This window comes from Balaenoptera physalus (genome assembly GCF_965194825.1).
Source record: "Balaenoptera physalus genome assembly, chromosome: 5".
Lineage (NCBI taxonomy): Eukaryota > Metazoa > Chordata > Mammalia > Artiodactyla > Balaenopteridae > Balaenoptera > Balaenoptera physalus.
Genome location: NC_138884.1, coordinates 116,226,579 through 116,366,127, shown reverse-complemented (window position 1 = coordinate 116,366,127; position 139,549 = coordinate 116,226,579). Strand labels below are relative to the sequence as shown.

At 38.6% G+C, this 139,549-nt stretch overlaps 1 long non-coding RNA gene across 2 annotated transcripts; it reads right to left on the bottom strand.

Annotated features, from left to right (window-relative positions):
- Positions 1-38,294: 38,294 nt before the first annotated feature.
- On the bottom strand, positions 38,295-90,811 carry LOC309661378. Of its 2 annotated transcripts, XR_014263998.1 has the most exons (3): positions 90,535-90,811; positions 39,380-39,485; positions 38,295-38,688 (listed from the first exon to the last, which is right to left on the bottom strand). It is a non-coding gene; the product is annotated as an uncharacterized lncRNA (long non-coding RNA). The 2 variants fall into 2 exon arrangements; XR_014263997.1 differs by having other exon boundaries at positions 38,295-39,485.
- Between the last annotated feature and the right edge of the window lie 48,738 nt (positions 90,812-139,549).

Genomic DNA, 139,549 nt, shown 5'->3' with positions numbered 1-139,549 from the left:
AAAATCCATAGGACTATGTACGGAGCTATGGGTAATCAAGTTGGTAGAATCATTAGCCCCCTTAAAATTATTAAAAATACCTCTCCTATCTTTTGTGTGCATTATTTCATCCTTATTTTTCTAACACTATCGTCCTTAGCAATTATTACATGCTACTCAGAAGGTTAAGTGTAAAAATTAAAAGCTATTTCTATGATTAAAAAAAAGAAAGAAAAAAAGAAATTCTCATTTTGCAATCCCTAACGTTACTAAAATACGAAGTGCAGTCTCTTTTTGGAAAAGAGGTCATGCTGTGCAGATCATTTATGGTATATCAGTTGGTTCCCATCTAATGAGTTAGTCAAGATGGAGATGTGTATTTTGTGTCACTAATGCTGTGAGTAACAGTTCCTGATAGTCCATTCCTACATGTATCATTGCCATAAAGGGACTGCTGGATATCAAGTTCACTGGAGAATAAGCCACACCATGCTTTCCCAAATGAGGATGAGATCACTAAGTCTTAGAGAAAGAGGAGAAATACAAATTTCTATCAGTTACTAAATTTGGTCATCTCATAGAGTTATGTACCATTCTCCTATCCCAGCATATATTAACAATACCTGTCCTTAAAGGCTCAGCACAAGTACACTTTTCTCTGTGATGCCTATTTTAATCTCTCTATCCAGGATTCATTATTTCTGTTTTCTAAATTCTCATAGCCCTTTGTGTATACTACTCTTCCCCAAGTATCTCTATTTGTTTTCTAGTTATTTAAGTAGCCATGATTTATTCTGATTAGAATGTAAACTCACTGGGGGAAAGATGTTTGTTTAAATCAACTTGGCATTTCCTCACAGTGCTTATTATGATGACATTACTCATCTGAATGGGTAAAAACGGAATTAAACTAGGTTGGAGAGAAACACAGAAATTCAAAATTAGAAATCAAAAAAATGGGCTTCCCTGGTGGCGCAGTGGTTGAGAGTCTGCCTGCCGATGCAGGGGACACGGGTTCGAGCCCTGGTCTGAGAAGATCCCACATGCCGCGGAGCAACTAGGCCCGTGAGCCACAACTACTGAGCCTGCGCGTCTGGAGCCTGTGCTCCGCAACAAGAGAAGCCGCGATAGTGAGAGGACCGCGCACCGCGATGAAGAGTGGCCCCCGCTTGCCGCAACTAGAGAAAGCCCTCGCACAGAAACGAAGACCCAACACAGCCATAAATAAATAAATAATAATTAAAATTAAAAAAAAAAAAAAGAAATCAAGAAAATAGAAAGTTTTAGAATAAGAAAAGAGAACCAATAAAACTATTGAAAAGCTGATCACTAGCCCAAGTAATTCAGTTGTAATGGCTAGCCAACAAGAAAGAAAAAAAATGCAAATCTTAGGCTTCTTTACTTTTGCTGTGTAACTATTAAAAAAAAAAAAAAATCGTCTCAGATAATTATGACTTATAGTGGCCTGTTCTGCTCTTTGAGGGACTATTCAATAACACCCCCCCACCCCGGTTTGTTTATTTATTTATTCATTTTGGCTGCCGCACGGCACGAGGGATCTTGGTTCCCTGACCAGGAATCAAACTAGTGACCCCTGCAGCGGAAGCATGGAGTCCTAACCACTGGACCGCCAGGGAATTCCCAAAACCCAGTTTGTTTTACACATTAAAAATTTTTTCAAGTTACAACAAATAAGAACACACCAAATAGCTCTAGGAACTAGGAAGAAGAGAAAATTAACATGTCTAACAACTGATTTGTATTTTAAAATTTATGACTATTCTTTCCATCTGGATGATATTTGTCATTCTTCACATTGGTATGATTCAGGCAAGTCTATGCTTCATATAAATACAATTAATTTTTATTGATTTTTTGACAGGAGAGTTCAGTCTAATATAACAATTGTAGAGCCAAAAAAATGTTTTTATTAAAACAGAATTTAATCTTCTCAATAAAGGCTAAAATTATGTTTTATATTGACATTTTATTTGAACCAGAGGGACTGGCTTTGGGATTCTTTGAAATCTACAGACTTGTAGATTTGTAGCCACAGACTTCCTGGATAGCTTGTCTGGGTGTGCTTAAATCAAAGCAATGTGATTTTCTTCAAGGAAAAATAGCTAATTAAGGTGCTATCATTCCTCAGTCATCAACAGAGAATAGCCAATAATTGCCTTGGGAAAGGAGAAAGAACCTTACATAAGCTGGCACTGATTTTTTATTTTTTATTTTATTGAATCTGTCTCCTAATGATTAACACAGAAATTCCTCTAGCAATTATGGACTCTCTTATAAATGACTCTCATAATTTACAGCCTGGCAGGAGCAGCTTCAACTCAAACATGTGTGTAATTCACTCTTCTGGCTCATTTCCATCACATTTCCCCCCAGGCCTGATCCTTTCCCACGTGTGAAATGTTTCACACTGAGATTATATGGTCCCCTTTGCCAGAAAAATTGACCTACCACACAGAGAATACTATAGCTGATTTCCCAGGGTGCATTCCAATGGAAAGTAAGGATATTCTTGATAAAGGAATTCCATAGTCAGTTCTCACGCTTCATTTCTAATCACTGATTTCAGCCTCCTACCCCTTCTGCCAGTTTTTACCTCCCCCCCCTTTTTTTTTTAAACTATCAGATTTATGGGCATATAACCCAGTTAATACATTTTAATTTTAGTTCCTTTTCTATTTATATTTCTTTTCCTCTAGTAGGTATGCTAATGATCTGTGAAATGTCCAAAATGTGGGTATTAACAGATAAAAGAAAAAAATGATTGAGATCATATAAACCCCAAATCCCTCCCTGAACGGAGAAGCATATTAAAATTTCCCAGTCCTGTAAAAGATACGTAACTTGGCTCTAATATAACTCTTATCTTTATTAGTAGTAACATTTACATTATTATTAAATGGCCTTATTTATTTCCTATTGTGTGTGGTAATGGTGGGCTGAGGAAAAGCAGATAACCATGTTAATAGCACTGGCCAGTAAGGTGGTAGGTTACATTCCTGGGAAGAAATCTTTTTGCTACAAATGTATTACATGTCTACAGTTTTAAATGCATCGTACCTTGCCAGGCTTCCCAACATGAATTTGGGAAAAGGATATGGAATGAAGGTGGGGAAAGAGTATAATCAGTAGACAAAGATATTGCAGAAGACATACCACAAGGGGCTAGCCAGAGAGCCATAAAAATGGAGCCAAAGGGACCAATCTGGGACCAATGCTCAGTTGCTATTTATTCAGTTAACATTTGCCAGTCACCTACGATGGGCTAGGCTGTGGAACAAGGTTCTGGGGATAGAGCACTTAACTATTGAGTTGGCTGAAAAGTTCACTTGGGTTTTTCTATAACATCTTATGGAAAAAACCAAACGAACTTTTTGGCCAACCCAATGCAAGGGAATCACTGTATTTCCCACCCAGAGTTTACAGTCTAGCATACAGCTAGAAAGAAGTAGTAGCAGAAGATGAGGCAGTCATAAGGACAGAATGAAGCATGGTAAGAATTGGGAAAATATGCTTCATGTCCAAAGCTGTAAGTGTAAATGTTTCTTTTACGCTGCCCTAATGTGGCTTATCAAGCTGAGGACACAGAGTCAATTGGCTGAAAGATATAGCAATAACTAAGACATAGTCCTTGAATGTAGGCATTTAAATCTAGAGAATGCCACATGTAATGTATTCAAGGATTACTATATTTTAAGGCAGTATGTGATCCATGCCATTAGGGACAAAATGATCAGAAATTGACTGAATACCACTACACTGGCTTCAGCACGCCGTCTTTAATCCTAGTGTTCCTTCTTTGATAAAGGTGCCTCTCCCTCAGCTGTCAACTTAGAGAAGCAATAATTGGCTATTTTACATATATGTGGCCAGGGTATACCTGAACCAAATCATACCGTCAGTTCATAGCCTGGTAGATAATATATGATGAAGCCTGGCCTGAAACTATGAATTGACCAACTGGATTATTTTTCACTGGAATTGAGCTTAAAGCCACTAAGAGAACAAAGCAATCAGCATGGGGAGGTGATTCAGAGAGTTGAGAAGAACTGTGCTGTCCGTGAAATAAACAGGAACAGTGGAATCGGGTTCATGAAGAAGCTTCAGTGCAGTCCTGGAGGTCAGGGAGAGCCCTGAGCTCCCATCCTCCCCTCTGCCTTATGAGAAGATGACTTATCATCACAGAATGGTACATGGATGACAAGAGCAGATTGGGAAGATTAGTGTTGATAGAAACCTGAATTCTTTCCTGAATTGGTTCAGGAAAGAATCGAAGGAGAAAAATTCAAAGCAGCAAATACATACAAGTATTCTGAGGAGTTTTTGGGTGAAGGGGAGGAGAGAAATAGGGCAGGAGGAAAAAGTAGGGTCAGGAGATGAAGTCTTTTAAGATGGGGAAAGTAATAGCATATTTTTCTGTTGGTAGGAAACCTTCAGTAGAGAGGGGAAGAATGATGATACAGGAGGAAAGGGATAGAGTTGCTAGAGTGATGTCCTTGAGCAAGTGAGAGAGGTTGGAACCTGCTGACAAATGGAATTCATCCTTCATAATGGCAAGAAGACAGAGTTCTTGGGGCCAGGTGCCTGTATGTAGGTAGCTGTGGCGGTGAGAGCTTGAGGAAGTTCTGATTGTTTTTATTTTTTAAGTGACATTGGAAACAGCCCAATCAGCTTCCGGGGTAGGAGGTAGAGGAAGTGTGAGGAGAGAGGGCGAGGTATGCAACTGTTGAGTGAGGGAAGGAAGGGATTGCAACTGTGATGGCACCATTCAGGCTCCCTTGATGGTTAGTGATCATGAATTTAAAGTGAAACCATCAAAGCCAGCTGTGTTGTGAGCCTGGAGTAGATGCAGACTTGGATTTAGTAGTGTTGTGACTGGACACGTGAGGCGTGCACAGGGAGATAGATATGGGAGTATGGTGGGTATGAGAGGGAATGATTACAGAAATTGAGGAATCTAACCTCATCAGGGGAAACGTGAGGTTGCGAAGGGGTGAAAGTGAAAAGGTGGTAGGTGGGGACCCTGGCTGTGGGAGTGAATGGCTAAGGTAGGGCAGAGGACAAGATTCCTACCAGAGAGGAAGCCAGCAAACAGCTTTCACATTCTATTAAAATGATCTGTTCACGTGTCTGTTTCTCAGTAGGTCGGGCTTCTCAGCCTTGGCACTACTGACATTTTAGACTGCATAATTCTTTATTGGGATGGGGAGAGCTGTTCCATTTATACTGTAGGATGTTTAGCAACTACACTGGCTTCTACCCAGTAGATGCCAGTAGCACTGTCCCAGTGGCGACAATCAAAAAATGTCTCTGGACTTACCAAATGTCCCCTGTGAGACAAAACCAACCTTGGCTGAGAACCACGACACTGGCCCACAGGCCTCTTAATAGAGGATGCACCTGATTCATTATTACATTCCCAATGTTTTAAAAATACTTGGGTACATAGTGAAAACTCAACGGATGTGTGATAAACTGAAGATTTTTAGTAATAGTGAGTAAGATGCTACGTTAAAGGTCCCCAAGATCACCCCCAGGTTTGGTGATTTGCTAGGAGAACTCACAAGACCCAGTATACAGTCATAGATATGATATATTACAGCAAAAGGCTACAAAGTACAATGAGCAAAGGGAAAAGGCACATGGGATGAAGTCCAGAGAAATTTGGATATAAGGTTTTTTGGGGTTTTTTTAACATCTTTATTGGAGTATAATTGCTTTACAATGGTGTGTTAGTTTCTGCTTTATAACAAAGTGAATCAGTTATACATATACATATGTTCCCATATCTCTTCCCTCTTGCGTCTCCCTCTCTCCCACCCTCCCTATCGGATATAAGTTTTGAAGGGTCCTCTCCCAGTGAAGTAACACAAGATTCACTTAATTCACCCTGGTAATGAGTTGTGATAACTCCTTTCTAGCTGTTGCCAACCAGGGAAGCTTGTTAAAAACTCAGTGCCCAGGGTTCTTATCGGAGGCTGGTCATGTAGGCACCCTCTGACTGACATGCAAATTCCAAAATCCCAGAAGGAAAGCAGGTGTTCAGGAAAAACAACATTGTCTGCACACTTTAGGCACAATGGGTGCCTAAACATCAGTTCTGAGAATGGTTCCCCCTGCTTCCCTGAAATCCAACTTCCCAGATACTAACCAAGGGTCAACCTTGCAAGCAGGACTTTCAGAGCATGGAAATTGGGTCTGCTTTGTTAACTCTTTTCTGCACAGGGGATTTATATTACACATCACATGGAGAAACGATTCAATTTCCACTTAATCCCTGCTTTCAAAATTCTTAATCCCCTGACCAAATGCCTCATTTTCCATGTCTTTTTTTCTATACCAACTAGCAAAAAAGAAATGTCTCTAGTCCAGCATCACACAGCTCTGCATATCCCATTTCTTTAAATGGCAGTTCAGAGACCATTTATTATTAATAAGCCATGTTGCCAGGAGATCTGAAACTTTACCTTTACTCCAACCTGCCAAGAAAACAAAACATTCTCCATGCTAGTTCATATAGGAAACAAAAGAGGGGCTTGTATTTGTATAATATTTAAGAACATTTTGTATATCCTGTCATAGCTGCTTCAACCTTAGAGCAAATATACTTAATAGCATACACTATACATAATATACATATTAGAATGAAATATATATATAATAGATGAAAATAAGGTTTACTGCAGCAAACATATTAACACTAGTTGCTTGAGCTGCCAACCAGATTAAAAGAATTCCCATTATTTAAAACCCTGTCTCAAAAAAAGAAATAATTCATGTAAACTAAAATCCTAACTATGAAGAATTTATCAGTAAATGTTACTCCCTATTGGCCACAGCCAAGAACAGAGAGGCTGCAGGAATGAGAAATGCTGAGTTGCTCTCTGTAATTCCACTCCTTCCTTGATCAGTTAAAATGCCCTAGTAAAGATGCTGTAATAAAATGCAAGTGAGTGACAATGTATAGTTTAGTAAAATGTTGAAATATGCTCAAACTTTTAAAAAGGTAATTCATTTGTTAGCTCCACAGTTATTAAGAGCATGGAATCAGACCATGATTAAGTCCTGAATACTTTACCTAGTAGTCATGACTTCTGGGCAAGTGACAATTTCTCTAAGGTTCAATTCCCTCAATGATAAAATGAACTAGTAACAGTACTGACTTCCTAGGTTTTGAGTAGTGAAAGAGATAATCCATGTAAGCACATAGCCTGTCCTCATAGCACTGTCCCATAGTACATTCTCAATAAATGTCAGCTCTTGTTTTAGTGACACATTATTTGTTATTGCTCTTTGTACATTCATTCAAAACGCTTTTGACACTAGACCTTGCTCTAGGTAGTAAGAGTATATCAGTAAACAAGATAGTCATGGCCTCTATCCTCAGAATGCTAAGACTCTAAAAGGCAATTAAGTATGTATTATAACAAGTGATACTCTGATACGCAAGGGTAACAAAATAATTGAAACATAACCCATAGATTACGGAGATCCATCAGTGTGTTAGACACTGGCTTAAGGAACCTTTAAATTAGCATACAGGGCATATGGATCGATCCCATTTTGTAAAAACAGCAGTAAAAATAATCTTATAAATGACTAATTATGTTCGTTGTTGACCAAGTGAAAGATGAGAAAGATGGGTATCAGTTTATACAGCTGGCATAAGGAAGAGGTGGTATTTCGTACAACTTTCCCTAGATTCACAGATTGGGGTTAACATGTTACTTCTGAGATTTGAGAAAGTTTTAATTAAAACAGTTTTAAATAAAATATTTCTACATAGGGAGATAATTTCGAAGACGACTGCCAAAGTCCGAGGAAGAGGTGATGCGCGTCTGACCGAGGTGTTGGAGGAAGAGAAGAAACAGAAAGACAATTCTAAATTAGCACTGCTGAACCTTGCAACTGGTAAGATGTTGCAAGGAACAACATCAAGGAAGCGAGGAAGAGGAGCAGTCGGGACAACTCTCAGATTTCCAGCCAAGATAAATGGATACAATTAAGCTAACCCGAGAGCGTAAGAGAGGGATGGGGTGCTCAAAACTGAGGGATTAGGGCTTCCCTGGTGGCACAGTGGTTGAGACTCTGCCTGCTAATGCAGGGGACGCGGGTTCGAGCCCTGGTCCAGGAAGATTCCACATGCCGTGGAGCAACTAAGCCCATGCACCACAGCTACTGAGCCTGCACTCTAGAGCCCATGAGCCACAACTACTGAGCCTGCGTGCCACAGCTACTGAAGCCAGTGCACCTACAGCCCGTGCTCCACAACAAGAGAAGCCACCGCAATCAGAAGCCCGTGCACCAAAACGAAGAGTAGCCCCCACTCACTGCAACTAGAGAAAGCCCGCGCACTGCAACGAAGACCCAATGCAGCCAAAATTAAAAATAAACAAAATAAATAAATTTATTAAAAAAAACAAACAAAAACTGAGGGATTATGATTTGATCCTGAGCATGCTGACACTAGGCACCTACAGGACATCAGGGAGGAGAAAGTTGTTTGACAAAAGGGTCTCCATCTCAGGAGAGACATCAAGATTACAGATGAATATTGACTGGGAAGTCAGTCAATATTCATTTTTCCAGTGTCTGCTCTGTGGCAGGTACTTGCTTGGCCTGTAAAAACTGTTAAGTCAGAGGTTGTGTCTCCTGGTTTGTTTCCTTCCCTCTATTTACTCTTCCACTTAGTCCCTGACTCTTATGTCCTTATCTTATACCTTGTCAATACAAGTAACTTCAACTAACTCCACAATCTCAAGTTCAAGCTTTCTAACTCTCTGCTCACCATGTCCTCTCATTCCAGTTTCCTCCTCTGGTACCCTGACTCACTGGAATCTACAATTCTACAACCTTTTCATTGTCAGTTCACAACACTCTCCTGTTCTCACTCTGCTTCTTGTCTAGTTTAAATTCCAACCCCTTCTCCCCTGATGACTCCTACAGAGCCTTACTTTCTCAGTCACCTCCCCTGCAGCTAGAGGTTTTTATGTGACTCATTTCTGACCCATAAACTGTTAGTAGAAACTGGTGAGGTTTGTGTGTGTGTGTGTGTGTGGGGTGGAGTGGTTTTGGGAAAGCTTTGGTGTGTCTCCTTCCTTCCCCCTTTGTCCTGTCTTAACTGAAGTCATGATGGCTAAAGTCTTGGCAACCGTGTTGCAACCACAAATGAAAAGCCATGAGGACAACCAAGATGTCGCTGGCCCTGACACATTGGAGCAGCCAAACCAAAGGCAGCAACTGCATTCCTCTAGATATCTTTCAATGTAAAACGGAATCTCCATTTGAGGCAGAAAGCATTCCTAAGTAATATGCCCCACAAAAATAAGGGTGTTATGCTGCATCTGTGTCCTTTAGAGAGTTTTGTGTCATTGTGAATGTTTTTCACCAATATTCTGCTATAGGCATTGGGGAAAGTTGATGATGTTTAAACAAAGGAAAAACAAATTTAGATCTCTATTTTAGAAAGAGCCCTCGGTTGAATGTATGGACGATTACAAAGGACAACATTTTCCTTCCTTTAGATAACCCTTCCTTACTCTGTGATCTTGGTGGTGGTCACACAGCCCCTGACTCCATGGCCCTGGTAATTACCCCAAGGAATGAAATATGAACCAAATAGGGCCAATCAGAATCCATCCTTAGGATTGTTCTAACCAGAGCTAGAGGGGGAAAGCTGAGCCCTGATCCTGGTACCATGGAGCTGGGATTCTGGAAATCCCAGTCATTTAGGCCATGAAACCCACTGTTATAGGCTGGGTGCTCTGGAGGCAGACAGAGATGGAGTTTGGGGTACAGGGGTTTATTAGGGGTCAACCCAATGGAAAAGATACATTGTTGAGTGGAGGGAGAAGAGGAATTGTGATGCAGGTTTGACAAAGCCCCAGCCCAACTGGCAGGGAGCTCTGGAGTAAGGAAAGCCCATCAGCATCCTGCCTGGGCCTCAAATGGCTGGCCAGCCTCACTTTGTCCCCAGATGCATGCCACCGTGGGAAAGGTGTGACCTACAATGAGGTGGCTCTCCACAGCTGAGGCAGACCTGAAAGGAGCTGGCAGCTGGCGGCTGTTGGCTCACTGCGTTCCACGCAGCTGGCAGCAAGTCCCTTCTGGAAGGGACATGCCCGTGCATCTCCACGTCCACCACACTCACCAGGTGGAGAAAGTCTGTCTGCAAAAGGTGAGAATGGGGCCAATCTATTGACAAACCCAGAGCTGAGGGACAGAAAAAGAAACCTAATAAGATGCTTGAGTCTACAGACCCAGTTGCAGCTGAAGCCAGAAACACCCTTACCATTCTTAGTTTCTTGAGTCATTAAGTTCCCTTTTTTGTCTTAGTCACTTTAGCCATGTCAATCAGGGTTCATACAGTAGTGTTTAAGGTGATAATTGATTTGAAAGAAAAATAAGTGACAGAAAGACCTTTACAGAGTTGGGGAGCGTTGATGAGGGACTTAAGACAGTAGCCATGGTGATGTACATGTGTTACACAGAAGAGGTGATGGGCTGCAATGACTAAGAGTAAAGCAAGAATCAAGGAGAGCGAGAATTCTCAGAAAAATTCCCAGCATTTAGCTTAGGTGATAGCCTCACTCTCCTCCCCTATTTATACAGAGAGGGAATAAAGGAACAGCAGGAAAGGGGGAGGAATTTATGGATTTAGGTTTATAACATACTACATTTTGAGTGCATCCAAAGGACTTATTTAAATTGCTAGCTCATAAATTTTCAGTGAAAAATATCACTACTGACTGGCGGGAAAACTTAAAACAGCTGATCATCTGAGGAGTTTTTTTGGTCAGAAGGGCCTATTTGCAAAGCTAAATTTAAAGCAGAAATTTGCTTGAGTCAGGATAAAATAAGTTAAATGATGCTTTTTAATTATCATGAAGCTATGATACTCATCTTCATTACAAGGATAGCTCTGCAAAGAAAACTTGAACGCTTTGTCAGTTGGCCAGGGTACCTGTGCCCTTGGACAGTAGTAGCAAAAACTTGGAAAATACTAACTCATCACCTCTCTTTTTATCACCCAAGACTTAATACAGATTTCTTTGTCTGTTTACCATTATGTTATTATCTCATGACATACAAGTTCCAAGCTTATACTCTATGTGTTTTAAGAAAATTACTTTCGGACAACATCTAGGGGGTAGATATTGCCTCATTTTGCCTCCTAAATTATATGAAATTACCTTATGAGATGGATACTATGGAAACAAATTTTATTTACATGAATCTTCATTTGCAGGAAGTTGCACTGACTGACCTTTTCCCTACATTTTGGGGTTCATCTTCCTCTAGTGTCAATTACCCTCATGTTACATTCCTACAGGTACATGAGCAGTGAAGACGAGAGGAAGGCAAAAACCAGGGAGGAGCTCATGATGGGGTAGTGCTTGGTTTATTAAATTCCAACACCTGGAAATGAAGCTATCACATGATGTATATTTTTTTAACTTCCTCATTTCATCCCAAATTATAGAATTGGCATCTGTATGGGAGGAATTAGTGATATACACAGCACCTCTTATATCGATGATATGTATTCATTGTACAATTGACATTACTGTGAGTTAGGTGTTGCCCCAACTTATACCTGAAAAATGTGTAATCCAAAGGTATAGACAAAGAAAAACTGTGTTGGATAATTGTGGGCACTAGTCTTAATTCTTTATGCCCTGCATGAGATCCTCATTATAGTACTTCTACCTCCTCTTCAACTTACCCCTTTCCCACTTAACTCATAACCCCTTATTTGTTATTGCTTCACACTGTCTGAAGTCACCTTCTACCCTCACTAGGACCTCTAGTCACTTAATTCTTCCCAATTCTCATAACCCATGAATTCTCAATGGGAATAATATCACCCTCAAAGGGACAAACTATTAAGTACACTCTGGGCAAGAACATCTCAGATATTAGAATGGTTTGTGGTCCCCTCCAAAGGTCCACAGTATATAAGCAGATACACTGTACAGTATATCTTTTGTGGTCAAATTTCATGGCGAGAGAGACTAGGAAAAAATTGTCTAAAAAGGCACCTTAAGGAATGATAATGGGGGAAAAAAAAGGCCTAGAAACACTGACCTAGAACAACAACCTACCTGAATACTCAATTAAATCTATACTGACTTTACTTCCACCCTCCATTCCCCGTCCCTGTGATCTGTAGTATCTGGTCCAATGTTGTCTAGTGGAAATAAAATGTGAGTCTCATATGTATTTTAAATTTTCTAGTTGATTGCATTAAAGTGAAAAGAAATTGGTGAAATTGATTTGAAGAGTATATTTGACTTAACCCAATATATCCAAAATATTCAACATATAATCAATATAATAATTGTTAAATATCTTACATTGTTTTTTGTGTGGGCTAAATCTTTAAAATCCAGTGTATATTTTATACTTATAGCATATTTGAATTTGAAAGTTAATTTTCATTGAAATTACTTGATCTGTTTTTAGATTTCATAACATGGCTAAAAAGTGGAATCACATACCCAAGTTATTCTAAACATATTTAAACATTTCCAAAAACCAAATAGAGTATCTAGTATTTTAATTTAAATTACTTAAGATTAAGTGAAATAAAAATTTCAGTTTCTCAGTCACACCAGCCAGACTTCAAGTGTTCGAAAGCCACATGTGGCTAATGGCTACCATATTAGAAAATGCTGGTTTGGCCTATTATTCCCTCACAGTTCTCTTTTGCCTTTTCTTTTCTGGATTGCTGGATACACAGGCATTGAAAATTGTAGAAGTTTAAGGTGCTAGCTCAGGACAGATATAGGATGTCAAAGTTCATTTATGTCCTCACTGTTATTAGGCAATTGTATATGGCTGTGTCTTGTAGACTTCCTTGCACACAGATAGCTACTAACACAGTTCAGTATCACAACTTCTCTATTCTGACTTCAGGGAAGACATCACAAATTAAAGATGGCTTTCTTTCACACTGAGTTCAAATGCAACCTCAAAATACTTTTTGTAGGTTATTTCAACTACTATCACTTCTCTTAAGACAGTGTTTCAGTTAGCTACAATAAATTAACTGGAGTTACCATAAAAGTTGAAAGCATTCTGCCATTCTTGTCTTTGTTCATCCCACCATATTCCTTTCCAGAACATATTTTAAGTGAACATAATGGGTTTTAGATTAGAATATAAAATGATGCATGGGCATTAGAAGGCAAACACCATAGCATATGAGTAAAAAGCAAATCCCCTGAGGGAAAACAGACTAGGGATTGAATCCACTTTTACCACTTACCATCTGTACAATTTTGGACAAGTCATCTAATTTCCTTGAGTCTTATTTCCTTATTTTAAGAATTGGAATAATAACACCTGTTTGCATGATTATTATAATAATTAAAAAGTATAGGGCTTCCCTGGTGGTGCAGTGGTTGAGAATCTGCCTGCCAATGCAGGGGACTCAGGTTCGAGCCCTGGTCTGGGAAGATCCCACATGCCACGGAGCAACTGGGCCCGTGAGCCACAATTACTGAGCCTGCGCGTCTGGAGCCTGTGCTCTGCAGCAAGAGAGGCCACGATAGTGAGCGGCCCGCGCACTGCGATGAAGAGTGGCCCCCACTTGCCTCAACGAGAGAAAGCCCTCACACAGAAACGAAGACCCAACACAGCCAAAAATAAATAAATAAATAAATAAATAAATAAATAAAAAACAAAAAAAAACCCTCTATTAAAAAGTATAGGACATGTCATGCATTAGGCACAGAACCTGGCACACAGTAAGCATTCAAATTAAATTGATAGCTATCATTTTGAGATAATTAAATATCTTATAAAACTAGCTAAATGTTCAGTGTTCATATGCTTTGGCTTCCAAGCTGGCTTGTTAACTTCTTGGAAGGAAGAATTATGCACTATTCAACATTTTTATCCTTTTCAGAGGTTAGCTAAATTCTAATCATAGGTCCTGACTTTCGATGACTACCGAATGAATGAATCAATGTACCTGTAAACTTATAATTGCTCTCATAATATTTAAAAGATGAATTTGCCTGTTCAGGTCAAAATAGCTATTAAATTCTGACTGAGGAAATTTCTATGACACCAGACTTCAGTCTCAGGACTGTAGGTTGGGGCAGGTTCAAAATTCTAAGATCTGTGTCAATGCCTATTAGAGTCCATGCTTTTGTTAATGTATTAATTGGAGCTTAGGCCATAGGAAGAGTAGGGGAACATGGTAAAGACTTGGGGGAACAGATGGTTTCAAAGAGGAATGACAGCAAATAGAAGGGTCTTAGCATCAGAAAATAGGAAGTAGTTAAATAGGAGTTATTTAGAGAAAGGTCTGCAGTAGGCAAGAAGTACAGGTCCCAGTATTTCTTGAGACTCTAGCATGGCCAGGTTGGGGAATACACGGTTGAGCAATCAGCAGAGGGACAGCCTGGCAATAAGTTACTTTCAAGTATATTTGGTATCATGTAGTAGAAATTCAGCTAGTGAGATGAATTTGTAATAGGACTTCAACATCTAGAAAGGACTATGAGGGGTAAGTCAGGAAACAAACAAACAAAGGTGTTCAATAAATAAAACACAGCAGTAGTCAGTAAATCCAGAGAAAGACTCACTGACATAGATTAAACTACCATGATTTTTTTTTATCAATACTTGAGTTATGATGATAATCTTCTGTATGGCACATCCTCTTCCTCCTCCCAACTTTCTCCCCTTCCTTTCCTTTCTCCACGTGGTAGCCAGAATGAAATTTCCAAAATACAAAATTGATCCTACTGTGCCCCTAGTTTATACCCTTCAAAGGCTCTACACTGCTCTTAAAGTTCAAATTCTCTAATATGGCCTCTACCATTTCCTGTAAAATCTATTCCTTGTTAATTCTCTGACCTCACCTATTATATCGCTCAACACTAATGTAAAATCCAGCCACGTTAAATTCTTTCCAATTCCTCCAAAAGGACACCTGCCATGGTCTCTCTTACTTCTGGGTTTCCCCAAGGCTGTTCATTCTGTCAGGATTATTTTACCTCTTTTCTGTGCCAAAATAATTTTCTTAGCATCTTCTAGGTCTTAATTAGAAGGCATTTCTCCTGGAAAACTCAAATCTGTCAAGTTTGGGTTAGTTGCCCCTGTACTTCCTTTCATGGATGTCCCACTTCCTCCTTGTTCCTGCCCACCCCCCTCCTTCTCCCAGCTCTATAAGGACAGGAATCATTTAAGCCCTCTTCAGTTATATCTCCAGGGCCCAACATACATAAGTTGTTCAATACATTTTTTTGAATGATAAATGTATGCTGAAGCTTATTTACAAAGAGAAAGGCTGGACTCTGCTTCTGGGCAATAACACCATAGGGCAAGCAGCTAGACTGGCCAGCTGCTGAGTTTTGAACTACTGGGCAGAGGTTACGAGAGATCTCCTTGATTATATTCAAAGGTTGGAAACAGGTAAATTAAAAGGCCTATCTCTGAAGGTTAAAGAGATATAAAGAACCAAGCAGATTTTTATAAACATTTTATATGTTCTAGTTGTGGTTAGGGTAGAGGGTTACGGTTGTCCATCCATGATTTTTTCTTTTTCCAAGCTGCTAATAGAATATTAATTAATTGTTATTAACTATATTAACATTAGCATTAATAGTGAAAGAAAATGAACACATAATTACATCTTATACTTTTCAGACAGCTAGTACACAACCCAAGAGTAAATGTTGATGGTCTTTCTCTAATCCAGTTTATAAAACGTAAAATGAATAAGCATGTTAACCATTGACTGACAAATGGAATTAACATGTGGGAAGACTATAAACACCATCTTTTCTTGACCAGAATTGTCTACTCTGCTTTACTTGATTCTTCTCTAATGGATTTTACTCTAAAATTCTAATAGTTACATATATTGAAGTTGTATTTATAGTCAATTGGTTTTTTTAAATTTCACTGATATCCCAAATCCTTGAGTGATATAGATAATATGAAATATTTTGTCTTACTACATAAGAACAAAGTAAGGTTTCTTGCCTCTGGAAGATATTTATTGTGACCTTGACATATTGTGACCCCTGTGGTGATATATCATTACAACTCAGAGGCATTAAAGACATCTAATTAGTCATATCTTCCATGAATTCTGCCAAATTTCTTTTGACTAGTAATATAGCATTGAGTTACTCTTGATTTTCTAATTTGATGGCTGAGGTAGGAGTCCACCCACCCCAGCTTTTATTTTACTTCTCTTGAAAAAAGCCCTCTCTCACAGCACCCTACAGTTTTTCTTTAAAGTACTTTTCAGAATTTATTTATTATGTTTTACAATGTGTTTCTCACTGAGATTATTACAAGTGAGCACAATGAAGCCAGAAGTTTATCTATTGGGCCTGTCACATTGTATTCTCTAGCATCTAGCACAGAACCTGACATACATCAGGCAATGAAAAATATTTTTTGAATTACTGAATAAATGCACTGACTGAACTTTTTAATCCTGTGTTCGGGTTTTGTCAGAAGACAGAAATTAGTATTTGTGTAGGAATAAAATTAACCCAGAACATTGGAATTGCTGTGGGAGAGAAAGTCTAGAACATGATTATTTAGCAAATTTGAAAGTACAGGATTGCTGGAGAGCCACTATCGGTGATCCTAGCTGCGTGGAGTAGTGAAGTGGGTTATTCTCAGGAGGATGGCTGGAGCCACTGGAAGCTTCTGTTGATGATCTCAGCTGCCTGCTTATAGCAGGTGATTCCTGGGAGAAGCAATGAAAGCCAAAGAGTGCTGCCAAAAATGATCTCATCTTCCTGAAAACAGCTGCCACTGAGAAAAATGATTCTTCTCTTTAAAACTTTGTGACAGTCTCATTGGCAGGATCTAACATTGAATGGTACCAGGAAAGGATTCTGGGACATGTAGTTCCACAATGTAGTCAGGGATGAGAGTTAAATTGATGAAAGGCAATTCAGCACACTGAGCCATTAGGAGGGAGCTCCTAATTAAAGATAAACTAGACTGCAAGCTTCATGATGAGAAGGATTCGGTTTTTTAAAATTGATCTGTCCCCAGCAATTGGGTGCTTATGGAACTGATGGCTAGCCGAGCAACACAGAATCACACTCTCCTTCCATAATATAGACTTATTTCTGGGGACTGATGACTTGTCTACTTTTCCCAGCTTCCTGTGCATCTAAGTGAGACCATGTAACTAGTTTTTTTTTTTTTAATTAATTTATTTATTTAATTTATTTTTTTTGCTGCTTTGGGTCTTCGTTGTTGCACATGGGCTTTCTCTAGTTGTGGCGAGTGGGGGCTACTCTTCCTTGCAGTGCTCAGGCTTCTCATTGCGGTGGCTTCTCTTGTTGCGGAGCATGGGCTTTAGGTGCGTGGGCTTCAGTAGTTGTAGCATGCAGGCTCAGTAGTTGTGGCTCACGGGCTTAGTTGCTCCACAGCATGTGGGATCTTCCCGAACCAGGGCTCGAACCCGTGTCCCCTGAGTTGGCAGGCAGATTCTTTTACTTTTATTTTTTAATTATTATTTTTTTTGTCTGCTTTGGGTCTTCATTGCTGTGTGCGGGCTTTCTCTAGTTGCCGCGAGTGGGGGCTACTCATAGTTGCATTGCATGGGCTTCTCATTGTGGCGGCTTCTCTTGTTGCAAAGCAAGGGGTCTAGGCGTGTGGGCTTCAGTAGTTGTGGCTCGTGGGCTCTAGAGCACAGGCTTAGTAGCTGTGGCACACGGGCTTAGTTGCTCCGCGGCATGTGGCATCTTCCCGGACCAGGGCTTGAACCCATGTCCCCTGCATTGGCAGGCGGGTTCTTAACCACTGTGCCACCAGGAAGTCCCGGCAGGCAGATTATTAACCACTGCGCTACCAGGGGAGTCCAATGTAACTAGCTCTTGCCAACCCACTGTGAGAAGTGATGTGTATCTATTCTGAGCTGAGGTGGATGGGTGCCAGGGTCTCAACTTTCTGAGGTCTCTTTCTTTTTGCCTGTTTCCTGGCTGAGCATAAAGCATTGGACAGAGGACTCTGAAAAGACCCTAGGACATGGCAGAGTCACTAATGGGAATGTCTGGGATTTTGTCATTACTTGGATGAAAGCTGCTGATCAGGAATGTCTGATTTGACTTTGTGTATAAGAACTAAATCAGGTAGTGTAAAACCAATGAAATTTTGGGGTTGCTTGTTATAACAGTTGGTCACTCCTAAATGCTTAAGAAATATTCAATGAATAAGCAAATAAAATAGAAAGGTTTACCATGCCCTTTGCAAAGTCTGCTGTGGTCATTGCTTAAGGATGAGTGCCCCAACAGGCAAACTGCATTCTAGCATACTATTCTGCGTGCTTCTTCCCCTTAACTTCTCACACACTCCCTGAATATTGTTCAGACATATGACAAGGAGAGTTTGGTAACTAATTAGAAAGGATTTCCCATTGTTAGAAATTGAAAAGTCTTTGTAACACAGCTTTCTGATCAAAACTTTGTAGAAAAAACAGTAACAGGTGATAAGAGATGTCATCCCTTAACATAACTAGCTTGCTTGATTAAAACCCAGAACTCCTGTTAAGTACTTTAAGTTTAGATTTCCTACTGAACAAACTAAGAGTAAGTAAGGATGCTGGGAGCCTGTAATATACCTGATATTTCACTCTAATCTTATGGCAGGATCAGGTATTGAAAATTAGCCAGGTCATTATTCTCTGATAAGTCTTCAAATCCTGCTACTAAATTATTTTAATCCCAGCAGCAGAGAGAAAAATAATAGACAATAACAAAGTGAAAGATACTATATTAAGTGCTTTCCATGCACCACTGACTATTAATTCCACACACATAACAATAGAGTCTCGTTAATATTATCCCAAATTTACTGAAGAGAAAACTAATGCTCAGAGAGGAAAATCGGGAGGAGGGGAGGGATAAATCAGGAGCTTGGAATGAATATACACACACTACTATATATAAGATAGATAACCAACAAGGACCTACTGTATAGCACATGGGACTCTACTCAATATTCTGTGATAACTTATATGACAAAAGAATCTGGAAAAGAATGAATATATGTATATGTAAAAATGAATCACTTTGCTGTACACCTGAAACTAACACAACTTTGTAAACCAACTATACTCCAATAAAATTAAAAAGAAAAACTGATGCTCAGAGAGATTAAGAAACATTCCTAAGGCTACTCAGCTATTTAATACTTTTCTCTGATCTAGAAAGTAATCTATGTATTTGTTGATAATTTGTCCGATACACTCACCACCCATAGGAGGAAGTTTTCATACACCTTTTTGCCAGGTTGCATTTGGTCATTATTTTCTTTACTCATTCTGCTAAAGAATGAGTTACGTCTTCATATATGTGGCAAGATGTTTCTCTTGATTTCATATTCTTTCATTTTATAATCATTTCTTCATTTCTGTACACTGTATTCATTATAGAATTGATCTCTTTTTTTCTCATTGCTTTAAAAACTAGAGACCATTTGGTTAATGTGGTCTCACTGATTTAGGGACTGAAAATGTTGTCTTAAGCCTTCTCATATCATTCCAGCACCTTAAAACTAGAAATTAAAAGGGCTTTCTTAAAGAAATTTTGTTTATAACTGTAAGCTTCAGTTCCATACCTATGAATATTACTCATGTCAAACTTTCACAAAATAAAAACCTAAAACCTGAATAAAATAAAGTGAGAGCTTTCAGTTTGGTATATAAGCTAACTATTTTTCTGTCAATATGAATCAATAACAACTGCTGCTGTGAGTACGATTGCTATGGTTATTTTTCTTGTTGCCACAATTATTTGTAGAATGCCCTTTCTTTTCACTTACCATACTAGGTACTTACATACAAAAACACTAATCTTTAAAACAACCCTGTGAAGTAGATTTTATTATTTCTGTTTTACAGGTGAGTAAGTTGAGGCTAAGGGAGGTTAAAAAACTTCCCTCAAGGACAAAGATAGGGCTAGTTAGTGACACATCAGGTTTGATCCTGACTTCAAGTCCTGCTATCTTTCATTACACCATGCTGCCTCTCTCAACTCATTTATAAAGAAACACCTGAAACAGTGTCCAATTTGCTTACCTGGAATCAAAGAGAAATGGTTAGCCATATAGTTGAGTAGTTCCAGTGTAATATTACGAGCTTGCCAACTTTATGGTTTCTTGCCTCTGTGTTTTCTCTTCTATATGAGCTGCCTTCCTCTTTTCTGCTATCCAGGTCCTAGCCAGCTGATAACACCTTAGCAATTCTATCGAGCTGGAATAGATAAATGATAGCCAGGCAAGTGCTTCTCTTATAAAGCCTTCCAAGATTTCTTCCCTGCAGGTGATCCTTTAGGTGAGCCTTGATTGGACTGCTGGTCTGGGAGAGTGGAAAGAAGGACCAATGCATCAGGCAACCAGTTTAGCAGACATATGAAGGGAGCAAACATAATTTTTTGTTTTTTTTTTTCAGCTCCACGCCTTCACTGAAGACTGTTAAGAAAAGGCATGACATCTACCTCTAATGATGTTCAGTATTGATCCCATTAGCATTATTGCTTTAGCTCAATAATTTTGTAGACGAGAAAAGGAGAAAAAAATCTGGAAGAGAAGCAAAGGTTGACTCAATAAAATTAGAGGCTTTATTTTTAAACTAAAGCATGAGTTTATTCCTTACTGAGTGGCTGCTTAAATTTAAGTTTTACATTGCTGCCAAAGAACTGCCCTCTCTAATACTCAGCTGGTTCCCACCCAGAAAGCTTATCCCCCAGCTGATCAGCCTTAGAGTCTGGGAGAGGAACTAACATACAGCTTGTTAGAGCAGTGATTCTACACAATGAATCACCTGGGAAGCCTTAACAATCCTGCTGTCTGGGTCTCCTACTCAGAGATCTTGATTTAATTGATCTGGGCATGGGGAATTTTAAAATTTCCCCAGGCATTTCTAAGGTGGAGTCCAGACTGAGAACTAGTGAGCAACAAGGCTGGCCCTGGGAGCCTGGGTCTCTGCACTGAAGACCCTTGGAATTCATAGGAAGGATGGCGTTAGCCAGCCACTCCTGTGACTTTCCTCATATAATTTCTTCACAATTCCTAGTTCTTTCTTTTCTTCTCTCTTTCTCTTTGGAAACCCAAGACTGTCCAATGAGAAAGCAAGTGGGTCTCAAGGAGTTCTGAGAAATCAGGCTTTTGGAGACTGGCTAAACTAGGTAAGCATTCATTCTTTGGCTTAGCTAGGCTGGCTGGGAAATGAACAGATTAGAGGTGGTGGAGATGAATTAGTGAGGAAATATGGTACCGTGGAAAAAATTAACTTGGAATTACAACATTTGGATTTACTTCTGGCTTTGCCTCTTATTGTGTGTGACTGATTTGTTTCCCTTTTTAGTTAAATAAGAAAATCTGACTTTTTGATTTCTGAAGTATTTTCTGGTTTAATAAGTATAATTAGGTACTAGAGGGGGATGTACTTAAAGTTAAGGAAGCCACGCCTGGGTAGGCTCCAGCACTTTTGACTTAACGTTGGTTTGCAGAAAGCTGGAGGAAAGCCTACTTCTCCCAACACCTTCCTAGTCTCAGAAGGCATCGTGGAACCTCATGAGGAAGGGGCTCTGATTCCAGGTAGCAGCTGGGGGGCTTTCTCATTACTTAGTTTCCACTTCCTCGACTCCAACTTTGTCCTGGCTCACATAGCATTTGCCCTGTGTCTACTTAGTGGCTCCCTATTTTCTTTCCTACTTTCAGACACCTACACTTGCGTGCTCAACCACTGCTGGGGCTCAGCTAGGCCTAGTTTACTCCAGTGGGATGTTTTGCCCTGGATCCAGGAAATGGCTATTTCTGCTCCTTTGTCTGAGGCTAAGGGGGATGCATCACGGTGGAGAGGGCAGCGGTGCTGTCTTTGTGAGACAGTGACCTTAGCCACCTTCTCTGTCGCCATCTCTCATGGGGGTAAGCTGGGCATGAGTCAGCGAAGGGATGAACCTCCCTTCTTCTTGAACTCCCTGCACTTGATAAGAGGGGTTGCTCTGGGAGACTTGAAACCCCAGGATCTTAACGCAGGATGAGGACAGCAGAAGTGTTTCAGAGATTTAGCCTCCCTTTGAAGCTGACAGGGTGTGCTCCAGATGAGAGAGGGCTGGAGAGGTGTAATGGACCCTCTGGGCCCCCAGTCCCTGATGTTCCGTATTGCAGAGGGTGCCCACGGGGAGGTGCCGGAAGAGGTTTTCTTCACCTGTGGAGATGGGCAATGATCACCATCTACCTAGTGATTCTGAAATCTTATACAGTAGAATCACCTGGGAGTCTTCAAAAGCTATTTAGTTGCCTTACTCCAGCACGACTGATGGATAGATTAAATCAGTGCATAATGAAGAGAAGATTGAGGGAAGCAGATCTTGTCCTAGAAGATGGAATGGGCACAGAGAGGAAGTAAAGTGCCCACAGTTACTTCTTGCCAGTGAAGGCTGCTGAGAGTCTGGAAGGAGGAAGATGGGAAGGAACAAGAAGCTGGGATAGAGCTTAGAGCAGTGTGATCCCCGCACCAGCACGTCAGCATCACCTGGGAGCTTGCTAGAAATGCAAATTCTGGGGCCCCACCCAGACCTACTTTATTGGAAACTCCTGGGGTGGGCTCTGCAGTCAGCCTTAACAAGCCCCTCAGGTGATGCTGATGCCTGCTAATGTCTGAGAACCACTGGCTTAGAAGAACCGCGTTTCTCTCCTGACCTGCTCCAGGCCTGGGTGAAGATACACAAGGAGATGAGTGCTGCTGTGTGGGCTCAGTAACAGGAGCTCGAGGAACAAGACAAGGGGCTGCACAACCTGGGCAAGGCATGGAAGGAGGTAGGGGACCAAGCCTTAGCTTCAGGGAGCAGGGGAGGATGGCACACCTCCCATAACTTGTTCTCCACACGAGTGTGGAGAAGGGACGGTTCTTTTTCTCCACTTGTGTAGGCTCTGACTTATTTCCCCTGGCTGGCGGCTCTGGGAGTCCTGCGTGTGTCATTCTTGTTTAATGTTTCCCTGTATTAAAGCGACTGCAACGGTTGCTGCTGGTTTGCAACCTGGCCACTCTACACGGAGGACAAGTAGCGAGGGAAGAAAGAGGCAGTCACTCCAGATTCCTAGGTGGCAGTTATAACAAGCAAGGAAACCTACTTATCAGGCTTGTCTCGGAGGCTGCAAGACAAGTAGATTTCTGCACCTGTGCATCAGAATCTTGAGTTTGTATAGTGTCCTTAAACTGGTTCGGCCCCACATACCATCCAGATGGTCTCAACAACACATTGCTGTCTTAAGGTTGTGTCCTTGAAATGGCTCTGGCTGTGGGAACTGTGGGCAGAATGTACATTTCAAGGATGGGGAGCAGGCAGGAGCCTCCAACTGTCCGGGTCCTGCTCACAGGTCAACCTGTGCTCCCGTCCTGTCCATAACATCCTCCAATAGTTGTTAATCACCTGGAAGGTGTAGTATGACTAGGAGCTGAAGAAGAAGAAGCAGGAGCTGGGGCAGCCGCGGGAGCAGGTGCAGTAGATGCTGGGGGAAAAGTGGAATTGCCGGGGGAAGCTAGTCTTTGGAGGTGATGGGAAGCATTCCCGAGAGAAACCACACTTTCCATGGCACCCACACCCCCTCCTTCTTCTCTTTTCCCATCCAGAGACTGACATTCTCAACAACCCGAAGCAGTCAGATGGGAAGAAAACCACCACAAGGAAAACTGGTGAAGCCAACAGCAGGTAAGGATGGAGGAGCGTTTGCGGGGAGACTAGGATGTAAAGCCTTGGAAGAAGTGCGCTGGAATACCTTGAGTTTTGAGCTGTTTGTTCCTCTTTCTTGTACTTGTCCTGTTCCATCTTGTGGAAAGGAGGGGGTGTTGTTCCCGACAGTGGTGAGAAACCTCTAGAAGCAGGAGACAGCGGTTCCCAGGGAAAATGCGGAACTCAAGCAGTTGCTGATCATGCTAGACAGAGGTGTGGCTGAACTCCTGGACTGCCCTTGGGACAGTCCCACTGTGAATTTTCATGTGGTTGAAAGAGAGAGGAAGAAATCTTGGGTCAGGCTCCTGGTGGATACAGATGTTCTTCATGTGCTTAATGAGGTGGGGAAGGGTAGTGCTGTTTTCTCCGGAGACTGTTTAACAGGAGCCAGCTGCGGAACAGTGCACTTGCTAGGAGGCTTCTGCTTGGGGTCCTCCAAAACTGAGGATTGATGGGTCAAATTCACTGAATGCCCAATTTTCCCTGACTTCCCCACTCCATACCACCTTGCCCTCCCTTGAAAGCTCAGGTGACCATAGCCGTGGACTGTGGTGGCTTGTGGAAATGCTGGAGGTAGAAAAGTGTTAGCTTTCCTTTATCTTTCAGTGTTGCAGAAAGCCCTGTGCTTTTCATTGTTCTGGCCTCAGTAAAGAGTAGACCTTTTACTGACATGGTTATGAGCATTAGGGCTGAGTGTATTGGTTTTCAGGGGAGGACGAGTCATGGAAGAAAATCTGTTGGGAGTGGAGAGAGAATTGAAAGGAGTATGAAGAAGCCCTCTTCCCCTCAAAAAATAGGATGTAATATCTTACATTGGGCAAAGACTGAGAAATAATGGATACAGTTTTTAGTCTCCATGACTTTTCTCATTACTCCTCTTCCTTTGTTAACACCTTATCTTGATTGAAGTTTAGAGGAGAGAATTGATATTCCACAGTAGAAAGGGAGCCCTTGTGGGAATGGGAGCCAGCAGGGTGGGACGGGATGCAGGACCTGGACAATTGAGTCAGGAACATGGATTTAAGAGTCTCCGATATCACCTATCAGTTTTCACAGTGGGGAGTGAGCACCAGAGAAGGGGTTTTCGGTAGGTGAGAATGGGCCAGATGGATAAGCTCAATATCTGAATTTCTTAAAGCAGTGGTAATTTAGTTTTGGTGTATCCCGAGGAAGGAGTGAGAGTGGGGAGTCAGGGAAATGCTGAAGTCACAGGATGGTGCTTGTCATATTGTCTAGATAACTCTATATAACTGTTCCTATCTCTTGACCATTTCCAAGAGCAAGGATTACACCTTTTGGTGTGTATAGGTCTCCCTATCAACACAGGAAAGAGACTCAGGAGAGAAGGAGGGACTATTTTACCCGTAACAGTTGGAACACTTACCATGACCTCCATATGCTCTTTCCTAACCCCCCCAACCCCTTTTGATTTTTGCTGGTATATTCTAAGTTTTGTCTGGATGTAATACATCAAAAAATATCTTAATCTTTCCAGAAATAACATACAAATGTTTTGCAAAACTTTACAATAATTATAATTACGTTTATATGCTGGTGGACACTATACACTTGGTTGGCAGTCATTCACTTCCTCTCTTTCCAACTCTCAGAGACCATCTGTCTATGATAGAGCCTGAAAGTGACAAATACTTTCCTAGCTTCCTGTGCAGCTAGAGATAGCCATGTGTACTAGTTTTGGCCAATTACATATAAGGAGATATTGTTGGGAACCTCCTGGGAAAAACTTTTTGATTAAAAAGAAAAAAAAAAAAAAAGAGATGTGTGTATTAGAAAGCTCTCTTTTTCACCCTCTTGTCCCTCATGGATGTGTGAGGAGTGATGTCTGTCTTGGTAGGGGCTCTGTATTCATGAGGATGAAAGCTAACCTGCTTAGGACAAGGATTGGATGGGTGGAAAATACCTTGGTCTTTAAGGAAATTGTTGGACCAGTCCACTGGAAAAAAAACTGATGATTGCATACGCCTGTACTTATTATATGAGGCGACCAAAGCTCCATTTTTTAGAGCTAGTTTTGGATAGTGTTCTGTGACTTGCCACCTGACAGTCTTTTATGTCATAGCTTCCTATTTTTGAAATCTATATCTTGCTGTGTTTGTTGGTTGACTGAAGTATTCAAGTACCTGTTGGTGGGTTTTTTTTTTTTTTTCTTTCTTTCTTTTCTTTCTTTCTTTCCGGAAGATTGCAAGAGTGGTATGCAAAAATTTGAGGAAATATATCTGAGAATGTTTTTGCCTTCACATGTGAACTCATTTCATTATAGAATTCTTGGCTTATAATTTTTTCCCTGAAATTTCTGTACAAATTGCCCTATTGTTTTCTGTCATTAAAGAACTCATTAAAGAGCTCAACCCTAGACTCATTTTTCCTTTTCTTCTCCTCCCACCTTCCCCCACCCCCAGTATTTTACCATGATGTAACAAAGGTCTGGCTATTTTTCTTAGTATATCATGAGCCCTTTTATCTGTTTGAATTTTTTCTCACATTAGGAAAGTTTTCTTCTAATATCTTTGTACGTTCTGTATTTTATTTTTAAGCCAATCACAAAGATGTCCAAAACAATTTACTAAATGAATACCCATTATTCATATATTAGATATCTGATCTGTTTTTCATATTTTATCTGCTTCATTTGCTGTTACTTTTTAGTCTAATTCTGATCCTCTGCAGTTTATTTTCTGTAGTTGAATCTAATCTTTGCTGCTTGTAGTGCCACTTAAAATGCTGCTATTCCATTATTTTTCTCTCCCCACTCTGCTTAATGTTAACGTTCTTCTCATCTGTGGTCTTGTATATTCTGTCCCTATCTCTTGTCTGATTAGTGTTCTTCAGTTTCCCTGTGGGTGATGTGAATGGAAGCTGACATTATTACTTTTGCCTCCTATTCCCCCTAAGTGGTGACTATTTACATGGCTATTGTTGGCCTCATCCTTTTAGAACTTAAGGTATCCATCTGAATGAATTCAGTTAAATTATCAGTCTGAGGGGACTGGGGAAGAAGATAAATATACCCACAGAAGAACCTGGTCTCTACAGTTTGGTTGTTGGAAACTACTGTCCTAAGGCCATATTTCTTTTACTCCAGGCATATTCTGGTACTAGGGCCAGCCCGACCTTGTTGGTAGAAATACATAATGCTCTTGCTTTAGGGGAATACATTTCCAGTTGGGCAAAGTCTGCTACATTAGTGATAAGCCAGTTCAGAACACATTGTACTGCATGTTTTTATTTGGTATGGCCAGGATTCCTTTCCCAATGAGGTAGCATAGCCCTGGTATGTGCTGGTGATGGGGCACCAAGCTGAGTGATGCTAACCTCACCTCTAGCCATGTCCCCTCTGATTTAAAAGTACTTATGTTTTTTCCCTAGGATTTCCTTAGATTTTTCCTGTGTCTCATTACTACTCCTGGAGAAGGGGAATCATGGGTATGTTCCTGATGAGCCCTTCAAGCTAATCTCATCTTCATTATACCTAGCAAAAAATCCTTAGTGCTTTTGCCATGACTTATTGAAGAGGCTGAAAAACAGTACATTTTCTAGACACTCTTAGCTAGCATTCTAAACAGGATTTAGGTTTAATCATCTGGATGCTCTTGTATGAGATTTGGAAGAGAGAAGTGAGGTGCAAGCTATTCTTCCAGCTTCTGATAGCAAATGCCATCCTGGGGTATCTATTTTTGTTGTGGCTTCCTGATTTTCAGGTGGCAGCTTCTGAGTTTTACAGGCAGGTGCCTGATTATAGAGCTGCCATTTTCCTTCATAGCTTGGTTCTGTATTGTGGTTCTCAGTCATTTCTGAAAAGTTAACTAGGAGTTTGTTTATTAAGTTTTCTCATGATTCTGATAGCCATCTAAAATCATGTAAAACTCTCTGCTTATGTTAACTAGAATAGACTCATTATCTGCCACTGGAATTTGACCATTGTGAACTCAGATGCAGATTTTCTCCTATTCTTGTTTTTCTTTTGTGATTTGACTGAGTTTCTACGAAGGGCTTTGGATATCTGCTACCATACCACCATCTTTTCCAAAACTCTGTTTCTGATATATTTCGGATCAGTGATAACATTTCAGATATTTTTGTAATCAAAGCTGTCTCTGCTTTTCCTCTCATTTCTATCTTTGGGAATTTGCTTAGGAAGTAAGATAATATTTTTATGGAGATTTCATATACACCCTACATCTTCAAAGCCTTGTTGGTAGCATAAATCCCAGTCATTTGACTATAAACCAGATAACATCTTCTTCGTGAATCATTTCCTGCTGGTTTATTTTGTGAAAGGAAGTTTAATTTTATAACCATTCTGAGTTCTTGATGGCATGTGTTTCTTTTCTCTTAGTTTCACTTTGGTCATCGTTCATTTTATTACTGTTCATTATCCTGCCCTCATGGAGCTTAGTGTAATAGGAGAGACTGAAGTAAAGAGACTGATAAAGCAGAAGGGCTTTCTCTGTATTACCCACATATACCTCTGTTAGATCGTCACTGACACTGCAGAAGGGCTGGGGATGAAGGTTTCCTGTAGGGTGAGTATTTAAGCTGACTTTGAAGAAACTAGGTTTTAGCCCAGTGTAAAAGAGGGGTTGATGAGTGCTTTAGGTAGATAGAGCAATGCTGACAAGCGCAAAGACTCAGATGTGAGAGAAAAAAAAAAAAACAAAACAAAACATGGGCTCTGTGAAATGCAGGCAGCTCTTGGAGCCAGAGTGAGTATAGTGGGCTAAGGACAAGACAGTGGCCAAAAAAGAAAAGAAAAAAAAAAGTGAGGAGCAAACAATAAAACATAAATTTAATGTTAGAAGCTCTAAGGACAAGACAGTGGGGGAAAAAACAAAAGGTGAGGACCAAAAACTAAAACATAAATTTAATGTTAGACGCTCTAAGGACTGATTATACTGTTTTCTAGGTGTAAGATTCAGGGACATGAATTAGATTGCTGGGGCATGAATGGTCCACATGTCCATTAGCTGTCCTTTATCTGTTAATTCTTTTGGATTTTTGGTAGGCACCACTGTGGAGTAGGATGTATATTATTTTGGTCTGGAAGGATTTTAAAGCAGATGTTTTAAAATTGACTTTTGACATAGAAAAACAAATCTCGATGGGATGACTGGAGAAGCCTGATTCTAAGTGTCATGCTGTCAAGACATGCTTATGTCATAATATGCATTTTGAGGTAACTGGTTTGCTACGTGGTATGATTTCAGAGTGAGCAGTTGAATTTTAAGAGTTTGCCAATGGCAATGGTTTAGGGTGTATTGACCCTTTCTTTCCTGCAGCTGGTCAAGGTATCCTCCTGGTTTGTAAAGGAATGCTCAGTAAACCATAATGTAAAGACATCCTTTAAGGGCCTGCATCTGGTGGACAGGTGTGTGGATTAAACAAGACATGTGGGAAGGACCTGTACCTGGTCAACATAATAAATATGAATTCCTTTTTCCTTCTCAACAAGGTGCTAGCTACCATACAATATGTTGTCATTATATCTGACTGCCACAGTGAACATAAAAGGGTGAATACATCTAACTCACCAGTGGAACCTCTTTTCCACTTTCCTTTCTCATCGTCTGTGTTTTTGTGATTCTACTAAGATTGAGAAAAATGAGCTTGATGGTTGGAAAGGTCTTATGGAAGATGTGATACTTAAAGAAAGGACAGTTGTAGGGAAGTAAAAGAGTAAGGTCAAATAGAGAAACATGAACAAAAGCTGAGAGATGCGTCATGATAGCATTCCTATGAGAAGAGGGAGCTCGTCTTTAGTGGGTAAAAGAAGACACTCAACCAAATTAAATTCATCAGACCCACCCTTTTCTGAAAGATCACCGGGGATACACAAGCTCCCAATCTATGTAGCGTAAAGTAAGGGTGGACAGTTGGATGGCAAAACTTAGTGATTCAGAAAACGATTTCGTGTTTCACATTTATTCATTAGGCTGAAAATTTTGTCTATTTTTATACCCCAATTCTATAACAGTTCCCCTTTTCGCTGTAATACAACGTTGAAATGTACTTATTTTTAACTCTAAGCTAACGTTTAGTATCAATTAATCAGAAATTCCTTTGGTTTTACACATGGAGGGAATGTTTCAAAAGTGTAAAAAGGAGAAATTTAAAAAAAATGTATTTTTGATATAAGAAAATAGAATGCTTCATTGTTTTGGTCCCATTTGAAAGTAGGAATATTCTAAAAACAGTTTCATCTGCATCTTAGACTTGCAAGTAGAAAAACTTGATCTAGAATTCATATTAAGTGTTTCTTCCTAAACTACTTAAATTTAAATATCATCAGCCACGTGGCAACAAAGGTATAATTTCCTGAAAAATTATATTTTTAGTGGGAATATTTTCATGCAAAGCATCTTATTTTTCTCTGAAAGTCATGTTTTTCCCAGAAACCAGTGGTTTCATTTCTGTATTTTAATTAGTATTTTTATTTTCCACAATCCGTTGATAGTGATGGGAAACTTGAACTTGAGACTTCGTTTAGCTGTATAGATCTTGAAATTAGTGTGTCTTACTCAATGGGGACATCATTTGAATAGGGAATCAGTGTTGATTCATTATGGAGATACTGAAAAAGCTTTCCACTGTGACTTTATAAAAAAATCAAAATGAAAATTATAAGGAAGTTGCAAGGGAAGGAAGCTGTCTTAAAGTTCAAACACTCCAGAAAAATTCAGTAAAACTAGAGAGGTAATTTTCCACAGGTCTAGCAATTACTCTGTTGAGTATAGCTTTAAACTGAAAGGAAAGCATTACTTTTTAAAAAAATTCTACTTGCAAAGTTAGAAAAAAGATCAACTATAAAAGAAATCAAATAAAAAAATTAAACAAATTTTAAAGTTTTCCAGATGATTCTAATGTGCTGCCAAGGCTGACAAATCCTGCTTTCTTCTTGATAGATGACCTTCTCTTCAGCTCACTTAGCCAAGATTCCTGAAAGTAAAGCATTTCTTAACTTTATATTAAGCCAGTTTTAAACATGAGAAAGTAATCTGTGTATTGAAAATTCTTCTAGGAAACGGGAGTTCTTGGCTACAGTACCCTTGATTGTTCTATTCACAGCAATTTTCTGTGAATTGTTCCACCTCTTTTGTAAATCATCCTTTTATTCTTCTTACTTCCAATCCCTTCTTGACTCTGTAACTTTATCTTTTTGGCAACTATTATTTTTCTCACCTCAATTTGCTACTTCTCCTCCTTCTTACTTTTTTTTTTTTTTTTGGCCTCTGGTTCAACTTTGATCATCCTTATTCTCTCCATTAAGCAACTCTGCACCATCACAATCTCACAGGCTTCATTCTGCCCACTCATTCAGTTTGAGCTGCTGTTTGAGATCATGAAGTCTTGGATCCTGCTTGAAGAAACTTCCAAGTTTCTTTATCCTGCCAAATCCCTGTCTGTATGTAAAATGCGGTGTGAATTTTGCCTTCTGATGAGATGATAAAAATACCAGTTACCCTGCTCCAGTCAAACAAAATCTAGCCTTTATAATAAAGGACACATTTCTAGAGAATATGGCTTGGTTTTATAAATTGTGCAAGGGTACCCCATGATGACTTTAGAAATCCTCTGTGGAGACAAAAGAAGCATTTGAAAGTATTTCTTTGGTATTACAATAATCATATACACTTTCTGAAATCTTCATGTAGGATGAACAGTAAGGCGGAAGTGTTTGACAACTGTATTTTCTTCAGTGAATTTTGTGTAGAGTTCGGTTCCCTGTGCTTTTCTCTTGGCATGTCTAGGCTACTCTGATGGTGAGTTAAAAAGGAGTTTGAAGCTATCTAACACCTTGTGAAAAGAAACAAGCAATTCATGAGCATAAGAGTGAGCTATGGGGTTTGGTCTCAGCACCCGTGAGAAAGATTTGAGGTTATTCAAAGAACATCAGCAAAAAAAACAGGAACTGGGACTTAGGTAGGAAAAGTTCCAATAGGAAATAAGCATCGAGAGAGAGAATATCAAAAATGAAGCAGGCAATATTTCATTCCACCTCAGTTTTGTTTGAACTTCACTTGAAATATGTTTACTTCTGCAGAGCACAGAGTTCAGAAAAAGATGTAGACATCTTCAGGAGCTCAGGGGAGAGTAACCAGGAGAAGGTAGAGGTCGCTGTGAAGAGCAGATCAATAAGTGGGACTGTTTGGACTGCAAAAGAGAGACGTTACCAGGGGACCTAATCACTGTTTTCAAATATTTGAAGGGCTCTTATGTGGAACATGCACACAACTTGTTATGTAGACACTAGTAGGGGAGAAGCTAGGGACACAGGGTGTATTTAAAAGGGTGTGAAGAAGAAAAAATTCATGATACAAAAATCTTGATTCTTCCTCCCTGCCCCAAACTTCTGATATTCTAGGATTCACAACACTTTTCTACATTTTTGTGTGCGTGTGTGTGTGTGAATTGTCTCCCAGTTAATTTAGAATTTAATAATGTCCTAAGGAAGTAACAAATAGACCAAGTTATATAATCTTAGGATACTTAACTTTTCCTGGACTCAGCTTCTTTATCTTATTATATAGTAAGCCCTATGTAAATGTAAGACATTATCATTGTTGTCTAGCAAAAACATAAAGTGTTAAATACTTAACATGATTTACTGAGTTTTAGTTAAAATCATTCTTGTTTTCTATCTGGGATAAGTTGTTCTGAAAGGTGGGATTGGGTTAATTTTCTGATATCATAGCCTTATCTGTACATATGATAATTTCAATGGATTGCATCTACCCATTTGAATTCACATCTGAAAAAATATTTCAGATGAAAATTTTGTATCATTACTCAGGGCAACTGGAGGAACCAAGGCACAGTTATTCCCCTCGATGGGTACAGCTGAATGTAGGGTGAGAATCTTCTCTCAGTAGTTTATTCCTTTCCTATCCAATGTGAAGTAACATTAAATCTTAAATCTGAAAGATTGTTTAAAGTTTTTCATTAGTTTTTTTTTTTATTTGATTTTAAAACTTTGCAAATAATGAGTAAATACTAAGATTCCCTAAGTTAAGACTATCTTTGAAAACATTATGTGTGGACAACATCCAAATTGGTGTGAAGAAAACAAAGAAATGGAAAAAAAGATGAAATCTCTTACTAGACCCTGAAATTTTAGAGGCATTCACAATAGAGAAAAAGAGAACTTATAAATACCTTTTTTTAATATGAAAAATGATTGTCCAGACTAGATGCCCTGAAAGACCTTCCCAACTGAAACAACTAAAATGCAGAACAAAATGAAAAAAAAAAAAAGGTAAAAAAATGCAAATTTCAGAAAACAAATACCAGGACTCTTACACAGATAATATATAGTGATTTTATCTATGCATGTATTGGGTGGGCCAAAAAGTGCCTTCAGTTTTTAAGTAAAAATAAAAGACACATTTTTCATTTTCACCAAGAACTTTATTGAACAACGTATTCACCCTTTTGTTCCACTACATTCTGCCATTTTTCAGGTAACTTCACAATTTCATCTTCCCAAAACTTTTTATCTTTTTTGAGCAGAGAACTGTTCCAGGTGCCTTTTACAGACTTCCAGGGAATTGAATTTTTTTCCACCAAGAGAATTTTGTAAAGACTGAGATAAATGGAAATCCGAAGGTGCAGTGTCTGGTGACTATGGTGGATGAATCAGAAATTCCCAGCCAAGCTGTAACAGTTTTTGCCTGGTCACCAAAGAAACACGTAGTTTTGCGTTATCGTGATGGAAGAGTATGCGTTTTCTGTTGACTAATTCTGGACGCTTTTCGTCGAGTGCTGCTTTCAGTTGGTGTAATTGGGAGCAGTACTTGTTGGAATTAACCGTTTGGTTTTCCAGAAGGAGCTCATAATAGAGGACTCCCTTCCAATCCCACCACATACACAACATCACCTTCTTTGGATGAAGACTGGCCTTTGGTATGGTTGGTCGTGGTTCATTTCATTTGCCCCATGATCTCTTCCATTCCACATTATTGTACAGTATCCATTTTTCATCACCTGTCACAGGTTGTTTTAAAAACAGAACATTTGGGCTTCCCTGGTGGCGCAGTGGTTGAGAATCTGCCTGCCAATGCAGGGGACACGGGTTCGAGCCCTGGTCTGGGAAGATCCCACATGCCGCGGAGCGACTAGGCCCGTGAGCCACAACTACTGAGCCTGCGCGCCTGGAGCCTGTTCTCCGCAACAAGAGAGACCGCGACAGTGAGAGGCCAGCGCACCGCGATGAAGAGTGGCCCCTGCTTGCCGCAACTAGAGAAAGCCCTCGCACAGAAACGAAGACCCAACACAGCCATAAATAAATAAATAAATAAAATTAAACAACAACAACAACAACAAAAACCCAGAACATTTTCATTACGTTTCAGCAGAGAATCGCATGCGGAAATACAGTCAAGAAAGTTTTTTTCGCTTAACTTATGTGGAAACCAAACATCAAAGTGATTCATATAACCAGGCTAGTGCAAATGATTTTCAACGCTTGATTTGGATATTTTGAGTATGTCGGCTCTCTCCCACGTGATACAAAGTTGATTGTTCTCAGTTATGGCTTCGATTTGATCGCTGTCAACTTCAACTGGTCTACACAACAGTGGAGCATCATCCATTGAGAAATCTCCAGCACAAAACTTCGTAAACCACTTTTGACACAGTCAGTCACAGCACCTTCTCCATACACTGCACAAATCATTTTTGGGGTTCATTTGCGTTTTTACCTTTCTTAAAATGATAAAGCATAATATGCTGAAAATGTTGCTTTTATTCTTTCATCTTCAATATTAAAATGGCTACACAAAAATTCACCAGTTTCGATACGTCTTTTTTAAATGCACACTGATATGACAGCTGTCACAATCTAACAAAAATTGTTTCGAATGAAGTTAAAGACAACTAAGTGCTACTAGAGCCATCTTACTGAAAAAAATGAATGAAACTTTTGGCCCACCCAGTACTTTATTTCATTTACCATCATCTCTATGTTGCAAATGCTAGAAAACTGGGTTGCTTCTCAAAGTGCAGTATTAAGAGGTCTGGCTTAAAGTTTTTTAATATGTCTAGAATTGTCCATACTTCTTTGATAATGATATGAATGCCATGGTCCTATAGGGAGCCACATTTAATTGGTCTGGGGTGGGGCCCAGACACTGGTAATCTTTAAAGTTCCCCAATATTTCCGATGTCCTGCCAAGTTGAGAAATCTGCTCTAGAGTAGATTTTTGTTGTTGGTGGTAAATGCCCTTTTTCTCGGCTCATTCAGCCTGGATTCCTGAATAAAACTGTAACTTGGCTCTTCTTACCTTTTATTTTTTATTTTATTTTATTTTATTTATCTTCTTACCTTTTTATTTTGGGGTGCATGTCCGTTCCATGAATTTAGCTGTCAAATCTCTGCTGATGACTCCCAAATCGCGCTAGTCCCATCCTCTCATCCAGCTCTTGAACCATATCACTGAAATTTGATTGGACATTTTCATTTGAATACCCACTCTCAAACTCACCATGTCATCTGCCAGCGGCATTAGCGGTCACTCATGTGAAAATCTGCCATCATCTTTGACTTTGTCTCCTCCTTCAGCTTCCTTTTCCTCTGCCTGCAGGTTCCTGTCAATTTTTTCTACTACAATAGAGCTCTTCGTCCTTTTCCCCTATCATATTAGTCTATCATAATAGTCCAGGCTCTCACTATCTCAGCATGGTTCTTATTTGTATTAGACCTCTGACCTTCTCAAACCTAGGCCTTCCTACCTCCAATGTATCCTATTTATACCTAGCAGATGAATTTCTTTTAAGCATTACTTTAATTTCACTCCCCACCTTTCACTGCATTTTCTTTTTTCTTTTGGCCATATCAAGTTCTGAATAATTTGGCCCAAGCATTTCCACCTCACATTATTTAATACCATTTGTCCTTTTTTTCTGGTGAGTCTGTCATGTATGCTCCACAGTATGCTTTAATTTGATTAGTTCAGTGTTTCCCAAAGTCGAGGCTTCCCATGGATGCCACTTGAGATGATTCTTGGTGATATATGAATGAACTTCAAAAATGTTTAGTTATATATCCAAATATAATGTAAGCTAGAAAAAATAGACATGTACTTCAAATTCATGATTTGACAGATTTTTATTGCTCAGACTGAGACAAGGTAAATACTAAAGTTTTTTAAGGTATCAATTAAAATAGTAAACAGGTAATATGGAAAAACTGTGAAGATATATGAACAGCTGATATCCGTAAAACGTGATTTATACTATTTTCACCTCCTGGCATAATGTGGGGCAGATTCATTCTTTCAGTCCTAATTTAACTTCAAAATTCTCCATTAAGTCAACCATGCCAAATCTGCTGGAGAGATGTAGGAGGGTGAAGAAAGACAACAAAACCACTGGTTTTGAACAAGAACACCAGTCATGTGTGAATGCAAGATTTTGTTAAACGGTGAGAGTGGGTGGTATTGGGGCAGCTCCAGTTATGGGCTACTCTTTTGAATGTTAAATGGGAAAAAGAGGGACTTCCCTGGCAGTCCAGTGGTTGAAACTTGACCTTCCAAGGCAGGGCATGTGGGTTTGATCCCTGGTCGGGGGAGCTGAGATCCCACATGCCTTGTGGCCAAAAAACCAAAACATAGAAACAATATTGTAACAATTCAATTAAGACTTTAAAAATGGTCCACATCCAAAAAAAAAAAAAAAACAAACCTTAAAAAAAAAGGGGGGAGAAAGAAAGCTAGAATGAAAACTAAAGGGATGACCCAGGTGAGCAGGCAGATTGCTCTAAAAGTTAGCCAAGAATACACGGAGAAACACCACATCTAAAGTCCTGCAGTCCCTTCTGTCTTCTGATGCTGCCACTACTTCTTCTTCTGCTGACACTCTACCCTGGTCTGCACTCTCCAAAAGGGGACCAGGGACCAGGAACTAGTCTGGGGTGAGAAGGGAGTGAGGTACAGATGTGGGAGACGTTGAAGAGAACATGCTGTGAGCTGTTGCAGCTTGTCCGGGCCCTTTCTTTGTGCCTGAAAAACCAGTCCTAGAGCACTTAGGGGAAGAAGCCCGAATGGATATTATTCGGCCTCCTCCCACTCCGTAAGTAGAGGCTTTTCCCATGGTGAAATCATAGGATGTTTTATTTTTTTCCCTGTACTTTCTCCCTCAGGGATTGCTGACACTTCCACATCCCCCACCCCCGTGAATGTCCCTGACTGGGGGTTACTCCAGTCATCTGATGCCTTTGAGGCATCCTTCCCTTTCCCTCTGGAACTAAAACAGTCAACTGTGAAACCAGTTTTTTCACAACAATTTTTAGTGGTTTCGCTCTTTATCAAACAAGAGGAAGAAATTCAAGTGAAATCAAGGTGTGTGTGTGCATGTGTGTGTGTTAGTAAAAACTGAACTAGGGCTTGGGTGTCAGGTTTTATTTTCGGCTCTGCCTTTAACAAGCTGGGTGACGGGGTACAACTCAGCTCACGCATCAGCATCATGAAGGGTGGAACCATGACACCTCTGGTTTCCTCCCAGCTCAATGAAAGTGAAACTTTCTCTTAAGTTTTATTAGAGTGTTTCCCAGCATATCCTTCAACCCCCTGTGGACCCACTGCCAGATACCCGGGCAGCAATCATGGCAACTGATTCAAGGTTCACTTAAGAGGCAGATGGTTAGGCTTAATCCAACTGCTTATGGCATTCTGGATAGTGAGGGGAGAAAAATGACTAGTTATCAGTTCCTGGTTTGAATAGGAAGTGGTGAGTGTTTGGAGGAGTTGCGACTAGAAGGGCGTAAAAAGATGTTTTGAAAAGTGAAGGCGGGCTACTTGCTTTACCAAAGCAAGGGCATCAAACTTGGCTAATAAGAATAGTCATCCACAGAGTGGCTTTGAGAAAATCTAAATGCAACCAAGTGGACATTTCAAGCTGAGATCTGAAGAAATCTGGCAGTTTATTCTGCCTCAGACAAACTTCGTATTTTAACATCTAAAAACCCTCCTCCTCCTCTTACTTCCAGGGTTGGCTCACAGGGTTGTATTTCTGATTGTTCCATCTCCAGTGCTGGTACTCTTTACTTGCGTATAGTGTTTTCCAGGGAGTCGAAAGACACTCTGATTATATACTATTGGAGTGCGTGTGGATGTGTGTGTGTGTGAGTGTGTGTGTGTGTGTGTGAGAGAGATGGGAGAAGTTTGCAAGTCTCCATTTTCTTAGGGAAAACTTAGCATGAAACAGAGAGATACTCTGGGTGGTCATCCTGCATGTGCATCTGGCAGGGTAGAATTATGCTATGAGATTTTAATGTGTCGCTTTTAATTTTTTCCTATATTTTCAATCTTGACATGAGATCATTCCTGATAAATCCTTGTTTCCAGGAACCTAAAGACTTCAAGAGCTCTAAGAATGGTCATTCCTAACAGATCTCTTTACCACAAGCTATTCGTGCGTTGATGCTCAGACCGTGCATCATTTTCCCGGAGAACATGACTCAAAAGGGTTCATTTCGAGAATAAGTAACACTGTCTGACATTCTAACTGGAATAAAGGGTTTTATTCTCCTATACCATGTCCTCCACTTCCAAGGAAAATTTTTTTTTTTAATTTTTTATTTATTATTTTTATTTTTGGCTGTGTTGGGTCTTCGTTTCTGTGCGAGGGCTTTCTCTAGTTGCGGCAAGCGGGAGCCACTCTTCATCGCGGTGCGCGGGCCTCTCACTATCGCGGCCTCTCTTGTTGCGGAGCACAGGCTCCAGACGCGCAGGCTCAGTAATTGTGGCTCACGGGCCCAGCTGCTCCACGGCATGTGGGATCTTCCCAGACCAGGGCTCGAACCCGTGTCCCCTGCATTGGCAGGCAGATTCTCAACCACTGCGCCACAAGGGAAGCCCCAAGGAAAATTTTTAATGAAAAATATTCCAGAAGAATAATAATGTTATCCGAAGTCCAGGAATATAATTGTTCTCTTCCAGGTGTTCAGTGCTTCCTCAGTATAAAAACAAATCAACATCACAAGACCTTAATTTTATCTCTATGTAGAAGAAAAGCAGCAATAACAGTGGATACCACTTACTGGGCAGCCACTGAACCCTAGGAGTTTGGCATATTAACCCATGTGGTCCTTCCAACAAATCCACAGGATTGTGATTCTTGTTTAGCAGATGATGAAACTGAGATTTTGAGAAGTTAAGCATCCTGCCCAAGGTCATATAGCTAAGAAGTACTGATCTCCCTTGTTACAAAGATTATACACCTTTCCTTACACTACATGGATTTAAAAAGAAAATGTTCTTTGTTCCATTTATAATTTTACAATTGTTTAAAGAAACAAATCTGCTTTCAAGTTCTCATTAGAAACGACTTTTTGAAATTAATTTGGAACATAATTAGAATAAGCCACACAGTACATCCATGATTTGAGAAATAGTGGAAAAGTTTGGAGTAGTAACTTAGGTTTTAGTGTGATCACATTTTTGGTGTTGGAAGGACCTTTTGAAATCTCATCAAAACATCCGCATTGGGGATTCCCTCTGCCATCACCCTTAGGGGAAACTACTTGAGCGCATGTAGTGATAGTACATGCAGAACTTTTCATTCAGAACTTTCCATTTTTAGCCAGTTTGAATGATTAGTAATAATACCTCACCTTTATATACTCTCTGCAGTTGACATGTTACTCACCTCTTTTATGCATCTTGTTTCATTTACGGAAGCTTGTTCTTATTTTGAGTCCAAGTCTGTTCTCCCATTTACTTCAACTCACAGGAGGGATGGAAACTTTTTCTGTATAGAATGTAAATGAGGTAGGGGATAGTGTTGGGGTGAATAACTTCTCATTTAATATTCATGATGTGGTATCTCTTTGCTAAGGTGGTTTTGGTGAACATCTTCCTCATAGATTTGACAAAAATGAGTATGTGCTTTCCTCTTTTATGAACCCCTTTTAAAGCTACAAAACCAAGAGCTCTGCTGATGCAGATCTGTGTTTTCCCCTTCCATCCCCCACATGTGTGAAAAAGCAGCAACATGGAAGGCAAGAATAGTTCTGACCAATAGCAATAACTTGCCACCTTAGCAACAATAGGTCTGTGGGTAGAGAATTACAAAGTAAATCCTTGGTAGCTAAGAATGTTTCTTTGCTTTTAGAAATTGAAACTTTTTTTTTTTTTGCCATTTAATAACAGCTTTATTGAGATGTAATTTACACACCATAAAACCCACCAATTTAAAGTGTACAATGCAATGCATTTTAGCATATTCACAGAATTGTACAACTGTCACCATCATTTTAGAATATTTTCCTCACCCTAAAGAAACCCCTTCCCTATCAGCAATCCCTCCCCATTCCTTCCACCATCACCACCCTCAGCCCTGAGCAAGCACTGATCTACTGTCTCTACCCATCTGCCTGTTCTGGACATTTCATATAAATGGAATCATGCGATACACAACCCTTGTGTCTGGCTTCCTTGTTGTAGCATGTGTCAGCAGCATGTATTCTTTTCAATGGCTGAATAACATTCCATTGTATGCCACACCGCTTGGTGTTTGTCTGAAACTTTTGACTTTTGATTTAGTTGTTAACGTGGGTGAAACAAAAGAACTTTATATTACATACGCTTAATTGAACTTTCTGTGCCCTTTAAAAAACACATTCTGAGGGCTTGGAAAGATGCCATACATTTTTAACTTGGGACCTCTGTGTATAGATAAGATGTATATTTGTTTTATCTACTTTCCTCATTCTTGTGTGTAACATGTGAGTGTGCAAAAGGGAGCGTGCAATCAGATATAGTTCAAAAAGTGCATATGCAAGGCTCATGCGGATAAAATCATGCAATTTCACCAGGCCCAGCTCTAATTCCTTCATGACTTGAGTCTATGGCTCATGGTGTGTGTTCCTCAGTGTAGACAGAATCAACCACACTGTTGGTGCAGCTTTCCAATCAGGCTTACATCCCCATAATGATTGTTTGATAGGTAAATGTCACCTTGTGATATGTGGGTAGGTATTCTCCATGATCAGAATTTAAAGGCATGTTCATCACTAATTTTACCTGATCTTTCACTTTGTCAGAGATTAGAATAGTCTGACAGGACTTTATTCAACAGTGCTGTTTTCTTCTAAGGATCTCCTGAAAGGGTTTGCAAATTGATATTTTCCTAATTATTTTTCTCATTTAGAAATATCAGTTATTTAATACCAATGGATATATATATATATATATATATATATATATATATATAAAAGGAAAAGGGATGTGTGGTGAGGTGGATAGGTAGAAGTTAATGTCAGGGGCAATGAGAAGCATTGACCATGTTCAATCTGAATTGTTTTGAGTCGCAGACATCTTATTTATCTTCAACTAACTGAATATCTATTGAGGACAAGGTTTATAGTCATTCTTGTATAGTTCCAAAGGGAAGAAAAATGGTGAGGTATATTTTTTGCTCAAACATAATGATATGGAGAAAATATGCTTCTAGGAAGCAGAATTCTATCAATACTTTCCTCCTCACCCACCCATAAAGCACCTATACATCTGAGTTACCTGAAGAAGGATTTATCCATTAGAATTGTTATAAAATGGATGGATGGAACCACTTCAAATACCTTCTCCCTAAAAGTGTTCAAATAGACACAAAACCAATAGTCAATGATGCTCAGAAAAAGGACAAGGTCAGAGGGGAAGAGATAGGATGCTTCAGAACTGTGGCTGGCAAGTGATAGCTTCATCCAGGTTGTGTTGGGTACACAGTGATGAACAGTATGCCATCCCAGCTCACAAGGAACTTCCAACTTAGGTGGGTGACCCACAGTGTAGAGGGAAAAAAGGAGTGTTGATTGGATCCACCTGGGATTCATCCTTTGGGCACTGGCTTGTGTTTCTCTGTGGTGGTCTCACTGCATGTGGATTGTGGGTTCTTTTGGTCTGTCCTTCTAAGGATGGGGCCCTTGAGCATGGGACACACACACTGTGGCACACCTTAGGTCAGCACTTCATTAATCCCAGGATTTTCTGTGAAAATGATAAACCACAGTCCTTTTTTTTTCTTTAAGTTGTTTTACAATGTTGTGTTAATTTCTGCTATACAGCAAAGTGATTCAGTTATACACATATATACATTCTTTTAATATTCTTTTCCATTATGGTTTATCATAGGATATTGAATATAGTTCCCTGTGTTATACAGTAGGACCTTTTGTTTAATAAACCACAGTCCTTGAGAAAATTCATACCAAAGTATTACAACTGTGTAGGAGTCTCAATATTCACATTATTATTCAGCAGAGACGATAAATGCATGGAATAAATATGGCACTGATTGAGTTCATATATTTGCATTAAGATGAATCTATTTTAAAAAATTAGGACCCAAATGTTAACTGATTTCTCCTAAACGTTCTCTACCTTTTTACTTACATACTAACTTAATTAAATATATCCAATTTTCATTTACAATGCTCTGGAATGTGTAGCAAATGTCCACTGGGATACAAAAGCAGTAAATTCCCCTTTATTGTTGTTATTTATTGTGAAGACATGCTTCATTAATCAGTCCCTGCCTTGTTACTGAAACAACTTAATATGGTTTTGCACAACTAATGGTTTTTATCAGCGTTCATCATTGAGTTGTTTCCTACCTAAGAAACAGGGTTGGTATTCTAAAAACTGTCTATGCTAGGATGGGGAAATCTCATTACCGAAAAGGTAGTAAGTTTTAGGAGAACTAATTTAAATCAATCAACAGAATGGTCTCTGTCGAGAGTTACGTGACACTTATAATAATGTATTGCTTATGCTTTTATTTAGGGGGTTAAATATCTCTGCTACTGGCCAAGCAGAAAGAAATAACACTTGAGTTTTGGCTTGCAGTGGTTAGGACGGGCATTTCTGAGTAGGAAAGAGAACTGAGTTTAGATGCAGGAGCAGTGTAGTCTGGCTGGGCTGTGCCATCTCTCCGGCCCTCAGTTGCCTCATCAGTAAAATGAAAGCAGAGCTGTTTGTTTTCTCTAATTTTGCTTCGAATTTTGATATTTTATATTTATCACATTATCTACTTGCTATCACCAAACATCGTTCATATATTAACGAAGGAATGAAGACACATATAGAATCAGCTCACCAAAAGAGCACTAGAAGGAAGTCTAATATCATGGAAAGAGAACCCCACTGGGAATTGGAAGACTTGGGTTTAGCTTTAGCTCTGTCAGTGACTAGCTTTGTGACCTTGGGCAAGATACTTCTCAGTAGTCCTTATAATTATTTTCAGTTCTAAGATTCTGTGAGTTCAACAATGAAGTAAAACTCAGAATGGAGGCATACAACTGTACCTGATATTATCAGGACGTGAACTTTGGACTCAGGGAGACCTAGCGAAACTAGGATTTGATTTTTTTTTTTTTAAGTACAAGATAGGTGTTAAACATTTTATAGCTTTTTAAAAAATTAACCATTTTAAAGTATACAATTCAGTAGAATTTAGTACATTCACGTGTTGTGCAACCACCACCCGTCTCTAGTTCCAAACCATTTTTCTTATCTCAAAAGGAAACTCTGTACCCATTAAGCAGTCACTCTTTCTTCCCCCTGCTCCCCCTCGGCTCCTGGCAACCACCAATCTGCCTTTTGTCTCTAGGGATTTGCCTATTCTGGATAATTCATATGAGTGGAATCATATAATACTTGGCCCCTATAGTCTGGCTTCTTTCACTTAGCATAATGTTTTTGAGGTTCATCCATGTTGTAGCACAGATCAGCACTTCATTCCTTTTTATGGCTGAACAATATTCCATTGTATAGATTCATCACATTTTGTTTACCCATCCATCCTTTGATGGGTATTTGGGTTGTCTTTACATTTTTTTTTTTTTGAATTTTATTTTATTTATTTTTTTTATACAGCAGGTCCTTATTAGTCATCAATTTTATACACATCAGTGTATACATGTCAATCCCAATCACCCAATTCATCACACCACCACCACCAGCCCCCGCCGCTTTCCCCCCTTGGTGTCCATACATTAGTTCTCTACATCTGTGTCTCAATTTCTGCCCCACAAACCGGTTCATCTGTACCATTTTTCTAGGTTCCACATATATGTATTAATATACGATATTTGTTTTTCTCTCTCTGACTTACTTCACTCTGTATGACAGTCTCTAGATCCAACCACGTCTCTACAAATGACCCAATTTCATTCCTTTTTATGGCTGAGTAATATTCCATTGTATATATGTACCACTTCTTCTTTATCCATTCGTCTGTCAGTGGACATTTAGGTTGCTTCCGTGACCTGGCTATTGTAAATAGTGCTGCAATGAACATTAGGGTGCATGTGTCTTTTTTTTTTTTTTTTAGCAGCTGAATTGAATTTGAGTCAAAGAACCTGCTGTTGGTTTTTTTTTAATGGTATCTCATTGTGGTTTTTTTTTAAAAAATATTTATTTATTTATTTATTTATTTATGGCTTGTGTTGGGTCTTCGTTTCTGTGCGAGGGCTTTCTCTAGTTGCGGCAAGCGGGGGCCACTCTTCATCGCGGTGCGCGGGCCTCTCACTATCGCGGCCTCTCTTGTTGTGGAGCACAGGCTTCAGACGCACAGGCTCAGCAATTGTGGCTCATGGGCATGTGGGATCTTCCCAGACCAGGGCTCGAACCCGTGTCCCCTGCATTGGCAGGCAGATTCTCAACCACTGCGCCACCAGGGAAGCCCACACGTGTTTTTTTGAATTATGGTTTTCTCTGGGTATATGCCCAGTAGAGGGATTGCTGGATCATACGGTAATTCTATTTTTAGTTTTTTAAGGAACCTCCGTACTGTACTCCATAGTGGCTGTATCAGTTTACATTCCCACCAACAGTGCAAGAGGGTTCCCTTTTCTCCACACCCTCTCCAGCATTTGTTTTTTGTAGATTTTCTGATGATGCCCATTCTAACTGGTGTTAGGTGATAACTCATTGTAGTTTTGATTTGCATTTCTCTAATAATTAGTGATGTTGAGCAGCTTTTCATGTGCTTCTTGGCCATCTGTATGTCTTCTTTGGAGAAATGCTTATTTAGGTCTTCTGCCCATTTTTGGATTGGGTTGCTTCTTTTTTTATATTGAGCTGCATGAGCTTTTTATATATTTGGAGATTAATCCTTTGTCCATAGATTCGTTTGCAAATATTTTCTCCATTCTGAGGGCTGTCTTTTCATCTTGTTTATAGTTTCCTTTGCTGTGCAAAAGCTTTTAAGTTTCATTAGGCCCCATTTATTTATTTTTGTTTTTATTTCCATTACTCTAGGAGGTGAATCCAAAAAGATCTTGCTGTGATTTATGTCAAAGAGTGTTCTTCCTATATTTTCCTTTAAGAGTTTTATAGTGTCTAGTCTTACATTTAGTTCTCTAATCCATTTTGAGTTTATTTTTGTGTATAGTGTTAGGGAGTGTTCTAATTTCATTCTTTTACATGTAGATGTCCGGGTTTCCCAACACCACTTATTGAAGAGACTGTCTTTTCTCCATTGTATATCCTTGCCTCCTTTGTTATAGATTACTTGACCATAGGTGCGTGGGTTTATCTCTGGGCTTTCTATCTTGTTCCATTGATCTATGTTTCTCTTTTTGTGCCAGTACCATATTGTCTTGATTACTGTAGCTTTGTAGTATAGTCTGAAGTCAGGGAGTCTGATTCCTCCAGCTCCAGTTTCTTCCCTCAAGACTGCTTTGGCTATTCGGGGTCTTTTGTGTCTCCATACAAATTTTAAGATTTTTGGTTCTAGATCCGTAAAAAAAGCCATTGGTAATTTGTTACAGATTGCATTGAATCTGTAGATTGCTTTGGGTAGTATAATCATTTTCACAATATTGATTTTTCCAATCCAAGAACATGGTATATCTCTCCATCTGTTGGTATCATCTTTAATTTCTTTCATCAGTGTCTTATAGTTTTCTGCATACAGGTCTTTTGTCTCCTTGGGTAGGTTTTTCCTTGGTATTTTATTCTTTTTGTTGCAATGGTAAATGGGAGTGTTTCCTTGATTTCTCTTTCAGATTTTTCATCATTAGTGTATTGGAATGCAAGAGATTTCTGTGCATTAATTTTGTATCCTGAAACTTTACCAAATTCATTGATTAGCTCTAGTAGTTTTCTGGTGGCATCTTTAGGATTCTCTATGTATAGTATCATGTCATCTGCAAACAGTGACAGTTTTACTTCTTCTTTTCCAATTTGTATTCCTTTTATTTCTTTTTCTTCTCTGATTGCCGAGGCTAGGACTTCCAAAACTATGTTGAATAATAGTGGTGAGAGTGGACAATCTTGTTTTATTCCTGATCTTAGAGGAAATGCTTTCAGTTTTTCACCATTGAGAATGATGTTTGCTGGGGGTTTGTTGTATATGGCCTTTATTATGGTGAGGTATTTTCCCTCTATGCCCACTTTCTGGAGAGTTTTTATCATAAATGAGTGTTGAATTTTGTCAAAAGCATTTTCTGCATCTATTGAGATGATCATATGGTTTTTCTTCTTCAATTTGTTAATATGGTGTATCACATTGATTGATTTATGTATATTGAAGAATCCTTGCCTCTCTGGGATAAATCCCACTTGATCATGGTGTATGATCCTTTTAATGTGTTGTTGGATTCTGTTTGCTAGTATTTCTTTGAGGATTTTTGCATCTATATTCATCAGTGATATTGGTCTGTAATTTTCTTTTTTGTAATATCTTTGTCTGGTTTTGGTATCAGGGTGATGGTGGCCTCATAGAATGAGTTTGGGAGTGTTCCTTCCTCTGCAATTTTTTGGAAGAGTTTGAGAAGGATGGGTGTTAGCTCTTCTCCAAATGTTTGATAGAATTCGCGTGTGAAGCCATCTGGTCCTGGACTTTTGTTTGTTGGAAGATTTTTAATCACAGTTTCAATTTCATTACTTGTGATTGGTCTGTTCATATTTTCTATTTCTTCCTGGTTCAGTCTTAGAAGGTTATACCTTTCTAAGAATTTGTCCATTTCTTCCAGGTTGTCCATTTTATTGGAATAGAGTTGCTTGTAGTAGTCTCTTAGGATGCTTTGTATTTCTTTGGTGTCTGTTGTAACTTCTCCTTTTTCATTTCTAATTTTATTGATTTGAGTCCTCTCCCTCTCCTTGATGAGTCTGGCAAATGGTTTATCAAGTTTGTTTATCTTCTCAAAGAACCAGCTTTTAGTTTTATTGATCTTTGCTATTGTTTTCTTTGTTTCTATTTCATTTATTTCTGCTGTGATCTTTATGATTTCTTCCCTTCTACTAACTTTGGGTTTTGTTTGTTCTTGTTTCTCTAGTTCCTTTAGGTGTAAGGTTAGATTGTTTATTTGAGATTTTTCTTGTTTCTACAGGTAGGGTTGTATAGATATAAACTTCCCTCTTAGAACTGCTTTTGCTGCATCCCATAGGTTTTGGATCTTCGTGTTTTTGTTTTAATTTGTTGCCAGGTATTTTTTGATTTCTTCTTTGATTTCTTCAGTGATCTCTTGGTTATTTAGTATCATACTGTTTAGCCTCCATGTGTTTGTGTTTTTACGGTTTTTTTCCCTGTAATTCATTTGTAATCTCATAGCGTTGTGGTCAGAAAATATGCTTGATATGATTTCAATTTTCTTAAATTTACTGAGGCTTGATTTGTGACCGAAGATGTGATCTATCCTGGAGAATGTTCTGTGCACGCTTGAGAAGAAAGTATAATCTGCTGTTTCTGGATGGAATGTCCTATAAATATCAATTCAATCTATCTGGTCTATTGTGTCATTTAAAACTTCTGTTTCCTTATTTATTTTCATTTTGGATGATCTGTCCATTGGTGTAAGTGAGGTGTTAAAGTCCCCCACTATTATTGTCTTAATGTTGATTTCCTCTTTTATAGCTGTTAGCAGTTGCCTTATGTATTTAGGTGCTCCTATGTTGGGTGCATATATATTTATAATTGTTATATCTTCTTCTTGGATTGATCCCTTGATCATTAGGTAGTGTCCTTCCTTGTCTCTTGTAACATTCTTTATTTTAAAGTCTATTTTATCTGATATGAGTATTGCTACTCCAGCTTTCTTTTGATTTCCATTTACATGGAATATCTTCTTCCATCCCCTCATTTTCAGTCTGTATGTGTCCCTAGGTCTGAAGTGTGTCTCTTGTAGACAGCATATACATGGGTCTTGTTTTTGTATCCATTCAGCAAGCTTGTGTCTTTTGGTTGGAGCATTTAATCCATTCATGTTTAAGGTAATTATTGATATGTATGTTCCTATGACCATTTTCTTAATTGTTTTGGGTTTGTTTTTGTAGGTCCTTTTCTTCTCTTGTTTCCAATTGGAGAAGTTCCTTTAGCATTTGTTGTAGAGCTGGTTTGATGGTGCTGAATTCTCTTAGCTTTTGCTTGTCTGTAAAGCTTTTGATTTCTCCATCAAATCTGAAAGAGATCCTTGCCGGGTAGAGTAATCTTGGTTGTAGGTTCTTCCCTTTCATCACTTTAAGTATATCATGCCACTCCCTTCTGGCATGTAGAGTTTCTCCTGCGAAATCAGCTGATAACCTTATGGGAGTTCCCTTGTATGTCATTTGTTATTTTTCCCTTGCTGCTTTCAATAATTTTTCTTTGTCTTTAATTTTTGCCAGTTTGATTACTATGTGTCTTGGCATGTTTCTCCCTGTGTTTATCCTGTATGGGACTCTCTGTGCTTCCTGGACTTGGGTGGCTATTTCCTTTCCCATGTTAGGGAAGTTTTCGACTTTAATCTCTTCACATATTCTCTGGGGTCCTTTCTCTCTCTCTTCTCCTTCTGGGACCCCTATAATGTGAACGGTGTTGCATTTAATGTTGTCCCAGAGGTCTCTTAAGCTGTCTTCAGTTCTTTTCATTCTTTTTTCTTTATTCTGTTCCTCAGCAGTGAATTCCACCATTCTGTCTTCCAGGTCACTTATCCATTCTTCTGCCTCAGTTATTCTGCTATTGATTCCTTCTAGTGTAGTTTTCATTTCAGTTATTGTATTGGTCATCTCTGTTTGTTTGTTCTTTAATTCTTCTAGGTTTTTGTTCAGCATTTCTTGCATCTTCTCGATCTTTGCCTCCATTCTTTTTCCGAGGTCCTGGATCATCTTCACTATCATTATTCTGAATTCTTTTTCTGGAAGGTTGCCTATCTCCACTTCATTTAATTGTTTTTCTGGGGTTTTATCTTGTTCCTTCATCTGGTACATAGCCCTCTACCTTTTCATCTTGTCTGTCTTTCTGTGAATGTGGTTTTTGTTCCACAGGCTGCAGGACTGTAGTTCTTCTTGCTTCTGCCGTCTGCCCTCTGGTGGATGGGGCTATATAAGAGGCTTGTGCATGTTTCCTGATGGGAGCGACTGGTGGTGTGTAGAGCTGACTGTTGCTCTGGTGGGCAGAGCTCAGTAAAACTTTAATCCACCTGACTGCTGATGGGTGGGGCTGGCTTCCCTCCCTGTTGGTTGTTTGGCCTGAGGCAACCCAACACTGCAGCTTACCTGGGCTCTTTGGTGGGGCTAGTGGCGGACTCTGGGAGGGCTCATGCCAAGGAGTACTTCCCAGAACTTCTGTTGCCAGTGTCCTTTTCCCCACAGTGAGCCACAGCCACTGCCTGCCTCTGCAGGAGACCCTCCAACACTAGCAGGTAGGTCTGGTTCAGTCTCCCCTGGGGTCACTGCTCCTTCCCCTGGGTCCCGATACGCACACTCCTTTGTGTGTGCCCTCCAAGAGTGGAGTCTCTGTTTCCCCCAGTCCTGTTGAAGTCCTGCAGTCAAATCCCACTAGCCTTCAAAGTCTGATTCTCTAGGAATTCCTCCTCCCGTTGCTGGACCCCCAGGTTGGGAACCTGACGTGGGGCTCAGAACCTTCACTCCAGTGGGTGGACTTCTGTGGTATAAGTGTTCTCCAGTCTGTGAGTCACCCACCCAGCAGTTATGGGATTTGATTTTTCTGTGATTGTGCCCCTCCTACCATCTCACTGTGGCTTCTCCTTTGTCTTTGGATGTGGGGTATCTTTTTGGTGAGTTCCAGTGTCTTCCTGTCAATGATTGTCCAGCAGCTAGTTGTGATTCTGATGTTCTCACAAGAGGGAGTGAGAGCACGTCCTTCTACTCTGCCATCTTGGCTCCTCCAGCATCCATTTTATAGCTTTTAAGATTACCTTTGACAGTACTTTTTAATGTTTGAAGAGGTGGAAGATTGTTATTTCTAACCCATAAGTTCTCTGAGTTTGGAACTAATTGAGAAATGGGCAGAGCCAGATACATCTGGATCAAATGACTATTAAGGCTGAGTCTGGGTATGGAGCTTAGATATTCCCTTAGTAGTGGAAAATTTGATTGTTTCTGTTTTCCCCTAAGGATAAGCTTTAGGATGGTCCAAAGAATACTGTAGAGAAAACATACTCAGAATTACTGCTTTGCTTCTGCTGAACTCTAGTAGTTGACATAGAGGGAGAAATTTTGGGTCCTGACCCTTGTGTATGTAGTACGTGAAGTTTAGGATCTGGAGGTGAAGGCCAGAGGCAATGAGGTGTGGGGGGAGCCAATACAAATAATTGGGGTGTGGGTCTGAATACAAAGCCCTATAAGGAGTTTTGTTAGTCTCCCCTGTTCTGGAGGACCCCAAAATATTTTTCATCAGGGCCTGAACTTCTCTCTCTTGCCATAGTGAAAGCCCTCTATCTTTGTAGACTTGAAGGAGTGAAGGTAGAAGGGCTGAGCCACACTTGTGCAGTTCTTTCTTCTAATCTCCCAATCATCTGTGTGTTGTTTGGGACACACAGAGGGGCATGTGGGGAAAGTGGAGGGTGTCTTACCCTAGAAGCGCTTTCTCAGAAACATGAGACTAGGGCGCTGGCAATTTTTCCTAACAGCCTTCATTATCTTTCTACTTGTGGTGGCAAATATTTATTAGAAATATACCTTTTCTTATTAACACTATAGCTGAATCTACACATGGCAAAACTGGTACACAATTGTATATTAATTAGCCTGAAAACTCCCCCCCTGCCCCCACTCTTGGTCTTGACTTAGGGCAAACACATGAATGTTGTCTAAGAATTCCATGGAAATGTTCAAGTCTTTTTCCCAAGGATCCTTGGGGAGAATGAATTAATATAAGGTTTATTCATGGAGGTCAAGGGGTTGGTTACTTAGAGGTCTTTAGATCATACTGAAGTCTGTTTCTCTGGGGGAGCTAACCTAATACATTGCTCATCACTTTTGCCCTGACTTTTTTTTTTTTTTTAATAAATTTTATTTATTTATTTATTTATTTTTGGCTGTGTCGGGTCTTTGTTGCTGCACGTGGACTTTCTCTAGCTGTGGCGAGCGGGGGCTACTATTTGTTGCAGTGCGCGGGCCTCTCATTGCCGTGGCTTCTCCTGTTTCAGAGCATGGGCTCCAGGCCCATGGGCTTCAGCATTTGTGGCATGCAGGCTCTAGAGCACAGGCTCAGTAGTTGTGGCACGCAGGCTCAGTAGTTGTGGCGCACAGGCTCAGTAGTTGTGGCTCGCGGGCTCTAGAGCACAGGCTCAGTACTAGTGGTACACCGGCTTAGTTGCTCTGTGGCATGTGGGATCTTCCCAGGCCAGGGCTTGAACCCATGTCCCTTCCATTGGCAGGCAGATTCTCAACCACTGCGCCACCAGGGAAGCCCAGCCCTGACTTCTTTACCAAAGCTTGCTACTATAACATCTGGTTTTATATCACATCATGCTAGATTAGCTTACTTGAGGGTAACAGAAATCCTGGGAGCTTTGGTGGAAATACTGATGTCTTGATGTAGAGGTGACTTAAATATGGTGTAGCCTAGAAAAAAGAGCAGCTTTCATCCTCCCAGATGCCAGTGTACCTGTCTTTGTGAATATGCCTCATGGACAGTCTCCTGGACTCTGTCATCCTTCCCCTGTATGTGTGTCTGTGTGTGTGTGTATATATACACACACACACACACACACATATACATATCAGAAACAATGAGACTAGTTTTGCGTCAGAACTGGAAAAGAATACTTGGTAAAAGAATATCTAGAAATCTAAAGACTAAAAATGAATAAAACTGAGTAAAATTTAAAATAAAACTAGGATTTGTGATAGAGCAGGCTGCAGGTTCAAGTACTACATCTATGGCAATTGCTTTTTGAGACCACTGTAAAATACACAAGTGGCCTCGTATCACATCAACTGAATGCAAAGAAAAACCATGAAGCCAGGTGCTATTCCAGGGACAGTGGAGGGGGAGAGGGGAGCAAAGAAGATGACAAAGCCCTGGTTTATTGCCATCTGGAGCCCGCCTACCTGGCTTAGAATCTTGGCTTTTCACTTTATCTTAGGAAATTGTTTCAATACTCTGTGCCTCAGTTTCATCCTCTTTAAAATGAGGTTAGAAATGGTATCTGGTGTTCCAAGAATGTCCATGTTGGATGTGGTGTGGTAAAGCTGGTACAGCCAAAGTAGGGAGGCTTGGAAGGAAGAAGTTGATTATGCCCACAGGTTCCAGAGAGGGGGTCACTGAATACCATTCAGGGCCATGGGGGAAGTTCCAGGTCTTGTTCAGGTGGCAGAAGACAGTAGAGAGGGGAGAGTATGGGCCAGAACTTTTATTGGGATTTCCTGGGGAAAAGTAGGGCAGGGCAAACAGAATGGCAAGTTTGAATAATTCCTGTGGGCTTCAGGCTAAAGGAGTAGTTTCTTGTTGCCTGGTACCAGGCCCTGAGGTGATTTAGCACAGGGAAAATATTGGGTTGGTGTGCGAGGGTTAGATATAAAGAGGTGTCTGGGGACTCGGGATTGGATGATTTGTATATGAGAGATATGCTCCTGGCTGAGACTTCTATGGTCTTTAAGAATTGGCTAGCCCTGGGAGGGCCATCTGTCTCCAGGTCTGGGATGGGTATCACTCCCTGGGTCATTGAAGCCCCCAAATGCCAGAGCATGAAAAACACAGAAATTAAGAAAATATAGTTATTATAATCATATGATCAATGGATGCCAAACAGACACATACAGAATCTAAGAAAACAGACTACTTAATTGTGAGGTTTAATGATTTAGTATACATGAAGTCCAACAGGCCAAGCTGGTCTCAGGTCCCCAGGCTAACTGCCTGGGAGGCTGAGGCATGGAGGGGAGCAAGGCTCCCTCTGCCATAAGTAGACAGGGCCCAGAACAATAAGGTCTTGTAGAGCATGTAGGAGAGCTTGCAAAGCAGTTGGAGAGTTGTAAAAATGGTCTGTGATGAGTGGCATGTTGGGATTGTACAGAATAACTAAGATGAAACAACTTTTATATGTACATGAATTTCAAGCAGCTAATTAATTTTATAAAATGTAGGTCAAACTATATAGAACATCAAATGGATTAAGAATTATTTACAGAATTTTAACTGCTTTGATTGGCATTTTGTTGATATCCAGGAAGAAGAAAAACAGGCTATAAAAGGAAATAAGCTAATAAGAGATGTTTTCTTTTACCTAAAGGTAGAGACCAGCAGTTACTGTGGTTGACTCACGTTTGAGACAGCCACAGTGTCTACACCGAGGGTGATGTGAACTTGAGGATGCCATGGGTGTGACACCAGGAAGGACAGGTTTTGCCATCTCTGTCACCATGTCTATGAACCTGAGTTACGTGATGGGAGTGTCAGACTTGGATCTACAAGATTTGGTTATGGATCTATCTCTGCTACTTCCTAGCTATGTGACTTTTTGTCATTCCCACCTGTAAATGGGAACAATAATGATTTAACAGGACAGTCGTGGGGTTTCAGTGAGATAATATTTTTGAATACTTTCAGAGAGAGCTCATTCTCACTATCCTTAGCTTCTGTTTCTAGTCACAATAGCTGTCCCAAGGGCATCTCCTGATTTCTAGTGGAGTTCACTAGGTAGGTAGACAATTTACTCATGCTGCTATTGGGTACTCAAATCTTAGATTCTTCATTGTTTATGTGAATGGATGAGAGTTTGGGCTTTGCATTCTATCTGACTTTACTCCTCTAAGCCTTAGTTTTCTCATCATTAAAATGAGGATAATAATAGCATCAACCTCATGGGTTGTCATGATAATTAAACGAAATTACACACGTAGAACACTTAGCTTAGTACCTGACACATAATAATCACTCAGTAAATGGTTGTTATTACTAATATCGTTTCATGTACACATGAAGGAGTTTGATCTACACTTCTGGGATTCAGATACAAACTATGTCTCATTAGCAGAATCAGTGAGAAAAAAATAGAAGTTAACTAATGTTATTAAATAATTGGTTAAAAGAGCTGTTAGAAAAGGACAAATGAATCTTCTGTATTTTTCAGCAAAGCTCTACTATAACTCAGGGTGTTTCTCTGAGAAAATATAACATTCTAATAAAAATCTATTGACTCTCTAAGACATATGAAAAATGAAACTTAGTTTTAAAAAGAAACCCTTTACAGCCACTATGGAGAGCACTATGGAGGTTCCTTAAAAAACTAAAAATAGAATTACCGTATGATCCAGGAATCCCACTACTGGGCATATACTCAGAGAAAACCATAATTCAAAAAGACACATGCACCCCAATATTCATTGCAGCACTATTTACAATAGCCAGGTCATGGAAGCAACCTAAATGCCCATCGACAGACGAATGGATAAAGAAGATGTGGTACATATATACAATGGAATATTACTCAGCCATAAAAAGGAACGAATTTGGGTCATTTGTAGAGACATGGATGGATGTAGAGACTGTCATACAGAGTGAAGTAAGTCAGAAAGATAAAAACAAATATCGTATATTAACACATATATGTGGAACCTAGAAAAATGGTACAGATGAACCGGTTTTGCAGGGCAGAAATTGAGACACAGATGTAGAGAACAAATGCATGGACACCAAGGGGGGAAAGCGACAGGGGGGTGGTGGTGGTGGTGTGATGAATTGGGCGATTGGGATTGACATGTATACACTGATGTGTATAAAGTAGATGACTAATAAGAACCTGTTGCATAAAAAAAAAAAAAAAAGAAACCCTTTGTTGTAGTACTATCACTTGAGTAGTACCTGCAGTGAATGCTATAGAAATTCCACTGGTTCATCTTCAAAGAAAGCTTCTAGGGAGAGGCGATTTTAATGTTCATGTGTGCCACAGAAGTTGTGAGATAATGCTTGGTAATTAGCATAAGCTTGAAGCCAGATAGCTGGAAAAACATGTTCCAGGACATTGCAGATCAAATCATATTTCTATAAAAAGAAACTGCTGGATGTTCAACTGACAGATCATCAACCATAAAGGGATAGTTTAATGGATTTCAATCATTATCTAAACACAAAATCACAGAGTCAAGTTTATGTGCATTGTTAATCATACATTGTGAACCCGGTACAAGAAAATGTAACAGAAGCATCAGATGAGATGTTTTCCTTTTCTGATTTTTAAATTGCAATATTTGATTTTTGAGAATCACTGAAAAAGAATGGTTTCTTAGAGGAATTGTGCTAAGGGATGTGCATGCTCTTATTGGAGAAACGAAATGGTGGAACAGAGGAAGAGCTCTGAAAACACTGTGAGTGCTTTATAAAGCTACTGAATTCCTTGCTTTTGCTAGTATTCCAGAAGAAAACATGTCCCAATCCAGAGGATTTGTATGTATATATATGTGTAAGGTTTTTTTTTTTGTGTGTGTGTGTGTATTTTAAACCAGCAGACACTTTTAAAATTTTAAATTATACTAGTCACCCAATTATTTCCTAAACTATTTTAAACTAACTGCTCTTCTTTGAAAATATTAAAGAAATTATATATCTTGCAGACTTATGAAAGTTTTAAGAAAATAAGGATATTCGTTATGGTAGATGGTTACAAAATAAATAAAATCAGTAGCTTTCTAATATTGCACATTCTTATAAGGAAAACATAAAGGGAAAATATTCCATTTCCATTTACAAATAAATGCATCTAATATCTAGAATAGTCTTAACAAGAAATATTAAGGAACTGAATGAATGAGATTATAACGTTCTACATAATAGCATAACAAAAAGGTTTGAGAACATGACAAAAGATTTGAATAGAGAGACATACCTTAGAAAAAGTAGACAATTTTTATAAAGAGGTCAATTTGGTTTAAATTTATTTTGTACACAGTGTATTATCAATTAAAATCCCTATTTATTGTGGGGAGGTTGGTGAGGAACTTGGCAAAATGATTCTAAATGCACTTTGAAGAATAAACATGCAAGTATAGATGAAAGAATTCTGAAAAACAAAAATACTAAGAAGGAATATTGCCTAAACAGATGTTAAATTGTGTCATAAAATAGCTGAAGTTAAAACAATGTGAGAAATAGATGGTTAAGAAACAAATTGTCCATCCTCAGCCCCAAGTATGTATAGGGATTTAGCATTTGAGAAAGTTAGAATCTTGAATCAGTAAGGAAAATATGCATTCGTGAATAAAATGTTTGTCCAGTATGTAACCAGTTGGGGAAAAATGTCATTTCTACTGTGCTCTTTACATAGTTATACTTGTTAAAAAGTATAAAAGTAAAAGTAGCAGAAGACAATATAGGCAGATTTTAAAGAAAATATTGGGGTGAAAAAGTATGATTTTCTAGGTATGATGTGAAAGCCAGAAACAATAAAAAAGCAGATTGGTAAATTTAAGTATAAAAAGTTAAATGTTATAAATGGAATAAATACTACACGTGAGATTGAAAGATCAGTGGCCAGTAGGAAAAAGAATTTTCCACATATATGATAGCCAGAAGTCTTCTATCCTTTATATACAGAAATCTCTTACAAATTAATAAGAATGTAAACCCCAACAGAAAAATAGGCAGAATGCAAAAACACAGCTTACACAAGAAACACTTTGGTTGTGCATTAAAATTAGTGAGAGACCAAGATCAAAAGAGGAGGAGAATTGATGTTAAACTTAGATAAAAGTAAAAAAAAAACCAGATTTCTCACCAGTGGAATAATAAAATGTTTTTGTTATGGTGTATTTCAAACTTTACTGCATTGCTTATAGAAATATTTGTGTTATATACTGAATGTGATTCTAATCTTCACCAAAGGTCTTTTAAAATTAAACTGAAAAAAAGAAACCACCTAAGCAAAAAAGGGTATTAATTGGTTCACATAATTGGAAAGCCCAGAGGGTATACTAGCTTTAGGCATGGTTGGATTTAGGGCCACAAACTTTGTTCCTCTGCACCGGCTCCAATCTCTGATTGGCTTAATGTGGTGGGCCCTCTTCGTTCAAGTTTTTCATCTTACAGAACTAAGCAGCTTCAGTAAAGAGAGCTTTTCTTCCCACACAGTTCAGTCGAGTATCACTGCACCAACTTGAATCACATGACCATTCTGGAACCCATCACTAGGATTAAAGAGATGGACTAGGCTGATGGATCAGGTCTGAATTTCATGTCTACCCATAAATTAGACCATCTGAACCACATGGACTGAACGTAGGGACAAGTGGTGCCAAGAAAGATCAGGGAGTTGTGATAAGGAGATGGGATAGATTCTGAGCAAAAATTAAACTTGTATTTTGAGATAATTGTAGATTCATTTGCAGTGCAAGAAATAATATATGGATATTCCTTTACCCAATTTCCCCCAATCGGAAATCTTGCAAAACTATAGTACAATATCACAACCCAGATATTACTATTCATATAGTCAAATACCAGAAGATTTTTATCACCACGAGGATTCCTCCTGCTGCCCATTTATAGCCACACCCACTTCTCTTCCCTTTCCCCATCCTAAACCATGGCAACCACTAGTCTGTTCTCCATTTCTATAATTTTGTCATTATAAGAACGTTGTATGAATGGAATCATACAACTTGTAACCTTTAGGAATTGGCTTTTTTCACTGGAGATTGATTTAGGTTGTTGAGTATATCAATATTGTTTTGTGTTTTTGAGTAGTATTTCATGGTATGGATGTATTGTGGTTTGCTTAACCATTCACCTGTTGAGGGACATCTGGGTTGTTTCCAGTTTTGGCTATTAGACATAAAGCTGTTAGGAACATTAGTATACAGGGTTTTGTGTATCCTAAAACCTAGGATTTCATCTCTCTGGGGTAAAGTCCCAAAAGTAAAATAAAGGTGCTTTTAAATGAAGACTATTTTATCCTAAAGAATGTTCCCACACTTTTTAAAAAGAGTTTTTCAAGGGTTTTCTCTTGTCCTCAGCTGAAGGGCTGATGATGAAAACAGAGTTAAGCAAGCAAAGAGAAAGTGCTGGGCATAGTTTCAGAAATAGAATGGATGAACAAACAAGTAAAAAGACAGTGGGGAATCATTGTGCTCCAATGATTCCTTAGGTTGATAAGCTAAGGCAAATCTAAGCAAACTTCCATGAAGCCAAAAGACTTCTTTGGAAGTTTTGAGATATGACAAATGCCATCTGGAACACCTCAGGACTTTTGACTATATCCTTTAAAGTGAGAGTTACATGAATGAGTTTGAACTTTTTCTTGAATAAGTATATGCTTCTTTTAAATGGAATAGTCTCAAAAATGATTAAAACAAAATCTCCCAGGAATGCTTTTAACTAGCAGTAGGACTTGAGCTTACTTTTTTATTTGAAAAATCTTTTTTGCCCTACTTTGGTTTTCCTGTAGGAAGGAATGATTTATTTTTCCTAGAACCAAGAATCACTGCAGTCTGACAATAAATGTTTTTGAAGAGTAATTTATTATGATAAGTTAGGAACCCAACACTCCTGCAGTTGAATCATACCAACATAGACTTTGAAAACACATCTTTATTTGAGCCCAACACATTCCTAATATGACCCGGTTAAGCTGATTGACAGACTGTATATAACGTGCATTCACTTTTATAAAACATTTTTATTACAGGATCTCACACCAAAAACAGAGTAGAAAGTTGTAACCGTGTCAGAGAACCTGAATGATATCCATAGCATTATTATTATAATTTAATATTCATTGAGTACCAGCAGTGAGCTAGACTTTCTATAAGACACAGCAGGAGAACTGGTCCCTGTCCTCTAGAAAACCACTCTGTATATCACACTCATATTGAGGCCTTCTGTTTCTTTCTGAAAGCAAAACACAAGAAGTTGTCATTTGGAATGGATAGAATGATTCTGATTAAATGAAAGCTCAAACTTTAAATTAGCTGTAGCACCATGCCTTACATATCGTAGTCAGTCAGTGAATAAGTTTAATTTATTTAAACTTAAAACTTCATCAAACTTCAGCTTACATCATTCATTTTATAGTATTTATTAAACACTTGCCATATGCAAAGCTAAGTGGAGAAAAGGTATGAAGGTAAGAGCATGTGATGTTTGGGGCAATGATAAATTATCCAGTGGGATTGCACTGCATGAAGCAGAAGTGACCAGATAGGCTGCTTTTGGCTGCAAGTAACAGAAAATATAAGTAACAGTGGCTTACATAAATAAGGTTTCATTTTTTTCTCATATAGCAAGAAGCAAGAACATAGGTAGGTGGTTACTGACATTTTTGATATTGCTCACAATGCTATCAAGAATATAGGCTCACTCTAGCTTTCCATTCTGTCTTCCTTCATTTACTGGGTTTTTCCTCTTCTGCTTGAGGCCCCATGGTTTTTAATATTGCTACCACAACACCAGGCATCCTATCCATGCAGGAAGAAGAGGGAAGAAGAGGTTCTAGACAAGTCTGTCCATTTTATCAAGAAATATGGTCACTCCTAGTTGCAAAGGAGGGTGGGAACAACATTATGAATATTATCTTAAAATGATCATAATTCTCCCCCTGGAAATGAGCACATACGGACTGGAGTTCTGAGAGCAGAAACAGGGCAGATTGGCCACTGGCAGGTGGAGGAAAATCAAGCTAGTGGCAAAATCTTGGGGGCCTTTCAGGCAGGTTTAGGAGTTTAGGCTTTATCAACAAAGATGTAGTATTTAATATGAGTCTTCAGTCAATGGATTGGGTGCTTGATTGTCATAAACCACTGGAATACTTCTAAGATTTTAGGTTGCATTGTGATTATGAAAATTTTCTTGGTATTCTAGCTTTATGTCCTAGAAAAACTACTTGCCACATAGGTCTTCCAGAGGGAGACTTTTGCAACCTATTTAGCAAAATGACCAGGAAAATATAAGAAAAGATGGACCTGTTATGCATCCACCACAAGCCAGGTTTATCCTGGAGCAGCCTATGTGGCTTCAGTATTACCTGAAGATTTGAGGGAGAGAGATGCAAGTGTCCCCTGCAACCTGGCAGTCCGAAGTGACTGGCACACTGTTTTCCCTCCAACCCGTGCACTTGACTGCCTTTAAGAGAATTTGCGAATTCAACACATACATACTCAGTGCCTCATGTCTAAATGTGACATGAAAATAACAATGGGATGTTTTTGGAATGCCATCTGTATACACAGAATTTGCCTGACTATGTGACACCATGCTATGCTTAAAGTGTTCATTTAATTAACTCTCTCTTAAAGTGGATTTAACTTACTATTAAAATACCAATAATCTTTGACCTTATATGGCAGATACTAGGAGGTCTAAAATATCACGATTTATAATATTTTGGAAAAAGATTCCTTTTAAGGAAAGTGTTACAAAGGAAATTTAAGAAAATTGAGAGTTTAACCAGCTGTTTTCCTACCCAGTGAATATGCGTGTACTTGGTATTTGTATGGTATGGGACTTACAGATTTGGTGGTGAGGTGGTGTCTATCTTTTTTCTGTATCATTTGGTCCTAATTTTTAGTGATTATGTAAATTGTTGATCTTTTGGAGGTTTGTTTCCTTTTCTGTTGTTGATTTTAATGAGTTTGTAATAAATTCTAGACCTTTGTAAGAAACGGGATCAGTATTGGCATGATTTTTTAAAAGCTAAAATTCTTAGTGCTTTCCTTATTACAAATGAAAGGATACACAAAGGATATACAAAGGGAAGATTCAGACTTGTTCAGGAAAGAGAAGGAGATCATTATGCCTTAACTTGCTTCTGTCATACCATGTTCCTTTCCTGTGGGAAAATATGAAAATGTGGTGATTCATTAAGACCGGTTAACCAGGAAGTAGAGTCCCTATGGCCGTCTCATATCTAGAAGCAAAATTATATAACTCTTACTAAGACAGATTTAATCAACGAGAACCAAGCCTTGAGGCAATGACAGATAAACAGATATATAAGTACTGGTGACATTGTAATTAAAAATCTGGTGATTTTTAACTGATCTAAAAGGCTATCTAAAAGCATTTTATCAGGCTTCTTGTATCATCATTGTCACATAGGTTATGCTACCATTTCATGGAATGTTGTTCTGCTATATCCACTAGAAATTAGGGACTTTAGTAGTTGGGGTCTAGCTGATTCAGAATGGGTCCTGAATATACATTTCTGGAGCAACCATACAAGGGTCTACCTATAAGGGTTTTAGCTCTAGATGAATTCTGTAGGTTACATCAAAACCTCTGCACTCTGTATAACTAAGTTGTAGGTATGATAACTTTATTCCTTACATTAGGATTTTTCTTTTTTTTTTTTTTTTTTTTAACATCTTTATTGAAGTATAATTGCCTTACAATGGTGTGTTAGCTTCTGCTTTATAACAAAGTGAATCAGTTATACATATACAATATGTTCCCATTTCTCTTCCCGGATTTTTCTTTACTGTTATAATTTTTAACCTTTTGTGTCTGTGGTGTGCAGATTACTTCAGTTTTCAGTGGACAATTTTAAATTTTCAACACAGATGTGTTCTGTAAATACAGGTGACCCTTGAACAATGCGGTGGTTAATCTACATATAACTTACAGTTGACCCTCCATATCCATGGTCTGTATCCTCGGATTCAACCAACCATGGACTGTGTAGTAATGCAGTATTTTTGAAAAATGTCTGCATATAAGTGGACCTGCATAATTCAAATCCTCATTGTTCAAGAGTCAACTGTAATGACGGCTATAGTTGGGTTGTTAGAGGTCCACACGGAGGATAAGATCTCAGGGTGTTCCTTTGGTGTCATGGAGCAGGATGCAAGATGATTGTTCCTTCCTCCCTTTGGCCTTCCTCCCTTCCTAGATACCCTGCATTTCCTCTTTGGGTAGACATTTTTAGGAACTGTTTCAACCCCTAGAATTAAAATGTTTGACAAAAAAGAAAACTGAACATCGAGTGTCTCATAGCTGCGGAGTTAGAAATAGTGGTTGGGTCTTCCCTCTTTCGACTCAGTGTACTTTCTTATTTATTTATTTATTTGTTTATTTATTTATTTATGGCTGTGTTGGGTCTTCGCTGCTGTGCGTGGGCTTTCTCTAGTTGCGGTGAGCGGGGGCTACTCTTTGTTGCGGTACGAAGGCTTCTCATTGAGGTGGCTTCTCTTGTAGTGGAGCATGGGCTCTAGGCGCGCGGGCTTCAGTAGTTGTGGCTCATGGGCTCTAGAGCACAGGCTCAGTAGTTGTGGTGCACGGGCTTAGTTGCTCCACAGCATGTGGGAATCTTCCCCGACCAGGGCTCGAATCCATGTCTCCTGCATTGGTAGGCGGATTCTTAACCGCTGCGCCGCCAGGGAAGCCCTAATACTGCATTCTTTTAGGTACAGCATTGTTTTCCTGGCATATGTAGTTTCAGAAAGTATTCAACTGACTTGCAGAATGGAATCTAGGCAATTAAGAATACTCGGTCTATGAAAGTACATTTACGTGTGTTCTTTATCTTATGTCTGGTTTTAATGGGTCTACCCAGAGAATAGCTCCATTTGATGAGACTTCCCACTAAAAAGATACCATGGTACTTTGAGCGAGGCTAAATAAGCTGCTTCTGTTCTGAAGAGCACTGGATTGTTTATGAAGTGTGTTGGCCCATTAGAACTATATAACAAACAGAGCAAGAAATTTCAGATCACTTCGTATTCAGTTAGGTAAGTGTCAAAACACTGCAAAAGATTCAATGCTGACTTTATGGGAAGGGTGGTGGGAAAGCCTTCTTATGAATGATGTGTTACAGAGAAACTGCTCTCTGGAGTGCATGCATGGTGAAAGGCAAAGGAGAAAGACCTTGCTTACAATTACGGATGGAAGAGGCTCGTGTTAGGATTTCATAATGTTCTAGGGGGACACTGATGAACCTCCCACCTGGAACAATGAATATGAACTGTACATTCAGGGTGAAAATAACATCAGTTATAGGATTCCCTAAGTGGCTTGACATGACATGTTCTACCTTATACTTTAAGCTTGTCTGCCTTCAAATATCGTTTAATTGCAACACTAAATGAATAAATGAACCTGTTTATTTTAGATGATTGGTTACAGGAATAATGCAGGCCATATCCATCACCTTCTATGTCTAATTTAGCAGGACTGAATTGATGTTCTTTGTGTGTGTGTGTTGTGTGTGTGTGTGTTGTGTGTGTGTGTGTGTGTGTGTGAGAGAGAGAGAGAGAAAGAGAGAGAGAGATGGGATTAACATTTGGAGGCTCTGCCAGGTATCTAAAGGCAGGCCTTCTGTGGCTTCCAGAGCCCATAGAACTCTCTCCTGTCTCACAGGAGTCAGGCTTGATTTACAGCCGCAGCCAGATCCAAAAAGAAAAACACCAGATCTGGTTCATTCTAGATTACTATCTGCCTGCTAACGTTGTGTTTGAGGAGCTAGTTGAAGAGGGTGGTGAGCTTGTGTGCGTGTGTGTGTGTGTGTGTGTGTATTGGGGGTGGAGGACAGTTTTGGCTGTCACATGTGGCTTCTTGTTTTGTTGGGCTTGTTGAATCTCCTTATAGAAAACAGCCATGTCCTGTTTATCAGGTTTCCTTAAAATCCTTTTCCTCAGTGCTATCCAAAATGCATTAGCTATTATTCTCCTGTGTGTCAACATGCATTCCTTCTTGAGCATAGAAAACAAGGGCAGCTTCCCTTCAAATGTAATCCAACCCCTGAAGGGCAAATTTTTTTGTCATCATTTACCTGGGTAATTACAAGTATTTCTGCTGTAATTTATACAATTATAGGAAGTTTAATTTTTCTTGTGGGTTTCCATCACAGAAAGTTGTCTGACTCGCTTCAATGCTTGGCTCTCAAATCTGTTGTAATACTTTAATTTTTGACTTCAAATTGCAGCTCTATTGTTTTCCACCACCATGATGGGAGTGGATGGTAGATGAGGTAGAAGAGTTTAAAAGCGAAAAAGAAATAAGAATCCTTCAGGCAATTCTGGTTTTAGTCTAGCTTTCTAGAAGTGTTTCGTTTTTTGTTGTATTTATATATTTATTTAGCCACTGGGATTCAGCTACTGACTAGCAGTTTACCACAGGCCTTAACAAATATGCATTGTAAGGATAAAGGTTAGGCTGTTTCTCTCCTGTTTCCTCCCCGTGTGTTAGTGTATAAACAGAAAGTTTTAGCCAAACACAATTAAAGAAACTGGTAAATTTTAATCATGCTTCGTTCCAGATACAAGATTTTTGTTTAATCATAGTAACATTATGTTTTCCTTCTCTGGAGTAATTTATATGTTTTGTTACTAGAATCTCTTCTGCATAAAAGAGGTTAAGATAAATCATTAGATGGCTTTAAGGAAGTCAAAGTAAAATTGAATGTACTATTTGAAACATAGTTTAAGTGTAAACTCTGTGCATATGTATATGTTTAAATTTCCCATTGATTATTTCACATAAGAGTAAACAGTGTCTTTGGCAATATATTTTTTGAGTAAAATATCGCTTCTCTACAGGGAACAAAAGTAAAGAGAAATTTAAAACCCATTTGGTTTCACCTGGATTCTGACATGACCAACTTAGAAAAAGGATATAAAAGTTGAACATTTTTTTCTTAATTAAAAACAGAGAATCTCTCTTTGACACAAATATAAATGAGCTGTATCTCCAAAGTGACCCAAGGAAAGAGGAAGGAGGTGGTGTTGCTTGTTAATTGTTATTGTTATAAATGTTCTCAGGAAGAAATCTTCAGAAATACTCTAAACAGGACCAGTCATTTAATAAACAGAAACTATTTATATTCTCCTTGCCTAAACCTTTGCTGCAGGAGTTGCAGGGATGTGTAACGTTATCAGGGTCAGTATGTCCTCAAGCAATATTTATTTTGAGGTGCTTTTGCTTGCCTTTCTTCTGTACATTCTAGTAGCATCTCATCTCATAGCACACTGAAGTAAAATTTTCTATATGACATCTTCGTGGACTGAATATATTAATGTATTTATTTTCTTTAAACCAATAGTAGATTCTTTAATTACTAAACTGACATATAAGTTAATATCTAATTAGTATAATTTGTCATATTAATCGTTTTAAGCTAGTAATGTTAGTTTAAAAAAATCAATGCATGCCCATTGCAGATAACTTATATGGTAAAGAAAGGCATGAAGAAGCGATGGCTGTGCATAGTTACGTACCTCTTATTTCTCCAGATTAAATTAAAGGAGGACCAAGTGTCCATATGCTGATCTAGTTATCTCTCCCTTGGGGTTCTCTCTTACATAGTTGTTCATTAGATTTCAAGACCCAAGAAGGAGATCCCTGGTATTGAATCCATCTGTGGTTATTCTTTTTTTTTTTTTTCAGGCATAATTTATTATTATATCTTATTAACATTTATTGAGAACCTAGTAAGTACCAGCACTGTGTTAAGTGCATACACATATTATAGAAAGACATGCCCATTCCCAGATCATTTTATCAAATGAAATTATTTCAGCTTCTGACCACTTACTTCTTGTATTCTTTCACATAGCTTCATACTCTACTGTTTCTCTCTTATCAACAAGAAAAAGAACATGGCTTGTTAAATTGTTCCCTTTACTGTATATCAAGTCTTGTACCATTCTGGTAAAACCTTGGGTTAATCTAAATTTATCTGACCTGGGAAAGCCCACTAATACTGTCATCAGATTCAAAAGATGAATAGCATGAACCCTCCATCCTCCACAGTTAGCTTTCTCATGGCTATAAAGTCTTCATTCTTCTTGCTGGACCATGTTCCTAGGAATGACACCATCGCTGCCAGTTTTCTGGAATGACCAGCTGCCCAGGCCCATTGGAGGCCAGGCAGCTGCACTAATCTCCTGTGGTTTCTAATGCCAGAGGGCCACACTGGGGCATGGACCAGCTTTGCCATGCAGGATCCTCCACTCCCACAACTGCATCTCTGGCTGCCACCCTGGGGACCAGCAATTCTTTAAAGTTACTTTTCTGGTTGCCCTAAAGACTCTCTTCCCAATACCTTTTCTTTGTATTGGTTGAAAAGCATTGATAAGTGGGATAAAACTAGAGGGCCACTTGCTCAGGTTCCTGGGACTTCCAGGTTGACTAAGTTCTAAATCCAAACACTAGAATCTTAAGGAAAATCGAGCACAGAGGTCAACAATCCTTACTGTATTGATCTTGCTGTCATGTTAGTAGGTACTATGGCACAGACCACAAGAGAAAGCTTTGCAACATCACTACTTACCTGTCTAATGGGGAAGAATTCTCTTGGAAATCTCTAACAACACAATACTTGAATTAGTACTGCCAAAATGAGGGCCCTTAGCAATCTTTAGTGGCTTGGAAGAATTTGATTTACCTGAAGAATAAAACTAGGTTTAAAAAAAAAACAAAGGTTTTCTGAAGAAAAGGTAGTATCTGACTGCCAAGTCCTTGGAGACCAAGAGAAACATATTGAGGACTGCGGTCTGAAAAAGAGAGAGAATTCATAGAAGAAACTCTTGGGGATGAAGAAAACAGTGACCACAGAGAAAAGATCAATCCAATCCTGCAGCTTCAAAGAGGACAGCAAACCAAGGGGAATTCTGAGAGGGAAACAGGAGAAACTTCATCATAAAAATGACTGAACTTGAAGATGTCAAGGGGAGGGGAAGCAGAGAAACTAGTTCAAAAGAAACTGAGCTTTTCTCCACAGAGAAAGCACACAATTTTTTGGAGAGGTCCAAAATTTCACAAGGAAAAGGTTATTATTATTGTTTGTTCTTTCCTATCACAGCAGTCTAGCTGGAAAGCAATAGAGTCAGCTAGAAAAACACAATGCAGGCTTCCGTTCTGGGGGAAGTGGAAAAAAAAAAAAGAGGTCCAAGGTTGCCTCCTTTTTACCCACTCTTTTTTTTTTTTTTTTAACATCTTTATTGGAGTATAATTGCTTTACACTGTTGTGTTAGTTTCTGCTGTATAACAAAATGAATCAGCTGTATGTATACATATAGCCCCATATCCCCTCCCCCTTGCATCTCCCTCCCACCCTTCCTATCCCACCCCTCTAGGTGGTCACAAAGCACCGAGCTGATCTTGCTGTGCTATGCGGCTGCTTCTCACTAGCTATCTATTTTACATTTGGTAGTGTATATATGTCAATCCCACTCTCTCACTTCGTCCCAGCTTATCCTTCCTCCTCCCCGTGTCCTCAAGTCCATTCTCTATGTCTGCATCTTTATTCCTGTCCTGCCCCTAAGTTCTTCAGAACCATTTTTATCTTTTAGATTCTGTATATATGTGTTAGCATACAGTATTTGTTTTCTTCTTTCTGACTTACTTCACTCTGTATGACAGACTCTAGGTCCATCCACCTCACTACAAATAACTCAATTTTGTTTCCTTTTATGGCTGAGTAATATTCCATTATATATATGTACCACATTTTCTTTATCCATTCATCTGTCGATGGACACTTAGGCTGCTTCCATGTCCTGGCTATTGTAAATAGATTGGAAATGAACATTGTGGTACATGACTCATTTTGAATTCTGGTTTTCTCAGGGTATATGCCCAGTAGTGGGATTGCTGGGTCATATGGTAGTTCTATTTTTAGGTTTTTAAGGAACTGCCATAGTGTTCTCCACAGTGGCTATATCAATTTACATTCCCACCAACAATGCAAGAGGGTTCCCTTTTCTCCACACCCTCTGCAGCATTTATTGTTTGTAGTTTTGATTTGCATTTCTCTAATGATTAGTGATGTTGAGAATCCTTTCATGTGTTTGTTGGCAATCTGTATATCTTCTTTGAAGAAATGTTGATTTAGGTCTTCTGCCCATTTTTGGATTGGGTTGTTTGTTTTTTTTGTTATTGAGCTGCATGAGCTGCTTGTATATTTTGGAGATTAATCCTTTGTCAGTTGCTTCGTTTGCAAATATTTTCTCCCATTCTGAGGGTTGTCTTTTCATCTTGTTTATGGTTTCCTTTGCTGTGCAAAAGCTTTTAAGTTTCATTAGGTCCCATTTGTTTACTGTTGTTTTAATTTCCATCTCTCTAGGAGGTGGGTCAAAAAGGATATTGCTGTGATTTATGTCATAGAGTGTTCTGCCTGTGTTTTCCTCTAAGAGTTTTATAGTGTCTGGCCTTACATTTAGGTCTTTAATCCATTTTGAGTTTATTTTTTTGTATGGTGTTAGGGAGTGTTCTAATTTCATTCTTTTACATGTAGCTGTCCAGTTTTCCCAGCACCACTTACTGAAGAGGCTGTCTTTTCTCCATTGTATATTCTTGCCTCCTTTATCAAAGATAAGGTGAACGTATGTGTGTGTGTTTATCTCTGGGCTTTCTATCCTGTTCCATTGATCTATATTTCTGTTTTTGTGCCAGTACCATACTGTCTTGATTACTGTAGCTCTGTAGTATAGTCTGAAGTCAGGGAGCCTGATTCCTCCAGCTCCATTTTTCTTTCTCAAAATTGCTTTGGCTATTTGGGGTCTTTGGTGTTTCCATACAAATTGTGAATTTTTTTAGTTCTAGTTCTGTGATAAATGCCATTGGTAGTTTGGTAGGGATTGCATTGAATTTGTAGATTGCTGTGGGTAGTATAGTCATTTTCACAATATTGATTCTTCCAATCCAAGTACATGGTATATCTCTCCATCTGTTTGTATCATCTTTATTTTCTTTCACCAGTGTCTTATAGTTTTCTGCATACAGGTCTTTTGTCTCCTTAGGTAGGTTTATTCCTAGGTATTTTATTCTTTTTGTTGCAGTGGTAAATGGGAGTGTTTCCTTAATTTCTCTTTCAGATTTTTCATCATTAGTGTATAGGAAGGCAAGAGATTTCTGTGCATTAATTTTCTTTCCTGCAACTTTACCAAATTCATTGATTAGCTCTAGTAGTTTTCTGGTAGCATCTTTAGGATTCTCTATGTATAGTCTCATGTCATCTGCAAACAGTGACAGTTTTACTTCTTCTTTTCCGATTTGGATTCCTTTTATTTCTTTTTCATCTCTGATTGCTGTGGCTAAAACTTCCAAAACTATGTTGAATAACAGTGGTGAGAGTGGGCAACCTTGTCTTGTTCCTGATCTTAGTGAAAATGGTTTCAGTTTTTCACCATGAGAATGAAGTTGGCTGTTGGTTTGTCATATATGGTCTTTATTATGTTGAGGTAAGTTCCCTCTATGCCTACTTTCTGGAGGACTTTTATCATAAATGGGGGTTGAATTTTTTCAAAAGCTTTTTCTGCCTCTGTTGAGATGATCATATGGTTTTTGTCCTTCAATTTGTTAATATGGTTTATCACATTGATTGATTTGCCTATATTGAAGAATCCTTGCATCCCTGGGATAAATCCCACTTGATCATGGTGTATGATCCTTTTATTGTGCTGCTGGATTCTGTTTGCTAGTATTTTATTGAGGATTTTTTCATCTATGTTCATCAGTGATATTGACCTGTAGCTTTCTTTTTTTGTGACATCTTTGTCTGGTTTTGATATCAGGGTGATGGTGGCCTTGTAGAAAGAGTTTGGGAGTGTTCCTCCCTCTGCTGTATTTTAGAAGAGTTTGAGAAGGATAGGTGTTAGCTCTTCTCTAAATGTTTGATAGAATTTGTCTGTGAAGACTTCTGGTCCTGGCTTTTGTTTGTTGGAAGATTTTTAATCACCTTTTCCATTTCAGTGCTTGCGATTGGTCTGTTCATATTCTCTATTTCTTCCTGGTTCAGTCTCAGAAGGTTGTTCTTTTCTAAGAATTTGTCCATTTCTTCCAGGTTGTCCATTTTATTGGCATAGAGTTGCTTATAGTAATTTCTCATGATCCTTTGTATTTCTGCAGTGTCACTTGTTACTTCTCCTTTTTCATTTCTAATTCTGTTGATTTGAGTCTTCTTCCTTTTTTTCTTGATGAGTCTGGCTAATGGTTTATCAATTTTGTTTATCTTCCTACAGAACCAGCTTTTAGTTTTATTGATCTTTGCTATCTTTTCCTTCATTTCTTTTTCATCTATTTCTGATCTGATCTTTATGATTTCTATCCTTTTGTTTACTTTGGGGTTTTTTTGTTCTTCTTTTTCTAATTGCCTTAGCTGTAAGGTTAGGGTGTTTATTTGAGATTTTTCTTGTTTCTTGAGGTAGGATTGTATTGCTATAAACTTCCCTCTTAGAACTGCTTTTGCTGCATCCCATAGGTTTTGGGACGCCGTGTTTTCATTGTAATTTTTTTCTAGGTGTTTTTAAATTTCCTCTTTGATTTCTTCAGTGAACTCTTGGTTATTTGGTAGCGTATTCTTTAGCCTCCATATGTTTGTATTTTTTTTACAGTTTTTTTCCTTTAATTGATAGCTAGTCTCATGGTGTTGTGGTAGGAAAAGATACTTGATACAATTTCAATTTTCTTAAATTTACCAAGGCTTGATATGTGACCCAAGTTATGATCTATCCTGGAGAATGTTCCATGAGCACTTGAGAAGAAAGTGTTTTCTGTTGTTGTTGGATAGAATGTTTTATAAATATCAATTAAGTCCACCTTGTTTAATGTGTCCTTTAAAGCTTGTGTTGCCTTATTTATTTTCATTTTGGTTATTTTCATTTTGTCCATTGGTGAAAGTGTGGTGTTAAAGTCCCGTACTATTATAGTGTTACTGTCAGTTTCCCCTTTTATGGCTGTTAGAATTTGCCTTATGTATTGAGGTGCTCCTATGTTGGGTGCATAGGTATTTACAATTGTTATATCTTCTTCTTGGATTGATCCCTTGATCATTATGTAGTGTCCTTCTTTGTCTCTTGTAATAGTCTTTATTTTAAAGTCTATTTTATCTGATATGCGAATTGCTACTCCAGCTTTCTTTTGATTTCCATTTGCATGGAATATCTTTTTCCTTCTCCTCACTTTTAGTCTGTATCTATCCCTATGTCTGAAGTGAGTTTCTTGTAGACAGTATATATATGGGTCTTGTTTTTGTATCATTTCAGCCAGTCTATGTCTTTTGGTTGGAGGACTTAATCCATTTACATTTAAGGTAGTTATCGATATGTATGTTCCTATTACCATTTTCTTAATTGTTTTTTGTTTGTTATTGTAGGTCTTTTCCTTCTCTTGTGTTTCCTGCCTAGAGAAGTTCCTTTAGTATTTGTTTTAAAGCTGGTTTGGTGGTGCTGAATTCTCTTAGCTTTTCTTGTCTGTAAAGGTTTTAATTTCTCTGTCGAATCTGAACGAGATCCTTGCTGTGTAGAGTAATCTTGGTTGTAGGTTTTTCCCTTTCATCATTTTAAATATGTCCTGCCACTCCCTTCTGTCTTGCAGAGTTTCTACTGAAAGATCAGCTGTTAACCTTATGGGGATTCCCTTGTATGTTACTTGTTGCTTTTCCTTTGCTACTTTTAATATTTTTCTTTGTATTTAATTTTTGATAGTTTGATCAATATGTGTCTTGGAGTGTTTCTCCTTGGATTTATCCTGTATGGAACTCTCTGCACTTCCTGGACTTGATTGACTATTTCCTTTCCCATGTTAGGGAAGTTTTCAACTATAATCTCTTCAAATATTTTCTCAGACCCTTTCTTTTTATCTTCTTCTTCTGAGATCCCTATCATTCGAATGTTGTTGCATTTAATGTTGTCCCAGATGTCTCTGGGACTGTCCTCAATTCTTTTCATTCTTTTTTCTTTCTTCTGCTCTGTGGTAGTTATTGCCACTATTTTATCTTCCAGGTCACTTATCCGTTCTTCTGCCTCAGTTATTCTGCTATTGATTCCTTGTAGAGAATTTTAAATTTCATTTATTTTGTTGTTCATCATTGTTTGTTTGTTGTTTAGTTCTTCTAGGTCCTTGTTAAATATTTCTTGTATTTTCTACATTCTATTTCCAAGATTTTGGATCGTGTTTACTATCATTACTCTGAATTCTTTTTCAGGTAGACTGCCTATTTCCTCTTTATTTGTTTGGTCTGGTGGATTTTTACCTTGCTCCTTCATTTCCTGCATATTTCTCTGTCTTATCCTGTTGCTTAACTTACTGTGTTTGGGGTTTCCTTTTAGCAGGCTGCACGTTCGTACTTCCCTTTGTTTTTCGTGTCTGCCCCAGTGGGTAAAGTTGGCTCAGTGGGTTGTGTAGGCTTCCTGGTGGAGGGGACTCATGCCTGTGTTCTGGTGGCTGAGGCTGGATCTTGTCTTTCTGATGGGCAGGACTGCATCCAGTGGTGTGTTTTGGGGTGTCTGTAAACTTATTATGATTTTAGGTAGCCTCTCTGCTAATGGGTGGGGCTGTGTTCCTGTCTTGCTAGTTGTTTGGCCTGGGGTGTCCAGCACTGGAGCTTGCTGGTTGTTGAGTGGAGCTGGGTCTTGGCAGTGAGATGGAGCTCTTTGGGAGAGCTTTTGCCTATTTTTTTTACGTGGGGCCAGGAGGTCTCTGGTGGTCCAGCGTCCTGAACTTGGCTCTCCCACCTTTGAGGCTCAAGCCTGACACCCCAGCGGAACACCAAGACCCTGTCAGCCACACAGCTAGGTACGTGGGGAGTTTCTTGCCTTTTGGGAAGTCTGAGGTCTTCTGCCAGCATTCAGTAGGTGTTCTGTAGGAGTTGTTCCACATGTAGTTGTATTTTTGATGTAGTTTTGGGGAGGAAGGTGATATCCACATCTTACTCTTCTGCCATCTTGAAGGTATCTCCTCCCTCTGTGGTTATTCTTGCTGCCATTATTTTCGGCTGTTCCTTGTGGCTCTGAAAACTGATTACCTCTCTTAGGACAGCCACCATGCTTTACCATTGCAGGAGAGTCTTGCTTTTGCTGCCCTTGCTCCTGGTTTGGGCCTGTGAGGTATCTGAGTGTTAGTTTCAATCCAGGTTGCCTCTTCTTGAAGTCCAAAGTTTACAGTTCTTAGTGCCCAGTGACTTGACTCCCCCTGTCAATCTTCTTTGAGAGGACTCTAACCCCCAAAAGTCCTGAGATAAGATTGGCCTGCTGTCGGCCCAGTATGGCCTACAGCCATGCCCCTGTTTCTAACCCTGGGAAATGCATTTAGTCATCAAGAGGTTTTTCCTTATTAGCCTCTCCTCAGCTGACTCATCCTCCGTAGGTTGGGACTCATCCTCCCAAGAGTTAGCAGGATGAAAACATCCTGGTATTTGAATAGGAATGCAAAATGTGGAATCATTAGTGTATCATCCCATCTATCTAAGCAAATAAAAATTACCTAATATCATTCATCCTACTGAGGGATAACAGCCATCAGTCACTGGGTGAGGCAACAACAGGGGTGCATTTCTCAGTGGAATCCATGTAACTGGCTCCTCTTGGAGTTGTGCTGTGTATAGCCATCATGGCTCTGACCACTACTTAAATGTAACTATTTACCTTTAGTCCATTTTCTATGCACATTTGCGAATACATATAGTCATATATATACATATTCATATACATATATATACAAAGTGATATATATATATATATATATATATATATATATATATATATCACTTTGTAACAGGACATTTTTATACAAGTGCCCTGGGTTCAGGCATCCAAGACAGTGGCATTCAAATGACCCTCTTGGCATATCTCTTGGTACACAGAGCATAGCTTGTGCCAGAAAAAGTTGGGCAGCCTTTTTACGTAGAAGTTACAGAGGAACAGAGGGACTTCCTAGGAGGAAACTTCAGGCTCAAGATATTTCCCTTTTTAGTTTAAAAGTTATGAAAACCTGTAGGATGGACCGAGGTGATGCTGACCAAGTTCAGATGTCAATAATGTGCAAAGAAATGTTGATATTGCAACAAGAATATATCTAAAGGGTGTGGCTAGGTTAAACTGGTGGATAGGAAAATGTATTAAGGGAAGGTTGACTTTGGGTCTACAAGGGAGCTTGACTCAGAGCCTTTTGGAATCTTATCACTTTGAAATGGAAGTGGGTGTGTGCGTGAACCCAGAGAGTTACAACTTGGGGAGTTCGAGCTGGATTTGACCTAGGGTATCCTTCCTCTGAGCTGGAAGTTCTGGCACAGGTAAAAGCAGGTGTCTTGGTGCAAGCCCATCTCTGTGGATGACCTTGGCTCCACCACTCACCACAGTGGTGAGCAGGGACACCCAGTGTGCTGTCCACTCAGGAGGCATCAGGCATGGCTACCAAGTCTCTAGCATTGAGGACAGAACAGCAGTACAGAAGAAGGTTCTGGAACAAGCAGCATCAAGACAGCAGTCATTAGGGGGACCTCCAGCCTCAGGAAAAACATTTTGGATCTTGGGGCAAGACTACAGCAGACACGTTTGATACTTTGGGCAGAATAAGCACCATGGGAATAATTGGACACACTGGGGAGAAGAATTAAAAAATAGACTGGGAGACTGGGAGTTATACTTGGAAATTTTAATGCAGAGTCACATTGTTTGTATCCCAAGCTGAGGAAGAAGATGATACCAATTACATATTCAAGCTCATTGATCATATGCAAAACTTTATATTGTGGGTATTTCCCAAGTCATTAAAGGTTTTTCAGAATCATGAGTTTTAATGACTAAATTGTTCAATTTCTTCATCTGTAAAATGGGGATAATAATACCTGCTTTGCAGGGTGGCTGTGAGGATGAAATAAGATAGTGTTTATTAAAGAACCTAAATAACAATAGGCAAGCAATACAAGGTAGCTATTGTAATGGGCAAATTAATTCTTCAACTTCTCATTTCAGCAGGATTTAAATTTATACCATTAATGTAGTAGTTAAATAAGTCACACACTTTTTGATGATATTTATAAGTCCTTCCGGTTTAAAAAAAAATGCTGAAAGGAAAAAGAAGAACTGAAAATAAACTCCTCCTGTGATACCATCTCTCTCTAAATATCATTGCACAGTTGTTGGCTTGCAACACTGCATTGGCTTAAAAAAATAAAATAGAAATGTGACATGTTAAAGCAAATATTCTAAGTAAATAAATTGCTTCTGATTCTCAGAAGTCCATATAGATAATACTACAATGGAAAGTTTTATAAGGCAAATAACACTTAGTTAAATAATTTTGCTTTTTAAACTTTTAAGTTTGTTTATACATACAGTATTTTAAGCTAGATTTACAAATTTGAAAGCAGAGACTAAAACAATTATTGTCAAAAAAATCTCTTGTGAAAAAGGTGTTTGTGGGTCTCAGAACAGATGGCCCTCGGCTTGGCATCTGTGAGCTATCTCATGACATGGAGAGGACTTATCTTTTATCTAGGGTTTTCTATTCTTTTTAAAGGACAGTTGAACTTAGCATTTGAAATACTGAATGGGATATTTTTATTGATTTAGATATATTAGTATTTGTTTCAAAACTTCACTGAATACATTTTCAATTATTAAAAACATGGATATTCCTGGTAGAAAATCTGGAAAATATAGATAAACAAAAAGAAGAAAATAAAACCACCTACAGTTCCATCAGTCAGAGATAACTGCTGGATATTTGAGTCTTTAAAAATGCATTTACACCTGTCTTAGTTTGGGCTGCTCTGACAAATCACTATTCACCAGGTGGCTTATAAACAAAAGTGTATATCTCACAGTTCTGGAGGCTGGAAATTCGAGATCAGAGTGCCAGCGTGGTCGGGTTGTGGTGAGGGCCCACTTCCAGCTTGCGGACTGCTGACTTGTTGTTGTATCTTTACATGGAAAGAGGGAACTAGCTCTCTGGCCTCTTACAAGGGCATTAATCCCATATGAGGACTCCATCCTCATGACCTAATTACCTCCCAAATACCGTCACATTGGGGGTTAGATTTCAACAAATGGATTTTTGTGGCATACACACACACCCAGTCCATAAAAACACCTATATATACATGTTTAAAGCAAAAACACAATCACATTGAAAATTATACATTTTTCAACCTAGCAATGTATTTTAAACATTTGCCCATATTACTTAATGTTTTTTCATTTCCTTTTTAAACATCCACAGATTTCCATTGTATGAATAACCCACAATTTATTTAACCAATCTTCTATCATAAACCTTTTAGCTTTTTACTAAGTTTCATCAGTTATAAATAGTATCTCTACAAACATTTTTGTGGCTAACTCTTTGCACACATCTGTGATTTTGTTTAGAAGGAAATTATGGGTCAAAGGCAATAGGCAAAAATATTAGAAATGTTTGATATATATTGCATATTGCCCTCCAGAAGAAAGTTACAAAATAACATTCCTTCCTCTAGTCCTTCAGTGCCTATTTCCCTAAGTCCTCAACACTGCTGATTATTGCTCTTAAAAACATTTCCTAAATTGATAAGACTAAAATGTATATAATTTCACATTTGTCTTTATTTTATTATCTGTGTGATTATGTTTTCTTATTTGTCTATTACTAACTTGCAAATGTTTCCCACTTGAATATGCAAATGTTAAAGTGTTAATGTTGAATGCTGAATATAAAAAAGAAATATGCTTACTTGCTCCCCTACATTTATTGTCAAGTCTTAACTTTTCTCAGCCCCTTTTTGTACAGGATCTCACACAATTCCTTAAGTGAAGTAGTCATATTTTATTTATTTATTTATTGAAGTATAGTTGATTTACAATGTTGTGCTAATTTCTACTGTACAGCAAAGTGACTCAGTTTTACACATATATATTGTCTTTTTTTAATATTCTTTTCCATTATGGTTTATCCCAGGAGATTGGATATAGTTCCCTGCACTATACAATAGGACCTTGTTGTTTACCCATTCTAAATGTAATAGTTTGCATCTACTAACCCCAAACTCCCAGTGCATCCCTCTCCCTCTACGCCCCCTTGGCAACCACAAGTCTGTTCTCTATGTCTGTGAGTTTGTTTTTGTTTTGTAGATAGGTTCATTTGTGCAATATTTATTTATTTATTTATTTATTTATTTATTTTTATTTTTTGACTGCGTAGGGTCTTTGTTGCTGCGTGTGGGCTTTCTCTAGTTGTGGTGAGCGGGGGCTACTCTTTGTTGTGGTGCATGGGCTTCTCATTGAAGTGGCTTCTCTTGTTGTGGAGCATGGACTCTAGGCATGCAGGCTTCAGTAGTTGTGGTTGATGGGCTTAGTTGCTCCACGGCATGTGGGATCTTCTTGGACCAGGGATCAAACTCATGTCCCCTACATTGGCAGGCAGATTCTTAACCACTGCACCACAAGGGAAGTCCCTGTGCCATATTTTAGGTTTCACATATGAGTGATATCATATGGTATTTGTCTTTCTCATTCTGACTTACTTCACTTAGTATGATAATCTCTAATTTCATTCATGTTGCTGCAAATGGCATTGTTTCATTCTTTTTTATGGCTGAGTAGTATTCCATTGTACATATGTACCATAACTTCTTTATCCCTTCATCTATCGATGGACATTTAGGTTGTTTCCATGTCTTGGCTATTGTGAATAGTGCTGCTATGAACATAGGGGTGCATGTATCTTTTTGAATTATAGTTTTGTCTGGGTATATTCCTAGGAGTGGGAATTGCTGGATCATATGGTAATTCTATTTTTAGTTTCCTGAGGACCCTCCATACTGTTTTCTATAGTGGCTGCACCAATTTAGATTCCCACCAACAACCAAAGGGTTCCCTTTACTCCATACCCTCTCTAGCATTTATTATTTGAAGACTTTTTAACGATGGCCATTCTGACAGTATGAGGTGGATGTCTGCTCTTACCACTTCTATTCAACATAATATTGGCAGTCCTAGCCACAGCAGACAAAAGAAATAAATAAAAGGTATCCAAATTGGAAGGGAGGAGGTGAAAGACTTATATGCTGAGAACTATAAAACATTAATAAGGGAGATTAAAGAGGATTCAAAGAAATGGAAAGATATCCCATGCTCTTGGATAGGAAGAATTAATATTGTTAAAATGGCAATACTACCCAAAGCAATCTACAGATTTAATGTGATCCCTATCAAATTACCCATGACATTTTCCACAGAACTAGAACAAATAATCCAAAAATTTATATGGAACTATAAAAGACCCAGAATTACCAAAGCAATCCTGAGGAAAAAAAACAAAGCAGGAGGCAAAGCTCTGCCAGACTTCAGACAATACTACAAAGCTACAGTAATCAAAACAGTGTGGTATTAGTACAAAAACAGACATACGGCTCAATGGAATGGATTAGAGGACCCAGAAATAAACCAACACACCTATGGCCAATTAATCTTCAACCAAGGAGGCAAGAATATAAAATGGGAAAAAGTCTCTTCAGCAAGTGGTGCTGGGAAAGTTGGAGAGCTGCATGTAAATAAATGAATTTAGGACACACTCTCACACCATGCACAAAAATAAACTCAAAATACCTTAATGACTTAAACGTAAGACATGACACCGTAAATCTCTTCGAGGAGAGCATAGGCAAAACATTCTCTGACATAAATTGTACCAATGTTTTCTTAGGTCAGCCTCGCAAGGCAATAGAAATAAAAGCAAAAATAAACAAATGGGACCTAATCAAGCTTACAAGCTTTTGCACAGCAAAGGAAACCATAAAAAACAAACAAACAAAAAACTGAAGAGACAACCTATGGAATGGGAGAAAATATTTGCAAATGATGTGACAGACAAGGGCTTACTCTCCAAATACACAAGTAGCTCATACAACTCAAGAACAAAAAACAAACAACCCAACCAAAAGATGGGCAGAAGACCTTGATAAACATTTCTCCAAAGAAGACGTATATATGACCAGTAGGCACATGAAAAGATGTTCAATGTCATTAATTATTGGAGAAATGCAAATCATATTTTAAATTACAAGGAACTGAAAATTAATTTGACTTGGAAGTTCAAATGGAAGTTCAAATTCATGATTTATGCTATTGAAGAAAAGGCTTGATCAAATTCAAAACTCCAAAAACATACATCACCTCACATTGTTCCTGCAAAGAGTAAATGTAAATAATGTGATTCATCATTCAGAATCCTGGAAAGGGTCTTTAAAGTTCTAGTCCAACAACTTAGTTCACAGAGGAAGAAATTAAAACTTGGTATAATGGAAAACCATTAGGCTTTGGAATTAGGTGCCTGGATTCAAATCCTGGTTTGGCCACTTATCAAATGTAAAGAGAAGGAAAATATACTCAAAATCTTGGAGCTTTAGTTTTGCTGTCTCAAACACAGTTAATGTTAGCTGGTTCATTTAGACTATTGTGAGGTCAGTTCCTTTCCTTGTCCTTTAGTGTCTTACCTGGGGTGACTTAACTAGTAAATTAGACAGAGCAGACTAGAGTTTTGTCCCTTGGTTCTTCATCATACGCTCTGTTCACTATATCCTGGCTCCTTTTCTAGTTAAGCCTTTTGAAGCATGACCTATTAAGGTGCATCATTTTAATTAGACTGGAATGGAACAAAGTTGTGGCAAATACTTCTTTGGTTGACTGAGTCTTCAATGCCTTCTAACCAGAGACCACCAGGAACACACTTGCAGTTCAACATATTGGATTTATTACTGGTTGCAAGGAGGAAGCCCACACACCATGGGAAATGTGAGGCATTTCAGTAGAAAGTGTTTGAAAGGATTCTCATGGGATGGGGACCCATGTTAGGTGAATGTTGGGGAGAGTTTAAAACGTGGCTTTGTTCTGGATTGCATGTTATTGGGAATTGAGGATGAGTCCATGATTGGATATTTTAAAAATCTTATGAGGTGGACAAAATAAAGTGAGGCTAAAGCTCTAGTTGGGAAAGGAGTGGCAGGTCCCCAAATTAGTCAGGGTATGGAGATGTTTGGAATTTTTGTGGTTTGCACAATGACCTTGTTTCTGTGCTTAGAAGATTATGGGCATGTCTTGTTTTTCTCACTTCATCATGGTAGCTGATGGTGATTTGGAAGTTTATTTATGGTCAACAGGAGAATACCAAGGCCTATTGTGAGTGCTGCACTAGCTCTTAACAACATTAAGGCCCAGCTGTGGGTGTTAGGACAGTTTCTGGATTTCAGAAGATGCTTTTCTTGTTCTCTCTGCATCTCCCTTCTCTCTTGCCACCTGTAGGCCACCAGTGACTCTGGGACAAAATTCTGGCCAAAGAGAAACAAACATGTTATTGGAGCTTCCTCATACAATGTTTACTTTCAGATATTGGCACCACTCCTTCTCACTGTCCCATCTTCCTTCTTCCTGGTGGAAGGGGATATAATTGTTGAAGCTGCAGCAGTCTTTTTGTAATTATGAAGAAATGGTCAAGGAAATCTCAGGGTCTTTAGCACCATTGATCTGTTGAACCAGTCCAGCACTGGTAACTCTGGATTTCTCACTATGGGAAATAAAAATACTCCCCAGTTAAAAAAAAAAAAAAAAAAAAAAGCCACTCTAGTTATACTGTTTGTTACCTGTAGCTGAAAGCATTCCTGAAACATTAGGTATTCATGCTCATTATTTACTAGACACTCTTTTGGCAACCAAATTTTTATGATGGCTCAGAGCATTTACCATTTGGAAATGCAGTTTGGCAATGTCCTATTTTTTTTTTAATTAGGCTTATGTTAGGTGAATAAATTATTGTTCTTTCTGCTTCACAAGGTTTGTCATTATTACTTCATTCAGATGCAATTTCTTTCTTGGTTTCAGAAAGCTGCATAAAAATGAAAGCTTTAGAAACCTTCCAGGTCAGGTTTAGCAGGAAGAAGTGTGGGCGCATTTGTAGACATGATTATTGAAAGGGTGAATACAGCTGTAAACCTAATTGCTGGATAATTGTGACTTCACCATTGCAATTTGCAGGTCCCTATAGCCTTTGTGATTTGTTAAGCTTAACAATGTATTGGTTGGTTTTAATGATCATTGACTTAGAGGTAGGAAAAACTCCTGTCCTCCTGAGGAGATAATTCCCTGGTTACTCTGGACCACTGTGGTTAGCACGTTAGACTCCATAGCACAGAATCAATGCCCACTGGAAAACTGCTAATGTATTGGGAGGTGGGGATAAGGACAATAGCTAATTACTGTTAACATTCAGTGTGCAGGAAAACTAAACCACAGGGCCAGTAGGAATCCAGTGTGTGCCGGATGCTAGATGAGAGTTCTTAATAAAAGATAAGTGGAAATGTTCAGGAAAACTTCACATACTGACAGCTAGGATTTGTCTATTGAAAATTATGTGCCTTTGGTCAGAATACATTTTACTCTGGCCAACAACTAACTGGTAGTTATTCTACAGGTGTTTCTGATCTCTCTCTGCACCTTACACATAGTAGATACAAAATATTTGTCCAAGAAATGGTTGAAAATGTATTAAAATTTGCTTCTGCAAGATGGCTCCACAATAGTGACAGTAATAATTTATCAAAATATTCTCTATAAACAGTAAATTATTTAGCAGATCACCATTTATATACTGCAGATATATTCCTGAGTAAAATATATTAATGTTCACTGTTGTGAACATAAAATACCCAGATGCAGGGAAATGTAATAATTAATGAGGAAGATTTTTGTCTACTTAATTAAATAGAAAGTGAATCTTGCATGGAGTGCTTGACTGTACCAGGAAAATGTGTCAGTGCATGAAGCAGACCAGTGGCTCTCTTTTTCAAGAAAAACTTAACGGTAAATTACAACAAAATAGTTTCACAATATAAGTTTAACATTATGTATTTTATAAACATTTGAAATGTTTATGAAAAGACTGATCTTTTCCCTCCAGTTCTTATAGGCAGATGAAATAAATCCATCCAAATGAAATGATTCATATAATTTAATCCACTGCATGTTATGTGTTGTAGGTATGTGTTGAAGTTATGAGTACTGTACACCTTCACACATGCTTAGTAAAGTGCAGAAATTTACTAATAGAGGAACTTGCAGAATCCTAGTTTTGTGGTAAGCATACAGTATGATCGTCATTATGCAGGGTTCTCAGAGTTTCTCCATTTTGTGTGTCTCCAGGAAGTATGATCTTTGAATAGGGGATCTATGTTGGAAAAGATATTGCAAAAGGAGTTTAGAAGCTGGTCTGTTTTTCCTATTTTGAGATTTTTATGGTGCTGTCAATTTTCCTGCAGAATTAAGTTCTGGTGAAGTATGTGTTTTGATGAAATTATTTTGAGAGAATGAATGAATGAATGCATGAAAGAGAACTCTCAGCGTTTATTTAAAAGTAAATTTACTAGGAACTTCTCTTTGAATTTGTTAAAAGCCATAATGAAGGCAGGGAAGGGGCAGTTGCAATTCGGTGAAATAACTACTAGACTGGTTGTATAAACTCTGCAGTAAAAATAGAGGAGGGAGTCTAGGAGGAGTGACTTTATTTTCTGGAGTGATATTTGAGATCACTTTTAAGGAGGAAGTAGGAGTTTTCCAGATGGACAAAGAGTAAGGAGGGCAGAACAGTTTCATACTGTGACCCGTGATGTTTCTAAAACAGGCCACAGAATATTATGGCATCTTAGAAGTTTGATTACATTATATTAGGACTCCTAAGGCTTTTTTTTTCTTTTTCTGACAGAGAGAAATGTCAAGAGATGAGGATAAGCAGGTTGTTCAGAGTTAGATTATGCATACATTGAATGACATGCAAGAGTTTAGATTGTGTTCTGTGGTCCCTATAACACTAAGGTTCACTGAAGCAGGAACCGTGTCTGCTTCACTGAATGCAGCAGTCCTGGTGACCGGGAGAGTGCCTGACACATTGCAGTTGTTTAATGTGTATTAAGTGAATGAGTGAGGAGCCATTAAAGAATTTTGAGAAAATTCTGAGAAATGGAGCAACCAATGAACACTTAAATTTGGGGACCATCACTGATAGCAGTAAGAACATGGAAGTGAAGGGTGCATTTATTTTCTATTACTACTGTTAAATTACCACAAACTTAATGGCTTCAAACTATACAAACTTTTTGTTTTATAGTTCTTTGTGTCAGAAGTCTGACACCTGTCTCACTGGGCTAAAATCAAGGTGTCGGCGGGGCTGTGTTCCTTTCTGGAGGCTCTGGAGGAGAAGCCACTTCCTTGGTTTTCACACCTTCTAGAGGCTGCCTGCGTTCTTGCCTCATGGTTCCCTTCCTTCATCTTCCTTCAACCACACTGCCTTTCTTGGACCGTTCACCCATCTTCCCATCTCTCTGACTGTTGTCCAGAAAGGTTCTCCATTTTCAAGGGCTCATGTGATAATATTGAGCCCACTTGGATAATCCAAGATAATCTCCCCACGTCAAGGTCTTTGGCCTTAATCACATCGGCAAAAGGGACTTTTGCCGTGTGAGATAACATATTCACAGGTTCTAGAGAACTGGCTGTGGACATTTCTGTTAAGAAGGAGGTTGTGAGAGAGATAAAGCTAAGTCACTGAACCATTTTACTTCTCCTCTTTGCAGAAAGGTAGGCTACATTTTGCACCTTCTTTGCACTTAGCTGTGACCAATATGACTAAGTTCTGGCCAGTGGGAGTTATGTATACCTTCTCCAGGCCTGACTCATAAAGCACCTCCTACTTAATCCTCCATGCTCTTTCTTTTCTCTCATCTGTTGGCTGGATGAAGAGGGATCCAGCCATGCGCTCTGAAACCCTGAGGGATGGTAGAGTCTCTAGATAGAAGCAGCTGGGTTTCTTTGAAGAATGGAGACCCCCACCAAACACAGTGCACCATGATTTGCATGATAAAGAAAGCTTTGTTGTGTTAGCCTCTGAAACTGAGAAGTGTTGCTACAGCAGCCTATCCTGACTAACACTGAAATTTGTACCTCGCAGTGGGGTGCTGCTGTAACAGCAACAACAAACGTGGCACTGACTCGTGCTTGGGCAGTGAGTACCCTAATATTAGCGGCTTGAAATACAGTAACTCATGTTCTGAAGGGGAAAAACCGTGGATAAGCTGATGTCTGGACTAACTTGGAAGGCAAGATATAAAATCTTATAGCTTTTAGGACAGTGATTCTTAACCTTGCCTACATATTAGAGTCACTTGGAGGATTTAAAAAACTATCCATGCTTGGACCCTGCTCTCAGAGGTTCTGAATTAATTGATCAGTGTGTATGCCTTGGGGAAGGGGGCATTGGTATCATCTTAACAGTTTTCCAAGTGATTCCAATGTGCAGCCAGGATTGAGAACTAAAACTCTGGAACAGAGGTCAGCAAATGTTTTCTGTAAAGGGCTAAATAGTAAATGTTTGGGGCTTTGGGAAGCAAGACTGTCTCTGTTATAAGTATTCAACTCTGCCATTATAGCATGGAAGCAACCATGACCATATGGAAGTGCATGGGTGTGGCTGTGTGCCAATAAAACTTTATTTACAGAGCAGGCAAGCAGCTGGATTTGACCTGAGGGCCATAAGTTTGCTGATCCCTTCTCTAGGACAGGGATTCTCAAATGTTTTCTTCTCAGGGTTTCTTTACCCTTTTAAAAACTATTGAGGATCACAAAAACTTATGGGTTATATCTAGCAAGAATTACCATATTAAATTTAAACTGAAGTCAAAAAACAGTAATGAATAGAAAATAATCATAAATCCATCATGTTAACATAAGCAACATATTTTTATGATTACTGTACTTTCAAAAAATTTAATGTAAAGAATGGTGTTTTCTATTTTTGCAAAACTCAGTACTGTCTAGCTTAACAGAAGACAGCTAGATTCTCATTTGTTTCTTCATTTACTCTGTTGTGATAAGTCGTTTTAATTGAAGTATATGAAGAAAATCTGACCTCACACAGATGTATAGATATTTCTTGTTAGAAGACCAATCTCCTTCTCTTAAAGGAATATTTTAATAGCCTTTTCAGATAATTGTGGATATTCCTGGATACCGCCTAGTAATTCAACAGGTGATAATTTCTTAAAAGTTGATTGCAAGGTGGAATCTGAAACCATATCAACAAACTTTTCACATACTATAACATTAAAATTCATTGATCTGGTTGTGCTTTAAAGGAATCATTTACCTATGCATGATTTTACGATATCTTACACTGGTTACTTAGAAGATACTGTTTCCTTGAGTTTTACCATTGGGATACTTCATTATATAGTATTTTAAAAAGTCACATTTGTTAATATCACTCCTGATCTCTTCAGAAAAGTCTTTAAGAATTCAGAAGCTGTCAAGCTCATGGTGGTGGGTACGAGTTTTCCAAAATTCTAATTTTCACTTGAAAGCTCAAGTTTTATCATTGGCAACAAGTACTGTCAGTTTGTTCGCCTTCAAGTGACAGGCTCACTTCATTTATTTTCAAGAAAATGACTGCCAAATACCCAAGTCTGAATAACCATATTTTGTTTATCACTTGTTCTCTCAAGTGTAAATGGCATTCCACGAAAAAGAGACGAGTTCAGTTTGCAACTCAAACAATTGCACGCTGCTTTTCCTCAAAACAACCTTTGTATTTAGGTATGCAGCAGAACTGCTGTTTGTGTTCTTTCCTTTTGGTCTCACGAATATTTAAGACTTCTTTTCCAAGGTCAAGATTTAATAATGTGAATAATTTTTACTGTTTCATGAAGGGCATTTTTAAGTGAAACGAGCTTTTAAAAAAATTAACTGTGAGTACATAGGAAAAGATATGATACAATGTTAGGTCAATGATAACAATACAAAGATACAGTTGGATGACGTTGTCTTGATTTGTGCTAAAGTATCAACAGCTTTATATGTTATTGCTTTGGTAGTATCAGTGTGAGTTTCAACACAGTGAAAAAGGAAAATAACCTCTTAGTATTATTATGAAAGTATTTTTGACCTTGTGGATCCATTAAAAGGGTCTTTGGGATTCCCAGGGATGTGCAGACCACACTTTGAAAACCTCTGCTTTAGGGGACATGCTGTAAAGAAACAGAGTGTGTTAGTGTGGGATAGCTATTATTGGCTTCCTTTGGTGTAAGGTGTTTCAGGAAAGATACAAGCTCAGAAAGAACTGGCCAGTTTTCAAGTTGAATATAAAATTGTAGAGGGAGTCCAAAGACTTGGGGTGAAAAATGGTTGGAAAGCCAATTGCTTCCAGATCCCAAATGGAGCCAAAAAGGGCCAGTAGAACTTCTTAGGTGCACAACATGATTTAGTTCTATGGCAAAGGTCAGACTAAGGGGGAGACCTTCCAATAAGAAACAATAATCAAAGTAGCTGCAGTTAAGGAGGGAGAGGAGGAGAGGAGAATTATACCTGAGAATTATAGATGGAAGCAAATGCAATAGAAGCCTACCAAGTTTTAGAAGAACTTGTATTGTCAAGAATTGCAGAATATCAGACTAAAAACTCTTGGAGCTGTAAAATCACCTTTTGGCTTTCAAACTTTTGGGAACACTCATTTCAGTTGTGTCCAAAGGGAAGAAATACACAGTAAGAACCCCTAAAAGCTAAAGGTCAATGAGGAAATTATGCTCTGAGTGCAGAAATAAAGTTTAATCGTGTAACTCACCCTCTCTCCAGGGTAGGGGACTTCATAAGCCCTGCCAAGCAGAATTTCAGAATTGCAATGAACTAATGAACACTGTGCATCTCCCAGTATTACCCAATTTGAAACGAGAGTTTTAACTGCATTTATTCCATCCCTGCTCCACCATTGTATATAGCCCAAGCCCATAACTGAATTCTACCTTCTCTTCTCTCAACTGTTTGCCACCTACAAGTGTCTGGTGGGGGACTCCACTGGGAGGTTGTATGGCCACTACATGGAAGAAGCTTGGTTACCTGAATGGAGCAGATCCTGCTCAACAATTTGCACTGGATTGTGACATGAGCAAGAAAGAAAAAATCTTTATTGTGCTAAACCACTGAGATTTTGTTACAATCTTTGTTACAAATGTTCTTTATTACAGTATTTAAACTACTCTGAATAATGCAGAGGCCAATCCATTGATCTAAACAGGCATTCAATGAGGCATTGAAGTAAAGTAGTGGCAGAAAGAAAAAGAAGAAATAACATAGATTAAAGGTAGAATCAATAAGCTTTTGTAGACTAGGGGAATGTGAGAGCAGAATAAAGGAGAGAAAGAGGTTTGGGATGAATTCTAGCTTCTTATCTTGGGTTGAATTGGGTGGAAATTTGGATGGTACTCATAGAGCAGTCCAGTGAAGTTCCATAAGCAGTAGCAATATGGGGGCTAAGAGCTTGGGACAGAGGTCTGGAAATGAGGCACATGGGAAAGAGTAGTGGTGGGGAGAATTTTTTGGGAAGATAATTCGGTGGGAGAAGAACACAGAGGTCATTTAATTAACAATAGAGAGAATAGTCTACAAAACAAGAGCGATAATGAACAATCAGGAAGGGAGAAAAATGGCAGAAAATGGTAAATCAGACTGTTTTCTCATTTGGTTTCTGTGAAGAGTCATGAAATGGTTAAGAGTCAAATATTGCAAAGATGTCAAATATGATAAGCTAAATATTTATTAAATTTTAAAATTAAGAGTATTGGTGACCTTCATGAAGATAATTTCAGTGGAGCATTGATGTAAAATTCAGAGCATTTTAGGATAAGCATCTTACGATTTTATGGATGAAAATACAGACTGAAGGTATTAGATCTTGACCAAGGCCCACAGTAAATGTTGGAGCTTGGTTTTGTAATCTTGCCTATCCAGTACCACAGCCCAATCTCCTCCACTCTTCGAAACTGAACCAGAAAAGGGCACTTTGCTAAGATGCTGATTCAGATATAATTTTTAAAGCAGGATAAAATAGGTTTATAGAAATCATAAGGATCAATATGTATTTTCAGAGAGAAAGATGTACAGAGGTTACTCTAATTTTTTATAATATTTTCTGAGAGAGGATTTCTCCCCACCCCTCCCCTTCCTCTTATTTCTCTTAAGTTGATTATATTGTCAACCAGGAGTTACACTTTATAATATGAATGGGTTTATGACTGTCATATTTTTAAAAATAGGGTGTTTTTTTTTTTGGTTTTAGAACACAGGGTGTACCAATCTGCAAAAATAACTTCTTGCTAAAACTGTAATATCTAAGTAAGTTAACTGACAGACTGTTTTCTCTCTAAGTCTTATAATACTTAATTAGCAAGATCAAAGTTTACAAGAGTTTAATAGCCACCTTCACATTTACCAGATGCCTTGTTAGTAATTTGGTATTTAAAGTATAATCCCTAAACAAGCCAAAAACAGAGCCAACTGTTTTTTAGGAGATAATTAATATAAGTTTTTTTCTTTAACAAACTTAATGGAAACCCCTAAATGCTGTCATAGAGCACTATTCAAAATAAGCTCCTTAGCAAAATAAATGAAAGACATGTCAAAATCTGAAGAAGCACTTGCTCTTGAGAGCCAAGGTGTCTGCAAATCTTGTGTAGGAAATCTCACTTTCTTTAATTTCATATAAAGAAATTTTGTGTGAAATGAAGGAAAATAATTGGCATCACTTGAATCCATTATTCATTAAATTTTACTATTTTTGTACAAAGGAACCTTTCTTGGCATGTACTGATTTCCTAATCTGGAATGCTTGGTAAAATATTTTCATTAAGATGTGCTATTTTTAGCAGTAAAGAACCTTCCAGTTTGAGACTCAGCACATTCAATTTGGAGTATACATAAAGTCAAGAATAAATACAGTCAGCATTCTTAAACATAAACCTTGATACTGCCCTACTTCAGTTGCAGTTTTTGATAGCATAATTCAGTAATATTTATCCCCTTTGCATTTCTATAGCAACTATTTCTGTGCAACTGAGGCGTTTGGTTGAAATGCCTCAGTAGAACAGAAAAGAATCATTTGTAATTTTTTTTTGAAGGCTGTGTTGTAATGATGAGGAATTGAGAAATGGCCTGCCTTCTATGCAAAACAATTAAAAATATATCTCTTTATATGTGTTGCAAATGTGTGCACATACATGTTTGATGCATATCCCATTTTAAAGACATTAAGTCCCATCTGATTACCCATATGTTCTTAAAACAGGGTGGTAGATGATAATCTCCATTTAAAAATTTGCTAACTGCGAGGAAACAATTTAAAAAGAAAGAAGTCCCATCCTGAAAAACCCATATTGTTTGTAAATCTCACATGTGGATCTTGGTAAAATATAAGTAGAAAAACGTAGCTATCACATAACTATTACACATATTATATAAGAGTTAGGATACAGGATATGCTCCACATTTTAAGAGATAGTATTTTGCAATGCACACTGCCACAAAGGAAATCTAAAGAACCACCCCACCCCTGCCAAAAAAAAACAAACAAACAAAAACATAAACCTGAAACAGTTTATGAAAAAACTAAACTAAGCTTATTTTTGTTTCCAAACCAAGCTTATTTCTTTAGCAATATTAAAACATTTTGTTTGGTTTTTCTCATCAAGACTAAAATGTATCCTATTCTAACAATTCAGAAGTTCCCAAAACTTTGTGCTTATGAAATTGAGTATCTGAAGAGGCCTAAATTTTTAGAGAATATTTTCAGAATCTATTATATGCTGGAAAGATAGCATCACAACTTCTGAATCTCTTGCCAAGTGTCAGGACTGTTTAACACGTCTTATAAAAACAATGAAATTACATATTTTAAGTTATGCATTTCTGAAATATTTAAAGAATAAACACGTTTTGCATGCAGATGAAACAATAAGGCTAAAACTTTGGTTTTTAAAATCAGAATAGTTGTCTTTTGCAGTATTGGTTATATACAGTAAAGGCAAATGAAATAAATATTTGGTGATTTTATGATACTAATTTTATACATTCACTCATTGAACAAGTATGAATTATTTACTCTGTGACAAGGTGTTACACTTATATCCCTGGATGTGTAACAAAGGGTTAGGTACTTAATGCATTCTGGAACTTAATTCTTCCCATCCCTGTGAAGTAAGACCGTTTGTTGCATATGCAGAGCAAAAGAAAAACAAACAAAACAAAAAATATGTCAACGAATCACAAAAACTATTTCACTGGGTTGGGACCCAAGGTTGTCCGTGTTCTTGGCCTGTAACTATCTGAAAAAACCCCCAAATGTCAGGCTGACCTCTTACTGGTGACTGGGTGAATACCAAGGTTCAGTGGTTTGTCCTGGATGCACATGCAAACATTTGGGCGTCTAGCCAACATTTTCAGTTAGAGCTTTTTCTTCTGTTAACATTATTTAGAAAAGTGTAATGTGTACCTTCCATAGAACATTCATAGTTCTATTTTTATCATATTAAACAAAGAAAAGTCCATTTTTTGAATGCATTCCCTTTTCTTACGTTCACATGGAGTTAGAGTAGTGTGATGTTAGTTACTTACGAATTGCTGTTGATAGCAAGAATACAGATATTGTGAATTCAGAACTTGAGAGAGAGAAAATAGATCAAATCATTATGGGCTGTGACACTCTCTATGAAAGACAGAAATAGGTGATGTGAATGATAGTAACAGGGGACGGAGGGGGAGAGGAAAGGCCAAGAAGAACCTCTCTGAGGAGGTAACATATACACTGAGGTCTGAAGGATGAGAAGTCACAGGAAGGACCAGGAAAAGAGCCTTCTAGGGAGAGAGATCTGAAAGCCTAGAACTACGAGGTGAAAGGAGCTTGTTGGTTAGGAACAGGAAGGAGGGTAGCTTAAAGTCCCCTAGAAAGGATCTTTCTGACTTAGGTGATTTTGTATCTAATGGAGAGTTCCCTGCTATCAAGCAGGAGAGCCTAGATTATGCTACAGAAACCAACCATCCCCCATGTCAGCCGCTCTAAACAACCAGAGAGCTTTCTCACTCACTCTATCTGCCAGTTGCAGGCTGGCCAGGTGCTCTGGTCTGCATCCTTCTCACTCCAGGACCCAAGCTGACGGAGCAGTCACTATCTGGAACGCAGCACTTACAGTGGCAGAGTCAAAAGAGAAAGCATTGCACATCGAGTGCAGGCTCTTAAGGCTTCCACACACATCGCTTCCGCTCTCATTTCATTGGCCAAAGGCACTAATCTCAAATCAGCAAGGCAGTGTAATTCTCCAGTGTGCCCGGAAGAGGAGTAGACCTGGAAGTATTGATGAGCACAGTACTATCTTCTCTGGGGGGGGGGGGGGTCAGTGAACAAGCTGGAATTGTACGTAGAGTTGTGAGTGAGTGAGTGAGTGAGTGTGTGTGTGTGTGTGTGTGTGTGTGTGTGTGTGTAGGTAGGTATGTGCATGTCACCAAGGAAAAGGTCCATTGCTTTAATCAGATTCTTGAAGGGATCTGACACAACAACAATTAAAAACCACTGGACCTGTTGAAAACTGTCATGTAAACAGATAATTGCTATACAAGGCAATCTGCAGCATGAATGAGAGGTTGAAATGATTAAAGAATTGTGTGTGTGTGTGTGCGCACGCACACAAGCATGTGCATGGATAAGGAAAAAGTTGAGTAAATTTGCAGACCAAAGGGTAGAAGCCAGAGAACAGGGAGTGATGGATTAAAGACACCAAAATGTGATGGGAAATGACTGATGAAATGAGGTTCTAGAAGATGCCTGAGGAGATGGTGTCCAATATCCTATAGAAGTGTTCAATTTGAGGATGAGAAAAGATGATTGTTCTCTGATTTAGGAGGAAGGGAGGGAAAAGATGGGTGCCCCCGTGGATGTCAGGCAGGCTGCAGGTGGAGGGGAAAGAGAGTACCTCTATTTCATCTGATACATGGACAAGGGCATCTACCTAGAATGAGGGGATCGTTAAGCATGTTGAAAGGTTAGAACAGCTGTAAGGGAAATCTGAAACGGAGCTGGCTTGGGACAGATAAAAGGACTGCCAGTAGCACTGAGGGCCCAGCGGCTGCTGGAGAACATAGATTTGTTGCAGTGCCAGTAAACAGAGCTATGGGATTTTTCTTTCCATGCCCAGCTGCCTGGAAGCAGGAGTGGAGAAAGTTAATGGTAGGACTGATCCAGGGCTGGGGATTGGCAGAGCAGTTGCAGCAACATGTTTTGCTGATAATCTGAAGTTCAAGAATCTCTGAGTAGGGAAAAAAGGACTAATTTTGCTTTTACTTTTTAAAAAATAAGTCAGTCGATAATGGTGAGAGGCAGCTTTACAACCATCGTTATTCTTTGTGAGTTGTAATCCTCGGTTCCTGTACAATTTGTTTTGAGCTCACAACTGATAGAATAGTATAATCACATGGTGGAAGGTAAATAGCATAGCTTACCCCTTACTGTTTAAGTAAAATTAATCATGCTCTAGCCACCTAAGATTATAGGCATTCCCGATACTCCCTTGCTCCAGTAGTAAAATCTGACAGAAGAGGTAAGAGAAAAAAATTAAAGCTCCAAAAATATAATTATATACCCAGAGACAGAATTGCTTACCTAAGCATCCTGCTATTAATTAGTATGTTTTAAATTTTGTTGTTTGGCTGATACTAAGACTTTGTATTTAGAGGAACCATTAAATGAAGACAAAAGGGAAACATCTAGAGTAGCTTAGATCTAATGCATACTGCAGTCTGAAATGGCATTGTGTTGCATTTCTCTTTTCCCAGTCGCCTGCCAAATCCCTGAATTTCCCTGATTTTGGTGAGGTTACATCATAAGCATTTGATAAAAATGGCATTGCTGTTCATAAAGGCTGCATATGCATCCCGAAGCCGTGATAATCATTATTCTGGTTTACTGCACGACTTTCCTTGAAACCTGTCATTTTACTTTCCATTTTCTGAGAATGGAGGGTTTGTCTCTTAAGTATCTATTGATGACTGACAAGTGACGTGAGCAAGCCAAGTCTGATCATCTAGAATTAAGTTTGAGGCTGAAGTTAAATGTGACTTTTTGCATCCTTCCTCAACAGAAAGAAGTTAGCAGGAGGAAGCGAGTTAATATTCTAAAAGAGATTGTTGCTGCAAATGGCTCTTCCCCAGAAAACCCTCTCTCAGAATTTCAGTTGTTGAAACTAGCAGGTTTTTATCTCCAGGAACTAAGATAAGTTTCTCTTCGCTCTGGCCTGCCAACTTGTAGCCTGTCTTCAGCTGAGGCAATGCTGCCAGAATGCATAGCTGGAGAATCTAGTCGACTCTCTATTTATTTTAGAGTATGATAATGTGAGGGAAAATTAAAATTGTCAGTTTTTCATTACACCAGAAAGCTCTCAGAGCTGGTTATCCCATCAGGCCTCACAAATATACTTCTGCAGAAAATTGTATAAACAGATGGAAAAGCCAAGAAAAGAGGGATTCATGTCTTGCCAAAGGTCACACAGTATGTTCAGGACAGGACTGGGCACCTGAACCTCCTGACCGATCAGCACAGGGGGGCATTCGGGTGCTGAGGTCACGAAGTAGACACTGGGCAGGGGCTTGGTTAAGCAAGGGGCAAGGACAATGGATTTTAAGTATACACACAATGACCTACAACAAGCTGTACCAGAAGCCCAGTGACTATGAGGGTTCTGAGGACTAGGGCTGTCTGTTCATTTCTACATGCTGGGCACACAGCTCCAGTGCCTGGCATATCAGCAGAAACCCAATCAGTGGTGAATACGTTCTGTCAAATTCAGAGCCTTTACAAACCTAAGTCAGAAAATCTCCTTCTCTGTGCTGAAAATGCATTGTGCAATGGCTTCTCATTTGCCTCAGAGTGAAAGTCAAAGCCCTGACCTGGGGGATCTGGTGTTGGCTGCCTCTCTGACTGCATTGCCCACTCTCCCTTCCCCAGACACGCCCTCCTTTCTCCCCTTCTCCACAGGAGACAGCTCGCTTTGGTTTGGCTGTTCTTCAGGCCTGGACCCTCATTGTCTGTATGTAAAAGGCCCCCTCCTTTACATCAAGACTTTGCCCAAATGTCACTTTTCATTAAGTCATTCTCACTGCCCTTTTTAAAAATGGCAGCCCTTTTCCCAGCCCCCTGCCCACATATACCCCTGATCCTCCCTTAGCCTGCTCTATTTCTTTCGTAACGCTTATCACCTGCTAACTCTGATTTACTATGTCATTTACTATCTGTAACATTGATGTTTTATTGTCTGTCTCCCTCTTGCTAGGATGTCAGCCAACAAGGGTGAGTATTTTTGTCTCTTTTGTTCACTGCTATCCCTAGTGTTGCATCCAGCACCTGACACACAGAGGATGCCTTGTAAATAATTGTTGAATGAATAGATTAATAAAACTGGATAGTGAAGCAAATGAATGGGTGAGGTGAAGAGTGAAAAATGACACAGCATTAAAGCCAAGTGTAGAGGTGAATGGACCACCAGTTGCGGTAACTTTTGAGAGGCAAACACTCATTTTCATATTCAGAAAGCTCTGGCAACTTTCAGAGTCAAAGCTACAGACATCCAACCAATTAGCTGTCAAGCTTTTTTTGTTAACAATGTGTAGTTCAACCCCTGGGAAATTCAGACAGAAAGCACGTGTATGGATTGGTATCTCTCAAAGTGTGGTATGAAGCCCTCTGTGTTAGGATTGCTTGGTATGTATTCAGGTTCCCAAGCTTTATCTGGTTACTGAATAATCGCTAAGGATTAGATTCCCAGGTGACTCGAATGCATGCTAAAATTTGAGAATTACTAGTATATAGAAATTTATAGAAAACGATGGAACTATAGTAAAACAGGATTTCCCTACTGTAGTATAATTGTTCTACAGGATGTTGAAAAGATTTCAGTTAAAAAAAAAAAAAAAGTATTCCTTGAATTAATAAATTAAGGTAACACTAAGTTAAATGGATTATTTTTGGTAACAGGAAATTCTCAGAATCTTTAACAAGCTGACATCATTGCAAATTGCCAGTAGTAGGATATGGCGTGTAGCATCACTTTACTTCATCATGGGCATCTCTTTTTAAGTACCTCTTATTAACTCTTAGGGGAGAGGTTTTTCTTTAAATAAAAAGTCTGGGCATTTCTGTTAGGGATAATATCTAAGATTCATTTTTGGTTTTAACAGACTGTAATTCTCTATAATTCTGTTTTCTCTCTTGTTAAGTCCCCTTAGTTTGTAATGTAACTGGGGTTTTTTGATCCCTTGAGAAAAAGTATGTAGTAATATATCTGGATTTCATGGTTCGCAGGACTCACCCTTGCAAATGTAGGTCTTTTGTCTTTGTGCGTGTGTGTGTGTATGTGTGTGTATGTGTGAGAGAGAGAGAGAGAGAGAGAAATGATGAGTGACACTTTAGAGAGGGCACACAGAATAGCCTATATACAGTGCACCTGAATGAGTGGGTCTGCTTTTTAAGGTCAAATTTGGTAGATTAGTAAGTGAGGGTGCTGTCCTTTGTGTGATGCTTTATAAACTAGTGGGATGCACACATATAAATATCTCATTGGGTATAAGCGTTATGTGGGGTCTGATTCTCCTGTATTGATCACTACTAATCTATTCCTTATGTCGCTTTCCATTCCTTTGGCCTGGCCCCTGGAAACAAGATAGGTTTGTGCCTGGAATAAACAGCTTTCTCCCCCTTTGAAAGCCACTCGAGGTCTACAGCACATTACACACTTCCGTGTAATGGAAGTATCCACACATGGTCAATCGCTGTCTACAGATGTAATGAACCAAGCGGGAGATAATGAGAAATGACTGTCACGCCATCTCTAGGGCCCCATTCCTCCCACTGCACAATTACACTGTGACCCTAGAGAAACGGAGAAGACTGTAACATTCTCCGCCTTCCTAATGGTCTTAAAGCCAGCCCTTGCTTACCAAGGGAGCTGAAACACAGCGTTCTTCATCTGACAGTCCAAAGGCTGTCCAAGGAAATACATGATGATAATATGGGGAGCAGTTCTATACACAATCGTACACTGTTTCCTCAGTGCTGACTTGGCCTCTTGCCTGAAAGATGCCAGCAGACTAAGACGGTCCTTTCCTGCTTTCCCCTGGCATGTTTTTGGGGTGAGAACTGCTACTTTCACAACAGAAGAGCTCAGGGAGCAGGCTGGTGGGCAGAGCTGCATTTCAGTTAGAGGAATACAAGCCGAAGATTTACCCAAAAAGCTCTTTTAAATAATGATGATAAATGCGGTGATAACAGCTCTTGGGTGCCCTGTCTCTCCAATCTTATTTCTGAGTTTCGCTTCACAGAGAGCACTGATTACGGTGCCCATTTCCACAGGCTAGTTCTTGTGGTGAGAGGGAGATGGCAGGGTTGCAGAAAAGGTAGAAGGGTTGCCCGCTGAGTCAGTTGTTAGGGAGGGAGCATACGGAAAGAGCAAAAAGGTGGGAAGCCTTTTAAAATTCCTTTCATTGTCTTCATTTTGCTCCTATAGCTGAGGCTTGCCCGTGCTCTGAGGGAAGTCTGCCAAGTGCTTGCTGCACAGTGAATGGGGGCAAGCCGGGCTGCTGTGTTGCTTGGCAAAGAGAGAAGAGCAGTGCAGGCGGGCTGCCGGCTGCAGGGCACCATTTTCCACTCCCCTGCGCTGCTGCCTGCAGGAGGCCCCCAGGTGGCATTAGGGAGAATTAGCGTGTAAATCACAGGGCTTGCTAATTTCTCACCACTTCATTAGCTGACAGTTCAATGCAAGCGCTCTCTCGCCATTCACCTCACGTCCCTGGCACTGACGCTTCGCATCAGCGGAGGCAGAGTTCAATCGTGTTGTGTTGACATGCTTGTGACTTTTTGGTTCCCCACCTCAGTGCGTGCTAGTTTTTGCTCTGACCCTGCTACTAGCAATTACTTCCTGGGCTGTCTCTGCAACATCTACCTCCAATCTCCTTTTGGTTCAGGCTTGGGTCAGTATCATCGGGAAAATGTGGAAATTGCTCCTGATGCGGTCGCGTCTTTTTACAGAATGGGTTCAAATACGCAGCAAAGAAAGGAAAAATAAAATAATACCCTATGTTTAAAAGGACTCTCAGAGCATTACTAATAGCTAATAGTTTTTGAGTGTTTACCATCTACCAGGTATTGTTCTGAGCACTTTACAGTTCCTTAGATCCTGTTATTTCTATTTTATGCAAGGGGAAACTGAGACACAGAGAGGTTAAGTTTATTGCCTAGGACACACAGCATTTGAATATAGGTGGTCAGGATCCAGAGCCCACACTCTAGGTATTAGGGCATTTTGCTTTAATTAGTCAGTCACTTAGTTCCTGGATTTATTCAGTAAAAATTAATGAAGTACCAACTATGTGTCACTACACCAGAATTTCTTAACTATCAATCCTTTGGTTTTCATTTCCATCAATCAGAAGGTATTTGTTGAGGAACTTCTGTATCTCCAGGTCGTGCTCATGCAGCTATGAGAGAAATGCAGGGTAAAATTTTGCCATTGAGACATTTACAGACATGTGGACCAGGGGTTGACAAACTTCTCTCTTTAAAGGGCCAGAGAGTAAAATTATTTTTGGCAATGGAGGACACATGCTCTCCACAAGTGCAAGAGCAGCTATAGATAATATGTAAACAAACAAGCATATCTGTATTCTAATGAAACTTGACAGAAATCCACAGCGGTCCATATGTGGCTCATGGGCTGCCTGCTCTAGAGGATAAAAGAAGCCCCAAGAGAATGGTATAGAACAGTAAATAGTGATAGTGTGGCTGGAAGCAGGGGTGTGGCGTACTGCCCGTTCCTGCCTGTGAGGGGCACAAACGAAGTAAATTACCAGGGAGCAGAGAGACCAGTGTGCTTTCCAGTGACTGGGCGAGAGGTGGAGCCTGAACCTTCCTAGAGGATGCAAAGTATTTGATGGACGTCTGTAACGTGGTTCGGTGGGTTTTATGAACCGGTCAAGGGTTCTTATTACTATGGATAGCTGGTAAGTTGGTTGACTGATTTCCCTTGTCCCTTCCTTCTTTGCTAACAGAACCCCAAATTTGTTTGGCATCACCATAGGTTCCGCTCTAAGCAATAAATCATCACTGATTAAAGTCAACCTTAATAATAGTCTTTAATTTCCCAGCCATACAGCCCAGTTCTGATCAACTAGAAATAGGGGATGCCTGCTGGGTGAAGTGGGGAGGGACTTTTGGAAAACCTTTTGCTCTTCTCATCAAAGGGACAGACAAAGCTAGTGCCGTGCACCCCTTATGTTTTCCTGCCACACTGGGAACGCCAAGATGAGTTGTGACAGCCGTCTGGGGGCCTTGAAGGAGCAGGCCAACATGTTGAGGGTGGGATAGGGAGGCAGAGAAAAGGAGCCGCAGCCTCTGATGACGCCACTGGGCTACTGCACAGGTGCTGGGTTGACTGCCTCCAGCCTCCTCGTTAAAGGTTAACTAGATGTTTTTATTGCTTTAAGTCACCTTTAGTGGAATAACAAATATGTCTCTTAAAATTTTCTAGAAGTAACTAGAAATTAGTTCTAGAAGTTTCCCATTTCCTTAGATATTTCAGAAAATTGTATTAAATCAGATAAGAATGACTTCTAATACTTTTCAATATGTTTGATTTTCTTGGTGATCTCCTTCTCCACAGTATACTAATTAGGAAAATAATATATTACAAAAGCTATTCACCCATTTTTATTTAAAAGCATAATTGTCTTAAGATATGTACGACAGTGGGATCATAGTGCTTGTGCTTGGGTAACTGATTCTCTCTAGGTGTCAGAATTAGAAGTGTGTTTTGTTTTGCTTTATTCTTCTAATTTTTCTATAGAAAATATGTGAACAGAAAAAAAATTTAAATGGCATTGACAAAAACCAAATTAATTTTATTTTTAATATAAGCTTCTTTTCTGGCTTTCTCTATTTTTCTCTCCTTGTTTTCCCTTTGGCTTTCTAAGCTCACTTTTCTTTCCCATATTATTGGTTTTTTAAGTTCATCTGTTTGTTTTATAAACTGTCTTTCTAGATATCTTCCATTTTAATGGAGTGTTTAGTATGATGTTGCAAGTATGAAGTATGTCCTTGAAGTCTGAGTCTTATGTTATTGACTTTCACCCAAACTTCTTCTATAGCTGCTCATTCATTTAATAAATGTTGCATGGCTCTTATGTAGCAGTCACTATTTTATATGCTACAGAATTAGGAGGAATTGATACTTGAAACTTCGTGCTCTTCTCTCTTGCCCTCTTTCCTTTTGCTGTCACACCTGTACTCGTTCTGTAAGACCTAATGCAAATGCTATTACCTCCACGAAAACTGACGTGACCCACTTATTGAACTATTACCTTACTCTTTCACATTTCCATTATACTATTGTTTCTACCACTCTTTGGTTATTTTCATGCTGACGGTATATTATGTGTATTGGTATATATTCTTGTTTGGACTGTGGACTCCTTTAGGGGAGCTACTCTGTCATTGTAACTTTCCCCTAGTGTCCAGTCCCATGTTACTCCTTTAAACAGCTACATTTAGATCTGCAGTAAGGGCTATGGCCACATAAATTGCATGCTCAGCTGCATGCTTCCTGTGAAGAATGTCCTGAACGTGACCTATATCTTGTCACACCTTATCCTGACTGACAGTCAAGTCTCCCAGACACCAATGTGCTGAATGTTGTCCTTTTAATCTTCTCTCCACTCCTCGGGTATGTCTCACCCCTTGTCTTTTCTAGACCTTCTCATCTGTGTCTCCTCAACTTTCTTACTTTGAAAAGGAAGCCCAGATCTTGAAGAGGAACCTAGAGAACAATTATATTTTACACTCAGCCAGCCCTCAATCAATAATGTGTTTAATAAATAGGTGGATGGGCAAGTGAATGTTCATAGAAAACATGCATTGAAAAACTTGATGCTCTTTATAGTAAGTTTGGAGTAAGAGAAAATAAACAATACTATTGGCTGCTAGTGGTATTTATTGAAATGTGGGAAGGAACACAAATATAGGCCTGAAAAATGCACTGTGACACACAAGGCCAGTATTCTCCTGATCACCCGGTGCCCCTGCATCATATTTTTGTTGGTATACTAATCCTCTTTAAATAAGGGGGAAAGTAAGGAAAATAAGAAAACACAACTCTTTTTCAAGTCAAGTTAGATCAGGAAATTGTGGCAATTTTTGGAATGTCGAGTAAAAACAAGGGAAGAATTAATTGTGCTAGCCCAAAATAAGATGCTGTCACCACCAAAGCTATAACTCTCGAAATGAATATAACACCTCTGAAAACTCCCAGAACTTTGCCAAGTATTTACATGTTCTCTGTGAATGTAGCAGCTAACAGCAAGTGGTTCTGGTCATGAAGCACACCATCTGTGTGATTACCCACCCCTTGCGAGAGTGCTCTGAACTCAGCAGTTGTACAACAGATGCGTTTAAATATATAGTATTCCTCCTCACATAGTTCAGGATGGGTGTTAAGGACCGAGGGAAAACAACCAGCTTCCTTGAAATGCAGGCTCCATCTGATGTCTTTCCAGACACCTTCCATAACCATACCACACGCAATCCTGGAAGATAAGATTATCGTAATAGATTTCCAGATAGTTAAACAGGTCAGCTTGACCCAGAACATCAGCAGCTGCCTTCCCAATCATTAATGAGTCAATCTGGAAGGTAAAACCAGATCACTGTTTGGTTTTCACTTAAGTGGAAGTCTTCGTAGTCGTGGGAAAGACAAGACTAAAGAAGTCAGATTGTACGTACTCCAGATAGATGAATAAAAAGAATTTCACTATAATTCATCACTACTGTATTAGTAGATGCATCTCTTCAGAAAAATAACAGCAGACTAGATAGTTTTTTGATGAATTATGAAATTAAGAATGAAAGACCAAATTCCATCTTATCCTTTATATTTTGTTTATTTAAATAATTCACAGGTAGTCCGCAAGGTATTCTCTTTGGGGATTAGTTCATCCTAAGTGCAGGAAGGAGATCTAACATTATGTTTATCAGAATGTGTATGTCAGTAAAGGCTGTTAAGCCTTTCTGAATCACATCCTCACTTGCCTCCAGTTGCTGAGGTGATATCACGCTCTCTGAAGCTGGTCACAAGCCACGCTAGGCCAGGAATGGACATCCCTTACACTAAAGGGATGGCTTTTTCACTATGCTCACAAGCCCCTCTCCTGTTTTGCTTCATGGTAGTGGTGTACATGAGGCAGAGGTGTGGTCAGCACTGAAAAGAGCACACTCTAGGAATGAACTGATATAACCTCAAGAATCTGATAAATGGATGAAAGATTTGTCATTCTACATTGATATGATAAAATTCCAAACAGTAAATTTCATGTGACCAGAAAATGAATTGTCATTCACATTTTCCTGCAAACTCTGGGTAAGACTTGCACTGTAGCCATCATCATGAAGCCCAGCAACCACCTTTGAGACAGTCATTGGAAACCAGTCTCCATGGGCAGCTCAGTGGCTGAGGAAGCATTGTCACTGATGTAACTGGCATTGTATAAATGATTTTAGGAAACTGCAGAGGCGAGATGATCTATGTTGTATCAATACAAACAGATCCCTGAGAGCCTTGGCATTGAGAGTCTTATCTGCTTTTTTCTCTCAGTGGGAAAAATATGAAAAACATAATTATTCTTAAACTCAAATTAAGTCTGGAACTGGAAACAATTTCTGGAATGTCAGGAGTAAAAATAAGAAATGGAGAATTAATCCTGTCAGCACGAATGAAGAGCTGTCACCACCAAAAGATAATGGTAAGATGGTTACCAGAATCTGAACAAGAAGAGGTGGAGCCTGGAATCTATGAAGAATCTTTACCTGCCCCGAGTGGATAATAAACAAATACATAAGCCCATCTTCTCTACCTGTGATTTTAAATTTTCGTCCATGAATCACTATACCTCACATGAACCTATGGATTCCTAGTACATTTTTAATCAAATTGTTTATATAGACAGGGGCTCTACAAAAAAAAAAAAGAAAAAAAAATTGTCCAGCACCCCACATACCTGAGAGATTGTCCTGACCTGGAGACCCAGATTGACTATGAACTGTATTTATTTGGTAGTCAATAGGTAAACACTAAAAAGATATTTAGCAAAATGTAACAACCAAATTTTATTTCGGAATTGTAATATGCAAAGAGACCTTGTAAGATGATTTAGTGGGTGTGAAAGGAGCAACATAGGCCCAGGAAGGCTGGAAGACCAATGCAATTGTCCATATGAGGACTGACTGACAGTGTAAGTGGAGGGACTGAGGTTTCAAACATAGAGGGAAATGAGAATGTCTGTAACAGAATTAGTGACATCTGAAGAAGAAAGATGTTTTTTGAGGGGAAAGAAAATGCATTTGGAATTTTATGCTTTGGAACATTGGTTATTTAATTTGAATTTTAAGAAGGATGACACTAGTGGAATATCTAATCTAGTGGATTTTGCTTGCACTGAAATCCAAAGGTCTTTTGGCTGCAATTTCTCAGAAACATTCATTAAATCTTTGAATAATCAGAAAGTGTATTTAGACATTCGGCAGAATTCTCTAAACCTACCGTTACCTACGCATTTCCAAATCAGTTAGATCAGTTTCCCAAAACAAGTAGGAGAGAAATGGTCTGGATTTTCTGTATTTAGAGATACTTCCATCCTCATCTATATACAGCACAATTTTGAGATCCAACTGGAGACTATTGGTTAAAAAAAAAAATACAACAACAAAAAAAAAACCAGGCAGTTTTGATGTTTCTGACTAGTTTCTGCTGAGGAATATAAAATTCAGACCACATCACCAAGTGATTATTCAGATGGCACTCCTTTACTCTCGTACTCCCCCAGAACAGAAACAAGCCCAATCAGTATTCACATGTGAGTAAAGGAACATTGCAAAGAGTGAAAGAAACACATCTTGGGCTTTGTGTGTGTGTGTGTGTGTGTGTGTGTGTGTGAGTACAGTGCCCCAGGCTCTCACCAAATGGCAGGTGCTCACTATGGCACACAATCCAGTATAAAGCAAGGGCATATGGGAGATAAAAATAATTATCAGTGGTTATCAAAATTTGAGTAATAGTTATGCTGTTGTAACAAAGGTCCCAGACAGTCTCAGTGACTAAGATTCTCCCAGAGTGCTTGTTTTCTTAACCATGGTGTGGGTTTCCATACCTGATGACTGATTCAGCAAAATTCTAAGTACTGCATGCTGATTAATGTGGCTTAGAGAAGTAGCAGTAAAAGGACTCTACTTACAAAGAGTCATAATATATGAGATATTTTAAAATTTAGTAATAGAGTGGAGTATTAAAATTAGAAATTAATGTTGTTTTGGGAAGAACTCACAATAATAATAATTTTTAAGTACCTAAAACCTTTTCTTCCCAACATATTCCTCATTGCATGTCCATGACATTGGTATTAAAAGGAATAATGCTTTGGTAAAGAGGAAATTGAAGCACATAATTTAAGAAGTTTTCATATAGTTGTTTAGTCTCGAAGGCAGAAATAAAGAGTAGAATCTCCAGGACCTTTCTATTAGATCACACTTTTTCTCTATTCACTTTGATTCTCAACTCAATTTACAAAAATGTGTATGTAGTAGGTGATATTTAACAGACATAAAATCAGAATCAATTCAACCTAAATGTAGGGACCCTCAAAAAGACCGTCATCCCACTGTTTATTTTTTTACTGAGGTAGAGCTGATTTACAATGTTGTCTTAATTACTGCTGTACAGCAAAGTGACTCAGTTATACATATGTACATTCTTTTTTAAAATATTCTTTTCCATTATGGTTTATCATATGATATTGAATATAGTTTCAGTGTTTAAATTCTGTAATTACTAAGAAAGAAACTTGCTTGTGTTTATCCTCACTGTTTCTCTTTTATCCAGAGAGAAACATTTTTTGACTAGGTTTGGTTTTCTCAGGGTATGCCCAGTAGTGGGATTGCTGGGTTGTATGGTAGTTCTATTTTTAGTTCTTTAAGGAACCTCCATACTGTTCTCCATAGTGGCTGTATCAATTTACATTCCCACCAACAGTGCAGGAGGGTTCCCTTTTCTCCACACCCTCTCCAGCATTTATTGTTTGTAGATTTTTTGATGATAGCCATTCTGACTTGTGTGAGGTGATACCTCATTGTAGTTTTGATTTGCATTTCTCTAATGATTAGTGATGGTGAGCAGCCTTTCATGTGTTTGTTGGCCATCTGTATGTCTTCTTTGGAGAAATGTCTGTTTAGGTCTTCTGCCCATTTTTGGATTGCGTTGTTTGTTTTTTTGATATTGAGCTGCATGAGCTGCTTGTAAATCTTGGAGATTAATCCTTTGTCAGTTGCTCTGTTTGCAAATATTTTCTCCCATTCTGAGGGTTGTCTTTTCATCTTGTTTATGGTTTCCTTGGCTGTGCAAAAGCTTTTAAGTTTCATTGGGTCCCATTTGTTTATTTTTGTTTTTATTTCCATTTCTCTAGGAGATGGGTCAAAAAGGATCTTGCTGTGATTTATGTCATACAGTGTTCTGCCTATGTTTTCCTCTAAGAGTTTGATAGTGTCTGGCCTTACATTTAGGTCTTTAATCCATTTTGAGTTTATTTTTGTGTATGGTGTTAGGGAGTGTTCTAATTTCATTCTTTTACATGTATCTGTCCAATTTTCCCAGCACCACTTATTGAAGAGGCTGTCTTTTCTCCATTGTATATTCTTGCTTGCTTTATCAAAAATAAGGTGACCATACGTGCATGGTTTTATCTCTGGGCTTTCTATCCTGTTCCATTGATCTATATTTCTGTTTTTGTGCCAGTACCATACTGTCTTGATTACTGTAGCTTTGTAGTATAGTTTGAAGTCAGGGAGTCTGATTCCTCCAGCTCTGTTTTTCTTTTTCAAGATTACTTTGGCTATTTGGGTTTTTTTGTGTTTCCATACAAATTGTGAAATTTTTTGTTCTAGTTCTGTGAAAAATGCCACTGGTAGTTTGATAGGGATTGCACTGAATCTGTAGATTGCCTTGGGTAGTATGGTCATTTTCACAATGTTGATTCTTCCAATCCAAGAACATGGTATATCTCTCCATTTGTTTGTATCATCACCTGAGAAAACCGTAATTCAAAAAGAGTCATGTACCACAATGTTCATTGCAGCTCTATTTACAATAGCCAGGACATGGAAGCAACCTAAGTGTCCATCGACAGATGAATGGATAAAGAAGATGTGGCACATGTATACAATGGACTATTACTCAGCCATAAAAAGAAACGAAATTGAGTTATTTGTAGTGAGGTGGATGGACCTGGAGACTGTCATACAGAGTGAAGTAAGTCAGAAAGAGAAAAACAAATACCGTATGGTAACACGTATATATGGAATCTGAAAAAAAAAAAAAAAAGGCTCTGAAGAACTTAGGGGCAGGACAGAAATAAAAGACATAGACATAGAGAATGGACTTGAGGACATGGGGAGGAGGAAGGGTAAGCTGGGACGAAGTGAGAGAGTGGCATGGACATATATACACTACCAAACGTAAAATAGAGAGCTAGTGGGAGGTAGTTGCATAGCACAGGGAGATCAGCTTGGTGCTTTGTGACCACCTAGAGGGGTAGGATAGGGAGGGTGGGAGGGAGGCACAAGAGGGAGGAGATGGGGGATATATATATATATATGTATAGCTGATTCACTTTGTTATAAAGCAGAAACTAACACACCACTGTAAAGCAATTATACTCCAATAAAGATGTTAAAAAAATGAGAATAAATAAATAAATAATTTAAAACTCAACTTGTTATACTAATGATTGACAGTTAACCATGCTGTATAATGGGAAGATGTGTTGATTAGATATCAGAACTAATTCTAGACCCATTCTCTCATTATCTAGTTAATTGTTTTAGGAAAGTCTCTCTCTTCCTTTGTTTCCTTTCATCCTCTCCCTCCTGTCTTCCCTCCTCCTCCCTCTCTTTCCTTTCTTTCCTCTATGAATCCCATTGTTCTCATCTGACAAAAGATTGGAGATAATAAGGCTTACTACGTAGCTACCTCAAAGAGCTATTGGGGACAATTATATGAGACATGTAAGTAGTTTTACCCCTTTCCTCCTGTCTTAGTAGATAGGACCACCATCAAGTCAGTTTCTCAGTAAAATCTTCAGTATTCCTGTTTTTTTCTTCTCCCCCAGACCTATCCAACTGCAGATCCTTCACAGATGGTTGTCTGCCATCCTGTTATAGGCCATCCAGACAACTGTAATAGCTTCTAACTGGTCTCCCTGCTTTCTCTCTTGTCCTCATTCAATGTATTCTCTATCTAGCAGCCAAAATGATCTTTTAAAAACAAAAATAAAATCCTACCATTTCCATATTTAAAGCCTCCAGTGGCTTCCCATTACATTCAGAATAAAATGCAGAATACTTATCATAGCCTCTGTGGCAGATTCAAGATGGCACAGATTCTTTGCCACTCCTCCCTTAGAGAGGTGTCTGATCCTCCTCCCTTTGTATCTGGGCTAGTCTTAGAGCTTTGTCTGATTAACATAAATTGGTAGAAGTAATGTTCTGTGACTTCAAGAGAGGTCATCAGGAGTCTTGAAGCTTGGGTCAAGGCTTGCTCTGGGAGAAGCCAGTCTTCATGTAAGAAGTCTACCCACCATGAGACAGCCATAATGCCGCTTGGGAGAATCACAAGCCATTTGGAGAGGCCTTGAATGTGAGTTGCCATGTAGAGAGAGGCCAGGGAGCACTGAGGCACCAGACATTGAATGAAGAAATCCCCTTGGAAGTGGGTTCTACAGTGTCAACTGCCCCACCTAGTACCACATGGATCAGAGAGAAACTGCCTGGAAGAAATTTCCCATATTCCTAGTCTCCAGATGGTGAGTCAAACATAACCTTTGTTTTAACCCACTATGTTTTTGGGGTGATTTCACAGAAATAGGTAGCCCAGTAGCTTCTAATGACCTAAAAATGTGGCTCCAGCCTCTGTCTCTGAGTTCATCCCTTTCCATTTTTCCTCTTGCTTAACTGTCTAGCAGCCACATTAGCTTCTCTGAATGTCAAGCTTGTTCTGTGCCAGCACCTGGGCACTTGCTGTATCCTCTGCTTGAACTCTGACCCCAGATCTTTTCATCTTATATCCTTCTTGTCATGGAGCTCAAGTGACACAGTTTCTGTTAGGTCCTCCAGATCACTCAGTTTATATCCGCCTTACCCTCCCCTACGTCATTCTGTTTTATCACTGTTCTTTATTTGTCATAACACTTATAACTATCTGAAATGATTTTGTTCACTTATTTATTTCCTACTTACTGATTCTTTTGCTAACTAGAATGTAAACTTTTGAGACCAGGGGTTTTATCTGTGTTTTTCACAAATGTGTCCCTAGTGCCTTTTACAATATATTTAAAAAATTTTTTTCTCATGAATGCATGTAAAAGTGCTTCAAACCTAAAGGGTTTCATTATTATTGCACCACAAGAAACTATTGCAAGAAACCATTGAGTGATACAAAAATACAGACTAAGATGTACTCAGACATAAAGCGATAAGATATAGAAAATTAAAATTTACTAGAATTGTAGAGAATTAGAAACATCCCCCAATATCAATACCTTTAAGTCCACTTGAGTCAATCATAGCTGCACATTTCAATGTTAACATATCCTTTAGAAAACTGACAGTTCAGTTGCATTATTTTTCTATCCCCACCTTGGCACCTGGCTCAATCTTCAGTTTTTCAGCATCTATCCTTCAGTAATAAAATGAAAAATAAAGTATTCTTTTTGGCTTAACTGTCCATAAAGTCATTGACCAAATAGTCTATGAGAATGTCAGATGTGTTAATCATTTAACGCGGAGGCACTGACCCCCTTCAAGAAAGTGAGAATAAGCTCACAATCCAATTCATGGGAATTTGTTTTGTTTTACATTTAACACCCAGTGATTACTTAGGGAGAAGGTTGTTGCTAATCGATAGTATTTACGCTAACCAAGGGGAGAGAGAACATAGCTTCACAAATTTGTGGAAAGAGCATCTCTATAGGGATTTAAGAGACAAGTGTGATTCGATTTGATTTCAATAAATTTATTGGCGTGATAAGTTATGTAATTGTCAGCATGTATCAGGAGAGCAAGTTTAATATGTATTACTCTAGTACACATTTTAATATAGCAAGGTAGAGAAACTCACTGACTAGCAAGGAATTGAAATGTTGAAATGGAAATCCAGGCTTTGAGATTCCTAGAATCTCTGAAACCATCTTGCATCTTTCTCTCCATCTGCCTGTCAGCATGACTTTCTGAAATAACTAATCTCAAAGGAATATTTTAGAAAAAAAAAATATCGTGTGGATGTGTTTTTCCCCCCTAATAAATGCCAATCTCAGGCAGTGTTTTTGTCAGGAGACCCTGTTCCAGATTTAAAAGCCAAAAGAAAGATGAAAATGAGTATGCCAAAATGTAATTTAAAATGCAAATACAGATTCTGCAGAAAAGCAGCAAAAGCTAATTGTAGTTTTTCTTCACGCGCGGCTCTGTAGACAGTGTGTGTTGTTACCTTCCTCCTGCTGGGAATGCCCAGACCACAGCTGCACTGCCACACTTGGACCTCTCAGATGAAATACATTTGACCTTAAAAAAAAAAAAAAAAAAGAGAGAGAGAGAGAGAGAGCGAGACAACACAAAACCCCAAGCCCCAGTCACAGAAATCAATAGGAACTTAACCCTCAGCAGTACTAGGTGGAAAGGCAACCATATGTGACAGTATGGCTGTTAACTCATGAGAAATCCCCAGAATAGAAATAGAAGTTTCATATTATAAAGAAAGGGCAGCAAATCTATATTATCTAAGAGCTCATAATGTAGATTAAAAAAAAAATGCAACCCCTGAATTAAGGACACCATTTGTTTTCAACCTAGCAAAGCTGCACAAATATTTCATACTTAGATTAACTTCAAGTCAATTCTAAAATATGCAACTTTAGCTTTTTTGGTTTTATTCCTGTCATACCTGGATCCTAGTAGGCTCCATACTATGCTGAGCTTAGGTGAGCATATTATTTGCAGCATAACCTTATGCACTCTTTTAAATCTTAGGACTTATTTATGAAAAAGTATTATAAAATTGCAGATCCCAATTTCTTTACTGTCTGCCTTTTCTTTGAGTATGTGGGAGTTATAGTAAATCCAATCAGCATTTTGTCACATAATATGAATGGTCTTGCGTACCTGCATAGGAGAGCCTGCTCAAAGGTATTACAAGTCCAGGAGAAAGAATGATTTTACCAAATAAAAGAACTGCTGGGAAAAGCTTGATCTAGTCACAAAATTGGAATTCTGAATTCTTTTAAATGACGCTGAAACTCAAGCTGGGCCCATTCTCCATTACGTATGTTAATTAGGACCACTGACCCTGGGGACCAAAGAATTTAATTCTACACTATCAGAACGTTATGAACTCAGTTAATAGAGTTCTATTGGTCCTTTGTGCCCTTTCCTGCCCTCTAGTGGGGGTGGTATTGTGCTACGAAATAGACAGACAGAAACAAGAAAGGAGTGGTGAGATGAAGAGTTTGGATAATTGCATTAGTCACACCAAACGTGGTCTCTGGTGTCCACGCATGTGCCAGGGTCCAGAGGCTGTCAGGGTTTCTCAGGGAGGGAGGGGCGCAGAGTCTCTTGTGCAGGCTTAGACAGCGCAAGGGTCTGGGACCCACAGCATTTATGTTGCCTTGTCCTACCTTTCTTTCTCTTTCCAAGCTTTACCATCTGGTGTTATCCTGCCTGATAGCTCATGACTCCTTTCAGTAATACATACACTTTACAGGAAAAGCACACTCCTTTGTTTACCCATATCAATTACATTGCACAAAGAGTCACATCCACCTGTTTGCATGATTGATGTGTTGGGTTTGAGGAGGAAAAGGAGTTGCAGCTTCCTATGAACTTAGTGGGAAATATCAGTTTAACTACATAAATAGGGAGAGTTAAAGCAACTTTGGCAGGTGTCAGTCATCTATATATGCCAATCTTAAAACTTTATCAAATGAATCAAACTATGCTAAGATTGCTCATGCATAACTGCTTTTATTTTCTCTATAATTTCTTGTTTTTAGTTCCAACGATACTCTTCATTTCGCTTTTTTCTTTGGGAAAGGGGAGGAGGTGAACTCTGAGGGCCCCTCCCCAGAGGCCTTATACCTGAGTTTATCTGTGAAAATAGAGGAAAGAAGACATGTTTTATAATACCACTCAGAAATATATGTTTTCTTTTAGTAATTATTTTTGCATGAATATTGTACTTTGTTTTATACAGTGAAGGCTGGAGCCATCCTTTAGTGTCTGTCAGGCAGAGAAGGGGGATGTACTCTAGACTCATTTGTTTAATTTATTATTTCTTTATGGAATATTGTAAACATGGTACATAGGACCATGGTACATATCAAATTGAAAAAAAAGAGATTTCAAGTGAATCCAGAGGTATGGGAAATCCAACTGCAGGAGGATAACAGGTCAATCAGAAGTAGGAAAATGTTCAGGAAAATCCAATCTAAGGCCAGCTAAGGTCAGGCCTGTCTCTGATGCGTAGTTCAATCCCTCTGTTTATCTTTCTTACCAGTCTTGCTCTGCGTTAATAGTTTCTGCCTTTCCCAAATGTGTGGGTGCTTCTCCCCTCCCCCACCCAAAATGAAGGTTTATTCCTTCTTTTCCTCTTGCAGCCAGTGTCATTATTTCTAATGTGAGCCTGGCAGTTTGACTTAAAAAAAAAATCAATTATTTTGTTAAGCTGTACCATGTTTGAATTTAAAAAAAAAAAAAACACACAAAAAACCGATTTCCTTTTCTCAGTGGCCAGCTGAGGACAAATCTCTATCCAAAATAACTGATGGATCTGAGATCTTATTTGATTTCAGGTCTACGTGATTCTTAAGTACATTTCCATTTTCTATGATTCTCTAAATTACTTACATTGTTTATGACCCTCACATTAGATGATTCCCATTTATGGAATTTTGTTTTCTTCTGCCTCTATAGAATGACTATAATAATAATATTGATACTAGTTAGACAACTACTAATAACAATGATAGCAAACACTATAGTTTTGCTATGTGTTAGGAATTATTTCAAGTGCTACATATTAACCCATTTATTTTCTAACAATCTTGTAGTACATTTTACAGATGAGGAAACTGAGGCACAGTTTGGTTCACCTGACGGCCATCACACAGCCAGTAAGTTTGGAAACAGGATTCAAAACCAAGTGATGTGGATCTAGTAATGATGTTCTTAACTACAATAATAATGTCGTTTTTCTATAATAATTGCTAAAACTTGTTGTGTATTTACCATCAACAGTGTAAAACAATACACTTCCCTCACTGTACTTGATAGAGCAGCACTTGCTCTACCTGGTGCCATGAGATGCCTTGAAACTGAAGTGCCAAGAAAAACGTTCATTCTTTTAAGTCACTAAGATTGCATGGCCATGCAGGGTGTTAAATAGATGCCTAGGTCTGAAGAAGGGACTCTTTGCCAAGGGAGCTTGGCACAGATGTCTGGATCGTCAGGAGGGGACGTGAGGAGGCACAGCACCCGCAGTGGGGGCCAGCCCTGGCTTTAGTCCTGTGACCTCAGGCATGCTGTCTAATCTCTCTAAACCTCAGATGCGTCCTCTATAAAAGAAAGAAAATTTGGATCCCTTAGGTTGCTGGAGGCTATATTAGAAATTGAAAACTGTCATTGTGTTGTATGAACAGAGATTTTGTAGAGCTTTAGAAGAGAAAAATGCTGGTGGAACTAAGGTGCTACTTGGCATGTAAGAGTTTCAGCATATAGAACACAAAGCACCTGCACCCTTGTGGTACTGCCACTTTCATATTGTGAGTAGACATACAATGTGTAGGAAAAACACTTCCGTGTAACTTCTCTATTCACCCACACACCACTTCTGACACCAGATGTGTGATTTTTTTCCCCACACCAAGTAATTCTGTGATGCCAGCTGGGTGACATACAGTTAGATTCAGCCCCTTAACTCTCCACCTGGAGCTGGCATCAGACCCCACGCATGAAGGACTCAGTCTCACAAGACTGCGCCCACTTCAGACACCAATTGCAAGTCCCAGGTTGTCCTTGGTATTTCTGACCAAACAACTATAAATTGGGGCTCCCATGACCCCCTCCTTTGGCTAGTGATGTTTGCTAAGATCCTCTCTCTTGGTGCAGGGCAGGGCAGTGAGCCGAAGCTCTGAGTCAGCTATGAGATCAGGAGAGTAAACAACCGATACACTTACAACCATTCTGTCTGCACACAACCATTTTATTGTTCATTTTCAATACAGTATTCAATAAATTACATGGGATATTCAACACTTTATTATAAAATAGGCTTTGTGTTAGATGATTTTGCCTAACTGTAGGCTAAAATAAGTTTTCTGCATGTTTAAGGTAGGTTAGGCTAAGCTATGATGTTCTGTAGGTCAGGTGTATTTAATGCATTTTTGATTTATGATATTTTCAACTTACAATGGGTTTATTGGGACGTAACCCCATTGTAAGTTGAGGAAGCTCTGCAGTCATTTTTTTTTGAATTTTATTTTGTTTATTTTTCTACATAGCAGGTTCTTATTAGTTATCCATTTTATACATATTAGTGTGTATATGTCAATCCCAACCATCCAATTCATCACACCACCCCCGTCAACACCACTTTCCCCCCTTCGTGTCCATACGTTTGTTCTCTACATCTGTGTCTCTATTTCTGCCCTGCAAACCAGTTCATCTGTACCATTTTTCTAGGTTCCACATATATGCGTTAATATACAATATTTGTTTTTCTGTTTCTGACTTACTTCACTCTGTGTGACAGTCTCTAGATTCATCCACGTCTCTACAAATGACCCAATTTCCTTCCTTGTTATGGCTGAGTAATATTCCATTGTATATATGTACCATATCTTCTTTATCCATTCGTCTGTCAGTGGACAGTTAGGTTGCTTCTGTGACCTGGCTATTGTAAATAGTGCTGCAATGAACACTGGGGTGCCTGTGTCGTTTTGAATTATGGTTTTCTCTGGGTATATGCTCAGTAGTGGGATTGCTGGGTCATATGTTAATTCTATTTTTAGTTTTTTAAGGAACCTCCATACTGTTCTCCATAGTGGCTGTATCAATTTATATTCCCACCAATAGTGCAAGAGGGTTCCCTTTTCTCCATACTCTCTCCAGCATTTGTTGTTTGTAGATTTTCAGATGATGCCAATTCTAACTGGTGTGAGGTGATACCGCATTGTAGTTTTGATTTGCATTTCTCTAATAATTAGTGATGTTGAGCAGCTTTTCATGTGCTTGTTGGCCATCTGTATGTCTTCTTTGCAGAAATGTCAATTTAGGTCTTCTGCCCATTTTTGTATTGGGTGGTTTGATTTTTTAATATTGAGCTGCATGAGCTGTTTATATATTTTAGAGATTAATCCTTTGTCTGTTGATTCATTTGCAAATATTTTCTTCCATTCTGTGGGTTGTCTTGTGGTCTTATTTGTAGTTTCCTTTGCTTTGCAAAAGCTTTTAAGTTTCATTAGGTCCCATTTGTTTATTTTTGTTTTTATTTCCATTACTCTGGGATGTGGATCAAAAAAGATCTTGCTATGATTTATGTCAAAGAGGGTGCTTGCTATGTTTTCCTCTAAGAGTTTTATAGTGTCTGATCTTACATTTAGGTCTCTAATCCATTTTGAGTTTATTTTTGTGTATGGTGTTAGGAAGTGTTCTAATTTCATTCTTTTACATGTAGCTGTCCAGTTTTCCCAGCACTACTTATTGAAGAGACGGTCTTTTCTCCATTGTATATCCTTGCCTCCTTGGTCATAGATTAGTTGACCATAGGTGCGTGGGTTTATCTCTGGGCTTTCTATCTTGTTCCATTGATCTATGTTTCTCTTTTTGTGCCAGTACCATATTGTCTTGATTACTGTAGCTTTGTAGTATAGTCTGAAGTCAGAAAATCTGATTCCTCCAGCTCCATTTTTTCCTTCAAGACTGCTTTGGCTATTCGGGGTCTTTGTGTCTCCATACAAATTGTGAAATTTTTTGTTCTAGTTCTGTAAAAACTGCCATTGGTAATTTGATAGGGACTGAATTGAATCTGTAGATTGCTGTGGGTAGTATAGTCATTTTCACAATATTGATTCTTCCAATGCAAGAACATGGTATATCTCTCCATCTGTTTGTATCATATTTAATTTCTTTCATCAGTGTCTTATAGTTTCCTGCATACAGGTCTTTTGTCTCTCTAGGTAGGTTTATTCCTAGGTATTTTATTCTTTTTGTTGCAAGGTAAATGGGAGTGTTTCCTTATAATCTCTTTCAGATTTTTCATCATTAGTGTATAGAAATGCAAAAAATTTCTGTGCATTAATTTTATATTCTGCAACTTTACCAAATTCATTGATTAGCTCTAGTAGTTTTCTGGTAGCATCTTTAGGATTCTCTATGTATAGTATCATGTCATCTGCAAACAGTGACAGTTTTACTTCTTCTTTTCCAATTTGGATTCCTTTTATTTCTCTTTCTTCTCTGATTGTCGTGGCTAGGACTTCCAAAACTATGTTGAATAATAGTGGTGAGAGTGGACATCCTTGTCTTGTTCCTGATCTTAGAGGAAATGCTTTCAGTTTTTCACCATTGAAAATGATGTTTGCTGTGGGTTTGCTGTATATGGCCTTTATTACACTGAGGTAGGTTCCCTCTATGCCTACTTTCTGGAGAGTTTTAATCATAAATGGGTGTTGAATTTTGTCAAAAGCTTTTTCTGCATCTATTGAGATGATCATATGGTTTTTCTTCTTCAGTTTATTAATATGCTGTATCACATTGATTAATTTGCATATATTGAAGAATCCTTGCATCCCTGGGATAAATCTCACTTGATCATGGTGTAGGATCCTTTTATTGTGTTGTTGCACTCTGTTTGCTAGTATTTTGCTGAGGATTTTTGCATCTATATTCATCAGTGATATTGGTCTGTAATTTTCTTTTTTTGTAGTATCTTTGTCCGGTTTTGATATCAGGGTGATGGTGGCCTCATAGAATGAGTTTGGGAGTGTTCCTTCCTCTGCAATTTTTGGGAGGAGTTTGAGAAGGATGGGTGTTAGCTCTTCTCTAAGTGTTTGATAGAATTCACCTGTGAAGCCATCTGGTCCTGGACTTCTGTTTGTTGGAAAATTTTTAACCACAGTTTCAATTTCATTACTTGTGATTGGTCTGTTTATATTTTCTGTTTCTTGCTGGTTCAGTCTTGGAAGGTTATACCTTTCTAAGAATTTGTCCATTTCTTCCAGGTTGTCCATTTTATTGGCACAGAGTTGCTTGTAGTAGTCTCTTAGGATGCTTTGTATTTCTGCGGTGTCTGTTGTAACTTCTCCTTTTTCATTTCAATTTTATTGATTTGAGTCCTCTCCCTCTTTTTCTTGATGAGTCTGGCTAATGGTTTATCAATTTTGTTTATCTTCTCAAAGAACCAGGTTTTAGTTTTATTGATCTTTGTTATTGTTTTCTTTGTCTCTATTTCATTTATTTCAGCTCTAATCTTTATGATTTCTTTCCTTCTGCTAACTTTGGGTTTTGTTTGTTTTTCTTTCTCTAGTTCCTTTAGGTAAGGTTAGATTGGTTATTTGAGATGTTTGTTGTTTCTTGAGGTAGGCTTGTACTGATATAAACTTCCCTCTTAGAACTGCTTTTGCTGCATCCCATAGGTTTTGGATCTTCATATTTTCATTGTCATTTGTCTCTAGGTATTTTTTTATTTCCTCTTTGATTTCTTCACTGATCTCTTGGTTATTTAGTAATGTATAGTTTGGCCTCCATATGTTTGTGTTTTTTATGTTTTTTTCCCTGTAAGTGATTTCTAATCTCATAGCATTGTGGTCAGAAAAGATGTTTGATATGATTTCAGTATTCTTAAATTTACTGAGGCTTGATTTGTGACCCAAGATGTGATCTATCCTGGAGAATGTTCTGTGCGTACTTGAGAAGAAAGTGTAATCTGTTTTTGGATGGAATGTCCTGTAAATATCAATTAAGTCTATCTCGTCTACTGTGTCATTTGAAGCTTGTGTTTCTTTATTAGTTTTCTGTTTGGATGATCTGTCCATTGTTGTAAGTGAGGTGTTAAAGTCCCCCACTGTTATATGTATTTATAATTGTTATATCTTTTTCTTGGATTGATCCCTTGATCATTATGTAGTGTCCTTCCTTGTCTCTTGTACCATTCTTTATTTTAAAGTCTATTTTATCTGATATGAGTATTGCTACTCCAGCTTTCTTCTGATTTCCATTTGCATGGAATATCTTTTTCCATCCCCTCATTTTCAGTCTGTATGTGTCCCTAGGTCTGAAGTGGGTCTCTTGTAGACAGCATATATATGGGTCTTGATTTTTAACCATTCTGTGAGCCTGTGTCTTTTGGTTGGAACATTTAATCCATTCATGTTTAAGGTAATTATTGATATGTATGTTCCTATGACCATTTTCTTAATTGTCTTGGGTTTGCTTTTGTAGGTCCTTTTCTTCTCTTGTGTTTCCCACTTAGAGAAGTTCCTTTAGCATTTGTTGTAGAGCTGGTTTTTGGTGCTGAATTCTCTTAGCTTTTGCTTGTTTGTAAAGCTTTTGATTTCTCCATCGAATCTGAATGAGATCATTGCCGGGTTAAGTAATCTTGGTCGTAGGTTCTTCCCTTTCATCAGTTTAAATATGTCTTGCCACTCCCTTCTGGCTTGTGAAGTTTCTGTTGAGAAATCAGTTGTTAACCTTGTGGGTGTTCCCTTGTATGTCATTTGTCTTTTTTCCCTTGTTGCTTTCAATAATTTTTCTTTGTCCTTAATTTTTGCCAGTTTGATTAATATGTGTCTTGGCGTGTTTCTCCTTGGGTTTATCCTATATGGGACTCTCTGCGCTTCCTGGACTTGGGTCGCTATTTCTTTTCCCATGTTAGGGAAGTTTCGGCTATAATCTCTTCAAGTATTTTCTTGGGTACTTTCTCCCTCTCTTCTCCTTCTGGGACCCCTATAATGTTAATGTTGTTGCATTTAATGTTGTCCCAGAGGTCTCTTAGGCTGTCTTCATTTCTTTGAATTCTTTTTTCTTTATTCTGTTCCTCAGCAGTGAATTCCACCATTCTGTCTTCCAGGTCACTTATCCATTATTCTGCCTCAGTTATTCTGCTATTGATTCCTTCTAATGTATTTTTCATTTCAGTTATTGTATTGTTCATCTCTGTTTTCTTGTTCTTTAATTCTTCTAGGTCTTTGTTAAACATTTCTTGCATCTTCTCGATCTTTGCCTTCATTCTTTTTCCGAGGTCCTGAATCATCTTCACTATCATTATTCTGAATTCTTTTTCTGGAAGGTTGCCTATCTCCACTTCATTTAGTTGTTTTTCTGGAGTTTTATCTTGTTCCTTCATCTGGTACATAGCCCTCTGCATTTTCATCTTGTCTATCTTTCTGTGAATGTGGTTTTTGTTCCACAGGGTGCAGGATTGTAGTTATTCTTGCTTCTGTTGTCTGCCCTCTGGTGGATGAGGTTATCTAAGAGGCTTGTGCAAGTTTCCTGATGGGAGGGACTGGTGGTGTGTAGAGCTGACTGTTGCTCTGGTGGGCAGAGCTCAGTAAAACTTTAATCCCCTTGACTGCTGATGGGTAGGGCTGGGTTCCCTCCCTGTTTGTTGTTTGGCCTGAGACCACCCAACACTGGAGCCTACCTGGGCTCTTTCTTGGGGCTAGTAGTGGACCCTGGGAGGGCTCACACCAAGGAGTACTTCCCAGAACTTCTGTTGCCACTGTCCTTGTCCCCACGATGAGCCACACCTATCACCCACCTCTGCAGGAGACCCTCCAACACTAGCAGGTAGGTCTGGTTCAGTCTTCCCTGGGGTCACTGCTCCTTCCCCTGGGTCCCGATGTGCACACTGCTTTGTGTGTGCCCTCCAGGAGTGGAGTCTCTGTTTCCCCCAGTCCTGTTGAAGTCCTGCAATCAAATCCCTCTAGCCTTCAAAGTCTGATTCTCTAGGAATTCCTCCTCCCGTTGCTGAACCCCCAGGTTGGGAAGCCTGATGTGGGGCTCAGAACCTTCACTCCAGTGGGTGGACTTCTGTGGTATAAGTGTTCTCCAGTTTGTGTCATCCACCCAGCAGTTATGGGATTTGATTTTTCTATGATTGTGCCCCTCCTACCATCTCATTGTGGCTTCTCCTTTGTCTTTGGATGTGGGGTATCTTTTTTGGTGAGTTCCAGTGTCTTCCTGTCAGTGACTGGTCAGCAGTTAGTTGGGATTCTGGTGCTCTCGCAAGAGGGAGTGGGAGCATGTCCTTCTACTCCGCCATCTTGAACCAATCTCTGCAGTCATTTTTATAGAGTTATTTACATTGGCATGTGAAAATAGATTGTTGTGGCTTTGATTAAATGTAAGATCTGATTATCCCGAAGTAGCAAAACAAAATCTTGAAGTGATTAATTTCATTATATGTTGCATGCTTCAGTTAAAAAGGCATTTATCTGCATTAATATTTCTAAATTCAACATACATAAATAGTTAAAATATAGAACCAGACCTGAGGGTATATCATCTACCATTTATAACACCAACACTTTTGTTTCAGTAAAATGGCATCATCTATCATATTAAATTAACTTGATAACTTAATTTGATTATATTCATAGTTTTGACTGTATCTAATGCATAGCTTAATTTTTTAATTTATTTTTTCAAGAATAAGAAGTTGATATTTAAGTAGTATGAAAAAAGAGGCTCCACAATTTTTGTTTTCCTTTAAAAGGGAAGAATAAATTACTCAAATTTGAAAAATAACACTTTTGAGCATAGCAGCAATTATATTACTATATTAGCTATAGTAGTAGGTGTAGAGAATAGATGCAGAACCCAGCTACAAGAGTCTTTACTGACTTTTATAGGTATCTAAAACTCTGTACATCACCTCCTGCTCCAAAACCACAGTTTCTTTTGTCTCATTTACTAAGAAATCTGTATTATCACTTTAGGCAAACTAACTCTTGGACGACCCGAGAAATGTTTTCTTCCTAGTACTAATAACTTTCGAAATTATCCCCTTTATCTTCATCTAAATGTCCTTTTCCAACTATATGTGGGCTCTTACAGTCTATGTTGTCCTCAATTCCAGAGCCATTTCTCTAGTAAGAAACAAAAACACATCTTGATTGGTCATATATGGGTGTTGTTGTTTTTGTGCTTATTATTATCTAACATAATCATATTAAAATAACTAGGATTCAGAGTCAATGATAGGGAAGGGCTGCTTGTTTTATGAAAGCAAGAAATGGCAGGGATGGAGGAAACACATTGACTCTCAGGGAAGTCTTGACAGACTTTATAAGTTTGCTAGAAGGAATGATATTAAACATAGTAGAATAAACAATGACTTTGGAAGGAGACAGTCTTGCGTTTGAAGCTCTGCTACCTAATACTGTATGTCTGTCAGTCAATAATTTGCCCTCTCTGAATCTTAGATTCCTTGCAGGTGAAATGGGGATGATAACCCTTATCTTGGAGGGTTATTGTGAGGATTATGGGTTGTATGGACTTACGGGAAAATAATAATACGGTGTTTGGCCCATAATAGGTGTTCAATTTATGGTTGTTATTATTACCAGCCTAGATTGTGACTCTCTCATATTGTGATGAAGACACACAGTGAGGGCCTACAGGTCTCAAAAGATGAAAGAAACAAAAAATTATGAAACAGAGGGCAAAGTTATTACCACAGGTGCTATGGTCTGAATGTTCGTGTCCCCTCAAAGTTCATATGTTGAAAGCCTAATGCCCAATGTGTTGGTATTAGAAGGTAGGGCCTTTGGGGGGTGCTTAGGTCATGAGGGTGGAGCTCTTGATTCGTGGTCATGATTTGTGCTCTTATAAAAGAGACACCACAGAGCTCCCTCATCCCTTCCACCATGTGAGGACACAGTGAAAAGATGGCCATTTATGAACCAGGAAGTAGGACAGACATCCTACCAGCCATCAGCTCAGCTGGTACCTTGATCTTGGAGGTTTCAGCCTCCAGAACTGTGAGAAATAAATTTCTGTTGTTTACAAGTTACCCAGTCTATGGTATTTTGTTATAGCAGCCCACAGGCACTAAGACAATAGAGAATCAAATTATGTCCTCATCAAGTTCTGGTTCCCTGTTTTCAAGGGAAGATTCCTGCCCCTTTCTCCCTGCATGCTTTCTAGGTCAAGCCAATGCATTCACTAAATTGGCTATTTATAATACAGCACTACATTAAAAAAAATTACTACTAACTTCCAATTGCAGCTTATAGTTTGGGGTGATGTTAAAAATATTTAATAACCAAGTAGCGGGCGCGCCTATGTCCCACACTCCAACTGATAGCCCATATGAGCCCCACTTCCTGTCATGAACAGTCACAATGGACTCAGACTGTGTCAATGTGTACTTTCTAACTAAACAGATGTTTTTATATAACAGGAAATGCATGAATAAGAAGGAAAGTGACTCTGTGTGACTTCACTACTCAATGTGAGCTGCTTGGAGAAGTATACTCTGAAATGGATACAATTTTGCTTGTTTTTTAAAAATTAATTAATTAATTTATTTATTGGCTGCCTTGGGTCTTTTTTAAAAAAATTTATTTTATTTATTTTTGGCTGTGCTAGGTCTTTTCTGCACGTGGTTTTCTCTAGTTGCAGCGAGTGGGGGCTACTTTTTGTTGCGGTGCGTGGGCTTCTCATTGCGGTGGCTTCTCTTGTTGCAGAGCATGGGCTCTAAGCACGCAGGTTTCAGTAGTTGTGGCTCACAGGCTCTAGAGTTCAGGCTCAATAGTTGTGGTGCATGGGCTTCGTTGCTCCACGGCATGTGGTATCTTCCTGGATCAGGGCTTGAACCCATGTCCCCTGAATTGTCAGGCAGATTCTTAACCACTGAGCCACCATGGAAACCCTGCATTGGGTCTTCGTTGCTGCGCATGGGCTTTCTCTAGTTGCAGTGAGTGGGGACTATTCTTTGTTGTGCTGCGTGGGCTTCTCATTGTGGTGGCTTCTCTTGTTGCGGAGCATGGGCTTTAGGCGTACAGGCTTCAGTGGTTGTGGCAGGCAGGCTCAGTAGTTGTGGCACATGGGCTTCAGTAGTTGTGGCTCGCGGGCTCTAGAGAGGAGGCTCAGTAGTTGTGGCGCACGGGCTTAGTTGCTTTGCTTGGTTTTTACTTTCAAATATTGCTTTCCTTTCCCTGTCAACATGAAAATATCCCCAAATCCTTAACTAACAGAATAAGTGAAATTTTAATCTAGCACCTCCAAGAGTGTTCACGTAGTAATTGGAGCTTTTTCAGCATATGCAGCAAATATTTTTTAAGATACTTGACAACTTTTACTTTGGCAAATATTTAATTTTAAAAATTACAGGAGACAAAGAGTAACCAAATATCCAACATTTCAATTTAGTTTCAAGGTCAGCATTAATTTAAGTAAATGTGAACTGGACAGCTTTATAAAATATTAAGATGTAGAGTTGTGTTTAAAGTGTAAGTTGGAGACATGTTAAGTTGATGTGGGAAGTTTCTAAGAGTCCTTTCACCCTCAGGCTGAAGAGAGATGTTTAACAAACTCATACTGTCAGCACTGTAATGGGAAGAAATACAGGAAGGCAAAGCCCATTTATTGAGTAGGAGTATACTCACGGCATGTCTGCAGACAAGTCAGTTCTGTCCAAATCCCTTGGCTGGTAGGAATCATGGGGAGTTTGCTCATTGTAGTCTTGTGTTCCTTGGATTATGTTTCTACACTGAAAACCCAAAGGATGCTGGAAGGCTGGGTTGGTTATGTATTTTAAACCTCAAGTGGCTTTAGACCACAAAAGAACAAACCCAACTCCACAGAGGATGACATTTCAGGAGGAGTCAGTGCTCATTCCGATGCTGTCTTCCCATTTCATGTATGTTGGAAATGGTTTAAAGGTATTCAAAACCTCTGGGTTCACTGCCCATTGACTGGACTGCAGTAATAGAGCTCTTGGTAGGCTGGTTCTCAACCTGAACCTAAGGGTTCAGCCAGAACTGCTTTTTCTCTGCCAGTGCAGTGAGTTAATCACAATATAACTGGCAGAATTCACCTCTGGGTCAGTTGTCAGTACAGCTATTACCACGTCTATCAAGCATCATGTGAGCTGCCTGTTTGTATATGTGGTAAATACTCTACACGGACAGCACTGGCTGGTATCAACTGAACTGCACTTGTGCCAAGAAAATAGCTACACATACTATAGACATGTTGGCTTTTTTCTGCAGCCTCTTGGGTTGTGTGAGCTCTGGTAGGAGCCAAACCCCAGGATGGAGACTGAGTTCTTTGGCCACCAGCTGTTTTGGGCAGCTTCACAGGGCACATGAGGCAGTTCCAATTGGCAAACAGCACTTCCTTTTAATAAAGCCATTGGCATCTTCCTTAGGGAAGAAACAGAAATGGGAAAGAGCTAGTCTTCACTGTGCACTGAGCATGTCAGACTGATATCTTTATAAAAATTTCTTAAGCTGAAAGTATCTGAGAATATCAACAATATATTGCAAAAAAAAAAAAAAAGTCTAAAGCTTTATCATCATCATCAGGAAGGTACAGAGGACAAAATTAAATAGTACCCCAAAGACTCCTAGGCTCCCAGAGCAGAACCATTATGACTTGGCACCTATGTTGCTAGAACATCTTATGAGTAGGTACAATGCCAAATGAACACATGTGAACAAGAATGCTCAGCAAGGAGGAAGTGTTTATCAGTGAGTATCAAATCTGACTAGAAATAGGAAAGAACGGGGCCATCTGCTCCGTGGACAGAGCCATCCCGGCTGTAAGACAGCAGATCACTACTGGTGAAAGTCTGGGGTAGAAAGAAAAGACGTGCATCCAGCCAGTAAGTGAAGCCTGGTAAATAAGCATTTCCCAATGTTTAAGCGTGCTTTACCCACCCACCATCACAGAGGAGGGAAACATTGTAAATCAAATCCCTACGCTTTGCTGCTCATCAGACATTGATTATTTTTCTCCTGGGCAAGTGGAGAAAGTGGCTAATTGTTTAGATGTCTTTTGTGTGTATATTATCCATGAAGATTGCCTACATTATTGATAGTTCATAAATTTGCAGATACTACGAGGGGGGAAAGGAAGTTCAGTGTGTGCCAAGAGCAGACAGCTTGGTTTATTTCCAACTGTATGGTATCCTAACGTTGTCTCTGGAGGGTGTTTTTCTTCCTCCCTTCCTCCCTCCCTTCCTTCCTTCCCTTCCTCCCTCCCTCCCTCCCTTCCCTCCTTCCCTTCCTCCCTTCCTTCCTTCCTTCCTTCCTTCTTCCCTCCTTCCCTCCCTCCCTCCCTCTCTCTCTCTTTCTCTCTTCCTTCCTCCCTCCTTCCCTTCCTCCCTTCCTTCCTGTAAATACAGCTTTATTGAGGTATAAGTTACACACATTAAACTGCACATAATTAAAGCATACAATTGATAAGTTTGTATATATGTTTATATCCATAAAATTATCACTACAGTTAAGATAATTAATGTATTCATCACCTCCAAGAGCTTTCCTTGTGTTCCTTTGTAATTCCTTCCCTCTTGCTCCTCCCCATTCCTTTCCCTCTTGCCAGGGCAACCACTGATCTGCTTTTTGTTACCTACAGATTACTTTAAATATTCTAGAATTTCATATAAATAGAATCATACAATATGTACTTTCCTGTTTTTGTTAATTTCTTTCACTCATTACACTTACTTTTGAGATTCATCTACATTGCCATATGTCAACAGCCCATTCTTTTGTATTGCAGAGTGGTATTCTATCATAATGGATAAAGAACCACTTGTTTATCCATTCACATGTTGATGGTGTTTGGATTGTTTCCAGTTTTTTGGCTATTACAAATAAAGCTGTATGAACATTCACATATAAGACTCTGTGTAGATAGATGCTTTCATTTCTCTTAGGTAAAAATCTAGAAGTGGAATGGCTGAATCGTATGATAGGTGTATATTAATTTAAGAAACTGCCACATTGTTTTCCAAAGTGGTTGTACCATTTTACATTTCCATCAGCAGTGCATGAGGGTTCCAGTTCTTCCACATTGTTATAGATATTTGATATGATAAGTTTTTAAATTTTATTCATTCCAGTGTATGTGCAGTGGTATCTCATTGTGGCTTTAACTTGCATTCCTTAATTGATTAGTGATGTTGAATATCTTTTCATCTGTTTATTGCAATCTGCATGACTTCTCTGGGGAGGTGTCCAAATTTTTTGCCATTAAAATTTTTTTCCTTGAGTTTTTAAAGATCTTTATGTATTCTTTAAACAACTTCTTCATCAAACATATATTTTTGCATATATTTTGCAAATACTTTCTCACTCTCTTAGTAGTGTTTTTAAAAGAGTATGTTTTAAATTTCAATGAAGTCCAATTTACCAATTTGTTATTTTATGGATCTTGCTTTTGGTGTAATACCTAAGAAATCTTTGCCTAACTCAAGGTAGCAGAGATTTTCTCCTGTGTGTTTCCTCTTTCTCTTCCTTTTCATTCTTTGGTGCCAGGAGCAGAAGTGGTAGAGCTGGTTTCTAGATGTTAAGAGATTACTGTTTTTTACATTGAGCAGCTCTGTGCCATCTGACTACTTGCCATTTGGATTTGAAGCATTAGAAAGACGGTGGGTGCAAGAGCCTTGAAAACTTGCTGTGAAACCTCGCATTCCAACAAAGAAAAAAGTCACTAATTGCTTTTAAAGAACTTATCAAGAAGGTTTCAGAGGTACTCAGTTGGTGTTTCCAAGAAAAAGCAAAAGCAGTTTTTTATAGTATTTTGAAATGTTAACCAGTGGCATTTATTATCTAGTAAAACTGGGAAATGGGAAGACCCTTCTTGGCATTTTAATCTTAAAATATTCAATATAAATAAGATATTATTTCTTTCAATTTGTGTTCTCCCTTATTTGGATTGAGTATTTCTGGAATGTGAGCTTAGCTAGTGGCTCAAAATAAACAATCAATGTTGGTGCTGAATGAAATGTTCTAAAGACTTAAAATTAACGTGATAACAGCACATGTTTCTATGTTCCATTTGGTCACAATTTTTGAAAATACTTCCCATGAATTATAATTCTGGTATGAGCTCTATTTACTGAAATTGCTTTAATTCAAGGCAGACTTTATATGATGTTTTCCTAAACATCCTAGTGTTTTAAGTGACTAATATAGAAATGAAATCCCTCCTTGAAGCCACTTTTTTTAAAGCAAACCTCATACTGTGAGAACAAGAATTATTTGAAAAGTTTCTATTTAGTTAATGTAATTCTTATACAGCAGATAATCTAAAAGAGTTGCTTAGTTAATGCCATGTGATTGTTTTACTGGATATTTGTTCTGATGTTATTACAAGTATTGCTCATTACATTTGGGACTTTTGAGATCATTTTACAGAAGTCATGTATATTTTGCATTCTTAAATTTAGATTTAAGTTTTGCATTTTCTGCACTGAGGAGGATGTCTATCTCTCAAGCTGGTTAAAACAGTTTCAAAGGCAATCAGAAAAGTTGTTTTGCATTGGCAGTATAAAAGCTAGCTGAAGGGTTTGGAAATGTTCATATAGGAAGGAGGGAGAGAGGTTTGAATTTCTTGCCATGGGCCACCACTAGAGCAACTGTTAACAATTTAAACAAGGATGATTTTTTTAAAGCAAAACTGTGCAAGTAGGGTTTCTTACCTTGAGGCAGGCAGAGGACATGGCTGGGTTCATACATTTTTAGCAGCTGACATATTAATGAGACTACTTGCATTGAAATGAGCTAAATACTATTACCATTTGTGACCTTCCAACTGATCTCTGAAGCATTTATTGTACTTCAAAAAGTGCTTCCAGAATCAATTAAAAATAATTTGTACATTCAACATGTGTGTACCCATGAACGGTCAATATTTATATTAACTTGACTTGGCTCATGTCATGTCAGTTTTCTTTAAAGAGTTGGTGTTTTGATGGCTAAACAATAAAAGAAATAAAATCTGCCAGAAATTGTAATGTAATTCAGGGAATTTTTCCAATTTTACTTTTCCTCTTTTGGGGGAAAACAATAACCAAAACATTCATTGGCCAAAAAGCCGTTTATTAGTTACCAGCAAATAGGTAATCTGCAAAACTAGAGAGAAAAGCTTGTTTGGAACAACTGGGAAGTAACTGCATCATATAACAGTGGGAAGAAATGGAGCTCTTCTTTAGTTTCTGAATCTGAAAGTAGCATTATTATCAGATGGGAATTATAATTTTGGAGTAAAATAGTGAATTTGTCAAAGCACTGGTCTGTTCTGATTTTGGTTATAATAGTTTGCTTTTTTCTTTTCTAAACTACTTTTACATAAATTATCTTATTGAGCTCTCACTTCGAATATTACTGTGAACAATAGATAAACTAGAAACACAGAAAAGTTAGTTTGCACTAGGTAACATTGCCAGTTAGCAGAGAAATTGGGATAAGAACACTGTCTTTCTCTAATAGTTTTTTCCTCTGGAAGTTGATGCCACTTTTTTTTTTTTTTTTTTAAAGCACTTCTTTCTGTTAATGGAATATCCAACTGTATGCAATTCTGCTTCTGTTAATATCCATCAGTAGATGAGAGTAAAAAATGAATGCCAATGAACTTGGTGGCAGAAAAATGGAAACATTGAAGAAGTCACGTGTGCTGTCTAGACACCCAGTATCCTACTTACAGAAAACATGGATGTTCTGTATCCCAGGGTTTAGGTTTAAGACTTTGGAGCTGCACTGAGTGTGCCTCTCACTGAAACTTCTTTCAAGTGATCTTTCCAAGAGATTCCAGAGAGGAGGCCTGTCTACTGTAGGATGGGCATACCCCAAGGTCTGCTTCTGCATCAAGGTGTGTTTTTGTGTGCTCTATCCTTTTTGCAAATGTGAAGATCATGTCCTGATTGAAAAAGAAATATAACTAAATGCCTGTGACATATAGAGGATGCCAGGGACAGGAACTGAAGGGAAATTCTTAGGCATGCCTGGCGAATGTCTGCTGCAATCGGGAGTGTATCTGTGCTACAGTGGGCTATGCCGTGTGACTTCATGAGGCTCCTAAGAAAAACAAGAGGTAACAGAAAGATGCTTATTACTTCTCAGGAAAAGCAGCGTAGCCCTTTGCTTACTCTCATGAGACCTAGGACTACACATAAGATATTAGTCTATCCTAGAAATTTCCTCACCCATGATATAACTCAAAAGGAATACCACATTTCTTTAGTACAAGATGTCTTTTTTGAGTTTCCTATCTCTTTTAGATAACTAAAGAAATGGCCCCGATTTTAGCCTGCAGCACATGTTAATGAATAGCTGACTTATTAGGACATTGTTATAATGAAATACCAACTTTCTTTGAAAACAAGACAGCTCAAAGTCCATCCTGATTTTCTCCAATGTGTCACCACATTTTAGGGAAAAAGTATATTTCTGACTCTACAAATCCAGTGACTCTCATACTTGGTTTAATGCTGTAGCGGACGTTTATTGTTGTTTTGGATTCTCATTCTTGGGTAGCAGCACCTTGATATCCATGTGGTGAATTACCTTCTCCCCATGTGTGATGGTAAAAATATACATCAGTATACCTTCCCAGCTAGTGTTCATCATGAGACTCAAGCCAGGCCGATCAGACAGTCTCCTGGGACTTTGATTCATGAGCGAATGACACAAGCATGAAACACAAGCTTTGTGTAAATGTGGTCCGGTGGTGGCATCCTGACAGTAGTGATGGGAGTTTCTGCTACTAGACCCTAGAACGCCCCTGTCTTCTGTCTTTTTTTCATAAGCTCACTTTCTCAGTCTTTAATCATTTCTGTGACCTACCCCATAAACTTAATAAATCTCTTTTCTGCATAAGGGTTCACATTGAAGGAGCTCCTCAGTAAACCTTGGAGATGCCTGGGAAAGATTTCTGGAAGAGGTGCTATATAAGCCGAGTCCTAAAGGGCCAGGATAAGTTATTCACGTGGAGAAGGGTGGGTTTTTTTAAAGGTAGAGGGAGCAGTATGTGCAAAGAATGTGACACATGAGAAAACAGATGGCATATTTAGGAAAAGGCAAATTTTTCATGTGACTTAGGAGAGATATTGAGATTGGGAGCATGGTCAAGAGTGAGGTCATTCAGGGAATTTTTGCCATGCTAAGGGCGTTATATTTTATCTTGAGAATACAGAAAACCATTGAAGGGTTTTTGGCAGGGCAATACATGAGCACCATTGCGTTTTGAATGGCATGCTGGAAATAGTGCGGGAATGGAGTGGGGAGGAGCAAGAAAGCCTGTGAAAGGCTAATGTTGTAGTCTTGCTGACAGATGTTAGTGACCTGGAAAATAGCAGTGAGGATGGGGAGAAGTAGAGGAATTTGAGAGGTATGAGGAGGTTGAATCAATAGAACTTGATAAAGGATTTTATGAAGAGACTAGTGAAAGAAAGGGATAGTCACTGTTCAATCTTTGGGTTTCTACCTTGGATAGCTAAGTTCCTGAAGGTATCCTTTGCTGAAAGTAAGGACACAGCAGGAAGGTCAGGTATGTGAAGAAGATTCATTATGGACACAACAAATTTGATGGACTTATGCAACATTCAACTGGAGGTGTCCCATAAGCTGTTGTAAATGTGGGTCTGGACTCAGGAATGAGATCAGAGGTGAAGTTAGATACATCTAGAGATAGAGTCTCCTTTGCAAGTCACTCTTTCCCCAACTTCTTTCTAAGTGAGCATTCTCAAGGTCTCTGTGCTAGGAAATCTTTACTTCTCATGCTGCTACAAACACTCCCTGGACAATCTCATCCTTGTTTATGAATTCTACTACCACTTGCAAATTGACTAAAAACAAGGCAAAACTCCCTAATCTACTTTCATAATTTTTTTCTTGACGTTTCTAGTCAACTATATTCTTAACATTTCCATCTGGTTGTCCTTACTGGTGCTTTCACTTTTAAGAATTTCAATATTGAATTCATCGTTTTTTCTCAAATACTTACTCTGAATGGCAAAAAAGAAAACTCTGTTTCCTTTTGTTTCTTCCACTTGTCACTGGCACTACCACTTGTCACTCAAGTGATCATCCAGTGATGGAGCTCCCTCTCCGTGTATGTTTCCTGTTGATGCTGTAACATATCACCACAAACTTAGTGGCTTAAACAATACCATTTTATTATCCTCCAGTTCTGGAGGTCAGAAGTCTGCTGCAGATCTTACTTGGCTAAAACTAAGGTGTTGGCAGGGCTGTGTTCCTTTCTGGAGGCTCTAGGGAAGAATCAGTGTCCTTGCCACCTAGAGCTGGAGGACACCCACATTCCTCAGTTTGTGGCCTTTCCTCCACTTTCAGAGTCAGCCACATCAAGCCAAGTCCCTCTTAGACTGCCATCTCTCTCTCTCTCTCTTTTTTTTTTTTTTCTGATTTCCTCTTTCACTTTTAAGGACCCTTGTGATTACATCAGACTTGCCCGGATAGTCTAAGGGACTTGCCCAGATAATCTAGGGTAATCTCCTTATTTTACAGTTCACTCATTGGCCCCTTAATTCCATGTACAAACTTAATTCTCCTTTGTTTTATGACATGACACATTCACAGGTTCTGGAGTTTAAAATTAGGACATTATGGGGGACCATTATTCTGTTTACCACCCTCCCCTTCTCTCTCATTAACTCGCCTACTCACCCCATCAGCATACCTTATCCTGCTCTCTGTTTCTTCATTGCTTTTATAATTACCTAACATGTTGTAAATTTACTTGTTTATTTTCTGTTTCCCCCACTGGAATGCATCATAAAGCATTATAAGGCAAAAACTTTGTCTTGTCCATTGTCGTGTCTAGAGCCATGCCAAAAACATAGTAGGTGCTCAATAAATATTCCTTGGATAAATGAATGAATAAAAATCTAATTTGTCACTGAAGACTGTGAATTTGACCTTGATAACATGTTTCGCATATCCATTCTGTTTTATTCATACTCACTGTCATTTGTGTTGTGTCACATGAAAAATTAACACTCATATTTTTCTTGGAAGGCTTCACTATTTCAGTAGATTCCTAGCTAGTGTGTGTACCTCCAGTTTCTGTACCCTGTTTCTTTTTTTTTTTTTTTGATAGTTTTGTTATTGTTGTTATTTTTGACCATGTCAAACATATTAATATTCTCATTTTATAAATTTACTGGGAAGATTAAATTAATATGTGTAACCTGCTTCAAACATTGCTGAACACACTGATAAATGTCTGATAAATGTTAGCTATTATTATTACTATTCTTCTTCTAGATGCTGAGTTTTTTTAGGAAAGTACTGTTGGCCATTCAACTCTGTATCCCCAGAGCCAGATACAAGTTTGACACAAGTGATCAATCATATGTTTTTGAACAATGAATATGTATTAGTTATTCTCAGAATGTCAGGACCTAATTAATGGATAGACACTAATCTAGAAATGACTTGTGAATAGATTTGAAAATTTGCACAGTTTACCTCTTTTCATTTTCTTTTTCCCTGCTCTGTGAATTAGGATCTTGAGCTTATTTCTCGGATAGAATGCACTCAGTATATAATTAGATGGTGTTAATAAACTTGGAATTTAATGAACAGAAACTAATTTGTTGGGAATTATTCAGTAAACAAATATTTATGGAGGGAGTAGTATGTGTGGGACCACCTTTTAGGTGCTGGAGTTAACAATGTGGCATTCTCCACAACCGGAACCAGGCACGGTTATTTTAATCTATAGTTAAGTAAACAACAGAAGCTGGGAGGGGCCTGATACTGCTTTGTTTCCTTCTCACTACACCTTCAGGGACAACCTTTCACCAGAGTGAATAAGGGAACAACCCAAGTCCACTGTTCCCTGCCAGGTCCCACGTTGTTTGTCCCCAGAACGAGTGCTCTTGACCTTGTGGTTGGTTTCATCTGAACTCCCCCATTCAGCTTACTGACCATGGATCGCTTGCAGGTCTGGGTGTCGTCTTCTCTCTTCCCTGTTTCTTCTGGCTCTTAGCTCTGTTAGATTCCCTTTTCTTCCCCAACAGGAAAGTCCTTGAAAAAACATGATCTAAAGCGACTGGTAGTTCTCCTAATTTTCAGGCTTTTTCATAAGGTTTTAGAGAAATTTGGGTTTTCGAACCACCATTCCAGAAAGGAGTACAGCTCTTGTCTGGCTAGCCCTCTTATTGCATCTATTTCCATATCTTTGGCATATAATCGACATTCATAAGTAAAAGCTGGCTTATATGAATCCTGGTTCATCTGTAAGTACTGACTCCTTAGATCCCTAGGATTGAATATATCACCATATGCCCATTCCAGAATTGTATACTATTCTTCTGTTGTATAGTTGCAATCTACCCAAAGCTTAGGGTAAGAAATCTGATTATATTCTTTTTTCCCTGTCAGGAATAATTCATCCTATTATAACTTTCTAATCAGCACCCTCTGTGTGAAATAATCCCTTTAATATTTCAGTATGGATGTCTAATCTGAGATATGTCATATGTGCAACTTTTATTGTTTGAGCAGCCATCTTCCTGCTTAGCAACACTCAGCACCTTAGCCATCCATCCCTGGTACACCTCCCTTTGCCAGTTTCCTCATATGTAAAAGAGGGGTAGTGGTATGAGTATCTAGCTCATGGGCTTGCTGCATGGATTAAAATGAGTTAATAATATGTGTTTTCCTTAGCATGGTGCTGGAATTCTGTAAGTGCTCAATAAATGATAGTTATTATTATTCCTATCATTAATATTACTCTTGGTCCCCAAGGGATAGAAATATTTTAGTTGTAAGTATTCCTAATGTATTCCTTCATGTAACTGGGATATTATAGGTTAATTTAAACATTTTAAAATCTTTAAATGCTTTTAGATTTACAGAAAATCTGCAAAGATAGTATGGAAAGTTCCACACCCAGTTTACCCCATTGTTAAATCTTACATTTCTACGGTACAGTTGTCACAACCAAGAAACCAACACTGGTACATTACTATTAACTAAACTTCACACTTAATTCAGGTTTCAGTAGTTTTTCCCTAATGTCCTTTTTTTCCCCCTATTTCAAGATCCCATCCAGGCTACTATATTACACTTAATCATCATGCCTCCTTGGTCTCCTCTTGGCTGTGACAGCTTCTCAGACTTTGTTTCTGATGACCTTGACAGTTTTGAGGAGTACTGGTTGGGTATTTTGTAGAATGTCCCTCATTTGGGATTTGTCTAATGTTTTTCTCATGATAAATCTGGAGATACGTGTTTCCGAGAGGGAGACCATAGAGGTGCCGTGCTCTTCTCATCACAGCAACTTAAGGGTCCATACTATCAACCTGACTTATCATTGTTGATGTTGACCTTGATCATCTGACTTAGGTAGTGTTTCTCTGTTATAAACTTAGTTTTTTCCTCCACCTTTCCATATTCTGTAAAATCAAGTCACTAAGGGTGGTTAACATTCAAGGAATGGGGAGCTCAGGTACCCTACTTGTGGGAAATATTTATGTAGATTTTTTGGATTCTTCTGTAACTGAGATTTGTCTTTGCTCCCTAATTTATGTATTTATTCAATCATTTATTTATAACAGTATGAACTCATGGACATTTATTTTATAGTTTGGGTTATAATCCAATACTACATTATTTTGTTATTTGGTTAAAATTATTCAGTTTTGGCCATTGAGATCTTTCAGCTTGGTTCCTGTGTCCCTTTGATATGCTCCATCCCTTTGTTTTTTGAGTGCTTCCTTATTTTCTAGCACTGCACATTGCTCTGACTTGACTTGTATACTCCCGGACCCAGCCCTAGCATCAGCTATTTCTTCATGTAACCCCGGTTCCTTTTATTGGAGAATGTATTAGAAACCATGATCTGGGCACTGAGTGATTAGCTTTTGATGATTTTTTAAATTAATTAATTAATTTTTTGCTAGTGACATCAGGCTTCACTTTGTTTCATACATTTCTTTACAGTAGCCTATGGGTCAGTCCTACCTCTTTTACAAATTACCAGAAGATGTTTCACTCTCAACACTTTTTGCCTCAAAACAATTTAATAAACACATGGTTCATATTGCTTGGGAGAGTTAAATTCAATTATATTCTATTTTCTTCTGTTTAAGCACCTTGATAATTTTTATGCAATACCAAGGTATATATCATTTATTTCTCCTCTTGCCCTCAATCCCACTCTCCCAAGGAGTTGCAACTATAGTCAATTATTTCACAACCCATCTGTGGTGTCCCACTGTTCAGGTAAAATGTACAACTCTTTATAAAAGACCCCGAAGTTTCGATGCCTGTACTAGGGATTTAATGTACAAAATGGAGTCACAATAAATGCAGTGGACACTTGATAAGAGATACATGCTGAAACTTTAAAAATCCCCCGATTTGGTAACACAATGTACTCTGTAAACAATTATTAGTGGAAAGCAATAACGCATGTTGAGAAATTGTGGTTATCTAAGTGACCTGCTGAAGACTCAGGTTCAAAACTCAGGAAAACTAGAAATTAGCACATACCATAAACCTTTAGGGAATGTGCAAAAATTTTAAATTTCATATCAAATCTAAGTATGCCAGACTTAATTTTTTTTAAATTTTTATTTTATATTGGAGTATAGTTGATTAACAATTGTGTGCTAGTTTCAGGTGTACAGTAAAGTGATTCAGTTATACATATACATGTATCTATTTTTCAAATTCTTTTCCCATTTAGGTTATTACAGAGTACTGAGCAGAATTCCCTGTACTCTACAGTAGTCTTAATTTGATAGAGAAGCAGAACCCCACATCTCATTTGGAATACATTTCTTGAACCCTATTAGAACCAGCTATTGTGATGAAAAGATAGAAAATGCATCACCTTGCCCTTGCCTCCAGCTTGATTGTGTCCCCATCTTCCCACAGTTGGCTGGAAAGCTAGACAGAATGTGAGGTTGGCAGGAATGGGAATTAAAAGAGAAGATACTGTTTGGAAGATGTAAATAATGTAAGTGGGTAAGGATAAAAATGGTGTGGTAAACACAAACAAGGTAACAGTGAAAAAAAAATGACTCAGGAATGGGGATTCTGTTCAAGAAATAGGGTGCTGTAAATTAGGAGGGCCTGAAGGACAGGGGTTATAGGTTTAGAGTAAAGTGAAATTAAGGGATAAGCTATGTATGGAAAGAACATTCCAGGTACATGGAACAGAAAGTACAAAGGCCTAGAGGCTTTGCTGATAAAAATACATTCTAATTGCCAATAATTTCTAGATGCTTCTTAGGAATTTCTAGTTATGGACTCTCACTGAGAAATTTAGTCTAGTTCTAGAGTTTGTGGAGTCATGGAGATGTTCTTGAGGCAGGATGTTGTCATATATTCTTGATTTGTAACAGGTAAACTCATTTTTTCTTTCTTTGAGATTTTTCTCAAAAGTTTTTAGAAGTATTGAGAGAAAATTAATACAGCAAGGATTGACTTCATTGCCTACTCCTGGAAATTCTTTAGTTCCCCAAGAAAATCTGGGGGATTTTCCTCTAAAACACACAGCTCTGTAAAACATTTTTCACGAATTCTCAGCAGTGGGTTAAATCTTGCCATCAGCATGTCCAGGGAAGCTTTTGTAAGCCTGTTTATTTGTAACAGTTGTTAGAATTTGACATTTGATTTAACTTACCCATATTTTTGGAGACTGTAAATTAAGAAAGCATCTGAAATATGCATACACTTGTTATGAAGAGAGATACAGATATATGGGTAGGATAAAAAAAAAAAAAAGCTTTCAATAAAACTCTTTTTACTTTAGGTTTGAAAAGGCTTGATACTTTTCTAAAGGTTCTCAGCCAGCTGATTTCAGTCCAGGAGGCTAAAAGGAACATAATAAGAAACCTGTTCTTGTAAAATGTTCAGTCTGTCTGAAACAAGTTTGAGCAGGAAGCATTTGTGAGAAGCCTGTTTCTGAGTCTCCCTCCTGGTTCTTCATTCCAGGAAGTTTGCTCCACACCCAAATGAGTATCTGAAACTTCAGTGATTTTCCTGTTTCATACTAAGACTATTAAACGGAAAGTAGGAAAGTGAGTCCAACTTCTCAGTGTAGTCTAATGACATAGCAATTCTCATTTGCTTCTGATGATACTGTCTGGATCAATTCCGTGTGGTTTTGTCCTTCTTTAGAGCTGAACTTTGATCCCCTAAACTTAGGGATACCGCAAGTATTTCACTCTCCTGCCACCATTGTAAACCCTGTGTACTGGCGAACTAAAAACCCAAACCAGGCCCTGGGAATTCTTTACCCAGAGTTTACCATCTCGTGCCTCCAGCATTTATTCAATTTTTATCCTACGAATAAGTCAAAGTAGTTACTCTTAATAACCCTCAAAATACAGAAAGCAAATAGTTTTATAAAAGATTATTTTTTTCCAGATGTAGATAATAAAATACAGAAAGTCACGACTTGTTTACAATCAGATGATTATTTTAGTTCAAATTCTATATTTGCAATAATTACACTGCCAATAATAATATTGGTAATAACAATAGTAATAAATAATAAATAAGTAACAAGTAATAAATAATAATCTCTAGTCATTCAAAACTACATATACTAGGAACCCACTATATAGTAAATAGTATAATAGATGCGTATGTATGTATGAATATAGAAGAACCAAGGAAATAGGTGTTTTATTTTGAGGCATTTAATAATAACAATACTTATTGAGTTAATGTGTGCCAGCTATTGAGCTAAATCTATACATTAAATAATGTGATCCCAATAACCGGCCTAGGAGCTAGGATAGGTGCTGTTGGTTTCTGCATTTTACAAATAGGAAATTAAGGTTTAGGAAGATTAAATGAATTGTCTATGGTCAAGCTAACAGGAAGTGATAGAAGTAGGGTTTGAATTTGAATTTTTTTTTTGACATTACAGCCTGTTAATTTTTCTTTGAACATTTAATTTTATTTCCCTGCAAGTTTACATTCTAGTTGAGGATTCAGGACATACACATGAAATAATGCTTGCCAAACAATACATAAGTGACCATGAGTACTTATAACCCAGATTATTAAAATCAACAGAGTATGCCCAAATGAAGAGGTAATTCACATTGGAAGCATTTCCTACAGAAAGTAAATTTGAAACTGTATGGGCAGCTGTGAAAAAATGTATTTTTGTGAAGATAGTAAGAAATAGAATGAAAATATTATGTTAAAAAGATAAACCTTCACTTTTTAAAATATACAGTTTAATTGGGGTGAATTGACATAATATCATATTAGTTTCAAATGTACATCATGATTCGATATTTGTGTATATTGCAAAATGATCACTACAATAAGTCTAGTTAACATCTATCACCATAGATAGTTACAGTTTTTTTCTTGTGATGAGAACTTTTAAGATCTACTCTCTTAGCAACTTTCAAATATACAAAATGGTATTATTAACAATAGTCACCATGCTGTACGTTACATCCCCATGACTAATTTATACCTGGAAGTTTGTACCTTTTGACCCCCAAACCTTTACTTAATAGATAATTCTAGGTGCCTAGAAAACAAAATAACAAAAATTATACCATCTTATATCTGCTAACATGCAAAAGTTTAAGAAAACATAATTTGATTTCATTTGTAGATTAACGGTCCTTAATATGATAAGATCATCTTTAATACAAATAAAAAGGAACTAGAAGAATCTTAAGCATAAAGGCTTAGAAAAAGTACAACATTTGAAAACCTCAACATTTAATATGTGCTGAAGTAATGAACACTCCGCAGTTTTGTCACGAATTCATTTTAAATTGTCTACGAAATTATCAGAGCCCACAACCGCTTCCCCATCCTACCCCACTTCACCCAATTCCCACCACACACACACACACAGACACACACACACACACACACACACAATGCTCTTGGTGTTGAAAAGAAAGAAAAAGATATCTCTACATTACAGGTATGATTTCCGTAATCATGGGCAGAACTCTCCCGAACATTCACCAACTAACTCTATCCTATGAGAGTATATCTTAATTGACTTGTTTCAAGTTAGATCTTTGTCAGTAGGGACTTCTAGTGTTGTTTTCTATTTCTATCATTGTCAAAGATGATATATTACACCTCTCTATTTTATTACTGCATCTTTCATACTCAAGAATTCAACTTTTATATTTCTTTTAGAGGAAGTGTGTATGTTTTTAATAAGGAAAGTCTCCAAAGCATAGGAATTCCTCTTGTCTACTTTCCTCTTTTTCAGAAAAGCATGTTTAGATGATTTAACCAAGGAGAGAGTTGGAGGAAAAGCAAGTTAGAATATTCTAGGCAAAGAATAAAATGAAAAACTTTTTTAGAGAAAAAAAGTATGGCGATGTGATACAGACAGGAATGAAGGATGCAACAGAGATGTGCCTTTACAATGATGTAAAATGCTACCAAAGCTTCAGTCATAATATTCAGGGATTAATGGATTTGAGTGACAGTATAAACTATGAGTCATAGATTTCTGTGTTTCTCTGTAGGAAGTCTTAGCAATTTTGTATATTTTACAATATATAGGGGAGAATAAACGTAATCTTTTAAAAGATCATCTCCTTAATTTACCAAACAAAAAAATTTTAAAGAGCAGTTGTCTAAGAGGTAATGCATAAGAAGAGCTTTGTGATGGCACAAAGAAAGCTATCACTAGAGAGAGGTGACAGGGAAGAAAAGAGTAGCTCCAAACCAGAAGGAGAAAATAGTGATTGAGAAGACCAAGGTTCATCCAAGGAATAGACTAGATTTATACCAGGAAAATTATTTGTTTTTAATGCAAATATCCTGTCTTGGAGTCAACACCTCTCTTAGTCATCTGGATTAATTTAACTTTTTTGTAATGCATTTTAATGCTCTTCATCAATGCTAAAAAACAAAATATATATACACTTGCTAGTGTGTGGTCCCACATCAGGATGCGATGGAAATAAACTTCAGGATTACAAGTCACTTTTGGGCCCTGTGTGTCCCAATAATATTTTATTCTTGATCCTACATACTTACTGATGTTTGCAGAAGAACAAAAAAAGACGTGGAATCCCTTGTTTAATATTGGAATCATTTCTACCTCATATGTGGCATATTGAATAAATTTAAATCTTAGAGCTATTCCACCTCTTATATTTCTTTAAATTTGAGCAATCATTGCAAGGTTCGGGTTAGGGTTAGCTATTTTAGAGTAAATATTGAAGTTGGGTAACAGAAGCAAACAGAAAATAGACATTGAAAAGATGCTTGTTCCTTCCCTAAATTAATTTTAAAGAAGAGTAACACCAAGCTTTCAGTCATGTTTCTGTCAAGCATTTATGTTTTCTTTTAAAATAGAAAACAAAAAGTAAGATGGCAAGCCTTCTTAACCAAAACCTTAAAGTATTATATTTGAGGAGATTTAGAACCAGAGAGAAAGATTTCTGTGTATATTAGAATGGAGCCTATGTCATCTTTGATTTCTTTCATCAGTGTTTTGTAGTTTTCTGAGTACAAGTCTTTCGCCTCCTTAGGTAGGTTTATTCCTAGGTATTTTATTCTTTTTGTTGCGATGGTACATGGGATTGTTTCCTTAATTTCTCTTTCTGATTTTTTTGTTGTTAGTGTATAGGAATGCCAGAGATTTCTGTGCATTAATTTTGTATCCTGCAACCTTACCAAATTCATTGATTAGTTCTAGTAGTTTTCTGGTGGCATCTTTAGGATTTTCTATGTATAGTATCATGTCGGCTGCAAACAGTGACAGTTTTACTTCTTTTTTTCCAATTTGTATTCCTTTTATTTCTTTTTCTTCTCTGATTGCCATGGCTGGGGTGAAGTGAGAGTAGCATTGACATATATACACTACCAAATGTAAAATAGATAGCTAGTGGGAAGCAGCAGCATAGCACAGGGAGATCACCTTGGTGCTTTGCAGTGACCTAGGGGGTGGGATAGGGAGGGTGGGAGGGAGGCTCAAGAGGGAGGGGGTATGGGGATATATGTATGCATATGGCTGATTCACTTTGTTGTACAACAGAAACTAACACAGTATTGTGAAGCAATTATACTCCAATAAAGATGTATTTAAAAAAAAAAAGAATGGAGCCTAGTTTTTCTTGACTGTAAAAACAACTTTATAGTAAGACTTCACAAATTTAAGACAGGTCGGTGGTGGATGGATAAGTTAAGACATGAGATTAGGTAATCTGAATTCATGTGTTCATTCAAAAATTTTCCAGTGAGAATTTTCTGAGTTCCAGAACTTTTTGCCAAGTCCTGGGGATAGAATGGTGAACAAAGCCAACATTTGCCTCTGCCCTCTTGGAGCTGGTAGTCTAGAAGGAAAGACAACATTAGTTTATCAATAAACACGTGAAATTGCAACTGTGAGAAGGGCTCTGAAGGGGAGATTCTGGGAGAGCTTGGAATAAGGGGATTTGAAATAGTTGAGATGTCAGGGAAAATTTCCTCAAGGAAGATGCCTAATGAGATCTGTAAGTTGAGGAAGTGGATAGGTAAGGAATGGAAATAGGAGGAGAGACGGAGTACAGTGAGCTGGTGAGCAATGTCAGTGGGGGGAGCGGAGGCTGGGGAGGTCGGTAGGAAGCCGACAACACAGGTACTTAGAGTCCATGTCAAGAATTTATCTTGATCCTAAGAATGGTGGGAAGGATTGAAAGACGTGAAGCAGGTAGGTGACTGACCTGGGTTTTGGCCTTGCCTTTTCAAAGATCCCTCTGGCTGCCTTGAGGAGAATTGACTGGAGCTGGTTTGGGTGGGTGGGTGTAGGGGGGAGATGGGAAGGTGTCGTGGGTCGTTAGGTTAGAGCAGGGGAGTCCCAGCAGGAACTTACTGGGGAAGCCCAGACAAGAGATAGAAGTCACCTGTGCCTGCTTGCTGGTGGGCATGGAAGGAAGAGAAGGGATTCAAAAGATCTGTAAGAGATAAAATTGACAGGACCTGATGATAGAAGTGATATGG